The sequence below is a fragment of the Rattus rattus genome, chromosome 18 (assembly GCF_011064425.1).
Source record: "Rattus rattus isolate New Zealand chromosome 18, Rrattus_CSIRO_v1, whole genome shotgun sequence".
NCBI lineage: Eukaryota > Metazoa > Chordata > Mammalia > Rodentia > Muridae > Rattus > Rattus rattus.
The window spans coordinates 33088076-33232254 of NC_046171.1; the positions used below are offsets into that span (position 1 = coordinate 33088076).

General features: G+C 41.9%; 2 protein-coding genes, 1 non-coding gene and 2 pseudogenes across 3 annotated transcripts; all 5 read left to right on the top strand.

Annotated features, from left to right (window-relative positions):
• The first annotated feature begins 10369 nt into the window (after window positions 1-10369).
• LOC116887757 lies at window positions 10370-10474 on the top strand. The gene has a single exon (XR_004386257.1). It is a non-coding gene; the product is annotated as a U6 spliceosomal RNA (small nuclear RNA).
• Window positions 10475-52461: 41987 nt separating this feature from the next.
• LOC116886957 lies at window positions 52462-52934 on the top strand (annotated as a pseudogene).
• A 23395-nt stretch (window positions 52935-76329) lies between these two features.
• On the top strand, window positions 76330-87989 carry Gja1 (gap junction protein alpha 1). The gene is made up of 2 exons (XM_032888757.1): window positions 76330-76552; window positions 86003-87989. The coding sequence occupies exon 2, from the start codon at window positions 86016-86018 to the stop codon at window positions 87162-87164; it is 1149 nt and encodes a 382-aa protein (XP_032744648.1). The 5' UTR covers window positions 76330-76552; window positions 86003-86015; the 3' UTR covers window positions 87165-87989.
• Window positions 87990-101829: 13840 nt separating this feature from the next.
• LOC116886959 (L-lactate dehydrogenase A chain-like) lies at window positions 101830-106284 on the top strand. Its single transcript, XM_032888455.1, is given in 3 exon segments — window positions 101830-101972; window positions 105133-105234; window positions 105349-106284. Coding segments are annotated over 3 exon segments (1152 nt in total). The 3' UTR covers window positions 106256-106284.
• Window positions 106285-111038: 4754 nt separating this feature from the next.
• LOC116886960 lies at window positions 111039-118489 on the top strand (annotated as a pseudogene).
• The last annotated feature ends 25690 nt before the right edge of the window (window positions 118490-144179 follow it).

Here is a 144179-nt window from a genome sequence, read left to right on the forward strand (position 1 = left end):
CTCTTTTCTCTTGAAGTTAAAATATTTGATGCCTTGTTTCAGGTGGGCCCTTTCCAGAGAGAAAGGGGTGGCTTCTGTATCTGAGGGAGGCATGGTTCATTTATGCCTTTTGAGGATCGAGGCAGACAAGAGCAACATCCTCATCCTGCATAGACACTTCTCTCCCATCTTTTGTGTCTCTCCATTAGAACTCCTCTACTTTCTTCAAAAGGAACTCATGGCTACTTTTACTAGGCCCTGCTTTGGCTACAAAGGACTCACCTCTTTTCTGTGTTTGAGGGGACACAAAAACATTTTATTATTTTAATAAAAGCTAACAAACAAAAAAAAGCAAAAAAAATAGTTTATATCTTTAAGTTGCCCCATAGAAGCAAGTCTAACTGCTATGAATGTACTGCCTTTCAGTAATTTCTACAAAGCTGGCCATAGAGAATTCTGGGCATTTTATTTCTATCCTTGGGAAAGCAGATACAGGAAGCCCTTAGGCCAACTAATCTAGCAGATTCAATGACTAAACTTTTGATCATTGTAATTAAGAGAGGTGGATGGGGAGAACTGACTCCACAAAGTTCTCCTATGTGATCTCCACACATGTATGCACACACACACACACACACACACACACACACACACACACACAGAATAATAATGTATTAAATAACATGTGAAAGCCAAAGAGATAGTTCAGTCAATCAAGTGCTTGCCTGGCCAGCATAAGGACCTGAGTTTGGATCTTCAGTACCCACATTTAAAAAAACTATCTGAGTTCAGTGTCATACATCTGTAATCCCATCACTGGGAAGACAGAGACAACAGGCTCTCCAAAGTTCTCTGGCCAGCTAGTCCTGCAGATTCAAAGAGCTCTCGGTTTCAGTGAGAGGTCCTGTCTAAAAGGATAAGGTGCAGAGTGGCTGAGGAAGATACTCAGTGTTGATTCTCACATATTTTTAACCCTTGTTGAGTAAAAGGATTTGTTTCTAAGTCTATCAAAGTAAACTCGACACTATTTAAATATTGCTTATGTCTACCTTATGGTATAAGATGTTACATTTAAAGATTATATTCTGATCATCGGCAAGCGTCTCCCTGTGTATTTCACTGAAATATCGTTTGGAATTCACGTTTTCGTGCCATCATCACACAGGTTTACACGGCCAACAGCGCATAGCCTGGAGATCCCAACTCTTCGTGTATTTGTTGCCATCTGCTGCCCTTGGATCTTCCTTTGCCTGGCCCTTCCTTGTTTCCTCATCATCTTGCCTGAAACATGCAGTGCCAGATTATACCTCTACAAAGGAAAGTCCTGTCTTCCAGAATCAGTACCTCCCACCGTTCTAAGTAATGACGCTTTACAATCCATAGCCTTCTTTGTGTAGTTTTTGAAAACATGCTACCACCTTTGTCTGGGAGCTGAGACCCTGGAGCTGCAGCCCATTCTGGTCCCTCCCAGTTCTCTTTTGTTCCTCCCGCCCTAGCTCCCCCAAGCCACCAGCACTGAACAAACTTTTCTCTCTACTTTGCTCTGCATATGAAAAAAACAGACAGCTTTATTACTTTAGAATTTGTCTGCTAGCACAATTGCTGGGCTAGAATACTTCCCACCCGGAAATATGTGCCCTTAACAATTTATTATCTCCATCTCGCTCTCTACCCTAAACTTAATGGCTTGTGTCAGCTAGCCCCCTGTTGACCTCTTTGGCTACCCGTGGGTAGCAGAGGCCGCTGGTTTTTACCTCTTTATGATCTTACATAATTATACCTCATTTCAAAGCCTGGGCGGAAAAGCCCCTCTTTCCCTCTGTCTGCCTTTTCCTCCTGGGACGCAGAAGTCGCCCCTGTACCTTCTATCCAACAATTAGCTCTAGGCCTTTTTTATTGATAAGATCAAGAACCAATTAGGAAACCAGACCTTAGTATCAGCACCTCCCCCTACATGTGTATTTACTAATTGTCTTAGTTTTGGTTTCTATCGCTATGAGAAGACGCCATGGCCATACCAACTTTTATAAAGAAAAACATTTAATTGAGACTGGCTTACAGTTGCAGAGGTTTAGTACCATGCAGAAAGCACGGTAGCACGCTAGCAGAAAAGGTGCTAGAGAAGGAGCTGAGAGTTCTATTTCCTGATGGGCAGGCAGCAGGAAGAAGTCTGAGACACACTGGCCAGACTAGAGCATGTGAAACCTCAAGGCCACCAACTAGTGACCACTGCTTCCAACAAAGCCACACCTTCTTCTGCAAGACCACGCCTCCTAACAGTGCCACTCCCTATAGGCCTCTGGGAGCCATTTTATTCAAACCAACACACTAACTTTATTTATATATTTGTTCCCAAACTCTTTTCCATTACATTGGCACAAGCAACGATCTTTTCTTTCAGCATCTCTTCTTTCCTAATTGGTAAACTCTAAGCTGTTTCACAGTGTTTTTGTTGGGGTCCAGAGACACCCCACAAACCACGCAAACACCAATTTCAGTCAGACAGGTATGGTTTATTGAATACACACCCTAAGACTGATAGATCAGGGCTGTAGTTCAGAATTCAGGGCTGGGGCCATGACCTGGAACATTTTTTCAGGGTTGGCTAATAAAACAAACAAACAAACAAACAAACAAACACACAAAACGACAAAAATCACAGTGAGCTCATATGCAGGTGCAGGAAGTGCCGCCTAGTGGTTGGCTCTGACTCAAGCCATCTTATACATAACAGTTCATATTGATCTTTAATTTGATGGGTCCCACATAAAGGTTTGTGGGATTTCTTAAGGTTAACAAACCTCCAACAAAACATAACAGAATATGTGATCAGCATGACCCTGCTTTGAGTTAATTTAGTTTTCTGTGTCACTGACGGGCGGGTGTGTTACAGCGACAACTTGATATAGCTGGCAGGCATGGAACAAAATACAGCAATGCTAGTGGACTGGGCTTCAAAGTTTTACCTTCTTGTTCCTAACAAACCTAATTAAACTATTTCCCTATCATTGCATCAGCACAAAATGACAGGTATCACTTCCGAAAAGTTTGGAATGTCATCATGACAGGATAACATTTCCAGAAGAATTTTAATGTTCACTGCTCAAGGCCCTGCTTCCTGCTTTGTCCAGGATGGTGAAAACCTTCAGTGTTTTTAACTCCTCAGTTCAGCATCTGCCCCATCTACATGTGTCCTAATTAGTCTTTATACATTGAGGTTTTAACTACTACTGAAACTCCCCTTACAACATATTTTTAATTCAAAGGTCCTTTTTAACTCTTGTGTGTGTGTGTGTGTGTGTGTGTGTGTGTGTGTGTGTGTGTGTGTTAGTGGGCTTTTTTAATTTTTTTTTCTTTATTAACTTGAGTATTTCTTATTTACATTTCAATTGTTATTTCCTTTCCCAGTTTCCAGGCCAACATCCCCCTAACCCCTGCCCCTCCCCTTCTATATGGATGTTCCCCTCTCCATCCTCCCCCCATTACCTCCTTCCCCCCAACAATCACGTTCACTGGGGGTTCAGTCTTAGCAGGACCCAGGGCTTCCCCTTCCACTGGTGCTCTTACTAGGATATTCAATGCTACCTATGAGGTCAGAGTCCAGGGTCAGTCCATGTATAGTCTTTGGGTAGTGGCTTAGTCCCTGGAAACCCTGGTTGGTTGGCATTGTTGTTCATATGGGGTCTCGAGCCCCTTCAAGCTCTTCCAGTCCTTTCTCTGATTCCTTCAATGGGGGTTCCATTCTCAGTTCAGTGGTTTGCTGCTGGCATTCGCCTATGTATTTGCTATAATCTGGCTGTGTCTCTCAGGACAGCCTTTTCAATTCTCAAAACAAACAACAACAATAATAATACTTAAAAAATAAAAATGTGTTGCTCTGTTTTTCCCTGCCTCTGTCTCTCAAACTCTCATGTGGAAGCTCCTCTTGTTTTTCAGTTTTCAGTGGCTTCCCCTTTCTTGGTACTTGGTTAGGCAGGGTATATAGCTGCCCCCTTTGCTGAATTCTTATAGATCTAACATTCTTTTCATTGTCATTAACAATGAAATGTCATTATTGTCCCCTCAAAATATCATTGGCATTATTGGCTTTGTGCTAGTTTATCATACAGGAGAGGCCTGATGCTGTTTTGATCATTTGTGTTTCTGTTTCTTTTTGGATGAAGCCTTCTTCACCTTTGCAGTGCAGAGACCCCATTATGTCACCTTCTGTCTGAGGCACTGGTCAGTCGGCCTGCTGTCTTATCAGCTAAGGAAATTGCATTTTCCACTTCATTGTTGCTTCTCTGCCCTTCCTTCCATAGTCTAGCTTTTGTTGTTTTGACTCAGAAACTACTCAACTGTCTTCCCTTTTTTCCGTGATTTCCATCCCTGTGTTCTATTGTTTTTAAAACTGAATCCCACAAACTACTGATTTGGTTCTCAGCAAGGATACATTCTGTCAATTAGTCTAATGAGATTTCCTTCTGAAAGCCATGCCTCCTGGAGCCAGGCAGGCTTTCTTGATGTGCTCCTATTGCTGTGTTGTCACGAGAGTGCCCAGAGCTCTCTTTTCAAAGGCCTACTCTGCATCTCCCACCAGTCCCTCTCTCATCACTCCTGTGAGACCAGCAGGCTCTAGCTTAGCTTTCCCTGGTCTTGTTGCCAAAGCACACACACAGTAGCCAGCTTTTCCCTTTGTGTGCTCACAGTTGCTCTCCCTGCTCTTCGGTTGATGGGTGAACCATACAAGCAAGTACAGCAGCTGAGGTGTCTGTTCTGTTGGCGTTGTTTTTATAGTATTTGCCAAACTTCTTCTTTTAGTCTTTTGTTTCTTAGTAGCATGTATACATTGTACACAATAGACTTCAGGAGTACTTTTTCGTGTATGTATGATGCAATTTAATCAAATTTTCTCCATCATCCTCTCCTGGTCCCTGCCCACCCATCCCTTCTATTTTCCCAACTCATCCCCTATATTTTATACTTAAAAAAAATAATGTCCCAAATTTACTCTGTTGTGAGAATCTTTCTGGAATAAGCATAATGAGAGTGGAAGAGAGGAGTTGTCATAGGTGGATGGAAGCCAGCATATGTCCTGAAAGCCTTTGATACTGGGTCTAGTTGGGATACATATTCTCTGTAACAAAAAGGTGGGGCAGGCATGCAAGTAAGATGTTACAGAAATAAAAGTGGCAGCCAGAAGGGTCGTTCAGGGAATCAACTATTTTTCAGCTATTTGTTTTTTTTTAAGCTACTGCTTCAGGTCATCCCATTCCAGGTAGCAAGTGAAGCCATGCTTGGCAAAGAGGATGACCAGGAGGTGCTTCAAGTTCATCACGAAGTAAATTAATAAATCAATATCTAATAACTGCTCCTACTTCAATTTCATTCTGATTTCTCGCTGGAGGATTTGTGAGAGCTTGTTAACAGAAGAACAAGCTCCTTGGCAGTAACTACACTACTGAAGAAAATATCTCTCCTGTCCTGGGGACCATGAGCTGTCTATAAATCTCAGGTAGAGGTGGGTCCTCATGAGCTCCTCCTCCTGAAGGAGACTTTTAGTATGTATCTCTTAAGGGCCAAAAGAAAAAGGTAATCTTTGTACTCTTGTCTCATCAGGTGCAAACACCAGCCCTATTCCTTGGGAATACTGAACCGGTAGCAGAGATTCCTTGCAAAAGGGCCTGGGTTTAACACACCTACTTCTAGGCTGTTCCCTTAAGACAACAGTTCTCAATCCCTTTGGGAGTTCATATATTGTTATGCTACATATCAGATATTCATATTAAAATTCACAACAGTAGCACAATTATACTTATGGCATAGCAGCAAAATAATTTTATGGGTGGAGGTCACCACAACATGAGGAACTGGATTAAAGCATTGCAGTATTAGGAAGCTTGGAGAACCAATGCCTTAAGGTAGACTTGGTTTGGCTGTCTTACAGCATGTTGGACGTCATTGAGAAGATGTGTGTGGGGCGGCAGGCAGTGAAAAGTACCCTGATTCCTGGTTGACATAGGTCAAATCCCCAGGAGACCCTAAAAGGGATGGCAGGTGCATTCCCAGTCTCCCAATATCAGGACCTCCTGTAACTCCTCCTGAAGAGGACACCCCTATAGAGAGGTTTGCGATAGACCAGTCATGTAGGGCAATGCCTCAAGTCCCTCCTCCCCAGGTGAGGACGTGACCACAGGTTACATAGGCCCAAGACAGATCAGTCACAGAGGACAACATCCCAAGACCCTCCTCCACAGGGGAGAACATGACCACAGGTCACATAGGCTCAAGACAGATAAATCATAGAAGCAGAACCTTGCCTCCAAATATGTAGATGAGGATGAAAAGATCTCCCATGCTCATGGGTTGGCAGGACTAATATTTTAAAAATGGCCCTTTTGCCAAAAGCAATCTACAGATTCAATGCAATCCCCATCAAAATTCCAACTCAATTCTTCATAGAGTTAGAAAGAGCAATCTGCAAATTCATTTGGAATAACAAAAAACCCAGTATACTGAAAACTGTACACAACAATAAAAGAACTTCTGGGGGAATCACCATCCCTGACCTCAAGCAGTATTACAGAGCAATAGTGACAAAAACTGTATGGTATTGGTACAGAAACAGGGTGGTAAACCAATGGACTAGAATTGAAGATTCAGAAATGAACCCACAAACCTATGGTCACTTGATCTTTGACAAAGGTGCTAAAATCATTCAGTGGAAAAAATAGCATTTTCAACAAATGGTGCTGGTTCAAATGGAGGTCAGCATGTAGAAGAATGCAAATCAATCAATTCTTATTGCCCTGCACAAAGCTTAAGTCCAAGTGGATCAAGGACCTCCATATCAAACCAGATACACTCAAACTAATAGAAGAAAAAGTGGGGAAGAACCTTGAACACATGGGCACTGGGGAAATTTGCCTGAACAGAACACTTATCATACTTTAGATAAAAAAACAAAAAACAAATGTAACTTCATAAAATTGCAAAGCTGGGGTTGGAAATTTAGCTAAGTGGTAGAGTACTTGCCTAGCAAGCACAAGGCCCTGGGTTCGGTCCCCAACTCCGAAAAAAAAGAAAAAAAATTGCAAAGCTTCTGTAAGGCAAAAGACACTGTCAATAGGACAAAACAGCAACCAACAGATTGGGAAAAGATCTTTACCAATCCTACATCCAATAGAGGGCTAATATCCAAAATATACAAAGAATTCAAGAAGTTGGACTCCAGAGAATCAAATAATTCTGTTAAAAATATGGGGTACAGGGCTAAACAAAACATTCTCAGCTGAGGAATATAGAATGGCCAAAAAGCACCTAAAGAAATATTCAACATCCTTAGTCATCATAACAACCCTGAGATTCCACCTCACACCAGTCAGAATGGCTAAGATCAAAACTCAGGTGACAACAGATGCTGGAAAGAATGTGAAGAAAAAGGAACACTCCTCCATTGTCGGTGGGATTGCAAGCTGGTAAAACCACTCTGGAAATCAGTTTGCAGGTTCTTCAGAAAACTGGACATAGTACTACCTGAGGACCCAGCTATACCTCTCCCGGGTATATACCCAAAAGATGCTCCAACATCTAACAAGGACACATGCTGCAGTATCTTCATAGCAGCCTTATTTATAATAGCCAGAAGTTGGAAAGAACCCAGATGCCCTTCAACAGAGGAATGGATACAGAAAATGTGGTACATCTACACAATGGAGTACTACTCAGCTATCAAAAACAATGCCTTCATGAAATTCATAGGCAAATGTATTGAACTAGAAAATATCATCCTGAGTGAGCTAACCCAATCACAAAAGTGCACACATGGTATGCACTCACTGATAAGTTAATATTAGCCTCAAAACTCGAATTATCCAAGATACAATCCACAGACCACATGAAGCTGAAGTGAAGGACAACCAAAGTGCAGATGCTTCAGTCCTTCTTAAAGGGGGGAACAAAAATATTCATAGGAGGGGATATGAAGACAAAGCTGAGCAGAGACTGAAGGAATGGCCATTACAGCCTGCCCCATCTGGAGATCCAGTCCATATATATACAGCCACCAAACCAGACAATATTGCTAATGCCAAGAAGTGCATGCTGACAGGAGCCTAATGTAGCTGTCCTTGAGAGGCTCTGCCAAAGCATAACAAATACAGAGGTGAATCCTAGCTACCAACCATTGAACTAAGAACAGGGTCCCAATTGGAGGAGTTAAAGAAATGATTGAAGGAGCTGAAGGGACTTGCAACCCCATAAAAGCAACAATACCAACCAAACAGAGCTCCCAAAGAGTACACATGGACCGACCCATTGTTCCAGCTACATATGTAGCAGAGGATGGCCTTGTTGGGCACCAATGGGAGGAACAACCCTTGGTCCTGCCAAGGCTGGACCCCCCAGTGTAGGGGGATGTCAGGACACGGAGGCGGTAAGGGGTGGGTTTTTGGGTGGGGGATCACCCTGATACAAAAAGGGGGAGGAGAGATGAGATAGGTGATTTATGGACGGGAAACTGGGAAAAGGGATAACATTTGAAATGTAAATAAAAATTAGCCAATTTAAAAGAAATATGTTCTAAGTCTAAGAAGATGTTTTTAGGATGGTATTGCAAATTAAGATAGAAATTGAATTAGATTACAGAACTTTACATAGGATAGATAATAAATATTTTTCCTTAATGGCCAAATGCTATAGACTGGACGTTATGAGTGTACATCATACATTCCAGTTTTCATAATTGTTTTAATTGTGTGTAATTTATACACTTTTTAAAAGAATCCTTTTATTTGACCAAAAAGAGAGAATGTAAAGAGAATATCTTGTGTAATATATAGATACATCACCTGTGGCTTAGGCAGGAAATAGAGAAGGTGGGACATTGGGAGAGAGAACGAATTCTGGGATAGAGTCAGGAGGGAGATTTGCCAGGAAGATATAATGAGGTGCACATTTGGTAGCCAAGCCTAGGTAGCCAGCCATGTGGTAGAACGCAGGTTAAAATAAATCAGGCATCTTATGTAATGATTGTAGTCACAGAAGAACCTAGCTGTATTGTCAAACTATTTGTAAAAATATTTTGAGTCTGGGTCTTATTTCTGAGAGCATGGGGCTGAGAGGAAGACCGGGGTGTAACTTCAACATTCTACCTGAGAAAAGAATTTTGTACCTTTTTATTTTTAATCTCTGAGGTAACTTTACCTAAATCAGTGAACAGAATGTTAAAGTTACTTGAAACATGCCTATTGAACTAAAAATTGAATGAGATTCTGGAATTACCCCTGACCTCAGCTACAGCTTCCTGATTCTACTAAATGATAAACCTGCATGTTTTAATATTCCATAGGAAGTGTAAATAGTGTTTTTTTTTAAGCCAAGATGTGTGTTCAGGCCACTTCCTTTCTTGCAAACATTTTTAATAATTCAGTCACTTTTATATCCAAAGGAATAAGCCAGAATAGTGGATAGATACACATATTTCCATTTGCTCTAAGGGTCACAAAATGACAAATAAAATTATTTTTAAAAACTAACAATAAAGAAAGAACAGTAAATGCAAAATATCTATAAAATTTTATAACTGAAAAACAGATGAACATCAAATAACTCAGAAAAAACAAAAATAAGATAACTCTAGAAGACAGTTGAGGGGAAAGCTAAGAGATACCCTGGCCGAGCATGGCATTTTATACCTGCAATTCCAGGGCTTGGGGGATTCAGTCAGGTACATGAGAGTTCAAGAGAAGACCCAGCTACATAGAGTAAGCTCAAGATAAGCCTGGGCTATACAAATCTCATTTCAAAAAACTCAAGCAGTGATGGGTGGGAATAAACCTGATTTAGGTCACATATTCCCCATATACTCAGGAACTAGATATTCTAGATACTTTAATTCATGGGTATGACTCCAGCTATAGCTTACGATGAAAAGGCAAGCCAACAACAATGTAGAATTCCCTTGAAGAAGCCTCTCTGAAATTGTATTGGCACAGCAAACTGTACTCAGAGCTCCTCTTTCTTCCCTCCTTAGAAATCACCCCAGTGGAACAGGACCTCAGCCTCTGTTCAGAGCATGAATATGCTCTGTCTTCTCTAAATGCTTGACTAGCCTCCTAACAACAAACAGACAAAAACCCATCAATGTGTTACATTTTGAACATGAGATGTGTCTCGTGTTGGAGGCTTGCTTCTCACTGCCTTTCAGGAAATGACTGCATCATACGGTCTCTGCTGGGTTCGTAATCTGATGGCTTTATTGAGAGGCAGTAATGTAAGCTAGGCAGTGCAGCCTAGAGTAAGAGTGCTGTAGTTTGTGTTTGAAATGTTCCTTATGGTCTCGTGTGTTTGAACACTCAGTCTAGGCTAGAGGCACCATTTAGGAAGTTTGTGGAATCTTAGAAGGTGGAGCGTGCTCGCTTCGGCAGCACATATACTAAAATTGGAATGATACAGAGAAGATTAGCATGGCCCCCTTAAGGGATGACACATAAATTCGTAAGCGTTCCATATTTTTCATCGTAGCCTTATTTATAATAGCCAGAAGCTGGAAAGAACCCAGATGCCCTTCAACAGAGGAATGGATACAGAAAATGTGGTACATCTACACAATGGAATATTACTCAGCTATCAAAAAACAACGACTTTATGAAGTTCGTAGGCAAATGGTTGGAACTGGAAAATATCATCCTGAGTGAGCTAACCCAATCACAGAAAGACATACATGGTATGCACTCACTGATAAGTGGCTATTAGCCCAAATGCTTGAATTACCCTAGATGCCTAGAACAAATGAAACTCAAGACGGATGATCAAAATGTGAATGCTTCACTCCTTCTTTAAAAGGGGAACAAGAACACCCTTTGCAGGGAAGAGAGAGGCAAAGATTAAAACAGAGACTGAAGGAACACCCATTCAGAGCCTGCCCCACATGTGGCCCATACATATACAGCCACCCAATTAGACAAGATGGATGAAGCAAAGAAGTGCAGACCGACAGGAGCCGGATGTAGATCGATCCTGAGAGACACAGCCAGAATACAGCAAATACAGAGGCGAATGCCAGCAGCAAACCACTGAACTGAGAACGGGACCCCCATTGAAGGAATCAGAGAAAGAACTGGAAGAGCTTGAAGGGCTTGAGACCCCATATGTACAACAATGCCAAGCAACCAGAGCTTCCAGGGACTAAGCCACTACCTAAAGACTATACATGGACTGACCCTGGACTCTGACCTCATAGGTAGCAATGAATATCCTAGTAAGAGCACCAGTGGAAGGGGAAGCCCTGGGTCCTGCTAAGACTGAACCCCAAGTGAACTAGACTGTCGGGGGGAGGGCGGCAATGGGGGAGGGTGGGGAGGGAACACCCATAAGGAAGGGGGAGGGAAGGGATGGTTGCCCGAAACCGGAAAGGAATAACACTCGAAATGTATATAAAATACTCAAGTTAATAAAAAAAAAAAAAAAAAAAAAAGAAGAAGAAGGTGGAGCGTTACTGGGAAATGTTTATGGGGACATGCCTTGAGATTTGAGATTTTTATTCCTTCTCTCCCTTCCCCTCTCCCTCCCCTCCTCTCTGTATGTCTTTCTTTCTGTCTTTGTATCTTGGTTTATCCCTCTCCAACTTTGATGTGTGTGTTTCTGTTTGTCCATCCAGCTCTCTGTCTGTCTGTCTGTCACTGTTCCTCCCACCTTTGGGGTGTGTGTGTGTGTGTGTGTGTGTGTGTGTGTGTTTTCTGTCTGTCTGTCTCTCCTCTCTCTTCTCTCTCTCTGTCCCTCCCCCATCTCTGTGTCTATCTATCTGTATCTGTCTGTCTTTCCCCATCTTCCTCACCGCCTCCCCTGCATCTGCTGATGTGAATTTTATGTTCTTCTCACCATGCCTTCTTCACATGCCTCTCCATAAGTGACGGACTACATCCTTTTTGGAATAATGAATTCAAATAAATCATTTTTCCCTGAAGTTGCTTTTGTCACAATGTGTTATCCCAGCATCAGGAAAATAACTAGAACAAAGATGGGTCACAGGGAATTCCCTGAAAAGATGCATGATGGGAAAAGCCTGAATTGATGAGCCCTTCTGCTTAGATGGTTCTGCCTTGTCAAAGACATAGGAGCAACAGAATCAACTGAACAAGGCTTAAAATCTGAAACAAACACAATTAACCTTTCCTCCTTAGAGCTATTTCTCGCAGGTATTTTGCCACAGTGCCAAGAGCAAACACACATCCTACATGGATAACCCTACAATTATTCTCATAACCCTATGCCATATTCCATTGCTAACATGTTCAGTTGGGAGCAACATATCTGATTTCCTCCATAGTTCTGACTCAATGGCCAGGAGAAAAGCTACATAAAATTTAATTGAGGATGCTAAGTAGTGAACCATGCTCTTCTAAGAAATGCATAGTTGAATGCGACATGGGGGAAGTACACAATTGCCTGGTGGCTTCCATTTGTCTCTCCTTCTCCTCAACTTTGTGTCTACCTCTTCTTTCCAGCTGAAGTTATAGTGACAAGATTTTCAAACCTGATGACAAGCCTGTAGTGACAATATATTAGTTAACAGTTTGCCACAGTTTTCTCCCTCTAGTTTAGATCTAGTCATATTCGAGTGGATGGGCACACTAAGTTTCAAGAATTTCCCTAGATCCCATTTTTTTATACACATCAGTACCTGAAAGGACTTGCTGTTATCTTTTCCTCTTTTTCCTAGTTCATCACTGACTCTGCACCTACCACTTGTTTTTGTGGTCTAAATATTGTCTAAATATTTAATAATATTTAGAGGACAAACTTCCACCTCTGTTATGGAATGCTGACATCCCACAAGCCCCTCCCATGCTTAGTGTTTTCTACCAGCTTTATGATCGTCCTATTAACCTTAATTGCTCTCGCCAGACACCTGAGAAAATACTAGGACACAGGAAACCATGAAACAAATAAACAAAAAGAATTTCAGCTGTGGTGGAGGAGAAAACTAATACTTCCCTATACTGCTGTAAGTATCCATTAGGAAAGGAGCCATCTGGGTAGCCTACAAACCATAACACTGACCAATAAGATGCCCACAATGGTGCAACAGTGGCATTTTTATCTTGGGGGAAACTAATAGCCATTGGACTTACAGCTTAATTCATACGTGGTTTTATAAACCTCATAGATCCAAGAGGAGAACCTGCTGCTGCCATTTTCTTAAACCAATATCCTTTTTCACTGTACTCTAAATCCTTATTCTTATACCCACAGATTAAGTTTGGCAGTACCTCCTATCAAAGAAACTTCTTTTTGCAGTAGACTGTGCTACTATAAAAATCAACAGCCAGTCAAAAGGCAAAGAATAAGTGACCTTGGGGTGCTTAGCCCCAATTGATGTACCAACAAGCTATCTTACTTCATGAAAGATTTAGCTAGCATTGCAAAAGGCTAGGAAGAAAGACCGTAAGAGTCAAAGAGCCGCAATATCTTTTGGTAGATGGCGTCGACTATACATGACAGGATTGCTATTGAGAGACCAGATCTTTTAGGTTCAGACTCCGTCTTAGAGAACCTGACCCAAGGTTCAACTCAAATTAATTAATAGACTGGTACCTAGCACCAGTTTCCAGGTTACCGCCCCCCAACAAGACCTGTGTCTAACACCAGTTTCTAACCAAAGCCTACATGTAACACCAGTTTCCAGGTTATTCCCCAACAAATCTACACCTAAAGGTTATAAGCCTGCCCCGACACTTCACTTCCTATCAAACACTAATCAAGAGGAAAGCAGAAGTCAAGTTTATGGTTTGGCTCCCAACACCAGCCAATTATGTTAAAGGGCATTTTACATCCCCAATCAGGTGTGTGCTAGTCTAGAAACCTCCTTCTTGTCTCTATAAATGCTTGCCTAAAACTAGGCTTCCCATCCTACTGTGTCAAGACTGGCAGGGGGCCCAACTTGAACTTACAAAGAGACCCTAATGCAATTGCATCAGAATTGGCTCCTTGGTAGTCTTTAGGGATTCATGAATGCTTCCTGGTACAATAATATACTGATAAAATCTTAACAATATGTTCGATTCCACAAGATTTGAACAATGATAAGAACAGTTAATATGTGATGGGGAAAAATTTACAAGGTCAAGAGCAACATTAAATAATCAATACATTTTCTATATGTGTTTGTGAATATACACAGAAATATATGTATATGTACACATATATGTGCTTAGCAGTAATGATTAGGTGAAAAGTTGATGAACTTGAGAGGGAATGAGGGGTTATGTAAGAAGAGTTGGAGAAGGAGGGAACTGGTAGACACTATATAAACACAGTACTCAGTAAATGAAGTTTCCAAAAAGATTTAAAGAAAAAGACAACTAGTGTTGTAAAGGCACATATATTGCAAGTGACATTAGGTAATAAAAAGGAATCTTGGATTGAGTATGGTTGAACATACCTGGAAGCTAAAGCAAGGTGATTTTCATGAGACCAGGCAGCTTGAGCCACAGTGTGATCTTGTCACACAAAAAATTACCCAATAAAAAGACATAGACTAACAGACTGGATACATAAAGAGGACCCAGCATTTTGCTGCATGTAGGAAACACAACTCAGAGACAAAGACAGACACTACCTCAGAGTAAAAGGCTGGAAAACAAATTTCCAAGCAAATGGCCCAAAGAAACAAGCCGGAGTTGCCCTTCAATATCAAATAAAATTGACTTTCAACCAAAAGTCATGAAAAAAGATAAGGAAGGACATTTCATATTCATCAAAGGAAAAATCCACCAAGATGAACTCTCAAGCCTAAATATCTATACTCCAAATACAAGGGCACCTACATACATAAAAGAAACCTTACTAAAGATCAAAGTACACATTGCACCTCACACAATAATAGTAGGAGATTTCAACACCCCACTCTCATCAATGGACAGATCATGGAAACAGAAATTAAACAGAGACACAGACAGACTAAGAGAAGTTATGAACCCAGTGGATTTAACAGATAGTTATAGAACATTCCATCCTAAAACAAAAGGATATACCTTTTTCTCAGAACCTCATGGTACCTTCACCAAAAATGACCATATAATCAGTCACAAAACAGGCCTCCACAGATACAAGAAGATAGAAATAATCCAATGCATCCTATCAGATCACCACGCACTAAGACTGGTCTTCAATAACAACAATAATGACAGAAAGCCTACATATACATGGAAGTTGAACAATGCTCTACTCAATGACGACTTGGTCAAGGAAGAAATAAAAAAAAAGAAATTAAAGACTTCTTAGAATTTAATGAAAATGAAGATACAAATTACCCAGACTTATGGGACACAATGAAAGTGGTGCTAACAGGAAAACTCATAGCTCTGAGTGCTTGCAAAACGAAATAGGAGAGAGCATATGTCAGCAGCTTGACAGCAAACCTAAAGGCTCTAGAACAAAAAGAAAGAAAGAAACCCAGGAGGATTAGACGGCAGGAAATAATCAAACTCAGGGCTGAAATCAACCAAGTAGAAACGAAAGGACTATACAAAGAATCAACAAAACCAGGAGATGGTTCTTTGAGGAAATCAATAAGATAGGTAAAACCTTAGCCAGACTAACCAGAGGACACAGAGAGTGCGTCCAAATTAACAAAATCAGAAATGAAAAGGGAGACATAACAACAGAATCAGAGGAAATTCAAAAAATCATCAGATCCTACTACAAAAGCCTATATTCAACAAAACTTGAAAAGCTGGAGGAAATGGACAATTTCCTAGACAGATACCAGGTACCGAAGTTAAATCAGGAAGAGATAAAAGATTTAAACAACTCCATAACTCCTAAAGAAATAGAAGCAGTTATTAAAAATCTCTTAAGCAAAAAGAGCCCAGGACCAGATAGGTTTAGTGCAGAACTCTATCAGACCTTCATAGAAGACCTCATACCAATACTGTCCAAACTATTCCACAAAATTGAAACAGACAGAGCACTACCGAATTCCTTCTAAGAAGCCACAATTCCTCTTATACCGAAACCACACAAAGACCCAACAAAGAGAGAGAACTTCAGATCAATTTCCCTTATGAATATTGACGCAAAAAATACTCAATAAAATTCTTGCAAACTGAATCCAAGATCACATCAAAACAATCATCCATCACGATCAAGTAGGCTTCATCCCAGGGATGCAGGGATGCTTTAATATGTAGAAATCCATCAATATAAACCACTATATAAACAAACTCAAAGAAAAAAAACACATGTTCATTTCATTAGATGCTGAGAAAGCATTTGACAAAATTCAACACCCCTTCATGATAAAAGTTCTGGAAAGATCAGGAATCAAGGCTCATATCTAAACTTGGTAAAAGCAATATACAGCGAATCAGTAGCTAACATCAAAGGAAATGGACAGAAACTTGAAGCAATCCCACTAAAATCAGGGACTAAACAAGGCTGCCTACTCTCTCACTACCTATTCAGTATAATACTCAAAGTCCAATTCAGAGCAATAACACAATGTAAGGAAGTCAAAGGTACACAAATTGGAAGGGAAGAAATCAAAATATCACTTATTTGCAGATGATATGATAGTATACTTAAGTGACCCCAAAAGTTCCACCAGAGAACTACTAAACCTGATAAACAATTTCAGCAAAGTGCTGGGGTAAAAAATTAACTCAAACAAATCAGTAGCCTTCCTCTACTCAAAGGATAAACAGGCTGAAAAAATGACACCCTTCACCACAATAGTCCCAAATAATATAAAATATCTTGGTGTCTACATATACAGCCACCCAATTAGACAAGATGGATGAAGCAAAGAAGTGCAGGCCAACAGGAACCGGATATAGATCTCTCCTGAGAGACACAGCCAGAATACAGCAAATACATAGGTGAATGCCAGCAGCAAACCACTGAACTGAGAACGGGACCCCCGTTGAAGGAATCAGAGAAAGGACTGGAAGAGCTTGAAAGTGCTCGAGACCCCATATGAACAACAATGCCAACCAACCAGAGCTTCCAGGGACTAAGCCACTACCCAAACACTATATGTGGACTGACCCTGAACTCTAATCTCATAGGTAGCAATGAATAGCCTAGTAAGAGCACCAGTGGAAGGGGAAGCCCTTGGTCCTGCCAAGACTGAACCCCAGTGAACGTGATTGTTTGGGGGAGGGCGGTAATGGGGGGGGGAGGATGGGGAGGGGAACACCCTTTAAGAAGGAGAGGGGGAGGGGTTGGGGGATGTTGGCCTGGAAACCGGGAAAGGGAATAACAATCGAAATGTAAATAAGAAATACTCAAGTTAATAAAAAAAAAAAAAGGAAAAAAAATGGGGTACAGAGCTAAACAAAACATTCTCAGCTGAGGATTATCGAATGGCCAAAAAGCACCTAAAGAAATGTTCAACAGCCTTAGTAATCAGGGAAATGCAAATCAAAACAACCCTGAGATTTCACCTCACACCAGTGAGAATGGCTAAGATCAAAAACTCAGGTGACAGCAGATGCTAGCGAGGATGTGGAGAAAGAGGAACACTTCTCCATTGTTGGTGGGATTGCAGACTGGTACAACCATTCTGGAAATCAGTCTGGAGGTTCCCCAGAAAATTGGATATTGAACTACCTGAGGACCCAGCTATACCTCTCTTGGGCATATACCCAAAGGATGCCCCGACATATAACAAAGACACGTGCTCCACTATGTTCATAGCAGCCTTATTTATAATAGCCAGAAGCTGGAAAGAACACAGATGCCCTTCAACAGAGTGAGTTCCAGGGCAGCCAGAATTGTTACACAGAGAAACCCTGTCTCAAAAAAGAGAACTAAACTAAACTAAAACAAACAAACAAAAAGCAACCACATAAAACTTGTTTATTTTGGTGATTTGAATAAAAATGACCCCTATAAGATCAAACATTTGAATGTTTGGTCCAGATTTGTTGCAATGATTTGGGAAGGATTAAGACATTTATAGAACAGTCAAGGACAGTAAGAGAACACCTCCCACAGAATCAACTAAGCAGGGCACATAGGGGCTAACAGAGACTGAAATGATAATCATGTAGCCTGTGTGGGTCTGCATTAGGTCCTCTGCATACATGCTGTGATTGTTTAACTTGAACTTCTTGTGAAATCCCTCACAGTAAGAGTTGTGTTGTCTCTGACTCTTTTGCCTGTTCGTGAGATCCTTTTTCTCCTACTGGGTTGTCTCACTTAACCTTGATATGCCTAGTCTTGTTCATGCCTAGTCTTGTTGTAACTTCTTATGCTATGATTGGTTAATGCTACCAGGAGGCCTGCTCTTTTCTGAAGAGAAACAGAGAAGCAGTGGATCTGTGGGAGAGGGCAGATGAGATAATCTAGAAGGAGAAGAAAGGGATGCTATGGCCAGGATGTATTGTGTGAATGAAGAGTAAATTTTAAAATAAGGGTTATGGTTTTGTTGCAGGAGGGGTGTCACTGGGGGACTGTGAGCTTTGAGGTTTCAAAAGCCCATGCCATTTCCAGTTAATGCTGAACCCCTGCCCACAACTTCTCTCTATGTTGTGCTTGTGGATAGAGACGTAAGCTCTCAGCTACTTTTCCAGTGACCTGTCTACCTATCTGCTGCCATGCTCCCCAACAGGATAGTCATAAATCCCTAACCTTCTGGAATCACCAGCCCTCAGATTAAATCCTTTCTTTTATAAATTGCCTTGGTCATGGTGTTTTCTCAGAGAAATAGAAGCAAGACATCCAGAAAATCAGGCATCTATAAAAACAGAAAGGAGAAAAAGAAAAGGATTGATAATGAAATTATCAAACTAGAGGTTCAGTCATAATGGCACATTTACTACCTGTGATGGTTAGCATTGACTATCCACTTGATGATACCTAGAATCACCCCAGAGAAAAGCATCCATTCCTGATGATGAGGGATTATCTAGAATAGGTTGACTGGGGAAGGAAGACTCACCTTAACTATGGGCAGCATCCCTTCATAGGCTCAGATCCTGAACCAAAAAAAATAAATAAATAAAAAGCTGACTGGGCACCAGCACCTACCTTTCTCCCTGTTTCCTGACTGGATGTAATGTGGCCAGCTGCTTCAAGCTCCTGCTTCCATGACTGATCAGCTGTAGTGGGTACCTTCAACTGAATCAAAAGAAACCTTTCCTTCCAATGTTTGGCTTATAAGTTATTTTGTCACAGCAATAAGGCAATTAATACATTGCCCAGCAATGGATGAAAATGAATCCACATCGAATGATATCACTCAAAATGCAGTAATATCAGAAAAAAGAGGATTCGTTTCAGCTTCTAGAGAGTAAAAAGTGACCATAACTTTAAAACAGATAAAGGTGAGAATGAGTGTAAACTTCCAGGTCCCTTCCTTCCCTCTGTCCCTCCCTCCCTCACTTCCTGCAACCCTCCTTTCCTTTCTTCCTTTTTTTCCTCCTGCTAGAGTTAGAATCTAGGACTATGCTAGGAAATCCCAGCACATTCCTGGAGAACACTCCACTAACAGAGAGCTATAGCCCCAGCCCTACACTTCAAATTACGTGGGTTTCAATTGAAAATAATTTTCCAACAACATATCTGATCACAGATTTCCCTCCTCCATCTTCTCCCAGATCCTCCCTATCTCCCCGCCCAATCCAATTTCATGCCTTTTTTTCTCTCTTTCTCTCTCTCTTTAGAAAAAAAATGGTCAAACAAAAAGGCAAACAAATTAGAATTTTAAAAATGACAAAACAGTAAAAGACCACAAGAAATACACACACACACACACACACACACACACACACACACACACACACAACAATAGAAAAACACAAAATTGGAAACCATAACATACATGCAAATTGTGTTTTTATATTTTTATAAAAGTAAAATTTTATAAAATGCCCAAAGAACTATAAGACAAAAATTCTACAAAAACTATTAAGTTCATTTTGTGTAGACTATCTACTAGTAAGGCTTACCCTTAAGTGTCATTTATACCCAATTAGACTCCATTGCAGAAAACTGACAGTTGTCAATTAAAGATAGCTTCTTGGTTAGGGATCAGAGATCTGTCTGCTTCCCTCAGTGTTGTGACCTTGTCTGAGTTAGAACTTGCAGGCCCTGTGCATTGCAACAGTCTCTGTGAGTTCATATTTGCATCACATGTGTTGTGTCTAGAAGACAGGACTTCCTTAGTATCACCCACTTCCTTTGGATATTACAATCTTTCTGTCTTATCTTCTGCATAGTTACCGATCCCTGAATGAAGACATCCAGGAGACATCCCATTTAAAACTTAGTGTTTCAAAGTCTGTCAGTTCTGCATGAGGAAGCTTCTCTGATGATGGCTATGCATGACAGTGTTTCATGGGTATAGGAGAATATTGATAGGAGTAAATTTAATATTGTGTTCTATAGCAATACAATTTTTTTAGTATTAGTATTTTGTTTTCTCCTAAGTTCATGAACCATCAAATCTCAGGTAGTCCTAGGTTTCATCTCATTGAGCAGACATTAAATCAAATCAGATAATGATTGGTTACTCCCACAGCTCTTGTGCCATAAGTACACCAGAGTATCAGGCAAGCAGGTCACCATTGTAGATATCGGGGTTTGTAGCTTGGTATTTACTTTTCTTCTCTGGTAGCCTTGCAGTAACAGAGTACCTTCCAGTAACATTAAGATTAGTCATTAGGGAATGAAAGCTCTAACCTTCTCTATGTTCAATGAGACATAGAAGTGTTGCCTACAGCTATAGGGCCTTGGCAATGACTCAAGATGTTTGTGGGTTTCCATGAAACCCTTTTGGCTAACACTCAATGTCATGTAACATTCCTGGCACTGGAAGGTCAAATTGGTGACAAACAATGTCTAGTTAGGGTATTACCTTGTTATTTGATCACGCCATTTACATTTTTCATACAAACACACACCCATAGAAAGATAGATGATAGATAAATAAATGAATGATAAATAGATATCTTATAATATATCCTCCATATATATGATATATCTTAGGAATATATATGTATATAATATAATATAATATATATGTATATGATATAGTATATATCATATCCCTACGATAGGTAGATAGATATACCTATCTTCTGAAGTTTCTACTGCCATAAGTTTCCATATGACTCCTCAAATGGCTCTTAATATTAGCTGGTTTTCTCTGTATTCCCTCTCTTATCCCTTTTTTTCCTCCTTATTTAATCCTCCAGTGTCAATCTCTACCCTATATCTCCATAAGTATAAATGCTATTTCTCTTCCTTCAGAGATTTTCCCCTTCCCCCTAATCCTTTAGACCTAACTACTGTATATACACAGATTGTAAGATGCCTATCAAAGGCTTGAAAGGCCTTTGTATCTGCATACAAGAGTACACATTTCATATTTGTCCTTTTGAGTGGGTCTGGATTACCTCATTCAGAATTTTTTTCCTATCTCCATACATTTCCTTGCAAATTTCATGGTTTTCTTAACAGCTGAATAATATTCTATTGTGTAAAAGTACCACGTTTTCATTATCTATTAATCCGTTGATGGACATCTATGCTGTGGCTGTTACAAATAAAGCAGGTGTGAACCTGGGTGAACAAGTGTCTCTGTTGTGGAACGTGAGGTCATTCGGCTCTATGCCCAAGAGTAGTTAAGCTGGATCTTGATTTAGATCTATTCCAAGCTTCCTGAGGAATGGCCAAACTAATTTCCATAGTGGCTATATAAGTCTGCACTTCCTCCAGGAATAGATGAGTGTTCACTTTTTCCCACATCCTCATCAACATGGGCTGTCACTTGTTTTATTGATCTTGGCCATTCTGACTGCTATAAGATGAAATCTCAAAATAGTTTTGATTTGCATTTCCGTGATGACTAAGGATACTGAATGTTTCTTTAAGTGTTTCTCAGTCAATTAAGCTTTATCTTTTGAGAACTCTCTGCTTAGTTCTGGAACTCAACTTTTAAATGGGTAATTTGTTTTCTTGATGTCCAGGGTTTTTCGTTCTCTCTGTATATTTTAGATATTAATCTTCTATCTGATGTGTAATTGTCAAAAAGCTTTTGTCAATCTGTGGCCTGCTACTCTTTCTGAATGATGGTGTCCTTTATCATAGAGAAACTTTTCAGTTTCATGAGGTACTATTTCTTTTTGTTTTGTTTTGTTTTTTATTTTCTGTTAATTTATTTTTTTTATTAACTTGAATATTTCTTATTTACATTTCGAGTGTTATTCCCTTTCCCGGCTTCCGGGCCAACATCCCCCTCCCCCCTCCCCCTCTTTATGGGTGTTCCCCTCCACACCCTCCCCCCATTACCGCCCTCCCCCAACAATCACGTTCACTGGGGGTTCAGTCTTAGGGACCAAGGGCTTCCCCTTCCACTGGTGATCTTACTAGGATATTCATTGCTACCTATGAAGTCAGAGTCTAGGGTCAGTCCATGTATAGTCTTTAGGTAGTGGCTTAGTCCCTGGAAGCTCTGGTTGCTTGGCATTGTTGTTCCTAAGGGGTCTCGAGCCCCTTCAAGCTCTTCCAGTTCTTTCTCTGATTCCTTCAACAGGGGTCCTATTCTCAGTTCAGTGGTTTGCTGCTGGCATTCGCCTCTGTATTTGCTGTATTCTGACTGTGTCTCTTAGGAGAGATCTACATCCGGCTCCTGTCTGCCTGCACTTCTTTGCCTCATCCATCTTGTCTAATTGGATGGCTGTATATGTATGGGCCACATGTGGGGCAGGCTCTGAATGGGTGTTCCTTCTGTGTCTGTTTTAATCTTTGCCTCTCTATTCCCTGCCAAGGGTATTCTTGTTCCCCCTTTTAAAGAAGGAGTGAAGCATTCACATTTTGATCATCCGTCTTGAGTTTCATTTGTTCTAGGCATCTAGGGTAATTCAAGCATTTGGGCTAATAGCCACTTATCAATGAGTGCATACCATGTGTGTTTTTCTGTGATTGGGTTACCTCACTCAGGATGATATTTTCCAGTTCAACCATTTGTCTATGAATTTCATAAAGTCGTTGTTTTTGATAGCTGAGTAATATTCCATTGTGTAGATGTACCACATTTTCTGTATCCATTCCTCTGTTGAAGGGCATCTGGGTTCTTTCCAGCTTCTGGCTATTATAAATAAGGCTGCTATGAACATAGTGGAGCATATGTCTTTTTTATATGTTGGGGCATCTTGTGGGTATATGCCCAAGAATGAGGTACTATTTATTAATCATTGGTCTTCATGCCTATACTATCCATGCTCTATACAAAAAGTCTTTTCCTGTGGGAATAAGTTCAAGACTATTCACCACTTTGTCTTCTGTCAGGTTAGTGGATCCAGTTTTGTGTTCAGAACTTTGAACAACTTGGACTTGAGTTTTCTGCAGAACGATAAGTATTTTCACTCTTCTTTCTACATGCAGACATACAGTTAGACCAGCATCATTTGTTGAAGATGCCATCTTTTTTTTCCTAGTGTATATTTTGGCTTCTTAATTAAATTCAGGCATCCATAGGAGTGCATACTTATGCCTGGGTCTTAAATTTGATTCCATGGATCAATGAGCCTGTTTTTATGCCAATAACACGCTCTTTTGGGAGGGTATTGTCTTTTGTTTTTTTAACCATAGGTCTGTCATACAATTTGAGTTTGGGAATGACGATACTTCGAGCAGTTCTTTATTATTCAAGATTATTTATTTGTTTGTTTGTTTGATTAATTAAGATCCTGATTTTTTGTTTCCCTAAAAAGCTGAAATTTGTTCTTTCATGTTCTGTAAGAATTTGTTTGAATTTTGGTGGGGACTGCATTGAATCTGTAAATTGATCTTGGTAAAATGGTCATGTTTGCTCTATCAGTCTGGCTGATCCATGAGCATGGGAGATCTTTCAATACTCTGATATCTTCTTCAGTTTCCTTCTCCAATGTTCTGAAGTTCTTAATACATGTTTCACACTTGCTTAGCCAGAGTTACCCTGAGATATTTTAATGTTGGGGGGCTATTCTATTATTTAAGATATTGCTTCCCTGATTTCTTTTTCAGTCAGATTGTCATTTGTGTGTAGAAAGGCTCCTAAGTTTTGTGTGTTAGTTTTGTACCCTATTTTGCTGAATATATTTATCACCTATAAAATTTTCCTTACGGAGGTTTAGGCCCTTTTGTGTATAAAATCATATCATCTACAAATAAAGGTATTTAGATTTCTTCCTTTCCTATTTGTATCCTTTTGATCTCTTTCAGTTATCTTATTGTGCTAGCTAAGGCTTTATGTATTATACTGAATAAGTATAAAGAGAGTGGACAACCTTTTCTCATTCCTGATTTTAGTGGAATTGCTTTGAGTTTCTCTCCATTTAGATAGATGTTAGCAGTGGGTTTGCTGTACGTTGCCTTTGCTATGTTAATGTGTTTCTATCATAAAAAGTATTGAATTTTGTCAAATAACTTTTCTGCATATAATGACTTCATCACATGGATTTTTGTCTATCAGTCTACTTATGTGATGGATTTTGTTTGTTGATTTACAACTGCTCAACCATCCCTGCACCTCTCTGATAATGTCTACTTAATTAAAGTGGATGATGCTTTTTATGTGTTCTTGTATTTGGTTTGCAAATACTTTGTTGAAAAATTATTTCATATGGGATTTTGGTCCGTAATTTTCTTTGTTGGGTTTTTTTTTTGATTTAGGTGTCAGAATAATTGTGGCTTCATAAAAATTATTAGTAAACTTTTCTTCTATTTCTAATTTTGCAGAATAATTTGAGGAGTATTGTGTGAATTCTTCTTTGAAAGTCTGATATAGCTTTTCATAGAATCCTTCTGGCCTTAGGTTTCTTTTGGATAGAAAACTTTTAATTGCTGCTTTTATTTCACTAGAGGTTAGCTTGGTGAATTAACGATATACCCTCTTTATAGATTTGTTTTTCCCTTTAAGAGTATGTGGTATCCTTCCCTAGGTCTTTTGATTAGTTTGTGTTTGGAATCTATTTTGGGAGATATTAAACTGACTATACCTGATTTTTTTTCCTTGGGACTGTTTGCTTGAAATATCTCTTCTCATCTTTTTATCCTGAAGTTATATCTACCCTTGATGTTAAGGTGTGTATCAACTCCTGTTTTCAAATCCCATCTGTTAGTCTGTGTCTTTCTTTGTTATATATCCATTTATTTATATATATCCTTATTCACTTTTACTTATTTTATGTGTATTTATTTGTACATATTTATTTTTATTGGATATTTATTTATTTACATTTCAAATATTATCCCCTTTCTTGGTCCCTCCCCCAGAAAACCCTATCCCATCCTCCCTACCCCTGCTTCTATGAAGGTGCTCCCCCACACATCCATCCACTCCTGCCTCCCCTCCCTGGCATTTCCCTACATTGGGGCCTTGAGCCTTCACAGGACCAAGGGTCTCTCCTCCCACTGATGTCCAATAAGGCCATCCTCTGCTACATATGCAGCTGAAGACATGGGTTTGAGCATCCCTTTCTGTATTTGTTAGACTCTGGCAGAGTCTCTCACAAGACAACTATATCAGCAAGCACTTCTTGGCATCTGCCATAGTGTCTAGATTTGGTGTCTGTGTATGGGATGGATCCCCAGGTGGGGCAGTTTCTGGATGGTCTTTCCTTCAGTCTATGCTCTATACTTTGTCTCCATATTTCTTCCCTTGAGTATTTTGTTCCACCTTCTAAGAAGGACTGAAGCATTCACACTTTGGTCTTCCATCTTCTTGAGCTTCCTGTGGTCTGTGAATTATATTTTGGGTATTCTGAGCTTTTTCCATCTATGTTAACTGGGAGTTTTATTAGGTATAGTACCCTGGGCTGGCATTGGTGTTCTCTTAGGGTCTGTATGACATCTTCCCAGGATCTTCTGGCTTTCATAGACTCTGGTGAAAAGTTTGGTGTAATTCTGATAGATCTGCCTTTATATGTTACTTGACCTTTTCCCCTTACTGCTTTTAATATTCTTTCTTTGTTTTGTGCATTTGGTGTTTTAACTATTTTGTGACAGAGGAATTTCTTTTCTGGTCTACTCTATTTAGAGTTCTGTAGGCTTCTTGTACATGGGCATCTCTTTCTTTAGGTTAGGGAAGTTTTCTTCTATGATTTTGTTGAAGATATTTACTGGTCCTTTAAGTTGGAACCTTCTCTCTCTTTTATACCTGTTATCCTTAGGTTTGATCTTTTGAATGTGTTTTGGATTTCCTGGATGTTTTGGGTTAGGAGATTTTTGCATTTTGCATTTTCTTTGACTGTTATATCAATGTTTTCTATGGTATCTTCTGCCCCTGAGATTCTCTCTTCTATCTCTTGTATTTTGTTGATAATGCTTGTATCTATGACTCCTGATATCTTTCCTAGGTTTTCTTTCTCCGGGGTTGTCTCCCATTGTGATTTCTTTATTGTTTCTGTTTCCATTTTTAGATCCTGGATGGTTTTGTTCAATTCCTTCACCTGTCTGGTTGTGCTTAGGTTCTCGTACTTGCCTCACCATCTGGTTATCTCTGGTGTTAGTTGGTCTTGCTGATTCTGACTGGAGCCTGTCCCTTCTGTAAGTCTGTGAGCCTGTGATCTTGGGTGTGTCAGCACTCCTGGGAGACTAGTTCTCTCCAGGCAGGATTTGGGTCCCAAGAGCTATGCCACCGGGTTAACTCTGGAGCACAGATGGGGACTGGAAGAATCCTGTCTCCAGTTGCTCCATGGTTCCTGAGTCCTGTGGTCTCTTTGAAGGTCCCTCTTTAGCTGGTTATTGGAGTAAAAATGTTCATCTCACATGTCTCTTTATTAAGGAATTGAGACCATTTATATTGGTGTTTATCAATCAGAAGTGTTTATTGGTTCCAGTTATGTTACGGTGGTATGGGCTTCATCTCATCTTTATTTTCTGGTCTTGGATTATTTATTCCTTGCATTTTCTTTGGTATGGTAACCAATTCAGGCTGAAGTTTTTTAATGCCTCCTGCAGAGCTCCAATGGTAGATAGTGCATGAATCTGGATTAATCATGAAATGAACCCATCCACCCAACTATTGTTATTGATAATCTTGCTGGGTATAGTAGTTTAATCTGGCTCTCTGTCATCTCTTAGAATTTGCATAACATCTGTCCAGATACTTCTGGCTTTAGAGCCTCCATTTAAAAGTAGATATTATTGTAATTGGCTATGCCTTTGTATGCTTTTTTCCTTTTGTAGCTGTTCATATTCTTTCCTTATTATGTATTTTCCATAGTTTGATTATTATGTGTTCTGAGGAATTTCTTTCCTGGTCCTGTCTACTCTCTGTTCTGTATACTTCTACCTTGATAGGCACCTCCATTTTTAGATTAGAGTAATTTTCTTCTATAATTTTGTTGAAAATATTTTCTTGATTTTGAGGTGGGCTCCTCCTCCTCCTTCTCATCTTCATCCTCCTATTATTCATTTATTTGATCTTTTAATTCTTGGAAAATTTTTTGCCTATATTTCTTTTTAGATTTCATATTTTATTTGACTGAGGTATCTATTCTTTCTACCTTGTCATTAATCCCTAAAGTTCTTTCTTCTATGTCTTATACTCTGTTGGTGAGGCTTGTCTTTGATATTTTTGTTTGACTTCCTAAATTTTTAATTTCTAGTTTTTTCTCAGTTTGGCTTTTCTTTAGTTATTTTATTTCTACTTCAATGTTTTGAATTAGTTCTGTTATTTCATTCCACCTATTTGTGTTTTCACAGACTTCATTAAGGGATTTACTTATACTCTTTTTAAAGTCACTGAACATATTCATATTTTAATTACATAAAATAATAGCTATATTGAAGTTCTTCCTTCAGATGTATTGCATTTCTTGAGGTCTACTGTAGTAGGTGTAGTGGGTTCTGGTGGAAGCATATTGTCTTAGATGTTAATGCTAATTTTTGTGGTTTTGCTCTGGCATGTGGGTATCTGAGGTTGGTATGATTGAGGTGATTCTAGGTATTAATATCTGGTCTTGTCTTTACTAAATGGGTATTTCACTCCTTGATTTCTGTTGCCCTCTCTGGATCTTAAAAATGTTTGTTGGCTGTGGGTTGCCTGATAGAGAACACTTCTGCAGGTGGGTAGCAGAGGGGAAATAGAGGTGGGTTAAGAGAGAAGGCAGAGAGGGACTTCAGGAAAGAACTATGAAGTTTCTGTCACCACACCAGCAAGTGCTGTCCCCAGGGAGTTAGAAGTGTGGTTGGAAGAGGAGATTCTTTGAGTAGGTTGCAGTGAGGTAAAGAATAATCTAGAAAGATGGGGATAAAAGGGCTGAGGGAACTCTGGATCTGAACCAGGCGTTGGAGTCTCCAGTGTATGAAGTTGAAGTGGGAAGAAGAACACTTAGACGCAGGTGTTCCTGGGCTGAGGATGAGAATAGAGAGATGGTAATCAAGGACCTGAAGGATGGTGAGAATCAACTACGCAAGTCCCAGTTGGTGTGGTCACTGGCTTTTTCAGAAAGAGAGTGTTGCTAGCTATTGATGGCTGTCGCAAAGGGCCATTTTCAAACTTTAATTCTATTTTAACAGTACTTTGGTTTCTGTAAAATAGAATACATGAACACACACACACACACACACACACACAGGAGCGTTTAAGATACATTCATAAAACTACATAGAGCATATCTTGGCAGTTCGATGCTACAAGAAGTTGCTAATAGTATTTGATGGCCTGAAGATGAGAAACTAGTTGGTTCTTGGGAAAGAAATATAAGAAAAGAAACTTACATCCCTGTTTGATTGCTTTTGGATTTTGTATAGTACGTATATTAGCTCCTAAAATCTAGTAAAAAATCAAACCAACATTCCCCAAACCAAAGAGACTATTATTAGACTTTTAATAACCAGTGAAAAAAGATTTTATATTTATAAAATGTGCGTTCTATAAATTTTTATCACGTGGAATTCTACACATAGTCAAACTGTTGGGCATTGGGCAGAATAAGGTCATTTAGATATTTATGACATAAAGTTTGGAATATACCTTCTGCTATATTTCTCACAAAGTTACTAGAAAAATGCTTCAAATATGGACCAAATGAGCCTAAAAACCCAGAGATGAAGGTGTAGAACATAGAAAACCCAGTCTAGGAGAGGGAAAGGAATCTGTAGGTGAAGGGATGACCCAACCTAACAGATGTCCAGTCCATTGTGAGCTGGCCAGAAGTCTTGCATGAAACTTCTTCCAAAATATGAAGTGGGTAGAGCCCCTACAGGAATGCCAGAAAGCTGGCTGGAACCATTCCTGGCCCTACTTGCTCCCAGATACATTCCCCACTGGTCTCCATCTCTACATTGTCAGTAGAGATGACCCAAAGGGTGGACATTAGCATCCCATGTAAGTACACTGTGCCTGAAGGCTAAAGTGTAGTAAAAGCTATGGTAAGCAAAATCGGTGATTTCTTTATTCCTCCACGTAGGGCAGCTTCTTCAGTATTTTCTTCACTCTCTTTTCTACCTTCAGCCATTCTTAGACACTGAGGCCGCAGCTTCAAACCCTGGGGTACAGTGACACCACCTTTCTGCCTTTGCTCTCTGTGCTTGAGAGAAAAGCTAATTCTCATGGTGCTATTCCTCCCGCATTAATTACCTCATTGCTTCATTTTAGATCCGCAGCTGCTCATTGAGTTCTAAATCTTTGCATTAAATTTCCATTCCTGTTAATTCTTGAAGTGGTTTCTGCTTCTCCCGATGAGAACTGGTATATGTTTAAATTGGAGACTAGGAAGCCAAGAAGAATCGCAAACCCAAATAATTAAAGCAGAGGCCGAAATTTGGGCAAGAAACAGTAGTTGCTACATTTTACTATGTATTTCATATCTTATTTCTATTTAGTAAATCAAATAATATAGATTATTCATGCTGTTATAATAAATAATGTAACTCATCTAGTAGTCTCGATCTGATATTTGCCCATCTGTTTGCCCAAACATGATAGACTAGGCCATAGGATTTCTCCGATAAAGAAGAAAAGAGACTCTTTTCCCTTGAAGTGCCAAGGATGAGTTCCCAATCTAGTAACAAAGGTGAAAGGAAGAACGCCAAGGAAGCACAAGACTGTGTGTCCTGCTGTGTTTTTGAAGCCTCCTTTCCCAGGTCATTGGGAAGGCTGGGGGGAAATCAAGTTCAGGAGACCTGCCTTTGCTCTGGCTTTGGAACTCTAAAAGAAGAACAGCTCTCCAAATGGGCATCAGAAGCGACCTAGATCAATCTGGCTGTAACTATGGATTTTAAGTGGGAATTTGTCAGGGATGGAGAAAACTATAGCTTTTGATAGCTGTGATTTGATGGACAGAACACTCTGAATAAGCTGGGGGTTGTTCAGAAAGCTGTAAGGAGAGCCAAGGTGGGGCCAACTGTGTCCAAAATCAGAAGAACAAGCTCATTGCCACAAAGAGCCCAGGTCCAGCAGTGAGATCGGACAAGCAGGACAGTGCTTAACCCTAGACTGGGACCAAGAAAATTCTGCTTTCCTCAAATCTCTCAACAACCCCCTTCAAAAGAAACTCCAGATCCCTCCCAACTCCCACCCCCAAAAAATGCAGATAGAGGTGGAATAATCGAATCTCCTTGCAAAAGTTGTTTCATTTACATAAACCCAGTTGGAAAGCAGAATGCCCAAACATCTTATGTAAAACAAGATAAATTGTGTTACCCCCCCAACCCCAAAAGATTTTTTTTCTTGCTAATCCTATTTAAACTGAATTCTATTAATACTGGTTCCTAAGTTTCTTGACTTTCCAGGAGGCATAATAGAGTATGGTTTCCTTGATCACTGGAGTAACATTGGAGTCCATTTGCTACCTCACAACAACAAGTTTTATTATAGAAGCCAAGAACTTAACTGCAAGAAAGCTGGAGCCCAGGGAGCTTTAACATCAGAGCGGAGGTTAAAGCTGAAGACAGAAGGACAGCTTTTACTCCACTTGACCTTTGCAGAAATCTTAATGTCTTGACAAGGACTCATCTCCCTGAGTCCGGACTTTAGCTGCTACTCCCCCTTCCAAACTTCAATGGTGCAGCACTACCCTTTGCCTACAGAACTCTGTTGGATGCATATTACAGACAGATATGGTTACTTCAGATCATGCTCACAATCACAGATGGCTAGAAAAAGGAGTCACTTTCTATCAGATCATCTGTAAAAATAAACCAAGGAGGAACCCCAAGTCCCCTGTGGCAACTATAGAATAGCCTCAGTTGCAAATTTATAATGAATTGGCTTGCAGCTTACTTTGTTGAAGGATCAGAATGGTAAAACTCTGATTAAAATACAATATGTCAGCAGGCAAAAGAATGCTTTTGCTGGGTTTAATGATGCCTATAATCCCAGCGCTTAGGAGGTGTGGGTAACATAAGTGCCAAGCATTTGAGACCAGACTGAGCTACCCAGTAAGAACCAGGCCAGCCAGGATACATAGCCAAGTGTGTGTAGGTAAGGTGGTTATTTTCAATAGGAATGACTCTGAATTCAGCACTTGCTTGTAACTGTGGTCAAAACAGATACATGAGGAAGATGGATACAGGGAAATGTATCCCTGTCATGGGGCGACTTCCTTTTATAATTCACGGTGTCCCTGCCTATTTAAGACCTTATTTTTTTGTATGGTTTGGATTCCTATCCCTGTAGGGCCTCAACCAGACTGTGGAGTTGTGTAATGGTGCTTTGCCATTTGTAACTTTCCTTTGGATAGATTTCTCCCTGTCATTTTCACAATGTGTGATAGATGACACAGATGAGAAGCTGTGAATCTAAGAATTAGAGTGAATCTGCAAGGTCACATCCCTGGAACACGAGGAGCTAGAATTCAAAGCCAAGACTCCAGTCTGCAAATCCCTTTCCACTCCAATTCCTCCCTGGATTGATCTGATTTGCAACAGGGCAATAGTTCTCCAACCTTTACTGTGCCCCAGCAAATTACTCATGCTTTTTCTTTATCATCGAAAAGTAGTTTGTCAAGAATCACTGTCAGAAACCCTTAATCTGGTAGACTCACTGCCCTTCTAAATTTAACTCTCTACCAAATTATGCACAGGCAAAATTTCCTTGGCCTGCAAGCTTGAGAGTCAGAAATTTTCTGCAGTGCTCGACAGACCTTTTTGTTCCCGTATCAATGATGTCGCCTCAAAAAATGCTTTATGAATAAATAATGTCACCTGATTGATGGGATCAGATGTGACATGAGACAATCAACCAGTTAAAAGACCAAAGCAGAGACACGCCTGGTGCTCTCTGAGGTTCAACAAAACAAAGTCTCCATTGCTAATAATATAAATGCAATTTAAGGTATGATGTGTGCTTATCCACCACACATGTAGGAAACTTCTCTGAGGATTTAAAATCTAATATTTCCATTGTATTTTAAAGTCTGCTCCAACCCAGCAATGCCAACCCACTGGGGTAAGCAATGTGTTTTAGAAAATAAAATATTTATCCTTATTATGCACAAGGATGAGGACATTTCAAAACATTAAATATGTTGCATTAAGGAAAGAATAAGGATTTTAATAGATGTGAGATATAAATTATATTCCCTTTAGTGTACGAGACGTTTTAATATGACAGCGATGGTTTATTGAGTGTACATTTAAAGAAGTTTAGATGGTGAATTTTTCAGAGTAGTTCCATATGAGAGTTCCTACAAATATTGTGACTACTTCTTTAACAGGTATTTTTACTGAGATTTTATCTTACAATGAAAGCCCATATTTCAAAAGATAGTCAAAATATATTGAATGTGGAATCCATCCTCTCTCCCCTAGACCTCATTGCAGTGGTCCATGTGTCCATAATATCCTTGGAGTGTCTGCCTACTAGTTTTAGTTCAAAGATAAAATAAAATAAAATAAAATAAAATAAAATGTATCACACATATTTAAAATTGACAAACACGTCTTGGTTTTTCTTAAATTATCTATCCAAACGTATAACACCTTAATATCTAAGTATTTTGATAATGAGAATAATAATTTACAGTCAACTTAATGTTTTGAAGACAGTTGTTTGGTTTGAGCGTTTTATTTGTTGTTTAGGGCTTTTAAGTTTTTATTTATTCTTAGGGAAGGAAGGAATGTATACACATGAGGATGATACAGGACACTTGTGGGAGCCCATTCTCTCTTTCTTCCTTCCTCTGGGTTCTTGTGTTGGACGTCAGATTCTTGGACTTATGTTGATAAGTGCTTTTAAGCACTGAACCATCCTATCAGCTATGTTGTTTGCTTTTGAAGACGAGGTCTCCCTACTTAGTCCAGTCTTCCAATTTTTAATCTTCCTGCCTCTCCAACTGCTAGGCTGGGATTGTAAATAGGTGCCTCCATGAATAATTCAACCCAATGTTTGAAGTGTGTGTGTGTGTGTGTGTGTGTGTGTGTAACACACACACACACACACACACACACACACACGCACGTTCAAGAGCATCATGCACGTACACACCATGGGTGCACATGGACCCAGGAGAGGGTGTCAGGTGTCTTCACCACTGTCCACCTGTTTCTTTGAGGCAGGGTCTCTCCCTGAACCTTGAGTTCGTTTCTTCTTGCCTAGGCTCTAAGCCAGCAATCCCTAGCAAGACTCTCGTCTCTGTCCGCCTCAGAACTAGGCTTACGGACATGCATAGAACCTTGTTATCTGATGTTAGAACTCAGGCTCTAGGCCTTATCATTGCACAGCCGGCTCTTAACTGCTGAGCCATCCCTCCAGGCCTCCAGGCCCCTCTGCTTTTTATTTCTAATACCCTTCTCACTTTACTTTCCTCTCTACTTCTTCCCTCCACCAAGGTTATATTTTTTTAACCAAAGTAACCCTCGGAATGTCAGTACCTAGCTCTTAGACATTGTTCCTTTCGCCTCTGATCTGCGCTGGCAGTGTTTGGGAATGCTTTCTCAAAAGCCGCTGGGCTGAGTCCCCACTTTGTGTAACTGTATGACCTTGGTCCTGTGACCGAATGCTTGCATCCCTGGTTTCTCACCTTTCTACTTGATAAGTGTTCAGTACACCTCACAGAGTAATTCGTGAGAATAAGACGGAGCGCCGGCTGTACCAGAGGGTGGAGCTGCACATTAACCAGAGAGCAGCTGATGTTAATTCTCCGGATCTAGACGTACTCTCCAAAAAACAGTTCCAGGGGATCCAAGAGCCTCTAAATGCTGTTAAAGAACATGGGGTTTGAATTCATGTCTGTAAGTGGTATGCTTTATTGGGGGGAGGGGGTTATGTTTTATTTGCATTTGTTTGTACCCTTTTATGTCATTCTAATATTTTCCTTGTGTTTATTTCTGTGGCCATTCTGCTTGCAAGACAGAAGCTGTTTCCAGCCTTCTACAATGTTCAACAAAGAGTGCTTCCTACCATCACCGACGTAACCTAAGCTCTTTCTGCAGATCTTTGTGCAATGGATATTTCTATTTGATAGGGAAACTCACATTTCAATCACTTTGCTCCTAAAAGGAATCACTACAAAAAATGACCGTAAGGCTTCTAGAGCACAGAACAGACCAAGGGATGATGGTAATAACAAGACAGTATTGGCAGAGGACATTGGGAATGGAAGGCATTTGAAGTGTCTTTATTAAATTTAACAACTCTTTCCTATCTGGGCAGATACATCCCAAGTGATCTCTACTTGGGAGATTGTGCATGTGTGTGTGTGTGTGTGTCTGTGTGTGTGTGTGTGTGTGTGCATGTATTAATCATTAAGAATGGGCTCATTCATCATATCTTCATACATGTATGTAGTATGTTTGTCCCCTTTACCTATCTTGTCCCCCTCCCACGCCCCAGCATTCTCTTCTTCCCCACCACCCTGCCATCTGCTTTAATATCTTAACGACTCAGTGAGTTTTCCTTAGGTTTCTCACAGAAGCACGAGTCAGGGGTTATTACAGGACACGGGCACCTTACCAGTGCCCGCACCACTGAAGAACATCTCTCTCCTTCCTTAACAACCATTAAGTACCTATTAATTTGCAAGGACCCATGGAAACCCCGTGAGCCCCTCCCTCTCCGAGACCCAGTGATGACTGGCCAGCTCTTTTATGGATCTTTATAGACCCTCCCTGTTGTGAGTTTATGCCTGCTGTCTTACGTTATGCCTGGAGCTCACACTCCATGCCACTTCAGCCCTTCCTCCCGATCTTCCTTTCAGTCCCCTTTTCCCCTTCCCTGCCTGTGTCAGGAATTGTTGACACAGTTCTTAGCTCCTCAGGCCTCATCTACAGGCCCATCCTTTTGATCTAGTGCTGACACTATTCTCCCCTGTTGTAAACATTCCATCTGCTTCTTACTCCCTTAGCCTCTCTGCCTAATGCTGTGGTGTTGGCTGTCCTTCAGCAACACTTTATGGCCTGAATTGTTGATCCCGAGTCAAGAAGAGCCTTGGGTCTTCTAGGCACTAGAAAGAGAATAGATGTCATCTCCTGGTTTTAGACAATTTTGGCTCCCACCGTGACAAGGTTTCTTGACCAGGGAGGGGACATGTGGCAATGTGAGGGAATAGTCTTGATTTCCAGATGGGATAGAGTAGGAAACCTGCCTGACATCTTTAATCATAGCACTCCAGCAGGAGGCAGAGGCAGGTGGATCTCTGTGAGTTTGAGGCTAGCCTGGTCTGCATAGCAAGTTGTCTATGTAATTACATAGAAAGATCCTGTCTCAAAATAAACCAACCAATCCAACGAAGATAATTAAGGAGTTAAAATGACAGCAGGGACCTGAGCTACATAATGAATTCCAGCCCAGAGGGGGCTATAAAGACTCCACTTTTAATGCATACTCCCCAATAATGATAACAGTTAAATGTCGGTATTACTTCTCTCTGCTACCATATCTGTAATTGCTTTTTTTTTAACTTTGCCACCATGGCGTGTGCACTTGACTATGTTTTTTATTTCCTACTCTTCCTCCTCCTCCTCCTCCTCCTCCTCCCTCCTCTTCCTCCTCCTCCTCCTCTTCCTCCTCCTCCTCCTCCTTCTTCTTCTCCTTCTCCTTTTCTCCTTCTCCTTCTTGTTCTTCTTCTTATTGTTGTTCTCTTTTCTTTTTCTTTTTCTTTTTCTTTTTCTTTTTCTTTTTCTCCTTCTCCTTCTCCTTCTTCTTCTTCTCTTCTCTTCTTCTTCTTCTTCTTCTTCTTCTTCTTCTTCTTCTTCTTCTTCTTCTTCTTCTTCTCTCTCTCTCTCTCTCTCTCTCTCTCTCTCTCTCTCTCTCTCTCTCTGACACAGAGCCTCACTGTGTAGCTGCATCTGGCCTGGAACTTGCTATGTCGACCGGTCTGGGCTTTAACTCACAGAGATCCGCCTACCTCTGATTCTAGAATACTGGGTTTAAAGGCAAGCACCACCATACCCTACCATTTTAAGGCCAAAATCTTACTTTGCAGTTCTGGTTACACAGACCTTCACCCCCAAAGCCCAGGTTGACCTTCAACTTCCAATCTTCCTGCCTCAACCAACCCCGACCCCTGAGTTACAGATTTGGGCCATCTCACACCAATCACATCATCTCTCAAGATCTTTTGGATCAAGCAGATCTTTGCCAAGAAACAAAAGCAAAATGGTCCTGTTCCTTCAGCTATTGGAAGAAAACTAGGATAACACCAGGTATAACAGAATAGAGGGCACTAGAGAGAACCAGGCTCGGATGCAAGGACCGGCAATCAAGATGGCAGGCGTATTTGTCTCTCTATCCAAGTCTCTCTATCTTCTTGTCACAGTAAGTTGCAAGTGTCACCATCTCTCCACAGCTGAGCATGTTTTAATGGAAGCCTGGTTGTTAGTTTACTTTATTATCATTATTTTTTGTCGAGGCAGGGTTTCTTTTTCTTTTTTCTTTCTTTTTTTTTTTATTAACTTGAGTATTTCTTATTTACATTTCGAGTGTTATTCCCTTTCCCGGTTTACGGGCCAACATCCCCCTAATCCCTCCCCCTCCCCTTCTTTATGGGTGTTCCCCTCCCCATCCTCCCCCCATTGCCGCCCTCCCCCCAACAATCACGTTCACTGGGGGTTCAGTCTTAGCAGGACCCAGGGCTTCGAGGCAGGGTTTCTTATTTGTCATCTTGGCTATCCTGTAACTCTTGTAAACCAGGCTGGCCTCAAACTCACAGCTCCATTTACCTCTGACCCCCAAGTGCCAGGATTAAAGGTATGTTCCACCACTGCCCGGCTTGATTTTTTTTATTTACCTATTTTCTCTGAATTGGCTAGGAGGTTGTTTCAAAAATAAATACTTGGCTGGGCATGGTGCCCCACACCTGTAATCCCGGCATTTAGGGGATATAGTCGGTGTGTTTAGTTCAAGGTCATCATCTACTACATAATAAATAGACTGAGCTATGAGACCTTGTCTAAAACAAATAACAACAAAAACAGAAAAAGAATGATGGATGGATGGATGGATGGTGAATAGATAGATAATAATTAATGAAATGTACAAAATTTAGCAAAAATTTTAAAAGCCGCTAGTGATGAGGAAAAACTGCTGTAGGAGGCTAAGCACACCAACATTTCTCCCTTCACAGGCACTTCCTGGCAAAGCTCTCCCAAGCAAGAAGACCCCTAGTCTCTGTTACCAGGGGGAGGATGGAGTAGCTGGAATAACGGAAGTAACTCAGCAGCAGCTGACAGCTCGCTCTGTGGTATGCTCCCTCCCTCTAGTGGTAAATTCTGGAACTGCATCTGGCAGACAGCCCTACTACCCTCAGGTAGAGGAAAGCAGTCAGGTACTCAACAACCCTTCCTTGTCGCTTCTGTTTCCAAGAGCAAAATTTTGCTAGAAATGTAATAGAACTTCGAAAATAGAACGTGGTCATCTTGAGAGAAAGCTTACAATTATACAGTAGCAGCACACAGACAGTCTTCAAGAAGATAGAAACAAAAATTTACAAATATTGAGTGTAACCCATCCGTGTCCTTTCAGAATGGTATTTTATTTTTGAATTCTTTTTTAGTTAAGTTCATTCAAAATAATACGTAAAAGCTTAAGCATATTAACGGGATAACATGTGACATTCTCATGTATGCTTACGTTTTAAACTGTTTAGGTCACTGTAAAATTTAAGCCTCAGTTAAATCGTAATCATCTCATCCAACAAGTGGGTCATCATTTCCTTATTGTGAAAACTTCCAAAATGCTTTGCTCTACTCCTCTGAAAGCTCTGCTCCACTGTCTCTTTTTTTTTTTTTTTTTTTTTTTTTTTTTTTTTTTTTTTTTCCGGAGCTGGGGACCGAACCCAGGGCCTTGCGCTTCCTAGGTAAGCGCTCTACCACTGAGCTAAATCCCCAGCCCTCCACTGTCTCTTGTCACGTTACTCTGCCCTGTACCAGAATGGCCCATACTAGGTTAAGTTCCCATACTTGGGGTTCTCCTCACGGTGACTTCAGAGTCTTAGAAACTGCTCGTGGAGTTGATGGCAATCGGATTGACCCCCATGGCCTCACGGAGAGTATTACGGGGTGCAACATTGTTAGAATGGGCGTGGCCTCGTTGGAGGAAGTGCGTCACTGGAGGTTGAGGTTTCAAGTGCTTAACCCAGGCTCAGTGTCACTTTCTCTTCCCGCTGCCTGCTGATCCGGATGTAGAATTCTCAGCTACTCTCCAGCACCATGTCTGTCTGTGAGCTGTCATGCTTCCCAACATGGTGACAATGGACTAAATCTCTGAACTGTAAGCCCGCCCCAAGTTAATCCTTCCCTTTACAAGAATTGCTGTTGTCATGGTGTCTTTTCACCGCAATAGAAACATTAACTAAGACAGAGTCCAAAACAATTTTAAGCACGATAATCTCCCAATGGTTGAGATCAATAAGCAATCATTTCTAGAAGCATCGGACTCATATTTTTTTAAAAGGTCTCTCATCTGTGCAACAGTACCTCTCTACCTTCCTTGCAGGTGTGGGAGAGGAGCTATGTGGAGTTTCCGAAGGACTGCAGTACAAGTCTAGAGCTTGGATAAATGATGTCCTTTCGTCAAGCTGAAGTTTCAGAGGGTGGCAGCCACAAAATCAGTTTGTCCAATGAACTTTATAACATTTTCTCTACCACCTCTACCTAAGCCAAAAGATGAGTTGAAAATTATCTTTAAGTGAGTATTAATTCACCATTGATAACATATGCAAACATTAGTAAGATGTAGCATTCTTAAAATTTTACAAGAAGATTGCTATTGTAACTTAATTAATTAATTTATTAATTTTTTTAAAGATTTATTCATCTATTATATATAAGCACACTGTAGCTGTCTTCAGGAACACCAGAAGAGGACATCGGATCTCATTACAGATGGTTGTGAGCCACCATGTGGTTGCTGGGAATTGAACTCAGGACCTCTGGAAGAGCAGTCGGTGCTCTTAACCGCTGAGCCATCTCTCCAGCCCATTAATTTTTTTTTTTTTACAGAAACTTATTACCATGGACATCAAGCTCCAGGGCACCAACAACTGCTTCATTTTGGCTATTCACGGATAAAGATGCTTTAAGAAGAAATAAAGATATTTAAATGGGAATGGACATAGTCATCGTTATACCAGGTATAACAGCTTGCTTTTCTGCCGGTTTAATTCCATCTGTAGTCACAAGTCCCTTGTCTGTGCGTCCTCTTTATTTTTCTCACCCGCTCCTTGTCCTGTGTGGTGGTTTGAAAATGCTTAGCCCAAGGACTGGCACTATTAGGAGGTGTGGCCTTGTTGGTGGAAGTGTGTCACTGTGGGCATGGGCTTTGAGACCCTCCTCATAGCTACCTGAGGAGCCAGTCTACTCCTAGCCACCTTCAGATGAAGATGTAGAACTCTCAGCTCCTCCTGCACCGTGCCTGCCTGGACTCTGCCATGCTCCTGCCTTGATCATAAGGTACTAAACCCCTGAACCTGAAAACCAGCCCCAATTAAATGTCCTTAAAAGACTTGCCATGGGGCTGGAGAGATAGTTCAGCGGTTAAGAGCACTGACTGCTCCTCCAGAGGTCCTGAGTTCAATTCCCAGCAACATCGTGGCTCATAACCACCTGTAATAGGATCCGATGCCCTCTTCGGGTGTGTCTGAAGACAGCTACGGTGGGCTCATGTAAATACAATAAATAAACCTTAAAAAAAAAAAAAAAAAAGAGTTGCCGTGGTCATGATGTCTGTTGACAGCAGTAAATCCCTAAATAAGACAGTCTGCTTCCTGGTCTAGTTCAGGGATTTCTTACCATCTTTGTCATTCAACCTAGCACCTGCAACCCTTTCCCTAGACCTAGACACTGAGCCCTAAATTACTTTTGTGGTTGCAACTAAATGCTACTTTACATGAGTGTAATTTGTTCACTCACAATGCTTCGCCACCATCGGTATTGTTCCTCACCTACTTAAAACAAAGAATGACTGACCTATCTCAATCACTAAAAAAAAAAAAGCCTTTCCAATGGCCTCTGGTAATTCCAAAGCTTTCTTACTTTCCTAAATTTCAGAAATTCCTTTGGGAGTTATTTTTTAATCCCTGTAACAAATCGTAGGTGGTTGGATGAATGAATGAATGAATGAATGAATGAATCTTTCTGTCAATCACAGGTATTATTTATGGCTCCTGTAGAAGAAAAATATCCTTTAGGACAAATACAATTAACAACGAATTTTATGAGATACATATTGAAAGAATATTTCTTCAGCCACTGTAAAAATGCTGCTTGGATAATGGTCAGGATTTAAGAGTTACTAGAATTCTAATATGAATGTAGAGATTCAGCTATCTATGATAAACATATGTAAAAATATGGAAATTATGAGGAAAATAATAGGATAAAACTCCGAAAATATTCACTTTATGAATAATGGAATTCCAATAGTTTTGAGCTAATTATTATTTTAATAGCTTTTCCTAGATTTGTTTCCTTTTCCTTTTAAATACACACACACATGCGCACACACTGTTTCTATTATTATTCTATTTTTTTTCTCTCATGGCTTTTCATTATAAAATAGCCTTTCCTCATAAACATGAAAGCTATTTTAAAACATTCATTTAATAATTATGTAATACGTTTTATATTCTTTAAATTATAGTTCTTGTATTGTTGGACAAAAGGATTACTCAAGTTGGTTTTCCTTGGTTTGGGCCTTTGAGCAAAGCATTATAACTAAAGGAATAATTAGCATTTGCATGTAAATCTTTGCACTTTCTATTTCTTAGTATTGGCTTATGGGTAATATCAATGGATGAAACTGTACAGTGTTCATGTGTTTATTTTCTGGCAAGCCTTCGCTTCCCTTTCTTGGAGTGATACCACCTCACCCCATAACTCAAGTGGGTTTGAGAAAGGTCAATTCCATCTTGAGCTCGAGAGCGTAAAACAGGGCATGAGCACAGACATGGTTAGTGCTGTGAGCCCCTTGTAGTGGGTCGTGTCAGAATGAGGCAGTAAGCCGCACTCCTGGTCTTTTCCATGAACTCTTGGAAGGTAGTACCTGTACATTAAGAACGGCCTATTTGTAGTGCCATATTGGATTTGGGCCTGGCTGCTTTGTAACTGCATGGCCACAGTTAAAAAGTCATGGGATTGTTGGACAGAGGCCTCTCCCATGTATTTACGGCACAGGAAGAAAAGACCAAGTAGTAAACACCCGGTGTCTCCACTGCATGACCTCTGCTGAGCCCGGCTGATGCATGTGGAACTGACACACCTGGACCACACCTGGGTGGTGGTCAATTTACTTCTGCCTTTTACTTCCTCAGCCTTTATCCTTGAGATTTAGGCTGGTCTTCTGGGATTTCTCCCTAATTAATTCAGGTCTCGTAGTTGGTCTTTTGTTACCGAAGTCACGAGCCAGGTAGTCATGAGCCAGGGTTTCCCACTGTGCTTCCCAGTTATTTTCTACCTGGAGACTTGGGTATATAAGTGGTGAATAAAGCTACAGGAGACTCTCACTCTCTCCTTCCGCTCTTCCTCTTCCTTCCGCTCTTCCACTCTTCCTCTCTCTCTCTCTCTCTCTCTCTCTCTCTCTCCCTCCCTCCCTCTCTTCCTCTCCTGGCTTGACACGATAACCTGTGTGTGTGTGCGTGTTTCTTTCATCCCGTAGGCTTTCGCCCGATTCTCGGTACTGTGTCGGTGCTGGCGCCGACACCTATGGCTGTGAATTCTGAAGCAGTCACAGAAGAAAGGCAGGCTTCTCCCGAAGCCAACACAGAGCAAAGACCGAAGCAGCTGGTGATGGAAGGAGCGGGATTCCTAGTAACATTATTGAACAAACACTCCTTAAAACATTAAGGGGATAAGGATTGGTGCGATGATTCACACCTTTAATGTCAGCGCTCAGGATGCAGAGACAGGAAGATCTCAGTGAGCCTGAGGCCAGCATCAGCTACACAGAACTCCAAGGCAGTCAGAGCTACAAAGTCTCAAAAGTAATATAATTAGTATAGTAGAGTACAGTATAGTGTAGTATAGAGGAACTAGTATAGTACTGTATAGTACATTAAGTAGTACAGTATAGTATAATTAGTAAAAGTACAACACAGTATAATTAGTATAGCATAGTATAATTCATATAGATAGTATAAGTAAGGTACAGTACAGTTTAGTATAATATAGAACTTATTATATAATTAGTATAGTATACTACAGTATGGTATAGTATAGTGTAGTATAATTTATAGTATAGTATAATTAGTATTATATAGTATAATTAATAGAATACAGTATAATATAATTTATAGTATAGTGTAACTTGCTACAGTTTAACATTAGTATAGTATAAATACTATAGAATAGTTCTTAGTATAGTATAATAAATATAATATAAATGACTGGTAGGATGACTCAATGACTAAATATGCTTGCTGCCAAGCCTCATGACCTGAGAACCAACATTATGAAAAAAGGGAAATGAGGAATAACAGAAAACCCAGGATAGTGAAAAACTAACCTCAACAATAAAAGAACCTCTAGGGGAATAACCATCCCTGACCTCAAGTTGTATTACAGAGCAATAGTGATTAAAAACTGTGTGGTATTGGTACAGAGACAGGCAGGTAGATCAATGGAAGAGAACTGAAGATCCAGGAATGAACCCAAACCTATGGTCACTTGATCTTTGACAAAGGAGCTAAAACCATTCAGTGGAAAAAAGATAGCATTTTCAATAAATGGTGCTGGTTCAAATGGAGGTCAGCATGTAGAAGAATGCAAATCGACCCATTCTTGTTGCCCTGTACGAAGCTCAAGTCCAAGTGGATCAAGGACCTCCACATAAAACCAGATACACTCAAACTAATAGAAGAAAAAGTGGGGAAGAACCTCGAACACATGGTCACTGGGGAAATTTCCTGAACAGAACACTTATACTCTAAGAATCAACATGGGACTTCATAAAATTGCAAAGCTTCTATACAGCAAAGGACACTGTCATTAGGACAAAACGGCAACCAACAGATTGAGAAAAGATCTTTACCAATCCTACATTTGATAGAGAGCTAACATCCAATATACACAAAGAATTGAAGAAGTTAGACTCCAGAGAGCCAGATAACCCTATTAAAATGGGATACAGAGCTTAACAAAGAATTCACAGCTGAGGAATATCAAATGGCTGAGAAGCAACTAAAGAAATGTTCAACATCCTTAGTCATCAGGGAAATGCAAATCAAAACAACCCTGAGATTCTACCTCAGACCAGTCAGAATGGCTAAGATAAATAAAAGCTCAGGTGACAACAGATGCTGGCAAGGATGTGGAGAAAGAGAAACACTCCTCCATTGTTGGTGGGATTGCAAGCTGGTACAACCACTCTGGAAATCAGTCTGGAGGTTCCTCAGAAAATTGGACATAGTACTACCTGAGGACCCAGGTATACCACTCCTGGGCATACACCCAAAAGATGCTCCAACATACAGCAAAGACACGTGCTCCACTATGTTCATAGCAGCCTTATTTATAATAGCCAGAAACTGGAAAGAACCCAGATGTCTTTGAACAGAGGAATGGATACAGAAAACATGGTACATTTACACAATGGAGTACTACTCAGCTACCAAAAACAATGACTTCATGAAATTCATAGGCAAATGGCTGGAAATAGAAATATCATCCTAAGTGAGGTAACCCAGTCACAAAAGAATACACATGGTATGCACTCACTGATAAGTGGATATTAGTCCCAAAGCTTGGACTACCCAAGATATAATCCATAGACCACATGAAGCTCAAGAAGAACAACCAAAGTGCAGATGCTTCAGTCCTTCTTAAAAGGGGGAACAAAAATATTCACAGGAGGTAGAGGGCGAGTGGGACTTGGGGTGAAGAAAGGAGGGGTAGGAGGAAAGGGGGGTACAGGATCAGGTATGGAAAGAAACAAGGATGATATACAGAGGTTCAGGAATTCGTCTCTCTATGTGTGCAGCTCTTGCGTAGGTAGCTGTCAAAGCCGTCCATTACAGAAGCAACGCCTGTGTCATATCCAGAAGACGGCACTTGACATCACTTTTCCCCATCCTCTGGCATTTAAAGTCTTTCTCCCTCTGTCCCCACAATGTCTCCTTGATCCTGAGGGTATGTGTGTGTATTGTTGAGAGCTCAAATTCTCAACACTTCAGCCAGTTATAGATCTCTCCATTAAACCGTTGCCTTCTGCAAAATGGAGTTTCTATGTGAAAGACTGACAGCAGCACTGGTCTATAATTTCTTATTTAGACAGCAGTGGGACCATCTGCTTTTTTTTAACCTCTGTGAGTAGGGGGAAGAGGGTTCTATCATGTCCACCTTCAAATAACACACTGATGAAAGTGTGCATCTGTTTTAGACTTGTGCATTATTTTGTCCTCTTATTAAAGGATGCAAATCAAACACATATAAGATATATAATATTTAGGCACTGGAGAGATGGCTCAGTCATTAAGAACGTTAGCTACTCTTTCGAAGAAACTCACTGGGAATGCACTGCATTTCACCAGCCCCTGACTTCTGATTTTGGTTTACTGATTTCATTCTTTTTTTCTTAAAAAAAAAAAAAACTTATATAAATCACAGTTTATACATACAGGAGTTACCATCTTACTCCCATTACATGTTGTTGTCTTAAATCTTTTGTTTATCTTATTCATTTCTTTTCTGTAGTGCTAAGGACTAAACTCCAAGTCTCGCACTTGGTAGGTAAGCATTCTACCACTAAGCTACATTCTTAACAGTTAAAGTCTATTTTTAAAAATTATTAATGGAGGGGGGAGTTTGTTCAGTGGCTAGGAACACTTGTTATTTGTGCAGAGGACCAGAGTTCGATTCTCAGCACTCACATGGTGGCTCACAACCATCCATACTGACAGCTCCAGTGTCCCTCGTCTAACTTCCACAGGCATTAGGCATATACACAAAGCGAGCACGCATGTACACACACACACACATGCACACATATACACACGTATGTGTATTTATATATATACACACAAAAACAAACAACTAACTCATACACACAAAAAAGAATCTTTTTTTAAAAATTAATGTTTTTTTCAACATGTTAGTCATGGTGTTTTGTATGAATCAAATACTTTGCATATAATGTCTTATTGGTATTGATAGTGTTATAAGCAACCTGAATTGATCTTACTATATTTTCTTTTTCTTTTTTTTTTATAAAGAAAGCAAGTCTAAGTCAAAGACTCAGAATTACCTACCTTTCTTTTTTTTTAAAGATTTATTCATTTATTATATATAAGTACACTGTAGCTGTCTTCAGATACACCAGAAGAGGACATTGGATCTCTTTACAGATGGTTGTGAGCCACCATGTGGTTGCTGGGAATTGAACTCAGGACCCCTGGAAGAGCAGTTGGGTACCCTCAACCGCTGAGCCATCTCTCCAGCCCATATTTTCTTTTTCTAAAGGATATTATATTTCATGTTATATTATATTTCATATTAGTGCCTACATGCAATGTGTGCATGTGCCCCACATACATTCCTGGTGTCTCTGGGGATAAGGGATGTGGATGCCCTGGAACTGGAGTTACAAAATGTTGTGAGCTGAGTGTGGATCTGAGAAGCAAACTATGGTCTTCTGCAGGGATAGCGAGCGCTCATGACCGCCAAGCCATGTCTGTCTCTGCCCCTTTAATTTTCTATATGTATTACAAATGTGAGGCTTGTCCTTCGCAGACTTCACCCCTGGGCACAATTCTTCAACAAGGAATTGACAAAAAGCTGCGAGCACACCTTTTGACTCTTCTTCTTTAACCTACTCAGCAGAAAACACAACTTTTGGAGAACACGAAGAATGCCAAGTCCTTTTGCATAGTCTTGGTGTTGTTGCTAATAAAATTAACACTGCTGTTAAATATGAGCGTGACAATATAAATAGTCCCCATCCCTCGTATTCTTTCTAGGAGTTTATCAGAAGCAATAATAGAATTCTCCAGGGAAGACAGTTTAGATGATGAAAAGGCTATTAACACTGTTTTTATTAAGTCTCTTAAGTTATGGCAACAGGATTATACAACCTCTTATAAAAGCCAAAGACAGCAAGTGCCCTCAAACTGAGGCCAACTTAATTGAACCCTCTTAGCACATCTTATCTAAGCCACTCCCGCAGAAACACATTCTGCAGAGCCGCAGTCTTGCCTAGTCCATGCCACACTACTCCTGAAGAGAGAATCCTAGAATCATTATTTTCTCCATGGAAGTAGGCTTTTCAGCAAAACGTGTCTGGTCATCATTTTTTTTAAAAAGCACCAGCTTGAATATTTGACTAAACTCATTCCATCTTTGGCAAAGTCTATGTTTTATGATGATTCTGATATGACGTCATTAAATTTTTTGGAAGATGTATTTCCGTCACTCAGTGTGAGCAGAGTCTTGTGCTGCCCTGAGGAGGGGGGGAAAGAACAAGATATGCAATTGCCCAGAGCTCTGTCAGACTGATTTCTTGGTAGTAAGGGGATGATAGTTGGAGTTAGGGTAGTACTTGTAGTGTTTGGAAGAATAATGTATCCCTTAGACTCAAGTATTTGAACTCTGGGTCTGCAGTTTCTCCAGTGTTTGGGGTGGGCTTAAACCTAGTTAGAGGAAGTACGTCACCGCAGGCAGGCTTTGAGAGTTTATAATCTCCCGCCATTTCCAGTCGCTCTCTGCTCCATGCTTGTTATGGAGACGTGCACTCTCAACTTCTTGTTTTTTAAACACCCAGTGTTTTGCTTCTTTTCTTTTTTTAAGGTTTATTTACCTATTTAATGGATATGAGTGCTCGCTATAGATGGCTGTGAGTCACGGTGTGCGTTGCTTAATTTGAATTCAAGGCCTCTGAAATCGCTGCCGCTCATCTTAACTGCTGAGGATTTCTCCTTCCCCCACTCTGCGCTTCTCGTACCTGCTGCTGGCTTCCATGATTCCCAGCTATGATGGGTACTGCTGGGACTGTAAGCCCAGACAAACTCTTTGATCTATAACTTGCCTTGGTTGTGGTGTTTTTCACAGCAGAAGAAAGTTGACCAAGACGGTACTTCAGAGGGACGAGTAGAAGACTGAGTGAGATGTTTGCTGTTATCTTCCACTGGGATGTAAACGCCTTAAGATCAGAGAACCCACAGAATTCAGTGCTGTGCTTGGAGCACAGTGAAGGGATTGGACCCTGGCAGCCAGTGGCAATCGTCTATTTTACTACACGGGTAAGTGAATGAGCGACTGAAAGGGACCAACTTTCCCTTCGTTCCGTGCGGAGAAGTAGTTTATTACACTGGGTTACAGATGTATGTCATTTCGGCCTCCATCCTACTCTGTGATGATTATATTAATAAAATGTACTGGATTCACCTGATGGAGTTCTTATTCAACTGCATTAGACCTATTCAGGCTCTGTTAGTCCACACAGCGAACCCGAAGTGCATCTTAGTATCGCTTGCCGTTTGCGGATGAGAAAACTGAGGAACTGAGCCGCATACCCGGTGACCCACTTCCGTTACGCAGGGGCTCTGTCCTTCCCTTGTGTCAGCTCCCTGTAGTAGAACTGCCTCCGAGAACTCATCTCCTGCAGTTGGAGAACTTCATCCCTCCAATTACAGGAGCTTGGATCTACTGACCAAGATAAGGCTTCGTGTCAACAAGAGCTTCCAGTACCCTAGTGTCCAACAGAGAGGTAAAGCCTTCCTCAAACTCAAAGACCCCAGCATCCGGAATCGCGAAAGGCACTTGGCAAGCTTGATGATCACCCACAGTTCTCTCTGAAAATATGGATGCCCTCAGGCAGGCAGGGTGGCTCAACTTGTAAAGGGCACTTCCTGTGTAAGCCCAAGGACCGGAATTAAATTACTGCAACTCCTGTACGTGTAGGAGAGAACAGACTCCACTAAGTTGCCCCATAGATTCATGTTTGGCCTCCATGTACGCACTAGGACCTGAGCATATATGTATAAATTACAGATCTCTATCCCAAACCTCTGACTTACTTACTATACATATTCAATGATTCCAGTCATTTGTGTTTAAAATAAACTCGCCCACGGCAGTGGTGCAGGCCTTTAATCCCAGAACTGAGCCTGTGAAGGCAAGAGGAATAGTTCAGGCCAGCTTCACCTGTGTGGTAAGTCAGAGACCAGTGGGGAGATGAGTTCTATCTCAATAAAATGTAATGATAATAACTGAAATAAACTCACCAATTAAATAACATATTTTGCAAATTTGGCCATACTATTTGTATCAGTCAGGGTTCCCGAGAGGAATTTATAGAATATATATAAATATAAATATAGTTTAAATAGAATATATACTCTATAAATAATATATATGTAGAATATATGTGATATGTAAAACACATTTATGAAGAATATATATAATATATATGTTCTAATAAACCCTTTCTTGGAAAAACTTGCAGGCTTCAGTCTAGCTAATCTAACAGTAGCTGGCTGTGAATAGAAAGTCCCAGAATCCAGAAGTTGCTCAGTCCTTGGGGCCTTAATGCTAGTAAAGAAATAGACTTGCTAGCAGAGCGAGGGCAAGCAGGCAAAGAGCAAAAGCTTCTTTCTTCCATGTCCTTATATGGGCTACCAGCAGAAGGTGAGTCTTCCTGACTCAAAAATCCAGATTAAAAGAAGAGGAGGAGGAGGAGGAGAAGAAGGAGGAGGAGGGGGAGAAGGAAGAGGAGGAGGAGGAGGAAGAAGAGGAGGAGGAGGAGGAAGAGGAAGAAGAGGAAGAAGAAGAAGAGGAAGAGGAAGAAGAGGAAGAGGAAGAAGAAGAGGAGGAAGAGGAAGAGGAAGAGGAAGAAAGAGGAAGAAGAGGAGAGGAAGAGGAGAAGAGGAAGAGGAAGAAGAGGAAGAAGGAAGAGGAAGAGGAAGAAGAGGAAGAGGAGGAAGAGGAAGAAGAGGAGGAGGAGGAAGAGGAGGAAGAGGAAGAAGAGGAGGAGGAGGAAGAGGAAGGAAGAAGAAGAAGAAGAAGAAGAAGAAGAAGAAGAAGAAGAAGAAGAAGAAGAAGAAGAAGAAGAAGAAGAAGAAGAAGAAGAAGAAATAATACATGCAAGTGAAACCGTGGATGCTGCTGTGACAGCCTTTACTCCAGTTTGCTTTCTAAAGGAAATAAATGTTAACAGTGTTCTGAACAAGAATTCACACCCAGCAAACTTCATCCACTTACAAGAGCAAATTCCTGTAAGGCTATTTCAAGCCACATCTACTGTGGAAGATTTTTTTTTTCTTTCTAATTTTGTAACTGTTAAATTCGTGAAACTCCTTTTTTCTTGTCGAAATCAAGGCTTACAAATCAGCATGATAAACACGACCATCTGAACGCAGGTCTGAACTTTTCAGTAAATATCAAAGTTGGGTACCTAGAGAACAGCCACTATGTTAGAAAGAAAATTCTATATGACGGCATTCGTGTTCCAAATGATAGCTTACCGAATCAAGTACTATTTGAGTCAAAATGTACCCTTTGGAAATTGGTCGCATTGTGATTTGATTTTGTGTTTGTGAACTTAAAGAAAATCTTTTCCTAGCTTATGAACCTAATTTACCATGTAGGGAATGATTTAGAGTTTGAACCAAAATCCACCCAGAGGCGCAAACCTTTGATAAATGAGAGAAACAGGGGAGAGTGGAGGGTTAGGGGATGAGAGGCTACAACTGAGGGCAAGAAAGACGATTTAATGTAAAATGATAAATATGTAAAATATCTTTGTAGTTCCTAAAATTTGATGGGGAAAGAGCTGTGCCAGTTTTAAAGAGTCCTCAATGCTAAATGACTGAATATTGTAATTATGGATGAATAAAACAGCCAAATTACCTGATACTATTTTAGTCCCTTTGAAAGCTAGTCATTGTGACACCCTTTTGACTATCAAAACCTTTAAAATATAGTTATTCTAAGCAGACCACTAGCTTCTACCAATAGCAAAGTTAAGGCTATCATCAGAGAGTATACAAAAACAATTTTCACCGCCTTGCTTCATGTGCCCTCCCTGTGATTTCCACCAATATATTAAGTTAAGTACATACCCTGGTTTCTGACTTCCTTTGTTTTGCACCCAATAAATAGCATCATGTACCCTTTTCCACAGTGGAATTGCCTTTTGGGTTAACACCAAGTATGTGACCCTGGGCCATGCTCACTCAAATATGGCTTTACTCTCTTTGAAGTAAAAGATGTTTGGCATCAACAGATGTATAATTAATCTATGTCCTCCATTAAGACTCTGAGCATTCAATACTTTGTTAGTCAAATGAAAAGGCTGAAAATAGAAAAAAAGAGAGAAAATTAAGAGAACCCCAGGGACCTGTAAGGGGTAGGAATCAGCAAACTTGTTTTGCAGGGGGCCAGAGGCTGGATATTTTCAGTTTAGGGGCCATAGTATGTTGGTTGCATGTCAGTGGTCTTGATAAATGTTGGTCCCTGTGGGCTGCCTTACTGACCTTCCAGGTAAATTATACCTATTTACCAATAGGTATAATGTTGGCATGACAGTTACGGGGTAACTAGCTGACCTCTGACTTGATTGGAGACTTAATCCTCTGAAGCAATTTTCACACTGGTACTGTAATCCTGTTCAAAAGGGCCATTGGTAAGGAGATCATAGGCCCTATGGTAGAACCTGCGGGTGTCATTGTGCTAAATGACCATGTTGTTAAATTGCCTTGTGGCTTCCTACATATATGTGTTTATACCCATGGGCCTGCTCTCAGCCTCTGTCAGAGAAGATTTGCTTTGTTGCTTTTGTTTGGTTTTGCAGTGGACAGCAGTCAATGGGGACCCACACAACAGCTCAACGTGTTGAAACAAAGAGATTTAGTGACCAGTCCTAAGCAGCCCATTTATATTAACCCCCTCATCACCAGCACCAAGGCATAGGGAAATCATGGAAGAGGAAATAGTGTGAGAAAAGAAGGGAGGGGAGGGATGTTATAAAATGTTTTCTGGATATGATTTGGCTAAGTCATGACCTCACGGCAGTTGTGGCTTTCTATTCCAAGCCCACAAAAGATTGAGCCATCCTAAATTCTGCTTTAGATGGCATAGATGATCTCTAGTCCCCACTCCCTACTCCATAGCTATACCCATTGGCAGTAGATAATTGATAGAGGAGGAAGAATCATTCTTCATTGATGATCTGGGCACCAGTAGGAGTCCCAGGCTTCTGCAGATGACCCCATACCAGAGCACATGTGGGCAGAACTGACGGAACTTACTGGATTATATTTTTTTAAAGGTATGAGTGTGGAGAAGGGCATGATGTAGAGATGGGGGCATGGGAGACAAGCATAATCATATTTCACATTATATGTATATGAAATTCTCAAGAATAAATTTCAAATTTAAAGATTTTCTTAATATCTTTCTATTATAATACAAATGTATATTATAATATGCATATCATATTGTAAAATAAGTATATTTTAATATGAGACAATTAAATAACTATGGTTTAAAGCCAATTTTCTATTTCTCACTAAAAGACATTTACTTCCTGATAATTCAATACCAGTATACAGAAAAAACATTTATAGAATTGACATTTGGGTCAGGGCCGGCAGGGGATGCTCGCACAGCGCCTCCTTTGTCCTCGCTCCCCGGAAGTTTCTGCCGGGCAACTGAAAGGGCTGTTCTCAAGCTGGAGTGTCCAACCCAGTAATCCAAGGACCAGAACCTGAGTCCACAAAGCATGATCTCCTTCTGTCCAGTCTGTGGCAAAAGTGTCAAAGTATCATTCAAGCTTTGCCCTTAATGTGGCAAGACCTTGCCTGTAGAGGACAAAGGAGGCACCCTGACTGGCACTACGCTTCTTGTGTCATCCGTTCGGGGCTCCGGGAGAGACCTGAACTCCAGTTCTGAAACCTCTGTGAAGAAAGTGAAATAGTCACACACTGTCACTTCTCTTCCACTCTCCATCCACTCTGACTGTGACACTTCTGGATCTGATGACACCTTGAGTTCTCCTGACCGAACCACAGACCCCTGGAGCAGACCCCTGACCCCCAAAGGCAGCCCACTTTCCACTAGGCTGAGCCCTCAGACACTGAAGTAGAACCAGGTGACCACTCCAGGCTCTGCCCACAGGGACAGAGCTGACCGACCAGAATGGGAAGCATTGGACACTGGGGACCCTACATGGGCTTCACCTACTGATATCGCCCAGGTGGCAAACATGTGGCCTACAAAGAAGACAGCCAAACGAGGGGGACCTGGAGTTCATTAGTGTGAGTGTGCACAGCGCTTCAGGCCCTCCCTCTACAGAGATCTCCAGACCTTGCAAGGGTCACTGTATGCTCCATTGGCTTTACGGGTTCCTCTCATGGACAAACTGCCTTCCTAACACTAAAGAAATAATGAGGCAGAAGCAGAAGCAGCTGGACAGCCCCGAGCCCCTCGTGGGACTGTGTGGCCGCTGGAACAGAGCCTCAGAGACCCTGCGGGAGTATGAAGGTGGTGATGACCCTCTTATTACAAGGAGAAGCCGCCCTACGCCACACTGAGAAACAATCTAGAAGGTCTGCTGCAGGATATGCGGGTGTCACCCTATGACCCCGCTGGACCTCCAGATAGTGTCTTAGGAGGAATCCAGAGCTTCCGACTTGCAGCTTGAAATAGAACATTCTGTTTGAACTCAGAGTTCCTAAGAGAATCCCTTGAATGTGCATTCTCGCCACTCCCTTAGAACACAGGAATCAGCACTCGTGTAGGGGAACCTGAGTCAGGCCCCATAATGTGAAACTCCTCCCTATCCCTCAGCCCCTGCTGCTGCAGATGGAGAAAGTGGATGCTGGCAGTAGCAGCAGCCACTCCCTGTGACCTTCCTGCCATGGACATTCCTGTTATGCCATAATAAATTGTTTTTAATGGAAAGAACGAACGAAAGAAAGAAAGAAAGAAAGAAAGAAAGAAAGAAAGAAAGAAAGAGAGAAACAAAGAAACAAAGAAAGAAAGAAAGAAGGAAGGAAGGAGAGAGAGAGAGAGAGAGAGAGAGAGAGAGAGCGCATTTGGCAATGTAGTTTCCTTCAGCAATATTTTTCCTTCTGTGTAGTACATCATTCTTTAAAACTATGTTAAAAACAGGCACAAGCATAAAAATATATATCTTGTGGTAGGGGTATGAGTGTGTGTATAAACACATGCGTATATGTGTTAATATGATTCATTAATATGCATTCCTGCTTAGGCCAGGGGACAACTTTTAGGATCATTCTTTAGGATAACACCACTGTTTTATGAGATAGGTTTTCTCAAAGGCCTAGAGTTTGCCTGAAGAAGCAAGGCTGGGTGGCCACCAAGCCCCAGGGACCTACCTGTTCCCATATCTCTGTGCTGGGATCAAGGCACTTGCCACACTTTCTGGTTTTACACACACACACACACACACACACACACACACACACACACATTTAAAATTATAAACTATATAGCTATATTGTGTCGTATGAGCGTACATAAGAGGCCAGACTTAGAAATCAAGTGGTCCGTGTTTGGGCTTTCGGTTTTATGACTCACCTTTGCAGAGTATCTGTTGCTTTCTGTCAACTACGTCGATCAGGTGCACAGCACTTACTATTGGATTATTATCGGGATTGTATAACATATTAACAAACACGAAGATTGAAATCCCGTGCACTGTGTACAGCCTTCTCTCGGTTGGCTTTATCTAAAGTCAGAGTCAGGTACGGCAGTAGATCACTAAGCTGCAATTAATAGATAGCTGATTATTATATAGCTTAATTACTTACTATTCTTTGTAAAAAAAAAAAGTTGTTTCCGATCAGCCTTAGCAAAGTGTCCTTGCTGGAAGAGTGATGGTCTATGACATGTTACCTCTTTAGAATATTTATTGTCTTTTAAGAGTCATTTATTTTTACTTTCTGTCTATACATGGTTGCCAGCATCTATGTACAGGCAGCCAGAAGATGCAGTTGAATCCCTTGAAACTAGAGTTTCAGATGGATGTGAGCCACCCTGTGGGTGCTAAGAATCAAACCGGGGTCCTCTGCACAAGCACCCTGTGCTTTTAACTGATGTGACATCTCTCTAGGTGCCCCACCTTTAAAGTTTTTATTATTGCCATTATTCATATTTTTTGTTGGTGTGTGTTAATGTAGGTACCTGTGTGCCCGTGTACCCATTACGACCAAAAGAGGGCATAGGGTCTCTGGGCACTGGCATCTGTAAGCTTCTCTATGTGGATGCTAGGATCTAAACTCCAGTCCTTACGTTAGAGCAGCAAAGGCTCTTAGCTGCCGGGCAGTCTGGATAACTCGAGTTTTCATTGTTTGCAGCAGCCTTTATTCCAGCACTCAGGAGACAAAGGGAGGCAGGTCTCCAGCTTAGCCTGAATAATAAGGTCCACGTCAACCAAGGCTACCTACGGAGGCCCCATCTCAAAACACAAACAAAAGCAAAAACAAAGATAAACCCATTGTTTGCTACTATTAGCATAAGGTCAAATACGGGTGATACCAAAGGCTGGGGGAACCTGAAAGATAACCCAAAGGACCAGGAATGTGGAGCCATTGAAAAGAATGAGCAACTTTGAAGTTGAGAGGGATATAAGTAAGATACTAGGGCTACAGATAGAGGTCAGTGATTAATAGTGTGTGCTGCTCTTGTAATAGATACAGGTTCAGTCGCCAATGCCTACAGTAGACAGTTCACAATGTCCCTTTCTGCCCTCCACAGGCATCTATCTATAAACACACAGGCGCGCGCACACACACAAACACACACTTTAAAACAAAGTTAAAAACAAAACTTTTATTTTTAAGAGCAGGAAGGCCTTTTTATTGCAAGCAAGTAAGTCACTACAAAAGTGGGATTTTGCATGGGAAAAGAACAACTTGTGGAGTTATAATCAGATGGTTCCCCTAACATACCTTGAAACAAGGCAAACAATTTATGGCATGGGAATCCCAAGATTATAGAGAAAGAATGTCAAAAAAAAAAAAAAAAAAAAACCAAATTGACATTTAGCTGAAGATGTTTTGGGGGATTTTGAGGGTTCCACTTGGGGTATAATGGAAACTTCTGTATAGTATAAGCCTATTAGCCATCTAGGCTCAACGAAACTCCCCTACCACCTTAGCTCTACAAAGTTGGCTCTCCCAGCCCCGCCCCTCCCCCATTTCTAGCCTCCTGCTCTTTATTCACCAAAAAACACAAAAAGGTTTATTAGCATTGTGAGAGAGGTTTCACAGCTTACCCACTCTGAACCAATCAGCAGCAGGATTATCCCCACCTCCCCCACCCCCCCCCTCCTATCTCTTAGTGTTGACTTTTGGCCAGATTGAGAATTAAGTCAGTTCCTCGGGGACAGATTGCTTTTTTATTTAATTGCATTTTTTATTTACATTTTAAATGTTATCCCATTTCCTGGTTTCCCCCAAGAAACCCACTATCTCCCACCCCACCTCAACCCCATGCTTTCCCACTCCCTCCCACCTCCCCCCCTGACATTCCCCTACACTGGGACACTGAGGACTTGACAGGACTAAGGACCTCTCCTCCTATTGATTGGGGGAGGGCGTCATCCTCTGCTACACAGGCGGATGGAGCCATAGGTCCATCCCTGTGATCTCATGGGGTGGTGGTTTAGTCCGTGGGAGCTCTTGGGGGTCTGGTTGGTTGATATTGTTGTTCTTCCTATGGGGTTGCAAACCCCTTCAACTTCTTCAGTCCTTTCTCTAACTCCTCCATTGGACCCTGTTCTCAGTCCATCGGTTGACTGAGAGCATCTGCCTCTGTATTTGTGGGGCTCTGGCAGATCCTCTCAGCAGACAGCTATATCAGGCTCCTGTCAGCATGCACTTCTTGGCATCCACAATAGTGTCTGGGTTTGGTGGCTCCATATGGGATGGATCCCTAGGTGGCGCAGTCTCTGGATGGCCTTTCAGTCTCTGCTCCACACTTTAAAATGGGAATACGAAAGTTCTTTCCAGCCCTGCCCTGATTCCCTCGTGTGGAAAAGATCTACGAAATAGTGACAGACCTGAAAGAAAGCTGTGGCCATCTGAATGAAAGTGCCCCGCGTGGCTCATTTGTTTGAATACTTGGTCCCCCAATTGATGGAACTGTTTGAAGAGAACTGAGGAGTATGGCCTTGTTGGAGGAGGTGGTATGTCACTGGACACACACTTTGAAAAGACTCCCACAGTTTCCCGTGTTTCTCTGCCTGTGGTTGTGGGTCAGGGTGGGAGCTCTCAATTGCCCCTACACTATGCACTCATGAACTCTAACCCTTAGGAAACATAAGTCCAATTAAACTTTTTCTTTGATAAATTGTGATGGTTGTGGTATTTTATTACAGCAACAGAAAACCAACTAAGACAGAAACTGGCACTGCACTGTAGATCTGAGTCCACCGTTTGATTTTCTAGTGTTATGTTTGTTGAAAAGACTTATAGAGCTCATAAGGTAATTCAGGTAAAATTCATCCTAAAGACAAACAAGGTGGTATAGCAGAAAAGAAGGTAGCCAGCTAACATCTGGGGCTACAAACGTCCAGGCATAGGTCCTTGGATCTGACTTATTTACAGCCAATAGGTTTTTATCTCAGACTATATTCCCAAACCTTGTGTGATACGCCTTGGTTTCAGGAGAAGTGGGAAGAAGCTTCTAGGGAGTCTTTTGATGTCCTTCTGGGTGTAAGAGTCAAGTCAGAATGTTTAACTGGTCGTGTCAGGAGTCGTTTATCAACATATAAACCATCCTTAGTTGCCTTCAGGGCAGAATTGAACTTAGCACTACATCACAAAGGATGAGTTCACTGCCCTTATTACCAAGACACAACGCCAGACTTCTAGATATCCCCGGGGATGGACACGATTGTCTCCGTTCAACTGTAACATAATCCTATCCTATACAAATTACAGGAAGATAATAGCATGCTGAACAATGCACATTATAGAAAGAAATCGCAGAATCCACATGCTCAGAAGAGCATTTTAAGAATATGATCCAACATTGCCTTAGGCCAATGCTCATCAAGTTTCCCAGGGCTGTGACCTTCTAATACCGTTCCTCATGCTGTGGCGATCTTCAACCCTAAAGTTATTTCTTTGCTGCTTCATAACTGTCCATCTGCTACCTTAGGAATTGTAATGTAAATATTTGATATTCAACCTGATATGCAACCCCCACGTGACCCACAGGTTGAGAACTGCTGCTTTAGAAGAGGCTAAAAGAATGGAACAAAGGGCCAACAGAAAACACCAACTAACAGCATCTTGGGATGACCCAGATATTGGAACTAGAAATTATAGGTCTAAGTGGTCATTTTAACTAGTCTGGGTAAAGTAATGGGAGGAGCTGATGAGCTGAAGTTTCAGGCAATGGGGGACTGGCTGAAGCTACCCCTTTAATCCCAGCATTCAGGAGGCAAAGGCTGGTGGATCTTTTTAAGGTCATCCTGGTCTACCTAGCCAGTTCCAGACCAGCCATAACAAACAAAAACCAATTCATGTAGTCAGTACTAATGAGCTAAACAGAAAGTTCTCAAAACAAATATAACTGGGCTGGATATGATGATCTCCACCTTTAATTCTAGCACTCGAGATAGGGACGGAGGCAGACATTTCTTTGTGAGTGACAGGCCAGCCCTGTCCCAAAATAAATAAAAAGAAGAAATGCAAAGGACCAAGACTAATTGAAAAAGAATTCAACACTCTCGGTCATCAGATTAAAGCTGCTCTGAGATTCCATCTCACCCCAGTCAGAACGGTTATCTTCAAGAAAGCATACGGGTGAGGATGTGGGAGAAGGGAGGTGCTCCTTCATTTCTGCTAAGGATGTAGCTATGCTAGCAATCAGGGTAAAGCTTCCCTAAGAAACACTTAAAGGAGTGCTACCTTGGGGCCTACCTGTACCTCTTCGGTTTGTAATTAAAACACTCTAAATCAGCACACCACGGAGACACATTCATGTTGACTGCTGCCTGGTTCACAGTAACCATGGAATGGAGCCAGCCTAGATGTCCACAAGAAGATGAAGAGACAGGAAAACAAATGTCGTATGGAGATACATTGGAGTGCCGCTCCAAAGAAAAATGAAATTAGGACATTTTCAGGGAAATGAGTGCAACTGGAAGTCATTTGGTTAAATGAATAAGTCAGGCTGGATAAACAAGTTCTGCACGTTTTCTCTCAAATGTGTGACTTAGATTTAAATTTATTTGTGTGGTTTGTGTATGTGTTTGTGTGTCGTGTGTGTGCACGTGCGTATGTGTGCGCATTTTGGCTATAATAGGTCCTATCGCCAACAACATGAACCGCCAACAAAGCACTTGAAAACAACAACAACAGCAACAACAATAACAACAACTACAACAACAACAACAACAAAAAACTAACAACCTAAATATAGGCAAGAGAAATAGAAGGTTTTTTTTAATTTTTTAAAGATTATTTTGTGTGTATGATTGTTCCCCCTGCATGTATGTGTGTGTATGTACCACATGAATGCTTAGTGTCCACCTCAGCCAGAAAAGGATGATAGATCCCCTGGAACTGGAGTTACAGACAACTATGAGCCATTCCATGCAGATGCTAGGAACTTCGCTCTGCCCCACTGGAAGAACAGCCAGTGCTCTTAACTGCCGAGCATCTCTGCATCTCTGACAGTCAGAGTTTTTACCTAGATAAAAGCCCTTGCAACTAGTATTCAATTCCCTAGTTACTTATGCAAACACATATACATAAATACATGAATACATGAATGAATGAATGAATGAGTGAGTGAGTGAGTGAATATTAATTTTGCATAATGATAAACAATTAGGTTCTGTTTGTATAGTCACAAATTGTGTCGCATAAATAGGAAGATTATATAGCTTTGTATATTTATTATTTTTGAAACAGGACCTCACCATGTCGCCTTGGCGGGCCTGTTATTTCTTCCTGTGTAAAACCAGGCTGGAGCTGTGATAGATCAGCTGTGTCCACTGGTCCAACAGTTACAGGGGTAACTAACATCTTTCTCATTAGATGTGAGGCTTGTTCCACAGGAGGAAATTCACATCTCATACTGGAAACCTTGTAGAAAACACGTGACTGGAACGATCACAGCTTCCGAAGGAAAAGCTACTGCTGCTGCTGTGTTGTTAAAGGGACACGGTGTGCCTGTCAAATGGTCCACATATTTGTTCTGTGCCTACAGATTCTCTCTGCTCTCAACTTTGACATAATAATAATAATAATAATAATAATAATAATAATAATAATAATAACAACAATAACAATAATAATAATAATAATAATAATCTTTTTCCCTTTATCAGTAGGAGGCATTTGTCTAAGGAACATTTAATAGGTAAAGTGATGAGAATAAGTGATCGTTGAATGTGTCTGTGTGGCCACTTTAGGGAACATCTCCGAAGAGCAGGCAGAAAGAAGGCAAGAAGAAATGGTAGGCCTGAGGAGCTGTAGGGAGAGCTCTGTCTTCTGGGCCTGAAACAGTCATCACCCTTTTGAACTCTCACCAGCTGTGACTTCTTACAGAAAATCGGTAGGAAATAAGAGTCCATCAACATTGTGTTGTTTACAAGAGAGGGGCTCATGAGACCCCCAGCCCTTCCTGGTAATCTGTAAGCAATTCATGGTAGCTAGGTGCAGAGAGACATGTTCTTCTGTAGGGCACCTACGGCTGAGAAGCTCGTGCACCTGTAAATAGCTCCTCCCATGCTCCATGTAAGGAACTCTAAAGTCACAAGCTTACGAGCAAGGAGAGAGGAGCAAAATGAATGTGGGTCGGGGTGGAGTATCACCTCTTACTAAATGAGCATTTCTTTGGGCGTTCAAGATTTCCTGTGCTGTAATGTATTGACTGTGAACTCTAGGAGGAGAACACACAATACCATCATGTTCTTATGTCCACAAAGTCATTTTGGTCCCACAAAGTCTGACACCTAATTAAAAACGCTCAAACAGCTGGAAGAACTCAAATTACTCAGGGCTGGAGTCCTTTTCAGTGTCGCATGTATGCCTGGACTGGGATGCCTTGAAAACCGGGTGCAGCGAGGACTATCAATCAAATCCCTACTGGTCTCTTCATGGGAAGCTGTCTTCCTATATCATAGTGGCTGCTGGGAAACTTCTTACAGTTCAGCTCAGGACTCCAGTTGAGAATGTGTCAATGAAGCCATGTGTCCCTCCCTGACCTGGTCTGATGTCAGATCGTGTTGCTTCTATCATGCTGTATGAAATGATACAAGTAAAACCCCATACACTAGGAGCCAAGCCCTAAACCAAACTCATTTGTGGGAGCATAATTTAAGGATCTATGCCTTAAAACTGTTACATTCAAATGCAACCGTATAGGTAGATATAGAAAATAAAAGTGGGCTGGAGAGATGGCTCAGTGGTTAAGAGCACTGACTGTTCTTCCAAAGGTCCTGAGTTCAAATCCCAGCAACCACATGGTGGCTCACAGCCATCTATAATGGAATCTGGTGTCCTATTCCGGTGTCTCTGAAGACAGCTTCAGTGTACTATAATAAATAAATATTTTTTAAAAAAGAAAGAAAATGGGGTTGGGGATTTGGCTCAGTGGTAGAGCGCTTGCCTAGCAACCGCAAGGCCCTGGGTTCGGTCCCCAGCTCCGAAAAAAAGAAAAAAAAAGAAAAAAGAAAAGAAAGAAAGAAAATAAAAGTAACATAAATAATAAAGAAGGCTGAGTATGTTGCATCTGGCCCTAGCCTCATTTTCAGGATATTGATACCCCCACAAATTAGAAATGAATCTGATTTAATACTGAGAGGTCAAATTCATCAGGTTTGCCTGCACATAAAAACACAGAAATACTAAAATAAGTAATGGGCTTTCTGTACTGGGTAGTTTTATCTCAACTTGATACAAGCTAGAGTCATTAGAGCCGAAGGAGCCTGAGTTGAGAAAATGCGTCCTTATCACCCAACTGTAGACAAGCTGTGGGCATTTTCTTAGTGATTGATTCACGAGGACCCTACCCATTGCGGGTGGAACCATCCCTGAACTGGTGGTCCTGGGTTCTATAAGAAAGCAGGCTGAGCAAGTCAGTAAGCAGTACCCCTCCGTGACCTCCACATCAGCTCCTGCCTTCAGATTCCTGCCCTATGTGAATTCCTGCCCTGGTTTATTCCGATGATGAACGATAGTATGGAAGCACGAGTCAAGTAAACCGTTTTCTTCCCAAGTTAGTTTAGCCATGGCATTTGGTCACAGCAATCCTAGCCCTAACTAAGACACCTTCCACAACTGCTTTTCAAGTATAAATCTAAAATTGCAGTTTTCATCATCTAATTAAGGCCCAAGATGAAGATTGATTTTATGTCCTATCCAGTTTAGTGGCAAATTCATTAAAATGTCTGCATTTTAGGTTGTATACAGAGTATGCTGTCTTTTTATGGATGAGTGTAATCAAGGGGTCTGACTCATAGCCTTCAGTCTTCCCTCACTAGGTAAACTAATGAAAGACCATGCTGTTGAAAATCTTTATGTATAAATCCATCAACGAACCATGCCATGAGCTTACATTCATAAGCCTCTGTTAATTCTTTAGAAAGTTTCAAAGCACTCCCTCTGGTTAGTTATAACTTGCAGTATTGCACTTTCTGCATTTAAAATACTTGTGGTGTGAGCTTTTTAAATATAGGTCTTAGAAAGCATAGAAGGTAGCAGGTTTCTTTATGGCAGTTTTAATCTTATACATCGTTCTGGTTTGGTCTCTGGCCAAAACAATTTATGGAAGAAAAGTCTTTACTTGACTTACAGCTTATAGTCCATCACCACCAAACATGCTACATAGTGAGATACTGTGTCCAAAATATTTTTGTTGTTGTTACATGAAGAGAAACTCAAAGCAATTCCACTAAAATCAGGAACAAAAGGTTGGGCACTTGCTTGGTACCTATCCAATACCAGTACTCTTAGGTAGAGCATTAAGTCAACTGGAGGAAATCAAGGTGTACAAATTGAAAAGGAAGGAATTGAAATATCTTTATTTGTAGATGATATGATAATATATATTAGTGACCCTAAAAATTTCACTAAGAAACTCTTACAGCTGATAAATAGTTTCAGCAAAATGTCTGTAAATAAAATTAACAACAACAACAACAAAAAAAAATCAGCAGCCTTCCCATATAAAATGATGAATGGGTTGAGAAATAAATCAGAGAAACAACACCTTTCACAATAGCTTCAAACAATATAAAATGTCTTGAGGTAACTCACCAAACAAGTAAAAGACTTATATGATAAAAACTTGAAGACATTGAAGAAATTAAAGAAGATATCAGAAGATGCAAAGATCTCCCATGCTCAGGGATCAATAGGACTAATATAATAAAAATGGCCATCTTACTAAAAACAATCTACAGGTTCAATACGATTACCATCAAAACTCTAACACAATTCTCTACAGATCTTGGAAAGGATAATCTTCAGCTTCATATGGAAACACAACAACCTAGATAGCTAAAACAATCCTGAACAATAAAAGTACTTCTGGAGATGTCACCGTCTCCAACCTCAAATTGTACTACACAGCTACAGTGGTAAACACAGCATGACACTGAGACAAAACGGACCTGTTGATAAATTGAATGAAATCGAAGTACAGACATGAATCCACACACCTATCGACACCTGATTCTTGATAAAGACACCAGAAAAACACACTAGAAAAAAAGCCAGCAACAAATGATCAGCACATGGTCTGGTCAAAGGAGATGGATGCACATAGAAGAATGCAAATAGATTCATAATTATCACCCTGCATAAAACTCAACTTCAGCGGATCAAAGATCTCAAGATAAGACTGGCTACACAGTCTTTGATAGAAGAGAAATTGGGTGTTGTTTTGAACTATTTGGTCCAGGTGGTTGGGGGGGGACTCTGAACAGAAAACTCTAAGCACGGGCACTAAGACTAACAATTAATAAACGGGACGTATTGAAACTGAAAATCTTCTGCACGGCAAACGACACTGTCATTTGGACAAAGTGGCAGCCTCCAGAATGAGATAGATTTTTACCAACCACACATCTGATAGAGAGCTAATATCTAAAATACATGAATTAGTCAATAAAAACCCAATTGAAAAATGGGGCACAGATCTAAACAGAGAATTCTCGTAAGAGGAAACTCAGAGGGCTGAGGAATACTTAAGGAGTTGTTCAACATCCTGAGCCATCAGGGAAATGCAGGTTGAACCTACATTGAGATTTCTTCTTACGCTCATCAGAACGACTAAGATCAATAAAACAAGTGACACCTCCAGCTGGTGAGGGTATGGAGTGAGGGCACTACCTATCCATTGCTGGTGGCAGTACATATTTTTATAGCCACTATGAAAATTGGTGTAGCAGTTTCTCAGGAAGACGGACATTGATCTAGCTCAGGATCCAGCTGTATTACTGTATTAATGTTAAACTTTTCAGGTAAATGGATGGATCTAGAAAAGAATCATCCTGAGTCTGACCCAGAAAGACAAATAGACAAATAGAATAGTTATAGATGGACATGGGAGTGCCGGAGGGACTGGAATAGGGAGATCAAGTGACAATGGGTAGGGAAGGGGGGGTGCGAAGGAGGGAATATCTGAGTGACATCTAAAATCAAGGGCCATTTGAGGAAGTTGGGAAATCTAGTACAATAGAAGCTTCCTAATATGAAAGAAAATGTAAATGAAAATGTAAACGAAATGACCAAACAGTGGGAGCAACAGAGCCCCAGCTGAACAACTCTTGTCATCAAATGAAGCTTTCAATACCTGGAATCGGCTACATTTAATTGAGTTGCTTGCAAAACAAACAACCCAGGCTGTTGCCAAGACTATAGTTTGCTCTCCACAAACTGACCCCCATTGCTAAAGGCAATGCCTAGATAGCTCATTGAATATAGGAAAGTCGACTGGTACATATAAGTGTTCATCCCCACAGACTATTATTCATGATACTGGATGGGTACGTTGAATAACACCAGCCCAGGTACAAATGGTTTGATCTGCAATGGTCTCCTACCCGCAGGGTACGCTAGGGCAATGGTGGCACAAAGTTGTGGAAGTAACCAAACTGTGTCTGGTTTGACCTAAAGTCTATTTCAGGAGATAAAAGCCATTCCCTGTTCTTAGTGACCAAGAACCTGAGATGATAGGTCGGTGAGCCACGCCAAAACCAAATATTATTGTTCTACTAAAAGAATGTAGCAATAAGATGATTCCTAATGATATTCTGCTATTCACATAGAAGACCAGTGCTTTGCTTAGCCATCATCAGAGAAGCTTCCTCCTGTGGCAGATGGGAACAAATAGACAGACAGACAGACAGACAGACAGACAGACAGACATTACGCAGAGTGCGAGACTTGGGAACACTCGGTCCTAAATGGTGTGTCTCTATCAAGTGTCTTCCCTCAGAACTCAGGGAGCTATGTTGAAGAGGGGGCAGAAAGAAAGGATGGGAGATGTGAAGAGACGAGGACCTGTAAACAACAGAACTGAGGCTCCGAGGAACTCAGAGACTGAGGCAGCAGGCACGGGGCCCTGCGCGGGTCTACACCAGATGGCGTCCTAGAGCCGACAGAAGACGTGCTTACTTCCTAACCTGGTTTTCTTTTTTTTTTTTTTTTTTTTTCTTTTTTTTTTTTTTTTTTTTTTTTTCGGAGCTGGGGACCAACCCAGGGCCTTGCGCTCGCTAGGCAAGCGCTCTACCACTGAGCTAAATCCCCAACCCTCATTCCTAACCTGGAAGCTGTCTCCAATGATACCCACTGCAAATGAAAACTTGGGTTTTTTTTTCTAAGGAGTCTCTAGGGAAAACAAAAAAATGTTTAGGGGCAGGCTGCGTGCGCCAAGGTAGATGCCCACAGCAAGAAAAGCGAAGGTCTCTGTGAAGCTTCCTCGTCTCAAAATATCATCTCAGGACTTTTCTTCTTAATCTTTTAAAAAATTTTAATTTAATTGCTCTCTCTGGTTTCCCCCACCCCACCCCCACACACTCCACCCCCACAGGTCCTTTGTGCATTTATTACGGCTTCTGGCTTAGTGTTTTTATGGGATTCTGCGTGTACAAACGAATGGGTCTCTCGTTCTGATTCTAGTACCTTCCCTTGGGATCTTTTCCTGTTTGTTTTGTCCAATTCAATGTGGTATATATATATATATATATATATATATATATATATATATATATATATATATTGTTCTATAATGAGAGACATAGACCCAGGTTGGAGGGGAGAATTGGAGAAGTAGAGGGAGGAGAAACCACAATCAGGATATACTATGGGGGGGGGATCGATTTTCAGTAGAGGAAAAATGTTAGTGTTAATTTTTATTTATGTGTATTGTTCTATCTGTGTGTACGTGTGCTACCTGTGTGCGGGTTCCCATGAAAACTAGAAAGGGAATTGGGACCCTGGAGCTGTAATTATAGGCAGTTTTGAGCTTCCTGACACAAACCGTGGGAACTGAATTGGGGTCCACTGGAAGATCAACAAGTACCCTTAATCTCTAACCTGTCTCTCAAACCTCGATAAGAAACTGAATCTATGAAAAGAAATGTCTTTATGTAGCCGAGAATAGCCTTGTTGGGACACCAGGGGCAGGGGAAGCCCTTGATCCTGCCAAGGTTGGACCCCAGTGCAGTTGAATATGGGGAGGGCAGTAAGGGGGATGTATAAGGGGAATAGCGATAGGGGGGAGGGGAAGGGAATGGGGGCTTATGGACAGGAAACCGGGAAGGAGAATAACGTTTGAAATGTAAGTAAAGAAATATATCTAGTAAAAAAAAAAAAAAAAAAACAAAAAACCAAAAGAAAGAAATGTCTTAACCACCCACACACCAAAAAGGAGGGGAACATTTATTTTTAGGTGTATCTGATGACTCTGGTAAGTTATGCACTCAGTTTCATGATTCTGGGAACTGTAAAATTTCCTTCCTGATGCCCACTAGTCATTAAAAGTTGTCCTTCTCAGTCTACAAGTAGTTGTGTAGTTCTTCTTTTCTATTGATTTCTAGCAATATTCTACTACGACCTGATACAATATAAGACTTCGTTTTTTCAGACTTGGTGTGTTGCCTACAATGTGGTCTACTTTAGAGATGATCCCGTGGGATTCTGAGAAGGGTGTGCTTTCTATTGGATGGGTAAATATTGGTAAATATCTAATGTTGGGTAAATATTTTTGAGCCCGTTTGAGTTATGCAGTAGTATGACTCTGTAGCTCTCAGTTTACGTCATTCTCATCAGAAGATGAGGATGGTTCAGCCAGTCAATGCTCCAACATGGAAAGGAATAACTCCAAACCTCAGTGTCCGGCTTTAGGTAGTGATGGCCACTGAGGGCCAAGTTTCTGGCCCATGCTGGGTTGCACAAACTGGGGTGGAGTTGTCCTCGGTTGGTTATAAGAGATGGTTATGATAAACACGATTTGAACTCATGGAGATGCACCTGGCTCTGCCTCACCTGATCCTACAGGTGTGCTCCACCAATCCTAGCTACAGCAGTTAATGGATAAAGCTAAGCACTGGAGGCCCATAGCAGCTGACCTTTGCCCTTTCTTTTGGAGGTCAGACATGAGGTCCCTTCCAGGTCACTGGAGGTTTCTCAGCTGTTCTCAGCCAAGACAGACTCAACTCTGGGCTTGTTTTTACTCTCATTAAACTTTATCTTCTGCCTTGTTTATGTATGGCCTTGGTTCTCACTGTTAAGTGAGAATCGTGGGGGAATAGTTAATATTTCCTAAGACTGAGCTTCATCTTTAAAAATAATCAAAAGCCACTGGAAAAATCAACCAGTTAAGGACCAATCTTGTGTTCAGGAGTAGCTGACCAACACATAATGGACTCCACGGTTTTGTGTGGGCACTTTTGTTTGGTCACGGTTTGATGGAGATGGGCGTTTTGGGTTGGTTGGATTTGCTTTGCTTTTTTCCTTTTTTTTTTTCTTTTCTTTTCTTCTCTTTTATTTGATATTTTCTTTATTTACATTTCAAATGTTATCCCCTTTCCTGGCTTCCCCTCCATAAACCCCCTATACTACACCCCCTGCTTCTATGAGGGTGCTCTCCCAACAACCCACCCACTCCCTCCCACCTCCCCACCCTGGCATTCCCCTATGATGGGGCAGCTTTGCTTTTTTTCTTTTCGGGCAATGTTGTATTTTGTTTTCTAGGTTTGGATGGTTTTTTTGTTTTGTTTTTTGTTTTGTTTTGTTTTTTTGTTGTTTGTTTTTTTTTGTTTTTGGTTTTTTTTTTTTTTTTTTTTGTATTGGGTTTTTGGTTCTTCTTTGAGAAAGATCTTAAAGTTGGGCTGGTAGGGACAACCTTGAGTGAGGGGAAGTCTCTGGACAAACTTCAGTGAGGGGAAGAATAAGATCAAACTAAATTTAAATTTAAAAATTGTTTTAAATAATAAAAAAAATAAAAAAATAATCAAAAGCAATGAGATAAATTCAATGCTATTTAAATTATAGTAGAAATGAGAAAAATGGGAGAAACAGGAAACAGAGAAAGAGAGAGAGAGAGAGAGAGAGAGAGGCGAGGAAGAGGAGGAGAGGAGGGGGAGAGAGGGGAGAGAGGGAGAGGGGAGAGAGTAGGAAGGGAGGGGAGGGGAGGGGAGGAGAGAGGAAGGGAGGAAAGAGGAGAGGAGAGGAGGAATAAAGATTTCCCCATAATGAAAACAGCATATAAACAAAATTGGATGGGGGTATAAAGGTAAATATTAAAAACATAAAGATTTTTTTCTTTTTCAGCACCAGTGATCACACCAGGACTCCTACATACAAGGCAAGCAATCTATCCAATGGAGCTGTTCTCCCAGTCCAAGTGGTTTCTCTTTAGATACAATAAAGGGAAAATTTGCCCACTAAAGGATCTGGAGAAATGGCTCAGAAGTATGACTACTCACTGTTCCATCAGAGGAAAAGAGTTCAGGATCCTACCACTCACACACTTCTAACTCCAGTTCTGAGGGGCCTCACACCCCTTTCTGGCAGCCGTGTTGGAGCAGCTTCCATTCGTGACCTTGGATGCTGAGCATTAGATTGAGGGTGGAGGCTAGAAGCAGGGTTTCCAGCCGAACCTGGGGGAGTCTTGTCTTACCCATTCAGCTTGGTCACATATCTTCGCCTTAGTGGTTTCCCTTCTTCACTCACAGAGAGTCTCTGCTGGTGGCACTTGGCTATGCAATCTGTAGGTGGGACAGGTTCTCTCAATCTCCAGGGATTCCCCAGTTTTCGCCAGCTGGAATGATTTGATTCTAGCTGAGAGTGTCCCCGCAATTGCTTCCCCTCCCACAGTGTAGAAAGCAGCCGTGTTAGGCAGAGGACCCGCCTTTCTACCTTCAAGACCTCCAAAGTTCTGAGGGCACCCAACGGAGCTTTGGACTTCAAAGCCTTGGGGCTCTAGGACGATAGGTGGCGCCAGAGATCAACCCACTGACCAGGCTCCTGGCACTCGGGGTTATTCTCAGTGGAGATCTGCTCACAGCCAAGATGGATAGAAGTTTCTCTGTGCCCTTCGCTGCCTGAGCCCTGTTGCCCTCTGCCTGTTGTTTCCAGCAACCAACCCTCCATTCTGCAAAACTACCTCCCAGGGCTGTCTCTTACCCTGGAAGCAATGTTAGCTGAAATCTGGGCTCCCTGACTTAATCTGTCTCTATTCTTCGATCCCCAGAGTGGCTCCGTTTTAAGTAATAGTTTTCGTCTCGAGATGCACCTGATTATTTTTCTCTACATCATATAGTGTGACAACACGAGATTCTTCTCTACCGGTCTGCCAGACGAATTGCTGTTTTATCAAAAAACCTCCATTGGAATTTGAGTTTGTGAGGGTTATTTTGAGGATAAGACGGGTGTGTGGTGTCCTTGGTAAAAAAAAAAAAAAAAAAAAAAAAAAACTAGTTGGACACAGGTTGAAGCCACTAGGAAGTCTTTATTAGCAGGCCAGCGACCACACTGGGTGTTTGGGATCCCAGGGTAGCCCACGCCTTTCTCAGGGTGAGCTTTTAAACACCAAAAAACACGTTCTAGATTGACATACTTCATTTAGCGAGAACAGTTACCCAGAAGCAGAACTACGAAAGCCAAAAGGCAAGGTTAGTACATTTTGAGACTCCTGGAACTGTGGACTTGGATGGATTAAGTTTTTGTTTTTGTTGGGGCAGGTGGTGTTCTCTATTCACTGAGTTTTACCAACTGAATGCTACATCCATCATGGCACTGGTTGTGCTAAGGTCTGGGGGTCTGAAACCACAGTAGGTTCTGACCATCAGGCTTTCCTTCTGAAACCTCCATTTTCCCTCTATCCAGCAAGAAGCTGTGTTACGGGCCTGTGTTCAGCTGGGTTTACTTTTTTCTCAGTTCGTCTAGACTGTCCTTACCCTTGGTAAGTTCTGCTGTTTTTCCTCTTTCTTCGAAACAGTCTATTTCTTACCTGTACTCTTCTTAACCAGACAAATGGATGGCAGCTCCCTTTACAAGATCTCATCCAGAACTCTAGGATTTTAGTATCTTTATCTAACTGTGGAACCCTAAGCAGCTATGGTGTCCCAGCACTTGGGAGATTGAGACAGGATAATATTCTGATAACAGTCAAGATAATATTCTGCTTCTTGAGTTCAAGGCCAACCTGGGATCTGTGAAACTCTGTCTCGAAATAAAACAAAGACGTAGACAATAAGAAACCTGGAAGGCTAACTGTAGAAAATCTTACACCCATCAGAGAGCGTTGGGGAAGATGGGTGGGTCTGAACGTGTTTGGAAGTTGGGATAAAGCACACTTTAACATATGAGTTTATTATACCTTCAGATATTTCATAATAACGGGTGGCAGGGACCACCAAGAGATTAAAAAGTCACTATGTGGAGCTGGAGAGAGGACTCTGTAGTTACAAGCTTAGTTTTGTTCTCGGCACCCATACTGGATAGCTCAAGGTATCCTACACCCTCTTCTGATCTCCAAGACCACCTGCATACATGTGTACACACACACACACACACACACACACACACACACACACACACACACTAAATCGTAAAAAGTCACAAGGACCTTGCAGCCATATGAATCCTGCTACAGTAATTTTTCAGCCTTAGTCATCGGAACCTCTTCAGGCTGAAATATTTCTAATGCACAGAGAATTTATAGTTCTGCGACGAGAGATTTCTTGGGAATAATTGTGTCGCTTTTTGTTGGCACTAAATCAAAACTTCGTGAAGCTTGGTGCCATCATCACAGACACCCATGGGATAAAGCTGAGATAGGTCCCGCTTCCTGTGTCCCAAAGCCAGCTCAGACATACAACAGAAAGGCACTTTAACGACCTTGGCAAGTGGTAGTGTAACCAAGCGCTGTAAACATTTCATTTGGGAATTTTTATCTCAGCTGACTCTTAAAGCAATGTTAGGTCAGTCTGTCTTTCCTTCCTTCCTTTTACGTGTTATTAATTCGATTCAATACTTGTATGAATAGTTTTCCTCTTGAACGTGTTACTTCAACTATGTACTTTCATTCTTGAACACAAGGATGTTTTTCGACACACAGACTCTTCTCATGTCCCCAGCATGGGATGCAATGTTGAATATGAATGAACTTATGGAATATGAGCTGATGGCAGGTATCACACGAGAGCGCTAGCTCCCTCAGTACTTTAGTTTTTTCAGGCAGGGTTTTGCTATGTGACTCTGGCTGCCTCTTCCTTCTCAGCAGTGGAATCAAAGGTGCGTGCTCAATGACTTCCAGATAGTTGAGTAATGTTCATGCTAATCAACCTTAAAATAAGGTCTTAAAATATTTTCTCTCTTGGTAGATAATCAGCAGATGAAAATTCCAGGTATAGTCAAAATTGAGATGGTCAGTACAAATAGCCCTTGGTTCTTTTCATTTTAAGGCAGAACCAAGATAGACAGGGAAAGTAAGAAAAACTCTCAATAGTGGGAGGGGGGGTCCCTTTTTATTAAAGCTACTTTTACCTTTAGTTACGCAAATGTGTGGTGTGTTAATATATGAATACAAAGTCTGGTGGTCAGATGACCTGGGTAAGTGGATGTTGCTTCTCTTTATGGAATGAAAATCTGGTCATATGTAAAATCGCCCTTGTTTTGAGCCAGGCATGATGATACTTGCACGTAATCCCAGCACATAGAAGATCAGGAACTCAAGACTGGCCTTCCCTACATAGCTTGTCGATGGTTAGCATGGGCTACAGAAAATCTTGTCACAAAACGAAACTAGCTCTCCAGCTTTTACTCCTAAACTATTTTTTTCCCCAGGGGTTTGGAGGTAGACATATTGTTTATAAGATTTTATTCCTATTTATTTATTTAGCACATGTATATATGGGTACATTCATACCAGAGTACACATGTGGAGATCAAAGGCCAAATTACAAGAGTCAGCTTGCTCCTTCTACAATGAGGGTCCTGAGGAATCAACCTCACTTTTACCCACTGAACTATATCTCACCAACTCTCTATTCATGGGATTGTTAAAAACAGTACCTCACTGCCTAATTATAGAGGGAAAAGATCGTGGTCCCTTTTAAAACACAAAACTAGTATTCTTTTTATTCTCCTTCTTGTTATTTGCTGCCTTTTCAAAATTCTCTTCAGAGAATGAAAAGACTTAAGCTCAACAATGTTCACTGTAGCACCGTATTGATTCTGACTGAAAAGATGGCTCAACAGTTAAGAGCACTGATTGCTCTTCCAGAGGTCCTGAGTTCAAATCCCAGCAACCACATGGTGGCTCCCAACCATCTGTAAACGGGATCTGAATGTCCTCTTCTGGTGTGTCTGAAGACAGCGTCAGTGTTATTCAAGTACACTAAATAAATAAACAAACAAATAAATAAATCTTTTTAAAAATTCTGTCACTGGCATCTGGCTCAATTCTTAAGACCCGGTAAATATTTGCTGCATAATTAGATGTAAGCGTCCTAAAAGATTAACTGAGCTTCATTAAAAAAAATTATATCAAACAAAGATTAAATAGATAACAAGTAGTTTAACAGTTACAGTCTTTTAAAGCGGAGTTAGAGTTTGTTGAATGACGCCTGTATATAGATTAAGAGAAGGGCTGGGAGGAAGGGCTCCTAGGTCTACGAGGGCTGCCACGGTTGCTTCTTGGGCTGTTCATTTGCACTCTGTACAGAAGATGGAGCCAAAGACATATTTATCCACAACTTCTCTCCCATTTGCCCAAACAAAGCAAAACAAAGCAAATTCTTCCTTCCCTTTTATAAACACTTTTTTGGGTTTAGCTTCAAAGCCACCTTCACCGGGAGGTAAATGGGGGACCCATTGAAATTTTACCTAGATGGAGTCAAACTCTGACCTTTATGCTTTATGGCCGGAAGCTAAATAAATGGGGAGCGAGGTTTCGGCTACAGGAATCCTCGGGGGCTGAAAAGGAAGTGAATTGTCAGGTTTCAGAAACTTGGTTGATATGGATTCTACTCTACTGCAATTTGTTTTTGAATCTGCTTGTCTCCTCAACCTTCACAGGAAGATCCCTTCCCCGCCGGTTACCAGTTTAGGTAAATTATTCCTATATGTGCAAACCATTGAACTTCACGTTCCCGTCCACTCCTTCCTTGCGGACTAAAAAACTTAAGTTTAAATTGAATTTCGATGCATACAAAAAAATTATTGTGGTTCCGAAAGAGGAAAATATAAACCGGGACGGCTGCTCATACCAGCATCCCTAACACAGGAAGTAAGGGGGCGGGGTCATGACTTGTTTAGTGAGACTTTATCTCAAAATTTAAAACAACAACAACAAAAAAAAAACCCTCAATATCAGAAAAAGGTGTCTTTAATCAAAAACTGGCAGCAGACCAGCTGGGGATAAATATTGACTCAAAGATTGAGCTGGAGAAGGAGAGAAAGCAAGGAAAGGAAAAGATAAAATAATAAAATCTGAGCCCCACTGCAATGTTATTCTTAATCCTCCGGGTCTTCATAGGTCTGTCTTCGACAGATCCATCTCCATTCCCTAGGAGATACGTATCAGCTCTTCAGTCAGGTGAGAGATAACCTCTCTCCTTTTGGAGTGAAACCACCTTCACTCTCCCATTTCCAACCGCTCTACCCCCACACTTTATTTTCAGTAAGGTCTGCATTCGCCCTGGTTGTCAATGAATAATTGCCCTTTCGGAGTTAAAGACCTAGAAAGCCTCGGGCTACTGTTATTTTCCTTAAAACTAAACCTCCTCCCAGCCATTTTGAATGCCTTGCTCGTCCCGACCCTACTGGCTTTTGTCATTCTTTTCTTTGTGGGCATTAAAGGAAACCCTTTGGAGATGTGTGCTTTGTCCTGGAGATTCACGGCCTACATTCCTTCTTTTAGCAAACGCCTTAGAACCAGTGGCCTTGACTGCCCATTCTTTGCAGTTAAACAGAAATCTTCACACAGTTTTAACCAGAGCACCTTTACCCACAGTTGAGATGCCTCTTTGCCTAGGTATTTTTGCTCTCCATCACAGGGTACTCCCTCCTCCTGTGTCTTCGACGGCAGGTCGAGCTCCCCCCCTCGTCCCCCCCCAGCTTCCTTTTTTTTTTTTTTTTTTTTTTTTTTTTTTTTTTTTTTTTTTTTTGTGTTAGTAATATTTTCCCTATTAAATTTCCAAACTTGCTCTCCACTTTCTCCTGCCTCTAGATTTTCCGCCCTATCAGTCCATGAACAGACTCTAAGGTTTCTGCTCCCTTTTCTTCTCTAAGGTTGGTGCATTCCCAGCTCTCCATTCTAGCCCCCCACTCAATACCCTCTTTACAGCCGGTTTTTTGTTGTTGTTGTTGTTTAACCTCGACACTGGGTTTTCTAGTGTGGTTGAGGACTGCTTGAAACTCTTGTCAGTTGATTGTCCTGCCTTACCCTTTCAACTGACTGGGGCTATAGACAGAGACCACTGTGCAAATCTTTCTTTAAATGAAATAAAATTTGTTTTTGTAAAGAGGGGAAGAGGAACGGGGAGAGGTTGATTCATGGACTCTAAGTTCTACTGAGGTTCTATATGTGTGGTGTATTAAGAATGGGTAAACTAACTATGGATGGATGATGATGCAGTGTTTCTAAAAAAAAAAAACCTTTAGAAGTCTGGATATTTTCCCATAGACAAATTATATTATAGGTATTACAACAGACAAATATTCTTATACTGAGTTCAACACCACAAATTTTACACTTGTATCAAAACATCATATAACCCCAAACATTACATGCAATTCTTACATGTTTTATCAGTTAAAGATAAATTTAATAAACCAGGTATGTGGTGCTCACATTTAATCCCAGCGCTGAGGAGGCAGAGGCAGGCAGAATTCTGGTCTACATAGTGAGTTCCAGGAGAGCTATGCAACGAGACCTCATGGTTTAAAACAAAAAAGTAATTAAATAAATTTAATAAGAACCAGCAAGATGGCTGAGTAGTTAAGGTGCCTGTGGTCAGGTCTGACTATCTACGTTCACTTTCCAGATGGAAAACGGGGACCAACGTTCATAAGCTGTCTTCAAATTTCCACTTGCACACACACATATGAATACACACAGTTGATAAATACATGTTTAAAAAGTCTAATGTCACATCTCTGGACATAAAGCATTGAAAGTCAGATTATAGTTTCTGCTTCTGTCACATTGTTTCCCTTCTTTAAGTTAAAGACAAACCTCAAAAGTAAGAGAGCACTCTGGGGTCTTAAACTGTGAGATTTCAAGTGGTGCTTCCCTAGGCATTCCAGCCAGGCACGGGAAAGTGTTTCCACGAAGTCTTTGCCATCCTTTGTTCTGCTGTTTGCCTTAGAGTGAGATGCTCAGCACCGTCAGGTGATGCCTGAACAAAGGCCGAGAGATTTCCCTGCCTAACCCCGGGAACACCGCTGAAGCCTGTTTACGGCCCTGCCTTAAGCCCTCTTGGAGGACATCTGGGAGCCCTCAAAGGAGCTGCCCACCCTTAGGAATGAGGTTATATGACTCAGTCCTTCATAAACCCCATCAGGTATGATGAGAAAGTCATGAAACTGTGGGCAGGCAGTCACCAGGCAGACGTCTCTCCCCTGGATGGGCTTCCTAGGGACATGATCGAAAGAAAGGAGGAAGTTTTCAGACTGGCTTTATGCTAACACAATGTATCTGGAAACTCTAGTCTGCAGTTAGGAGAAGGAGGCGGAGGAGGAGGGGGGAGGGAAAGGAGAGGGGGAGGAGGAGGGGGAGGGGAGGAGGAGGAGAAGAATAAGAATTCTGGCATCTTCCTGCCGATTTAAATGCTAAATTGTAGTCAAGAATAGGACTGAGATAGGACATTCACTTCCTCGCAGACTGGGTAGAGGTCAGTATCAACGTTTCAGTCCAAAGTTACCTACATAATATTTTTCATAATACATAACATCTACCTTCCTGTTCTTAATCGAAGGAATACACAAAACTATCTAAAGCAGCAGAGAAACCGAGGAGTAGACATACCCCTCCACCGGGGCTGGTTGTGAAATGCCTTTCCCATGCCCACCGCCTTTTTTCCTTTGTTAATTGTCCGTGTTTAAGAGGAGGAGAATTAGGTCATAAGAAAGATCACGCACACCCACCTCAAGCTTCACACACCTTGGGCAACGCAGAACAAGTCTGCACGAGTTGACCTTGCCCCCCCCGCCCCCATTTTTATTTATTGTAATTTTTTTTTCATTTAGAAATTGTAACACGAAAGGTACGTCTTCTCCCTCCCCCTGGTCATCCCCTGAAACAAGCCCTACACCCAACAGTATTTTATCTGTGAGGAGTCACAGCCCTGCAGTGGCCGGCGGACAGCTAGAGCTGTTTTCTCATATTTTTTTCCCTTCTCGTCAGCACATTCAAACTACAACTTTATCTTGACCAGGTTGCTTCTTTTGCCTGCTCAGCCCCACGTTCGTCAGCCTCCTCCCCACCTTCTCCCCGCCTTTTCTTCCTCCCTCCCCTTTCTCCTGGCCCCTCCTTCCAGTTGAGTCAGTGGCTTGAAACTTTTAAAAGCTCTGCGCTCCAAGTTAGAAAAACGCTTTTACGAGGTATCAGCACTTTTCTTTCATTGGGGGAAAGGCGTGAGGAAAGTACCAAACAGCAGCAGACTTTTAAACTTTAAACAGACAGGTCTGAGAGCCTGAACTCTCATTTTTCCTTTGACTTCAGCCTCCAAGGAGTTCCACCAACTTTGGCGCGCCGGCTTCACTTTTCATTAAGTGAAAGAGTAAGTTTTGAAAAAAAACCCTCTTTTACCTAATAGCGTCTCTTTCTGTAAGGAAAACTCTTGCACTGTGCTTTGTAAACGCGTTGCGTCTTTGGCTTAGGATATCTTTAAGTAGAACGATGGTCTTCCAAGTGTCTTTGCCATTTCCACGTGCTGGTTTATATTTTGATTGTTTAAAAAGTTCCGCTGCTCGTGCAACAGGTAAAAGGCTCAAACTTTTTCCAGCTAGAGCGAAGGACCAACTTCCTAGACTTGGTTCTTTGTTGTGGAGCCTAATTTTCACTTTTCTGTAGTCCCCGATGGAGAAGGTGCTGCGGTGGGAGGGAAGGGGGGGGTCCCCTCCGTCCACTCTGCTTCGCCTGCTTCCTCTAGTGCAGGACACTGCAGGCTTTTTCCTTTTTCCTCACGAAAATCCCGTCCGCTGTTCTACAGCCTTGAGAAAGCTGGCTCCTTTTGTAACAGTGCTTTGTTGAGCCCCTGCCGCAGCAGTTGACTTCCACGTGGTTCTCCCTTAGCCTTTTTCTGGATTAAGCCAGAAAACACGTAGATCGGGGTGCTGCGGGTAGGGTTTTTAGACCAACAGTAGTTACTTTGTGCGAGCCAGCGCGGTGCTCCGGGACGAACCCCTCAGCCCACACAGCCAGCTTTTTTTTTTTTTTCCCCTCCACGCTGGCAACTGCGGGCGCGAGAAATCTTGAATGGGTGGTGGTGGTGACTTAGGGAGCGTTAGAGGAACGGGCGTTAGAAACAGTGTGTGGCCAGGGTGCTTTTCCAAAACCAACTGCTAAAACCCGAGCTCCTAGAAGGAATGGGGAAAAGGGAGTTTTGGAGCCGCGCTTTAGAAGGGGCTGCCCCCTCCCCACCCCCACCCCCCTTCGCCTGCCTGCCCGGACCTGTAGGGACTTCAGAGCTGTTGGGACAGTTTTGAATTAGCTTCCAGAGGGTGCAAAGCACTAAGCAAAAATGATGTTAACGTGCAGTTTAAAGGGGATCCGTCTTAAAGCTGTTCTTTTTTTTTTTTTCTTTATTTTTAAATTGGTAACACATTCTGTAAAGCACTTTGCCCAGTCTTCTTTCTGTCCGGCCTAAATCCACACCGAAACGACTCAGGGTGGGTCTGTATTTTTGTTTGGTTGGGTTTTTTTTTTTTTTTTTCCCCTGTACCAGACGGGCCGAGTCCTTTTGAAGTGAAAGCTTTAGGGCAGAGGGTGGCACGGGCCCTTCCTGCCCAATCTTAGCATCATCCCGGGCTCGGCTCCCCGCAGCCTTCCGGCTTCGCGGTCCAGACCGCTGCCTGCGACGGAGGGGGGTTGGGGGGGGAGGGGAGGCGAGCCTCGCGGCCGGACGGTCAGAGGCAGCAAGTGGTCGACTTTATTAAAGTTGTCCATCTGAAGTCTCTTCCCCTGCCCTCCGAGACGCCTTTTCGTGGTTTCTCTGCCTAAACTCGTCGGGTGGCTGAGTGGAGCCCCCGGGAAGGTCCCCTGAACACCTAGGGAGCCCGGGTGCTGGTAAATGCACTTGTAACACTCCTGGAAACTCTTGAAATTCCCCAAGAATGAGGCGGGGCGGAAGAAGGAGGGGCAAAGAAGACCCTTCGAGAAACCGTGCGACAGCTACTGACGTGTGCTGAGGCAAATCCGTTCAGGATTGGGAAATTCAAACCTTGACTTCCGAGCAGAGTTCTCCCCGTTAGTGCCCTTGGGTCCACCCAATGCTCACTGGGCATCTCTGGCAGAGCCTTGGCCGAGCACTCGGCGGCCCGCGCCCGGAGGTGAGCTTCCCTTTCCCTCCCACTACTGGGTTTTGAGGAGCCTACAGGGCAGATTTTGGAGGTGGGTTTGATTTCCTTTGTTCCCCAAGCAGAATAGTAGTGACTGGAAGGTAGTGAATCTTACCAGTCCAAAAAGACCACTGGGCAGCAACCTTGAATGGTCAGTAGTTTCCCATGAGGAAGCCTGAGTTTAATTTTTTCTTTTTTATTTTTATGAGGATTGATGAAAATAAAAGTGTGTTAAAGTAAACGAGGGCATAGACTGCGGGGGTGGGGTCGTACTAGTTATTTCTGCTGGGTAGGCCAAGTTGTGTGGAAATGAGCGCATTTACAGGCTGTACCTTCTGTCCTGGAGAGGTGTTGAACTCTGAATTACTGGAATGCACTCCCCGGTGTGTGAAAGCTTTGTGCATCCAGATTCGGGTACAGTGGGCTACCTGTCCCTTGCTGGGGTTCCAGGTGGTAGTGCTTTGATACTCCACTGTCTAAACACACACCACATAGATGTTCTTCAACGTTGTCCCATCATCCTTTGAGGTTGGGATTCTTATTATTGCTGACCTTCCACGGGGAAATGTGGTTCTAAAGCCAGCAGCAAGAGGGGAAGGCAGCGTAGGGAGCCAAGCTTGGTTGCTTAGCCGTCTCCAATTCCTGCAGAGAGAAGGGATAGCAGATACTCTGCCTTGCTTTATCACCGTATTGCAGAGGTGCAGTTCATGTGAATTGTAGAAATTTGTATGCCCCGAGGGAAGGGAACTATAGGAAAGTCACCCACTGATTAATACCTCGAACTCCACCTATCCTGATCTTCTACCTTCCCTTCATGATTCTGTTTGACTTCTGATGTGTCGAGGCTTATCCAGCTCACTAAGGAGAGAAATAATCATCTTGGGTGTGTCATCCACGTCTGCATTAAGTGTAGATGCTCCTCCCAAGCTTAAACATTCCTAGCTGCTTCTAAGTGGGAGGGTACAGATGTGTGTGTGTTGAATTCTTGGGAGAACTGGTTAAAATCTCCACTTTCCACAACCGTTAATGTACCATAAAGAGATGTGTGAGCAAAATGCCTTTTGCCAAAATCCAACCATGATTAGTTCTTGAAGTAGCTGCCTAAATTCACGTCTCAATTTTCTGGTTGTCTACATTTTTTAGAAACTCTGTTGTTCCAAACAGTTCTAGTTCTGCTTTGCTGCAGGAAAAAAAAAAGGATACCAAAACTAGAAGGCAGGATGAAATAAATTTACAGTACTTTTGAAAGAAAGAGCTAATATTTTATCATAGTCTTATAATCTCACTCTTGCTTATTGAGGCAAATAGAGTCAAGCATACTAAGCCTGTTTTACATTGACCATGGACTTGCAGGAATGTTTAGTGAGGCTATCTGTTTGGAGATGGGTAGGAGAGTAGAGGAAGATGAAATAAAAGAAAAATGTTTTTTGAAATTATTTGGGCGACAGTTAAATGTGGCTTCTGATCTGACACTAGCCCCCATCCCTAAGGTTCACCATCTTCCTTTGGGTGGGGTGCCTTAACCACAGTTTGTCCTGTGGAGTCTGGTGTGTTTTGACTGTGTACAGAGAAGGATATGTAGAGAGAATAGGACAAAGAAGCCGAGTGGTGGGGGTTGGGGATTTAGCTCAGTGGTAGAGTGCTTGCCTAGCAAGCGCAAAGCCCTGGGTTCGGTCCCCAACTCCGGAAAAAAAAAAAAAAGAAGCCGAGTGGTGTTTCATATCAAAACCTGTGAAACTAGGAATATTAAGAAATTCCTTACAAAAGCATTGGGATACTCTCGGCCCTGTGTGTCAGAATTGGTAACAGCAATGTTTAAAGAGTAGGTTTCATTGACAAAAGAGCTAAACATACTCACCTGGTGTAAGGCTACAAAGGTTGAGTTTGATCTGATCTGGAGAATTTTTCTGTGGGGCTGGATTCAACTCACCGTGTTGCTTGTGGACTCAGACTGTAAAGGTACTACATTTAAATAACTGGTTAACACCAGTAAACGCTCTCCTATTCAATACCATTTCTCACTTCATCCTTGAAGTAAACTTTTCAAGCAGATGGTTGCTGTGACTGTCCTTGTGTTAATTCATTAAAACACTCAGAACTGGGGGGGGGGAGGTTGGAGCATCTCTCGGAGGGTCTTAACCACCATCGAGGTCTCCTTGTAAATCTAAACAGCTGGAGAATGATTTGAAGCATGTCTTTTCAACCAACAGCAGTCTCTTAGCAAACTTGGAAATTTTAGATACTACTTTAAGCAGGGGAGAGAAGGCAAGCAAAGCAAATAGCCTTTGCCTTGTGTAGACAAGTGTTTTGTCTGAGTGTATGAATGTACACAGTGTGTTCCTGGTGGCTACGGGTCCAAAGACGGATTTTATCCTCTGTAACTGAAACTATGCATAGGCATGTTGGGAGCCAAACCTCTACCAGAGCAGCAAGTGCTCCTAACTAACTGCTGGGTCATTTTTCTCCAGTCAGTCTCTCTGGCTTATTAAAGGAAGTTTTTGCTCCTTTTGTTTTGTTTTGAGACAGTCTTGCTTTTATAGACCTGACCCTGACCTTAAATTTGTCAGGATCCTTCTGTTTCAGCTTCCTAAGTGCTGAGATTACAGGCGTCAACCGCCCTGCCAGATGAGAATCCTCTGAATTTCCTCACAGACATTTAAAACATTTATGTTGTGTGTCTTATTCCTGGGGACTGGGGGTGTAGTTGTGGGAGAGCAAGCTCCCTCACAGTTCTAGAGGAGGTTTCTGACAGTAAGCAAATGCATGTTATGTGGCATAGAGGAAAGCTGTTAAAAAAAAAAAAATAGGACAGGGGAAACAGGAAATTCCGGGACCTGGGGAAGGGCTATTTCATTAGTTCCTGCTCAGGAAAGTTGGCTAATGAGGGGAGAGACCTGAAAGGACAGTACAAATGCAAATATTTTGGCAAGTTGGGGAGACGGGAAAACTGAAGAGAGGTGAGTCAGGCTAAATGCTGGGGTGCTGAGCGGAAGCAGTCTCAGTCTGATTTCATCAGGAAGATAAAGCTTATTTGCACGGTACATTCAGGTATGTTAATTGTGTATGAGCTTAAAACTGACAGATCTGGCTGCGGTTGGAAGCGAGGAGGAAGGGTCACAGTGAAGCTTTTGGTATGAGGGGCAGGTTTCCTTGTAGAAGTTCAAGAAAAAAAAAAAAACGGCAGGAAGGATTTGCCCTTAAGTTTTAGAGGCATGCAATAGTTTGCACTTGGCATACAAAATACATAACAGTGGAGCTGTTATGGCACACAACTTTAGTTTCAGAACTTGGCAGGCAGAGGCGGGCAGATCTCTGAGTTCAAGACCAACCAGGGACACACAGAAACCCGGTTTACTAAACAATGATGACAGGAAAACCCACCATGGTGCTGGAATAATTAATCTCTGCATTTGGAAGGCTGAGGAGGGTAACCACCCAGACACCAGTTTGAGGCTGAGGCGAGGACACTGGGGATAATGACAGGGCAGGGTGGGAGCACGCACAAAGCAATAACCTCCTCCATTAAATTGCCCATTAAGTGGCTTTAATCAAGAACTTCTACAGGCATTTCCTTGTGCGTTTTTAGATGAAGGACCTTCATCTAAATTCACTTCACTCATCCTGAGATGATTGCAACCTAGGCATGGCGGGCAGATGGTGGTGCAAACCTTTAATTCCAGCATTCCAGAGGCAGGGCAGGCCGCCCTCTTAACTCTGAGGGCAGCCTGGTCTACATACTGTGAGACCTTGTCCAGAGAAGATTGCTACTAGCTGAGCGTGCTAGCATACACTTGCAATCTCAGCACTTGAGATAGAAGGAGAATGGGGGGGGGGTTCAAGGTCACCCTCAGATGCAAAGCCAACCCTAGGGCTAGAAGTGGGCTGCGTCAGACCCTTCTCAAAGGCTATGAAATCTCACTTTAATAACCCATAATTTTATTTCTTATCCAGCATTATGGTTGTCTGTTGGAAAGTCTGTACAATTAAAAGTCACTTGTTCTGATCGTGATGATGTTGTAGTACCAGCAGCGTGGGCTTCACCTGCAGCTTCTGTACGATGATTTGCTAAAACTCCAGGGAAAGACACAAAGTCACTAGTTTTAAACTCTCAGATGTAAACTATTTTGAAGACGACTCATTTAGGTTAAACAGTTTTCATTCCTGTGATCTCGCAGTGGGAAGGAGTAAGCGACCGACAGAACCAGCAGATCCAAGAGTGACCTCAGTTCACAGGTGCCTAAGAGCTGCTGTCCCTAGATGCTCTGTGCCTCAAACTAAATATTTAGACGCTCTGGCCCTCTCTCCTTCCCAGATGTTCCGCCACTCGGAAATATTTTGGGCAGGAAAGCACCCAGGCTTCGGAAGAGCCCCTTCACCGCCTGGGACATTTGTTTTAAATAGTAATGAAAAAGAAAATCAAAGTCTGATTTCCCAGAGCTCCCCTTGCAGAAGTTCAGATTCAATCCACTCTTGAGGGACAGGCGTGTGTGTCAGCAAATGCTGCTGTGTGACTGGTGTAGTTGGAGAGAGCTACTTGGTAAAGAGAGCAAGTGTGTCATCGGGACGGTCACACTGTGTGCCTGGGGCATCTGGACTCGGGGATTGTGGAGAACTGGCAATCAATCTAACAAAGGATGCCAAAGGTTCTAGAGTGACCAACGTGGTCACTGCCAAAGGGATAACTTCTGCTAGGGGCTGGAGATCTAGCTAATTTGAGCACTTGTTTGGGCCTGTAATCCTGGTAGAGGTTTAGGCAGGAGGACCGTGCCCATCCGTCTATGTCTAGCTATAGGTTTTGAGGATAGCCTGGGCTACATAAGGCTGACTCAAAAGAGGAAATAAAAATAAACTGTATCTGAGAATTTTGGACAAAGCGTTAACTTGGTATAATTGTAAAGGTTCAATCTGAGCATCTAGAAAGTGAGGGCACGGAGAAGCCTGTTTCCCCATGTGTCAAATAAGGCGTGTGCCCATCTTGTAAGTGTAGTTTATACCTTGAAGAAAGAAGGGAAGAGGGCAGTGCCAGGGACTCTGGGCATAACTAAGCCCTTTTTGTTATGAAAGAACATTACCGTTTCTGCTAAGAGCCAGATCTGGTTGTGAGCGTCTATATTCCAAGCATTTTGCGGGTGAGTAAGGTGGAAAGTTTGCCACATGTTTAAAGCTAGCCTGGGCTACATACCGAGATAGAATCTAGTCAGTAGTATCTAGCAAGGCCTCAAAAGGCCATTGTGCTGAAAAAACCAAATCCTCTTTTCTTTTTTTTGCTAATATGGGCTGAAGGAGAGCCACAGCTAGCGGATGGACCTGTTGATTGGTGGTAGTGAATGGCTAAAAGCCCAGATGAAACCAAGTTTGAAGTCACAGATGAGGCATTGCGTTATTTGACTACGATAGTGGGAATGACAGGTGTCTACATGTTACAGGAGCTAGGGTGCCCAAATTGGATAATTCGTATCTTATTCAGATGAAAGACTGTAACGACTGTAACTCATTAATGCAAATGACTATTGCGTGGGTGCTTAAAGAAAAGACAGCTTTGCAATTAAATCGCTGGTGCAATAAAACGAAGAAAAAATTACCCAGAGAACAGACTGGTGACCCAATTCACAGGCCCGGGCACTGGGGATATTTTAATATTTTTTGTGGAATGTCAGAATTGTACAAAGGCAGGTTTCTTACTCCAGAATATTAAAAACTTAATAATGAACTCCCACCAGCGCCCCTCAACTGTGCTTTACTTTGAAGGACAAGGAAGCACTGGGTAAATAGAGGTGCGTGTTGTGCCCACTCTGTCCTGAGCGTGCTGCTTGCTTGATCTCCTGCTGTATGACCATGATGAGATGCATGCCAACTCTGTTTTCGCCACCCAACTCCCCAACGAGTGTATATCTGAGCAAAAGCAGATGACCCTGGCAGAGTAGTGCAATCTTTACAAACAGAAGTGGGGCCAATTTACACATCATCACATAGAACTGTCTGGATATGGCTCCAAAAGTTTTTCTTGTTTGTTTGACCCTGTGGACTACCCTTCAGTCCTAGTCTAGTATTTTCTGTTAAATTAGAGGCCCTTTTTATGTTCTCGAACCATTATGCTGTCCATCAAGATTAAATTATTCCCTTCTCCTCAAGCCTTTCCCTGGCTGTTGAACTCTGGGCTGGGCCAGCCTTCGCTCCTCTCTGTTTACACGTCATATACTAATTTCACTTTCCCAATTGTCATTTCCCTGTCTGAAATACCTTCCAAAAAGTACAAGAGCCTTTTTGTCTACAACTTTTCAGTTGCTGGGATGAAAATACTACTTGCACGGGCCTGCCCACCCACATCTCACTGGTCTAGTTTTGGCACGAGTCTGGCCATCTTCAAAGGCACCCATGGAGTGGGGAGAGGTTCACAACCCTACCTCTCCCTCAGAAGCTACAGGCAGTTAATTATTAGATCTTTGACTACATCTTTCTGAAAGGCTCTGCTGAAAAGAAACCACCTCTGTGCCTAATGCTTCTTGCTTTGACCCGGGTTACAGGGCTTAACTCTGTTGCCCTTGTTGGCCTGGAACATTGTATAGACCAGGCTAGCCTCATGAGTGTAGTGATTCTCCTGTTTGTTTCTATATGCTCAGTGCATAAACTATAGGCACGAGCTTCCACCCCTGGCTAGGTCCAAGGGTTTACACTGGCTCAGGCCCAAAGCTCAGTAAAGAACTGTTAAAATGTAAAATACCAGAAGATGAAAAGCATTCTTTTTTTTTCTTCCTTTATTTTTCTCAAGATGGGTTCTTTTCTGTATCGCCTTGCCTGTCCTGGAACTCACTCTGTAGACCAGTCTGGCCTTGAACTTAGAAATCCACCTGCCTCTGCCCCTCAGTTGCTAGGGTGAAAGGTGTATGCCACGCCACCAGGCTGAGAAAATATTCCGACATGGTCCCTTTTTGTTTATCAAGCTGTTAAGTAGAACTGAGACAAATTGAACTCAGTTGAAACGTGTACATTAGTCAGGAGGTTTTTAATGGAGACCGAGTGTCAGGGTAGCCTCCTAGGAAAGAAACCGAGTATGGGAGCGCATGCCTAGCATCTTGGAAGGCAAAGATAACAGTTGGGCTAACAGAGGAGAGTCATCAAAGAAAGAAAAACATATGGACGAACTTAACTCAGAATGTGCACAAAAAAACATGTTTGATATATCGAGGAGAAACAGTTCGGAGTAAAATTGGGCGTAAACTGGTATAGCCTAGCATCTTGGGCAGCACGGTTGGTTGTTGAAGGTCCTTAGATCAATCCTTACTTAGATGCCTATACTTTCATGATAGAAGTCAACGTTTTGCTTAGGCTGGTATACAGACCCTTAGACTCTCAGGAAAGAACTGTCCCCATTTGTCAGTCAAGTAAAATGAGCGAAGGCCTGTCAGGCCACCTGAAAAGGTGGTGTCCAGAGGTTGGTAGTGCATGTTGGCCTTGCTCTTCTCCCTGTAGCTGGGCACTGTAACTTTTCTGATTCAACTTCATCTTTGGGAAATGCTGCCAGACTTGCACTGGGATCCTGTTTTGCTTTGGGTTGAATCTGCCTTATTTTGACTGACCTCCCCAAAAAAAGAAACTATATATATGAAACCATCAATTTACAGTCTATAATCAGAGTTGTTTTCTTGGTTTTGTTTTTTGTTTCTTCTTAGGAGGTGCCCAGACATGGGTGACTGGAGTGCCTTGGGGAAGCTTCTGGACAAGGTCCAAGCCTACTCCACCGCTGGAGGGAAGGTGTGGCTGTCAGTGCTCTTCATATTCAGAATCCTGCTCCTGGGGACAGCTGTTGAGTCAGCTTGGGGTGATGAACAGTCTGCCTTTCGCTGTAACACTCAACAACCTGGTTGCGAAAACGTCTGCTATGACAAGTCCTTCCCCATCTCTCACGTGCGCTTCTGGGTCCTTCAGATTATATTCGTGTCTGTGCCCACACTCCTGTACTTGGCCCATGTGTTCTATGTGATGAGGAAGGAAGAGAAGCTAAACAAGAAAGAAGAGGAGCTCAAAGTGGCCCAGACTGACGGGGTCAACGTGGAGATGCACCTGAAGCAGATTGAAATCAAGAAGTTCAAGTACGGGATTGAAGAGCACGGCAAGGTGAAAATGAGGGGCGGCTTGCTGAGAACCTACATCATCAGCATCCTCTTCAAGTCTGTCTTCGAGGTGGCCTTCCTGCTCATCCAGTGGTACATCTATGGGTTCAGCTTGAGCGCGGTCTACACCTGCAAGAGAGATCCCTGCCCCCACCAGGTAGACTGCTTCCTCTCACGTCCCACGGAGAAAACCATCTTCATCATCTTCATGCTGGTGGTGTCCTTGGTGTCTCTCGCTTTGAACATCATTGAGCTCTTCTACGTCTTCTTCAAGGGCGTTAAGGATCGCGTGAAGGGAAGAAGCGACCCTTACCACGCCACCACTGGCCCACTGAGCCCATCAAAAGACTGCGGATCTCCAAAATACGCCTACTTCAATGGCTGCTCCTCACCAACCGCTCCACTCTCGCCTATGTCTCCTCCTGGGTACAAGCTGGTTACTGGTGACAGAAACAATTCCTCGTGCCGCAATTACAACAAGCAAGCTAGCGAGCAAAACTGGGCGAACTACAGCGCAGAGCAAAACCGCATGGGGCAGGCCGGAAGCACCATCTCCAACTCGCACGCCCAGCCGTTTGATTTCCCCGACGACAACCAGAATGCCAAAAAAGTTGCTGCTGGACATGAACTCCAGCCATTAGCCATCGTGGACCAACGACCTTCCAGCAGAGCCAGCAGCCGCGCCAGCAGCAGACCTCGGCCTGATGACCTGGAGATTTAAACCGGCTTGAGCATCAAGCTGTCGATCGATTATGGAGGAGAAAAAAAGGTGCTTGCAGAACGTGCACCTAGGGTGTTCATTTTCGTTCCCGTGGAGTTGGTACTCAACAACCTCAGCAATGAGGCATAGAAAACAAAGACATTACAATACCTAGGTTCCTTGGGGGGTGCTTGGGATAGCTGGGCGGAACAGGTGGGGATAAGGGAGGTACACATTGATATTTAATGTAGAAGATTCAAAGAACTTAAATTCTAGTAAGAGTCGCATTGGGTGAACGTAGATAAGGGCTTTCTCTCTCTGCCCCCACCCCCAAGTGAACCTTAAGAATGAGTCTGTGTACATGAGTTGAGTGAGTGATAATTTTTTTTTTTTTTAAATTTTGTTTTACTGAGATTCTGCGATAGCTTTGAGCAGAAATCCAAGTCCTCCACATAGCGTTTCCTTTATGAAAAGACAGATTGTCCTACATCCTCCTCCAAAAAAACATTCCAGTGTTTAAAAACTTGCATTTTGCAGGTAAGCTTCCCTGGTCTACCCCTCCGGGTGTGAGTGGACCTTGTGTTATTTGCTAGACACGATTTTCATTCTTAGTATCAATCTGAAGTTCAGACAAGACTCAAAGAAAAACGACCGCCCATGTAGTTACATCTCAGTGGGCTCTTTGCTGAATCTGTCTCACCTTTGTGCCTTCCAAACATCATCCTCGACTGGTCCTCGCCCTCGCCAAACGGCTTCTATCAACATTTTTAAAACAGTCATAACGTCATTTTTAGTTTAGTTTTTTTTCTTTTGAGTTAGCATCAGGGAGGTGAGCCATGCTCAAGATTTAACAATCGCTTCTACGTGTGGGTGTGCGCATGTGTAAGTGTGTGTTTTGTCCTTATTGGTACAAGCAGAGGCAGTCTAGACTCACAAATACAGATTTGAATCTAATGCACACAGTGTTCAAATTTGAACCTTCCTAGTGGATTTTTGTGGTGTGGGCCAATGCGGTGTTTACATTATAGACTTCCTGCCGTGCAAGTAAAGCACAGTTTTTCCCTGAAAAATTTTTTTCCCAGGTATTCCATTATGGATACTGGTTTTGTTAATTATAATTTTTTTTCTCTCTCTCTCTCTTTTTTTTTTTTAGTGCACATGTAACTAATTTATTTGAACTGTATGCTAAAGACACCTACCAGATTCTTCAAATGACTTTTTTTTAAAAAAAAAAAGCAAAACTCATCACGGATGATTGAAATGTCGAGTTATCATGTGTTTCCCTCTTGCGCGTCAGCTACAGAAAAGAGTTTTTGTACAATGAGAAACTAATGTGTTTGACATTCCACGTTAAACTGCTGTCGTGTTCGGCTTCGTAGCATGTAATGTAGACCTAGCCCATCCAATCATGTGCTCGGGAGAGTGTTCTTTATCCAATAAAGTTTTAATTTAGTATATAATAAAGATAGCCTGCGTGTCTTGTATGACTTAAATCGAGATTGCCAAAAATAGATCCGGTGATCATAGTGCCTTGGACTAACGAAATTTACTTTTATTTTTTAATGGGTTTTGATGTTTTGCCTGCCTGTATGTCTGTGCACCATGTGTTTTGCCTGATGTTGCCTGCATGGCCCGGGGAAGTATTAAACCCCTGAGGCTACAGTTAAGGATCGTTGGGAACTGCCACGTGGGTGCTGGGAATCAAATCTGGCTCTTTGAAGAATAGCCAGTGCCTCTAACCACTGAGCCCTCTTTGCAGCCCTAAGATTCCTATTTTAAAGAGTAATTAAGAGAGGTGGCAGAGGGGTTTTTGTTTGTTTGTCCTGAGTACAATCACCATAAGCCATGCTCTGTGCCTCATCTTTGAACAGAGGAAATAAAATATCCAAATGTTTAATTTGGACTACAGTTTCACTCCACATCGGGCCCTCCCAACACATGCACAGAATCGAACCTAGGTTGTACGCAAGCCTCTGAATTTCTCTTGCCACAGCTTCCTCAATACATGGAACTGTAAGCCAGGCCTAGTGATTACAGTTTTGGGGGAGGCTAAGCCCTCACATAGCTTTAGCACTGAGGTGTGTCCCCATCTGCACACAACTTTAATGAGACTTGTTAAGTTGTCCGCAACTACTGTAACTAGATTTTGGTGATCTTATTGAAAAATCTTGTGACGGTAACTTGCTGGTTACTGTGGGTGACATCTTTAACCCTGCACTCGTGGGTAGAGAGAGATAAATGAATTTTTGGGCTTTGGAAGCAAATGTGGTCTACAGTGCTCTCCAGACCAGCCAGGGCTACATAGACCAAAAACCAAGCAGACCTGAAGGACCCACGAAAAGTCAACCCTGTAAGGGGAAAGTGACTCTGGTCAGTTGATACTTCAGCCACAAAATGCAGTATCAAGAATAAATAAAATGTAAATGCCAGTAATATCAGCATACAAAGTAGCAACCAAAATAGTTGGGGGTCACCACAACATGAACTGTATTAAAGGTTTTGCATCATGGGGAAAGTCAAGAACCGCTGTTGTGGAATGTGTGCCCAGCCTTTGATCTTCAGTATATAAACTTGGAAGGTAAGGGAGGAGGATCAGAGGTTCAAGGTTTCGGGGACTGAGGAGGAATCATAAAAAAAAAAAAAAAAAAAACCCTTCAAGGTGACATAATGGTATTCAGTTGTACTACTTTTAAAAAATAGATGTTTTTAAGAAGTTTATGGTCATTCTCAGCTACATAAGGCTGAAACCAGCTTGGGATCTATAAGTATGAGACCCTATTTTCAAAAGAACAAAACTCAAGAAGACAGAACTAGTCATGCAAAACCACTGTTAGTTAACATTTCTCTCAGCATGTTAAAAGCTGTAGCTATACAGGGAGCCCCCTCAAAACAACTCCTCTTGGTTGCATCTCAGCAGAAGAAAGCAAGAATACTTAGGTCATGGTGTGTACAAAGTTTGAACATACAGACATACATGAAACAGGGTCAGATTTAAGGATCATCATTTTTATAGTCCTCGGTGGACATCAGAGAAACCTTAATTTGTAGAAGAAACAACTTGGTATACTCACAACTACCACCTATCAAGTGTTAAGTAGGAAATGACTGAGTGGTTTAGTTCCTGTCCCCAAAGCATACAAATTGAATCTTTACAAATATTGGAACACTTATGTTTGTTTTATTTTTCAAATATACACAGAGATATGTTTTCTGGGGATTTTTGGGGGGCAGGGGGAGGCAGGAAAGCCATTAGAAGCCAACTGGGATAATTTAGTTGAGTGTAACTGAACGATAACTCCAGAGTGACGTAACACGACAGTCCTGCCCATAGTCACAAGGCCACGGGTTCAATCTGTCATTACAATTTTTATTAGTACAAATTTATTAGTGTTATTTATGTGTATGTGAGTTTATGGGTACCACATACATACAAGTACCCACAGAAGCCAGAGAGCATCGGAACATCTGTGAATCCACAGATGTGGGTGCTGGGAACAGAACACAGGTCCTCTGCTGAGAGAGCTGTTAAGAGCTGAGAAACAGCCCCATCCCCAACACACGCATGCACACAGACACACACTGCCGTTTTTAAAAGCTGACAGAATTGACTCATGTCTTTAGAAATTAGAGGCCCAGTTCAATTCCCTTATTTTATTCGGTGAATTTTCACATTAGTCTCTGGATGTTGGGGTTAAGCTTCCAGGCCAAGGGCTGTTCCTTTACCGTATTTTGTGAAAACTGCTCAGCTTCTCCACCTGCCCAGGGGGCTAGGGCCCCACCCACACGTTACCTCTTCTAAAAATTCCAGACGTCTTCAAGTTTCCAACATGCCAAAACAGCTGAGCTTTGTGTTTGGAGAAAGAAAAAATAATAATGAAGTTGGAGAGCTTATTACAATCTTAAAAGTGAATTTTCTCCATAAACGGCAGTGCACCAACAGTAGGAACATGTTTATAGTCTATTGGCTCTGTGCTTCTGTTTTTACCTTCTCTTGATGGAGGCAAATATAATTGCGCCCCTGACATGTCAGAGTTTGCAGCTGGCAACTTTCAGAACGCAAGAGGAGCCATGGAACAAACCGCACAAAACACTGCATGGAGAAGGCAAGGAAAACAGGGGAGCCCGTGGAAACGATGGTTCATTTGGAGGTGTTCAAAACGGTGATATTTTAAGTTAGTTCTTGTTTTGTTTTATTTTCTTAGTTTTTTTTTTCCCCCTCCTGATCACCAGATGTTTCTGGGAAATGACTAAATGCTTACTTGAGCTCTGATGTGTAGAGAAATTTCAGTGCCCACACACTTTCTTGCTGAATATAAACAGGCCTGGGAGGGACCCCTCGGACTCCCAACACATACCCATGGAAAGCCAAACCCTCTGCCCCAGGCATTTAATGCACTGAGACACCTGCCCCCATACAATGTGGTTCATAATGGGGCCTATCTGAGAGTTTCTGCTGCACCCTTTCCAGGTAGTTTTAACTATGCTGACCTCCAGATTTGGTAAATCCGTATCGGAGAGGTTTTCCTTGCTAAGGTAGCAGAAACTCAGTCGATTATTTTGCTTTATTAGTAAATAAAACCAGGCACGCACGTCTTTAATCTCAGCATTGAAGAGAAGCAGAAGGGTTCGAATTTTTGTGATCTTGAGGATAGACTGTTTTACGTAGGGAGTCTTGGTCGCAAAAAGAAGGAGGAGAAGGAAGAGGTAAGTAAACACTAACGCCAGGCTATCGGGACACATGCGTAACCTCAGAGGGAAAAGTTGACGATGGAGAATTCTAGATGGGTATCGTGGTGGGTGCTTTTAATTATAGCACTCAGCAGACAGGGCAGGGCATGCAGAGGCAGATTTCTGTGAGTTCCAGGTCAACGAAAGATGCAGTGAGACCTAGTCTCAAAAAAAGAAAAGCAAACAAACAAAAAACAAACAAACAAACAAACAAAAACAATGAACCACACAAACAAAATCCACATGAAACAAATCAAGACAAGACAAACACAAACCTGGAAGTGCTAGTGAAGATCACACACAAGGGGTTACGCTCACATGCCACATACCCGTGCACGGCACGTGTCTCCATGCACATTCAAACAAGCATGCATACATGCATGTTATAAACATAAAAGAAGTACATTTTATACACACACACACACACACACACACACACACTTCTACAAAAAAAAAAATCTATCCTCACCTAAGTAGATAGTTTGGCAGGTAGAGGTCGCAGCTTGCCAACCTAGCAACTTGCCAGTCAATTTCCTGGAGCCTTGCATGATAAAAGGGGAGTACTAACCCCTGCCCTGTATTATCTTCTCACCACAATAAAGTTGCAGTGGCAGGAATTCTCACACGAATAAGCAAATACATAAATATATATAAAAAATGACACCATCTTTAGTCACAAACTTAGAAAATTAATCGAGCTTAACTTGAGGCCCTTTAGAACCGGAGGGCAAACTATCAATATTTGTTAAACAGAACCCGGAGCCTCCTACGTAGCCGAAGTGGCAGAGTCTGAATCCAAAGCCTAGCAAAACTCTGCTCCTGACACGGCCGTGGCTCAAGCTCACGTTTTCCCTGCCGCCAACGAAGAGCCACTAGAATGCAATCTCATTGGAGCGGTTCTCTCGCATGCGGACCTCAGCTCACAGAGCTCCTGACTATCAAGAGGACTAGAAGGGTTTATATTCTCTGGGAAGTGACAAGACTGTGGCGGTGGGACTTGAGCAGCAGAGACAGGAGACAAAGGTAACTCCAAGGCCAGCCTGGGAGCCTAGTGAGCTCAGCCCAGCTGGGGCCGGGTAACAAGAGTCTTTCAAAACCCAGCAAAGAAAAGTAAGCATGGCGGAACATGCCTGTGCCTGTAATCTCAGGATGAGGGAGGTGCAGGCAGGACAGACAATCAGAGGTTTAAGATCATGCAGAACTGCATAGTGATGTGGAAAACAACAGATTTGTCTCACGAACAAACTAACTATCTAGCTATATAAATAGATAAGAAATATCTCGGGAGAGCCATCCTACCTTCGTGATTTTCATATTTTAGTGAGGCTGAGAATGGTGGCCTATACCTTTAATCTCAGCATTTGGGAGGCAGAGGCAGGTGGATCTCTTGGAGTTAAAGGGTAGCCTGGTCTATGTATTGAACTCCAGGACTATGTAGAGTCCATGTCTTTTAAAAAGAACCGTATTTTAATGATACTAAGATAGGTTGTAATTTAAGCCTAACTACATCTGGCATTCTGTCGTGAATAACTCAGTGTATGTCAACACTATTGCAGAAGCCAGGCATGATGCATGCATGCACACCTGTAACTTCAGGGCTCTGGAGGTAGAGGGAGGAGGACCAGGAGGTCTAAGGCAACCAAACCAAACAACAGCAACAAAAGCCAAAGCCTTTATAACTAAGATGCCCCTGGTGTATTTTGTAGAACTTACAATTTATAATGTTTACTTCATAGTTCAAAAACAAAACCAGCAGATAGGATTAAGTATAACACAGCCGAAGTTATCATCACTTCGGACGAAAAGCTTCCAATCTGTTATTTTCCTCCGCTTGTGTTTAACTGCTTGAAGCTTTGCTGGTCTCTAATGGTGTGGAGAGACATGATAATTTCACCACACACATGATTGTTGCTGACCTTTATTTTCTTTGTGTGTGTGTGTGTGTGTGTGTGTGTGTGTGTGTGTGTGTGTGTTTATGAGTATGTTTTTGTGTATATATTTGGGTATGTTTGTGTGTATATGTGTTTGTGTGTGTTTGCTCATATGTGTGTTTGTGTGTGTATGTATACATGTATTTGTGTGTGTATGTTTGTATGTTTGTGTGTGCTTATGAGTATGTTTTTGTGTATATATTTGGGTATGTTTGTGTGTATATGTGTTTGTGTGTGTGTGTTTGCTCACATGTGTGTTTGTGTGTGTACGTATACATGTATTTGTGTGTGCGTTTGTGGAGTTAGAGTTCTATAACTAGCTTCTAACCTTAAACCTACAATTGAGGTTTAAATGGATTAAACATGAAGCTTTTTTTTTTAAAAAAAAATCAAGTTCTTTCCTTTTTCTTGATCATATTTTAGAACCATCTTTGATTAGATTCCTGTGGCTCATCTGTGAACTCAAGCACCCTTCATGTAAATACCTCGACACCCCCACATCTCAGCCCCACACATAGTTCCCTTTTAAAAACAAGTGCCAAGTGAAATAGCTCAAAAGTAACTCTGGGTAATCCAGCAGATGTTTCACCTTTGTAATTAAAGCATGCCACTGGGAACCATCAGAAACGTGTTGAATTTTTATCTTCCCTCGGGTTCTCACTTGTCTGGGGGACTTGAAGTATTTCCTAATTAAAGAGAACGAGAGAAGCAGGTGATCATTATCTAAAACTCCAAACGCAGCAAATGTGGGAACGAGGGTACTGCTTGGCGTGTGACCAGTGATTTCAGTCAGCGTTAGAGCAAGCTCAAACTCTAAACTGATGATTCTCCCTGATAATAAGCTCTTATGAGTGGGAAGAGCTAAAGAGGCTGTAATATAAACTGGGCGAGTGGCACACACCCCGAGTCCCAGTTTGGGAGCTTGTAGGCAAGAGGATCAGGAGTTCAAGGCTAGCCGAGGTTATATGCTAGGCTATCTTAAAGTGTAAGTATTTGACTTATATGATACAAGTAAGTGAATTAGAGGAGTTTTCAGAGTAGGAATCTGTTCACATGAAAATACACTGAAGTCGAAAGAACTAGTTGCCATGTGTACTGAAAATCCCAGTACTCGGGAGGTAGAGGAAGATGGAGGATCTCTGTGAGTTCAAGGCCAGCCTGGTCTATATAGAGAGCTCCAGGACAGCTTGGACTACAGAGACCCTATCTCAAAAAACAAAGCAAAATAAAAAACTGTTTTAAAAAAGGAAGGAAGGAAGGAAGGAAGGAAGGAAGGAAGGAAGGAAGGAAAGAAGGAAAGCAAATTGGCTAATATAGACATTCTGATAGAGAGAAGGGGAGAAAAGGTCATTGCACAGCTGTTGTGTCAGAGACATCTTTAGACTTGCTGTTTGTGCCAGCAGCGCGCCTGTTTGAGAAGTAAAGCCTTAAAGGGAAATGTTCAAGGCCAGGTTGGCTCAGTGGCAGAGTTCCTGCCTTATAGGATGCCCCAGTTCTGACTACATCACAGGAGAAAGAAAATTAACATTCCGTCATTTTTCAATCCAGTCTAAGACCTTTACTAAACTTACAGTTAGTGGTGGCAAAGGTGACCTTACGATTCATCCCAGAATGCAATGGGTGTCTCAGTTTTCATTAAAATATTCGTGAATGACTATGTGACTCCGCCCCCACGACCTTTTCGAGGTGGCTACGTTAAAGGCTGGGTGTGTTGGCAAGAGTTAGAAGCATGCAGATCTTCAGGGGTTCCAAGAATCCCAGGGCTTCTGGGGGATTTCCAAAACGCGCATGACATAAATTAGCCCCGTTTTGAGAAGTGTTTGTAAGAGTCAGACACTCAATGTGGTGAAGTAGTGTTCCAAGCAAGGATGGGGTGACTGAAGGAAGATTTAATCATGTGTTCATCTGCTCATGATACTAAAAGGGAGACTTAAACAAAACTTGTCCTTTCTTGTTATTTTTAGTATCTTCTTCCCAAACCCAAAGACACTGTAAGGATCAGCGGATGTCCGTGCGAAGCTGTCCGGAAGGTTTGGACCTGTTATTTTTAACCATTGACTGCTACGGAGAGCACAGAACATGGATATTTTTCATCACTGATCTGGGTTTTACTCTATTTGGTTAGAAGTGGACCAGAACCTTTTTCTTCTCACCATTTTCCATGTCCGTAATGTCAAACACAAATTTATTTAGTCTCTCTGGAAACTTTTCTTTTTAATATATGGACCTAGGAATTTTCAAAGCTGGTCATTGTGGGCGCCACCCACATCCCCAGATATTTTGCATTCTTTTGGGGACAGGGTCTCATTACATAGCCCAGGCTGTACCAAAACTCACAGTCCTGACTCTGCTTCCCGAGCACTGCAGTTATAGAAGTAAGTCATCACACCCAGCAAATTTACCTCAGGTGAAATAACTGTATAGCTTTCTACACAGTGACAATTTCATACTGCAAAGAATTATTCTTTCATCGTGTGATATTTTATTTTCCTCACTTGCCCTAATTGTAAATAATAGTGCGGTGTTTGTGCATTACTTTGACAATGTGTGTAAAGTTACGGGAATACTCTTTAGCTGGTTGAATGCCCCGGGATCTACATCGAGTGCTTGCCTTATGGCTTTGCAATCATTGTGAGGATTCTTTATGTACCTGGCCTTCTCTAGCTCAAGACAGGAGGAAGCCTCCAGGCTTGCGGCAGTTAGTTACCAGTTCAGAAGGATATGAAGTCGTATCTGTCAAATTTTTCTGTGGGAAGACCGAGAACATTTCAGAGCTCTCTAGTCCATCGTCACTCAGCAATTCTTTTTTTGTTTTCTGCCTGCCTAGCTCCTTCACACAGAGAGCTATAATTAAAGGACAAGATAGATTTCAACACAGCAAACTATCAATGTGAAGATCAAGTAGGTGAGTTTCCGTACTCCTGGGTTACTCCTCCTAATAAGCACAAGAAGTCTTCATCATGGATCCTATGCCCTTGCTTAAAGTCTGTCTGTTTGTTTATTTATGGTTTTGCCTTTCTGGGGACAGGATCTGCACATGCCAGGCAAAGGGCTTTATAGCTAAGCTGTACCTCTTGGTCTAAACAATAGCTTGCAAAAATATAAGAAAAATGAAAATTTATTACAGAATTTTTAAAAGAGTCTTTAAATTTGAACAGGAAGGAAAACTCTTTAATCCAGCATCAAGACCCAAAACGAAACCAAATAAACAAAGAAAATTACAGGGGAAGCTGGTCATAGTGGCCAATGCCTGAAAACCCATCAGTCCTAAAGTAAGGCAGCTGCGTGGCCGAGAACACAAGGAAAGCTTGGGTTGTGTAACAAGACTCCATCTCGCAACAAGAAGGGTGGGTGAGAGTGGAGAAAGATAGTGGCTAAATATAGAATTTTCTTCTCCGTGTGTCCTGAAGTTTTGTTGTAGTTGTTGTTGTGGTTGTGGTTGCTTTGTTTTGAGACAGGATTACACCTGTAGTCTTGATTGACCCAGAACTAGCTATGTTGATCAAAGTGGCCTCAAATTTGTAACCAAGTGCTTCTACTTGTGCAGTGCAGAGATTACAAACTCGAACAGTGCTAAGTAAGAATCAAACTCAGGACTTCCCTAACGCTAAGCGAGCACACGACCAACTGAGCTTTTGGCCATAATTTATGTGAGGGACCGTCCATGGTGAAAATATTTAATTTACTCCATAAATTGCTATTGTGTGTAGCATATACTAAACAACGTTGTTCCCTCTTTGAAATTTTAAGAAATATTAATTATAATTTTAAGAATTAGTGTGAGATTTTTGAACGCTGATCTCACACTAAAGTTCAGACTAGCCTGAAATTTATCACTGAGCCCAGACTGGCCTCAAGCTTGTGGCAATCATCCTGCCTCAGCCTCTTGAGTGCTAGAACTCACAGGAAGGAGCCACTACATCCAGCTGTAAACCCCCCCAACCCCCCTCGGAGCTGGGGACCGAACCAAGGGCCTTGTGCTTGCTAGACAAGCGCTCTACCACTGAGCTAAATCCCTGACTTTAAACCTTTTTAAAACTGAGTTTAGCAATAATATTTTGTATATGAGTACCGTGTAGCTGTCTTCAGACACACCAGAAGAGAGCATCGGATCCCATTACAGATGGTTGTGAGCTACCATAGGTGGCTGGGAATTGAACTCAGGACCTCTGGGGTGAGCAGTCAGTGCTCCTTAACCACTGAGCCATCTCTCCAGCCTCCTGTATTATTTTCAACAATAGTTTTTACTTTGAGCAGAGCTACCCTCATTAACCGTTTGGCGAAACATTGTTCCCATGGCACCAGTGAAGATACCCAGAGCAAGAAGGTGGGATGTCAGAGGGATACAGAAGAGCCCTACCATGGGAGTAGAAAGAGTCACACAGATAATTATAGCGGCAACTGTGTAACAAAGTCTAGGCGGACAGGAGCAGCCTGCGCGAAGCCCACGCAATTACAGGGAGAGCATGAGCCATCAGGTGATGGCCTTGAAACCGACCCAATGGTCTTCAATCCACATTCAGCAGCTTTCCCAGGAAAGGAGAAGAATTAGGCCTTTCTAACTCTCTCCTCCTTTCTCTTCCACCTGAGGAAAACTACCTTTGGTTTCCCCACTCTGTTCTGATGTGAGAATGAAAAAAAAAAAAAAAAAAAAAAGCTAGCATTTTTTACATAACTTTGTTTTTGTAGAAATTTCCCAAACTATAAGAAATTTACAAAATAATTCTTCAGAACAATCATTGGCTCTTTCTTAATTTACCTTAGTCTTCCTTTGTTTCATTGATTCTCTCTCTCTCTCTCTCTCTCTCTCTCTCTTTCACACACACACACACACACACACACACACACACACACACAATTTGTTTTGTTTTGAGACAGGATTATTATGTAGTCCGGACTCTCTGGGTTGACCATACTGAAAACTAACTCACTCAGATCCACTTAACGCCACTTTTTTTTTTATTTGTTTGCTTTTAAAGATTTATTTATTTATTCTATATAAGTACACTGTAGCTGTCTTCAGACACAGCAGAAGAGGTCATCAGATCTTATTTCAGATGGTTGTGAGCCACCATGTGGTTGCTGGGATTTGAACTCAGGACCTCTGGAAGATCAGTCAGTGCTCTTAACCACTGAACCATCTCTCCCGTCCTGTTTGTTTTGAGTTGGGTTCTCTCGAACTAATTTTGAAGTCATGATGTATCCAAGATGACCTTGAAATTCTTGTTGGTAATTTTGCGGTAGAACTTCTATCCTTCCTGTCTCCATCTCTGATCAGCTGAGGTAACATATCCAAGTCACTTTGCCTCATTTTATGTGGGGCTAGGGATGGACCCCAAGGCTGCATACAGGCTATGCAAGCATTCTACGAATATAGTTACTCTTAAGCCCTCTTATGTTTCTCTGAGAAAGATAACTTTTCAAAGTGTAATTTTATGCCATTATTCCACCTAAGAAATTTAACTATAATTTGCTAAAATCAGCTAACCTGATTATTTAGACTCTTCTGATACTTCAGAGTCTTTTTAAAAGGTTCATTTTAATTTTATTTGTGTACTTGTAAGTGCATCTGTACAGGTGAGCACAGATATCCTATGTCCTGGGAGGATAGAGGAGTTGGAACTGGAATTCCAGGTGGTTATAAACCACATGTTGTAGCCGCTGGGAACTGAATCCAGGTCCTCTGGAAGAATAGCATGTGTTATTAAACACTGGAGTACTTCTCTCTTCCCCAGAGAGTCTGCAGGTGATTTCTCTAGACCAGCATGGTGGCACAGTCCTTTAATCTCACTACTAAAAAGCAGAGGCAAATAGATTTTTGTAAGTAAATCCAGCCTGGTCTACATAATGAGTTTCAGGACTGCCAGGGCTGAAAGATCCTGTCTCATAAAAAATAAAAAGAGATAAAAAATCAAAATAAAAATAAAAGAAAAGAAGAAGAAAAGAGGGATTTGGAAGTCATATGCTATATCCTTTTCTTAACAATCTTTTTTTGTAATGCTGATTTTTTTCCTTGGGTTTGTTATTTTTGTTGTCATTGTTGTTGGTATTGTTTTTTTCTCACCAACTTTTAAAAAATATATTATTGTACTGACTAGTTGTATGTCAGCCTGACATAAACTAGGTTCATCTGTGAAGATGTGCTCTCAATAGAGCAAATTCCCCTACCAGAGTTGGCCTATGGGCAACCAACCCTATGAGGCATTTTCTTTTTTCTTTTTTTTTTTTTTTTTCCCGGAGCTGGGGACTAAACCCAGGGCCTTGCGCTTGCTAGGCAAGCGCTCTACCACTGAGCTAAATCCCCAACCCCATGAGGCATTTTCTTGACTGATGATGGACGTGCAAGGGCCCAGCTCAGTTTGTGTGGTATGTCAAGGCCAAGTGGCCCTGAATTATGTAAGAAGCAGGTTGAAGAATAAGGGCAGAGAGCAGTGCTCCTCCATGGCCTCTGCATCAGTTCCTGCCTTGAGTTTCTGCTCTGATGTCCCTAGAAGATGGACTATAAGTGTAAATGAAACACGTAAACTCCATTCATCCTCACCTTACTTTTAGTCATGGGGTTTTGTGTCAGGGAAAAACAAAACAAAACAAAGACAATTATTATTATAACAAGTTTCCATACATAAGATAGGTTAGCACTATTAAATTAGATACTTTCCCAGGTTTGCCTTAAACATTCCTCCTGCCTCAGATTACTGGTGTGCACCACCAAACCCCACATCTCAAAGACTGAGGCAGGAAGATTACAAGGTCGAAGGCAGCCTAGATGACTTAGTGAATCCCTTTTTCAAAATTAAAAAAAAAAAAAAGCCAATATAAAAAGGGCCCGGGGGAGGGGGGTGGCTGGAAAGATGGCTCAGTGGTTAAGAACACTGAGTGCTCTCCCAGATGTCCTGAGTTCAAACCCCAGCTACTACATGGTGGCTCACAACCATCTGTAATGAGATATGATGCCCTCTTCTGGTGTGTCTGAAGACAGCTACAGTATACTCATATATAATAAATAAAGAAATCTTTAAAAAAAAAAAAAAAAAGGCTGGGGATATGGCTTAGTACCTGCCTGGCATGAGCTTCAATCTTTATCAATAACATAACCTCGTGAGGGTTACTTTATGCTCAGGATAGATTTTATTACCTAGAGGAAGATTTATAATTCAGTCAACCACTTTTGTATGTATTTATAATAAAGATCCCTATTCATGCAGGTACAATTTCAGTTCCCTTCAACTTTCTAAGAACATTGCTTCTAATTCCAAAGTTTTGAATCACACCAGTTTCCATGGGACAAAAGCTGAGCTAAATCAATAGTTCCTATAGTAAAGAAACTGAGCTAACGACTTCTGAAAATAGCAGTGCTTTGCTTCTGTGACCACTCATATCTGTGTGGGAGGCTGAGACTGATATTCCTGAGTTTAAGACCAGCCTTGGCTACATGGTGAGTACCAGTTCAACCCAGGCTACAGAATGTTAAAAAATCAAAAAGCAGGGGGCTGAGGAGGGGATGCTGGAGAGATGGCTCAACAGTTAAGGCACTTTCTGCCCTTCCAGAGTTCTCTGGTTCAAATCTCAGGTTCAAATCCCAGAACCCACATGGCAGATCACAGTTATCTGTAACTCCAAGGTCTGACATTCATAGGCATACATGCAGACAAAAAACCACCAAGACACATAAAATAAAGAAATACAATTTAAAAAAAAAAAAATCTCTCAACGTTCCTGAAAGCAATCCTAGAAACAAAGTGTACTTAGTATCTTCATTGTTTCCAAAGTTAATTCAAAGAAGAAAGGACTTCATAAGAACCCACCTGGCCCGTACTCAATGAAAAGGGAAGCCTTGGGTGGTTGGACTTCGGAGCTACTACTTCTGAGCTGAGTCTAGGGCAAAAGTAAGAAGATGGGAAACCGGAGATAAAATTGCTGATGAAACGGGGGAGACGGTGCCAAAGCATTTTGCTGATATAAATCTCATCAAGAAGGGCAGAAGAAGAGAAAAAAAAAGCAAGCTTATAGAGTTCCCTTCTTGAAAGATGGCATCCTTGGAGACCCAGCAGACTGGCTTGGCTTCAGATGAGCGATTATTTTCACTCTCGCTCTTCATTGCACACCGGGTCCACAGAGGACAGAAGTTTCTAGGTTTTGTAACTTGCTTAACTTGTTTAAAAAATGAGGCGTGAGAGATTTTGACATCTGAGGCTGCTTAGGGGTAACTGGCTGATTTCTCAACACAGGGCAGGTCACTGTGTATTGAGGTGAAAAGAAAATTAAGATAAATTGACTAGATTCCCTGCAAGATCTGAGTTGCCAGCTTCAAAAGCACAGAAATCCTTTTCACCACATCTTCAATTTCGTTGGTTCAACTGCGTCGCCTACGCAATAGATCATCTTATTCTCGCTCTCCCGCCTTTCTTTCTGTCTCTCTCCCCCTCTCTCTGTCTCTCTGCCACTCTCTCTCTCCCTCTCTTATTGCTCCCATCTCTATTTGTCTGTCTGTCTCTGTCTGTCTGTCGGCTTCTGTTTCTCTGTGTGTCTCTCTGTCTCTGTCTCTCTCTGTGTGCTTGAGTGTGTGCACACGCGCACGCATGTGGTGTTCCCATCTCACCCTGCTGATGAGTGCTGGGATTCCAGTCCTGTGTCACCACACCCAGCATTTCCCGTGTGGCTTTTACAGGCAAAAAGAAGAACTCACTGAGAAGTGCAATACCTGTGATTTCAAACCCAGAGAGGCTGGGGCAGGAGAATTATGAGTTCAAAGCTAGCCTGGGAATACATAGCAAGGTCACAGCATACTCCAGGCCATCCTGGGCTGCATTGTCTCTTTAAAAAGGAGGAAGAAATAGAGAACAAGGAGAGGAAGAAGTTGCTACTGATAAACAAGGTGTGCTGGTACCCACCCTAGAAATCCTGGCCTGGCCAGAGGAGCTGAGGGGAGTTCAAGGTAATCAACTTCAAGTAAATTCAAGTTCAAGGCCAGCCTGAGATATAGGTGGCTTAGTATCAGGAAAAACCTCACTGGCTTGAGTTGTATCACTAAAGCTTTGCATAGCATTGCTGACCTCGCTTGTGTTTTCCAGTACCTCACTAAGCATTAGCACCACCCAGGGCACTGGTATTCTAATGCAAACATCTTGCTGCAGACCTAGCTCAGTAGTTAAGAGTGCTTGCTGTTCTGCCTGAGGACTCCGTTCTGTTCCAGGACCTGCGTTTAACTGATCACAACTATCTATAATCCCAGCTCCATGCATCAGATTTCCTCTTCTGACCTCCAAGAGAATCATGCCACCAACACATAGTTAATTAAAAATAAATTAACTTTAATTCTGAACTTGGAAGGCAGGTCTTTGCCAGTTTGAGGCCAGCATGGTCTACATAGAGAGCTCCAGATCATCCAGGCTGACACAATGGAATCTTTTTTTTTGGGGGGGGGGAGCTGGGGAATCGAACCCAGGACCTTGCGCTTCCTAGGCAAGCACTCTACCACTGAGCCAAATCCCCAACCCCGACACAATGGAATCTTGACTCAAAGAAAGAAAGAAAGAAAAAAAAAAAACAAAAACAAAAACCTAAAATCTCTTGTTTTCATTGTACATCATTTCCTCCGTCCACATGCTGGCCTGCTGGTCCAAAGTAAATACCCAGAGAGTGGTACCTCTTTATATCTCAGTGGTCGCATTGGGCATGCCTCCTTTCTATCACTTAATTTCTTGCTTATCATTTTCCCTTTTAAACAGTGGCATTGGTTTCCCGGTCCATCAGTCTGCCTGCCTGCCTGCCTGTCTGCCTGTCTGTCTGTCTGTCTGTCTGTCTGTCTGTCTGTCCCTTCAGGCAGTATCTCATGCAGCCCACGTTGGCCTTAGACTTGCTCTACAGTCAGGAGTGATGTGAATTCTTGTATTTCCTGCCCCCACTCCCTGGGTCATGAGGTCATAGGTATGAGACTCCATGCGCAATTTGCCATTGGTTTTTAAGCACAGTTCAACTTGGCATCATAACTACTAAACCTTTATTTATCTTTTGAGATTTTACTTATTTTTATTTTATGTGTATGGTGTCTTGTCTCCAGCTATGTCTGTGTCCTATCTGCACGGAGGCTAGAAGAGGGTGTTGGATACCTGGAATTATAATTGTTGGCCACCACATAAGTGCTGGGAACCAAACTTAGGTCCTCTGAGAGAGTAAGCAATGTTCCTACTCACTAAGCCATCTCTCCATCCTCAAATAGTTTCTGAATTGTTAGGCTGTACCTGTAATTCCAACACTGAGGAGGCTTCAGAAGATCCTCAGTTTCAGATACGTCTGGGCTACACAAGGACACACTTTTTGAAAAAGCAGAACAAAATAAAAATAGGATATGAGGTTTTTGGGTTTCTTTTTTCTCTCTATTCCTTTTTCCCTTCCTGTGGTGGTTTAAATGAGAATGATCCCCAGGAGTATATGTTTGTATACTGGGTCTGCAGTTGGTGGGGACTGTTTGGAAAGGGTTAGGAAGTGTGTTCTAGTTGGAATGGGTGTGTCACTAGGGTGGACTTTGAGGCTTCAAAGTATTCCTGCCATTCCAACATTCCCATTCCTATTCCTATTCTCTCTCTCTCTCTCTCTCTCTCCTTTGTTGTCTCTCCTCCATCTTTTCTCCTCTCTCCTCTCTCTCTCTTTCTCTCTCTGTCTCTCTCTGTCTTGCTCTCTTTCTGTCTGTCTGTCTGTCTGTCTGTCTGTCTCTCTCTCTCTCTCGGTCTCTCTCTCCTTCTTGCTGTCTCTCTCATTCTCTCTCTTCCTCTCTTTTTCTCTTGTTCTCTTTCTCTCTCCCCTCTCTTTTTGTCTTTCTCCCCTCCCCCTTCTCTACTTCCAACTTATGGATCAACATGTGAGCTCTCAGCTGTTCCTGATACCTAGCACTAACACCCTGGAACCACAAACCTCAAATTAAATGCTTTCTTTTATAAGTTGTCTTGGTCAAGTTGTTTTGTCACAGTGATAGGAAAAGTAATGAAGACACCCTCCCCCATATTGTTCTGTTCACCAGGTTAATATATACCATCTTATCTACTTGTTATTTTAGGGGGGTGATTGTTTTACTTTTATGCATATTTGCAAACCATGTGTGTGCTTGCTACCCAAGGATGCCAGAAGAGGGTTTCAGATTCCCTGGGAGAAATTATCCTCAACTTACAGAAAGAGGGACCTATCAAGATACAGAAAGGATAGAGAACACCAAACAGACTGTATAAGAAAAGAAATTACCTGGTGCTGGAGCCACTGTTGCTGAGCCCAGGACACACTGCTGATGCTCACCCATCATCTCCCAGCATGCACTATCGGTCTCAAAAGATATGAAGTCCAACCCTCAAGGAGCAGCTGATTGTTAATCTTCTTAAGGAAGAATGGGTCCCCCAGAACAAGATTACAGTTGTTGGGGTTGGTGCTGTTGGCATGGCTTGTGCCATCAGTATCTTTTTTTTTTTTTCTTTTCCTTTTTTTCGGAGCTGGGGACCGAACTCAGGGTCTTGCGTTTGCTAGGCAAGCGCTCTACCACTGAGCTTAATCCCCAACTCCGCCATCAGTATCTTAATGAAGGACTTGGCCGATTAGCTTGCCCTTATTGATGTCATGGAAGACAAGCTAAAGGGAGAGATGATAGATCTCCAGCATGGCAGCCTTTTCCTTAAGACACCAAAAATGGTCTCCAGCAATGACTATAGTGTGACTGCAAACTCCAAGCTGGTCATTATCACAACGGGGGCCTGTCAGCGGGACGGAGAGAGCCGGCTCAGTTTCGTCCAGCGAAACGTGAACATCTTCAAGTTCATCATTCCGAACATTGTAAAGTACAGTGCACAATGCGAGGTGCTCATCGTCTCAAATCCAGTGGATATCTTGACCTACGTGGCTTGGAAAATCAGCGGCTTCCCCAAAAGCAGAGTTATTGGAAGTGGTTGCAATCTGGATTCAGCTCGGTTTCGGTTTCGTTTTCGTTACCTGGTGGCTGAAAGGCTGGGAGTTCACCCGCTGAGCTGTCACGGGTGGGTCCTAGGAGAGCATGGTGACTCCAGTGTGCCTGTGTGGAGTGGTGCGAACGTTGCCGGCGTCTCCCCGAAGTCTCTGAACCCAAAACTTGGTGCGGATGCAGACAAGGAGCGGTGGAAGGATATTCACAAGCAGTTGGTTGTCAGTGTATATGAGGTGATCGAGCTGAAAGGTTATGCATCCTGGGCCATTGGCCTCTCTGCGGCAGACTTGGCCCAGAGCACAATGAAGAACCTTAGGCGGGTGCATCCCATTTCCACCATGATGAAGGGTCTCTGTGGAACCAGTGATGACGTCTTCCTCAGCGTCCCGTGTATCCTGGGACAAAATGGAATCTCAGATGTTGTGAAGGTGACACTGACTCCTGAGGAGGAGGCCCACCTGAAGAAGAGTGCAGATACCCTCTGGGCAATCCAGAAGGAGCTGCAGTTCTAAAGTCTTCCCAGTGTCCTGGCACTTCACTGTCCAGGCTGTGGCAAGGTTTCTATGGAGACCACACACTTCTCATCTGAGCTGTGGTTAGTCCAGTTGTGTTGACGTGGTCTGGGGGAAAATCTCAGTTCCCACAGCTCTACCCTGCTGGTAAGTGGTGTAGTGGTAACCTGGTTAGTGTGACAGTCCCACTGTCTCCAAGACACCGCCAACTGTTAGCAGGCTTTGATTACCCTGTGAGCCTACTGCATTGCTGCTCGGCTCACCCTCACCAAACATGCCTATGCCAATGAGTTCCCAGTCAGTCTTAACCTGGCTCCAGTGTTAAGTCCATCATGCATATCTTGTGCATAAATAAATGTTCTACAGGATATTTTCTGTATTATATGTGTCTGTAGTGTACATTGCAATATTATGTGAAATATAAGAGCTGGATATGGATGATGGAACCAACCACTCAAGTGTCATGCCAAGGAAAACACCAATAAACCTTGAACACATAATAATCAAAATCACAGAGCAAAATAAATATTAAAAGGTGAAAAAAAACCTATTAAAATAATACCTGACTTCTTTATGGAAACGCAAAAAGCCAGAAGGGCCTGAACAGATGTTCCATAGGTTCTAAGAGATCACATATGGCGCTCCAGACTACTATACCCAGCAATACTTTCAATGACAACAGATGGGAAAGGAACAGGCCATGATAAAAACCAAATTTAACTATACCTATCTACATATCCAACCATACAGAAGGTGCTAGAAGGAAAACTTCAACCTGAGGAGGATAACCACCCCCAAGGAAACACAAAGAATAAATATCCTCAGACCAGCAAATCAAAAGTGGGGAAAAATTCACACAACAAAATAGTGGGGATCAACAAACACTGCTCGTTTATAACTGTCAACATCAATGGTCTCAATTCATCAATGAAAAGACACGGACTAACAGAATGTATGCAAACACAGGAACTGCTCTCCTTCAGCATCCAAGAAAAAAATCTTCATCAAAGACGCACGCCATCTCCGGATAAAAGGCTGCAAAAAGATATTCCAAGCAAACAGACATAAGATGCAAGCCAGGGAAGCCATTTTTAATATCTGACAAAATAGACTTTGAAAACCAGTCAGAAGACATAGGGAAGGTCACAAAATACTCACCAAAGGAAAAATCCACCAAGAGGACATTGCAATTCATAACATCTGTGCACCAAATGTACATTTATAAAAAAAGAAAGAAAGAAAAAGAAAAAAAACCACCACCACAGCTTAAATTGAATATCGACACTCACACATTAATAATAGGTGACTTTAATTCCCAAATCTTGCCAATAGACAGGTCATGTAGACGAAAACCCAGAAGTAACACCGAAATGGTAGAGCTTACTGACTGGTATTATAAGTCAAATGGAACTAACAGATATTTGTAGAACATTTCACTAAAACACAGATTATACATTCTTCTCATCAGCTCATGAAATTTTCTCCATAATTGACCACATACTTGGCACAAAGGAAATCTCAACAGATAAAAGACAGTAGAAATAGCACCCCGCGTCCTATTTAACCACCATAGATTAAAGCAGGGTATCAGCAATAACAAAAACAACTGAAGCTTACAAACTCATGGAAACTTACTAACTGTTTACTGGACGAAAAAATGGCTCAAGACAAAAACTAAGACCAAATTTAAAAACTTCATAGAGTGAATAAAAATAGAAATATAACATATCCAAGATTACGGGGCATAATGAAGGTTCTAAAAGGCAAGTTCACAGCCCTGAGTGCCTACAGTTAAACCCTGGAGAAATCTATTACCATCATGGTGGGGAGCACGGCAGCATGCAGACAGACTTGGTGCTGGAGAAGAAGCTGAGGGTTCTACATCTATGATCCGAAGGCAGCAGAAGAAGACCGTGTGCCACACTGGGTGTAGCTTGAGCATAGGAGACCTCAAGGCCCACCCCCACAGTGACGCATTTTCTCCAGCATGGCCACACCTACTCCAACAAGGCCATACCTCCTAGTAGTGCTCCCATGGGTCTAAAGGGGCCAATTACATCCAAATTACCACACTTGTACTCTATCAAATTGGAAAAGCTAAGAAAATAGATAAATACAATCTATCCAAGTTGAATCAAGATCAGATAGACAATTTAAACAGACCTATAACCCCTAGTAAAGTAGAAGCAATCACTAATATGATAATCCTAGAACCAGATGATTTTAGCACATAATTCTACCAGACTTTCAAAGAGTTAATACCAACACTTCTCAAATTATTTGAAAAAATAGAAATAGTAGAAACATTGTCCAATTCCTTTTGTGAGGCCACAGTTGCCCTGACATCTTAACCACATAAATAACTAACAAAGAAAGACAATTAATGACTAATTCCTTTATAAATATATTTAAATTTTTCAATAAAATAATTACAGATTGTTTTTGTGAATTAAATATTTTAAATCAAAGAACACATCAAAGCTATTATCCACCATGATCAAGTATGCTTCATGTCAGAGATTCAGAAATAAGTGAATATATGTAAATCAATAAATGTAATCTACTATATAAACAGACTGAAAAACGAAAGTCACATGATCATATTATTAGATGCAGAAAGGCTTTTGACAAAATTCAACACCCCTTCATGATAAAACTCCAGGAGAGCTAAGAAGTGCAAGTGGCATAACTCAACATGATAAAGATAATTTATAGCAAGCCCATAGCCAACATCAATTTAAATGAAAAGAAATTAAAATCATTTCCACTAAAATCAGAAACAAGACAACTTTGCTCACTCCTGCCCTACCTAGTCAATATAGTACTTGAAGTCTAAACTGGAAGAATAAATCAACTGAAGGAGATCAAGGGATTAAAAAGAAAGTTACAAGGGATTGGAAAGGAAGACGTCAAATACCTTTATTTGAAGATGATATAATGGTATATATAACTGACCTTAAAAATTCCACCAGAAAGTTCCTACAGGTAATGAAAAATTTCAGTAAAGTAGCTGGATATAGATTAACACAGTAAAATTAGTAGCCCTCCTATTTACAAATGGAATATGGACTGAGAGAGAAATCAGGGAAACAATACCTTTCACTATAGCCTCAAATAATATCAAATATCTCGAGGTATTGCTAACCAAGCAAATGAAAGACTTGTATAATAAATACTTCAGGACATTGAAGAAAATGAAGATATCAGAAGATGGAAAAATCTCCACTGATCATGGATCACTAGGATTAATACAGCAAAAATGCCCATATTACCAAAAGCAATTTACAGATTCAATGTAATCCCCGTCCAAATTCCAACACAGTTCTTCATAGAAGTTGAAAAAATGATTTCAGTTTCATATGGGAATACAAAACCCCCAGGCAGGATCATCCTATAGTACAAGAGCTGCTAAGTATCACTCTTCCTAACCCCAAATTGTACCACAGAGCTGCGGTTATAAAAACGGCACAACTTTAGCACAAAAACAGACATGTTGATCAATGGAATCAAATTGAAGACTCAGATAGAAGTCCATACACCTACAGAAACATGATTGCTGGTAAAGAAGCCAGAAATATACAGTAGCAAAAAGATACCATCTTCAACAAACAGTGCTTGTCAAATTGAATGGCTGCTGGGAGAAGAATGCAAATAAATCCATGCTTATCACCTTGTGGTGAAACTCAACTTCAAATGGATCAAGGACCTTCACATAAAACCACATATGCTGAACCAATAGCATAGTAACTGGGTAATAGTCGTGAATTCACTGGCACAGGTAAAGACTTTCTGGACTGGACATTGATAGCAGAGGCGCTAAGATATATAATTAGTAAGTGATCCTTCATGAAACTCAAAAGCTTCTGTACAGCGGAGAAAACTATCATTCAGATAAAGCAGCAAACTATAGAAAGGGAAAAGTTTTTTTTTCTTCTTCCTGTTTTGTTTTCTTTTTCTTTCCAGCTACCCATCCATTAGAGGGCTAATATTCAAAATTTATAAAGAACCCTCAAATCTGTACATCAAGAAAATAAATAAACAAATCTAAAAATGGGGTACAAAATCTAAACATAAAATTCTCACTAGGGAAAACTCAAATGGCTGAGAAGTAAAGAAATATTCAACATCTTGAGACATTGAGACAATCAAAATTACTTTGAGATGTTATCTTATGCTAGTAAGAACGGCCAAGATAAAATGAACGGTAGTTCATGCCGGTGAGGATGTGGAGTAAAGGGGACACTCATTCGCTGCTGGTGGGAGTGCAAACTCGAACATCCAGTATAGAAACCAGTGTGGCTATGCCTTGGAAGATGGCGACAGACCTATCTGGAGATTTAGCTATTCCACTCTTGGGCATTCACCCAAAGGACTCTGCTCCGATTACAAGACTCTTACTCAACCATGTTCATTGCTGCTCTATTACTATTTCTACCCAGAAACCCTAAACAACTTAGAGGTCTCCGAGCAGATTAATAGATAAAGAAAATGGAATACACTTACACACTGGAATATTACTCAGCCACTAAAATAATAAAATCCTGAAATTTTCAAGTGAACGGATGGAGATAGAAAAAAAAAATCATCCCAAGTAAGACAACTCAGGCCCAGAAGTACAGATATGACATGTATTCTCACATGTCTGGATGTTAGTCGCTAAGTCAGGTATAAGTAGTTAGAATTTTCAGAACAACAGAGTTTAGGTATAGAGGAAAGGACTGGGGAAAACTAATAGATCTCCCTAGGAAAGAGAAATAGAATGGATAGTTATGGATGGATAAGAATGGGGACTGGAATAAGTGGCTCAAATAAGGAAGGTGAGGGAGGAAATAGAGGGATAGATAAAACTAAAGGCCATTTGAGGGTCCATATGGAGACCTAAAGCAGGAGACACTTCCTGTGATACCTACAAATATGAAGGTGACCCACGTAAAATTGTCAAATAACAAGGGAAGACACAGACCTCACTGGACATTTGTCATCACCAAAAGAAACCTCTTGAGTACCAGGGATGGGTTATATGTCTAACCAGGTTCCTGGCCAAAGGGGTCTCATGGGAACCCCCAAACAACCAAGGCTGTTCCCAAGACTATATAGGTTGTACTCCGCAAACTTTAAGCAAGACCCTATTATTGACGACAGCACCTAAACAACACATCAGCCACAAAGATGTTGAGCGGATGCCTACCCAGAGCCTTCATTCCTATGGTGTTGGAAGGTATTCTTCCTACTACCAAAGAGAAAGGGAAACACCAACTCAGGTATGAACCCTTCAGCTCTACAAGAGCGACCTGCCTGCAACGCATCGGGGTGCAATACAGGCACAAAGCTTGTGGGAATAACCAACCAACATTTGACTGACTTCAAGCCTACTCCATGAGATGGAATCCTACTCCATGAGATGGGAACCTATACTTTTTGGGTGACCAAGAACCTGACACTGTATAGGCCAGTGACCTAGAGTAAAACCAAATACTACTGTTCTGCTAAAGGAATGTAGCAATCAATCAACTCCTAAAGACATTTTGTTATACTCCTAGACCAGTGTCTTACTCAGCCATCATCATTTCCTTCTTCAGCAGATGAGAACAAATACAGAGACTCACAGCCAGACACATATGGAGAGAGTGAGAGACCTCGGAACACTCAGTCTTAAATGGGAGGTCTCCATTAAATCTCTCCTATCAAGTTTTAGGGAACCCTCTGGAAGAGGAGGCAGGAAGAATAGTGAGAGTCAGTGGGGATGGAGAACACCAAGGTAATCAGGCCTTCTAAATCCATTAGGACCAGCGTACATCCATACTCACAGACTTTGGCACATGCACAAGCCTTCTCGGGATCCTAGGAGGAAAGGGAGAGGTGGACACAGGCCCCCATCCCTAACCCAGGAGCTGTGTCCAATTGATAACCACTTGCAAATACAAAATTAATTTTCTCCAAGGCAGTCTCAGGTCATTCTTAAGGGGAAACTAACCATCCTTAAAGCAGGCCCCAGGTCCTGCAGTTACCAGGCAACATGAAACAAACTCCAAATACAGGTTTGGAGGTTCTTTGTCTCATAATTAAGCCAGGGCAGTTTTTTAAACCTTACAATACTTATGGTGTCTATTTTGTGTTCTTTTTTGTTTGTTTATTTGGTTGGTTTTTTTGTGGAATTCCTGTGTGTGTGTGTGTATGTGAACACGTATGTCTCTGTGTCTATATGTATTTCTTAGGCATTTTCTTTGGCTCTTTTGCTTGTTTGGTTGTTTTGTCATATTTTTTTGTTTATGATTTACCTTCTTTTATTGCATTACTAGGTTCTGCATGTTAGTTTGTCTTCTAATAAGAAACAGAAAGCAAGTAGACCCAGATGGGAGGGGAGGTGGCCAGGAGTGGGAAGGAATTGGGGTGTGTGCACACAGAATCAGAAAACATTTTATAAAATGTCTCAGGTTTTGGTTAACTTTATTCTATTTGAGACAAGTTTACTTTATGTAGCTCTACCTGACCTGGGATTCACTATGTAAGTCTGTCTGGCCTTGAAGGTGTGGCAACTCTCCAGCCCCTCCCTGCATTCTGAGTATTGGAATTATAAGAATGTTCTAACCATGCTCGGATGCTTGTGGATACTTGTTGTTTTAAATACTATTATGAGTTTTATTCTGCGTAGCATAAAATAGTAGACACAGGATATATACATATATATATATATATATATATATATATATATATATATATATATTTAAATTTTTACTGTAGGAAAGTGAAAGGACAGAATTCACTTTTCTATTATAAAAAAGACAAACAGAAACAAACCCCCTTCTAAAACTAAAAGTCTTTTTTTTTTTTTTTTTTTTTTTTTTTTTTTTTTCGGAGCTGGGGACCTAACCCAGGGCCTTGTGCTTCCTAGGCAAGCGCTCTGCCACTGAGCTAAATCCCCAACCCCAAAACTAAAAGTCTTATCGACTGTATTTTAGACTTTACAACCCCTTTGGCCCAGAGGCCAAATGGACCTGCATCTGGGTATTTTAGCCACTGTAGTGACATCATTCTCTTTTAGTGTTTTATTTTTCCATGGGTGTGTATGTCATTTTGTCCATCCTCAACTGCTCTTCCCAAGAGCTTATTATTATAGTGAATTTTAATATATTTAGCAAGTTAAAGAAACACTTGCTTTTGAGACCAGACAGCCCCCACACCCCTGTTTTTCCTTGTGGTACCCAGGACATGCTGCTGGTTTGGCGAGCCATCGTTCACAAAGCTGTGACTTTAGCCTCTGTTTCCATCAACCGTTGCTAGCCTTGTTCATGGAATTCTTTCCCCGGGGTCTTGGTGATGTTCAGATGGGACGTAACTTTGGGTAAGGAGGACTTTGGATGAGATCCGTGCACACTGTATGTATTTATGAAAATGTCAAATGAATTAATGAATCCCATTAATATGAAAACATGGCATGAAGAAGTTATAAGGCCCAGTTTGTTTTTAGTTCTCAAGCATGGTGCATTCTTTCTCTCATTTCTGTTTCATTGCAGGGCGTCTGCCACGTCCCAGGCTAGCCTTGAAATAGGTAATATATAACAGAGATTGATCATGAGTTCCTGGTCCTCTAGTTTCCACCTCCAGAACGCTAGGATCCTAGACACACACCACACTGCGTGTTTCTGTGACCCTAGTTTATGTGGTGGTGGGAACTGAGTCCAGGACTTTGGAACATGGTAGGCAAGCACGTTACTAACTGAGCTGCATTCCTAGCTCCTCCATTGTCTATTTTAGATAATCACTGATTGTTGTTTTTGTGTAACAAAGTCTTTCTCTGTAGCTTTAGCTGATGTGAAACTCACCGTGTGGATAGACCAAACTGACCCCAAAGTCACAAGAATCTGTGGTCCCTGCCTCCCGAGTGCTGGAGAAATTCAATATGAAAACACCCCAAACATTTTAATGTGATTTTTTTTTTTGAAGTTATAATCTAACTCGGAGTTAGCTCTTTTCAAGTCCTGTTCTCTGTAAGGTAACGTCAGATATATGGATTGGTTTGAGCTTTAATGTGCTAATATGGTAGGTGGATTTTTCTTTGTTTTCCTTTTTCCTTTTTTTCTCTCTTATAGAAATCAATGGTACAAAGGCCCAGCTTCCTTGGTATAGCTACCCCAGGTGGCTAAGAAGCCAGGCACAGATACTATCCTGACAGCAACGGGACAGCTCTCACGGCTGGGCCCCGGACTGTCAGGCATTGGCATTTCCTCAGGTCAGCTGCAGACCAACCAGCACACCTGCTGAAATATTGGTTATCTCAACTGCACGGATCCAGCCCGACTTGATACTGCCAGTCTGTGACCTTGCCGAGCTTCCGGACTTCTCTTGTCTGATTCCGGACTTCCAGCTCCTCTTGTCTGATTTTGAGATCCTTTCCAGTTCTTCTTTCTGAGCTCTCTGCAGTTAGCATTTAACCGTGCTCAACTCCGACCAGTTGGAACACAAAGGAAAATAATAAGTAACCTCTTTCACCTCTGCCTCCACCGAGCACCAGCGTGGTTATCTCTTTTCTGGTGTTCACAGCCAAATTTGTAGAAGGAATCTCATGCATGTTCTGTTTAAACATGCCCAACTCACCCTGCCACCCACTGAAGTCTCACCCATCAGCTCTGGGCAGTCTCACCTTGGTCACCAACAACACACAAATTGTTAGACCCGAAAGACCTTTTTTTGTTTCCTTGTTTGAACCTTGAGAAACATTTGTCACTGTAAACAACGGCCTCAATTTAGTCAGTGCTATCTCCTGGAAAAATACTTTGGTATCTCACAGGAATGCAGAACATATCAGGTTCCAGATAAAATTAATCCCATGCCCACCGAATTTGTTTCTCCTTGGAATTTTGCCGCTCAGTAACGCTAGTACACTCTGTAGGTGGACACGTTTTGGTCTCCAGTGTTCACTCTGTCTTTATTTCACAAATGTACAAGTATCTGTATGGCCTGAGGGATATGGCTGTTTTGTGGGACAGATTTTTTTAAAGTCTGAACATTCTTATTAGCTGATTGAAAAACACATTGTGTCCACCGATTATCCTTGTGAGGTGGTTGTATGGCCAAACAGCTAAGCGGTATTTGAAGAGAATAGTGCTACTCCGAACACCAGACAATAGGGAATTGAAGTCACTTAATCCACCGCGTGGAACAATAGTTGCTATCAGTGGGAGCAGCTAAGAGAGGGTTAAATTTTTAACCAAGAGCTTGGAAACACCCAGCAGTCGAACAAAGCATTCTTGGTACCTTACTGAAGTGTTTACTAAGCTAAAATCCGATCAATTGTAACACGAAGGAGAAGAAATAGTGAAAGACTATGATAAGGTAGAAAAATAGAAAACAAAGCCTCAGTGGATCAGACACTCACACGTGCATCTTTAAAGGTCGAAAACCGTCTCATTCTTGTGGTGAAAGGCAGGCCCCAGAATGAGATAAAATATTTCAATAAGAGGACTGGAGAGTTGGCTCCGCGGTCACAAGCACTTCCTGCTCTGGGTTCCCAGCACCCACATGGAGGCTTACAACCATCTATAACTCCAGTTCAAGGGATGTGATGCCCTCTTCTGACCTCCACAAACACTAGGCACTCATTTGTGAACAGACGTACATTCAGGCAAAATACCTATGCACATTAAATAATAAAATAACTCTAAAACTAAGCTAAAACTGACTCTGAATATTTTGTTTTGTTTTTGGGTCCGTACGCCCTCCTCGTCCTTTTGACAAGATCTCACTGCATAAATTGGAAGGGCTCCAAACTCTGTATGCTTCTGTTTCTGTCTCTGAGGGCTGGAAATCAACATTGTATCACCATGCCTGTCTTCTGACTCTCCTCTGATACTTAAGTCTAACCATAAGTTCACTTTCCAGAAACTGAGGGTGTGGCTTGGGTTGGATAGAATGCTCAGCTGGTGTGTACAAAGCCCTGGGTTCCACCTCAGGATGAATAAAGCCAAGTAGGCTGCCACAGGCCTATAATCCCAGCTCCACGGAGACCGAGGCAAGAAGATCAGGAGCTCAAGGTCATCTTGGGCTCTCGAAGACCTTATCTCACAAAAAAAGAGAAGGAATGAAAGAAAGAAAAAGAAAAAAGTAAGTTAACGTTCCATGGAGACCAGACTACCCAAAATAAATGTCATGATGTCACATTACCTTATGGGCTACAAAATATGAACAGACACACAGATACACCCCATAGCTGCATGTCTTATTCTCTTAAGCGTTAGCTGAATCAAATCACCAACTGTATCTGAATTTCAAACTCATCTGCAATTTCTAGAGGGCAGGATCTCGAACAGAAAGGTCTAATTAGGGTAATGCCAGTCCTTGGCAGAGAGATCCTTTTCACCTGAGATCCTCTCACTGAGATAGTCTTCCTGATCGGTCTTCACCTGGTATTTAGCGAGAAAGGAGGACTCGCAATTAAACTTTGCCTTTGCAAAACTGCAGCACCTTTCCTGTGCGGGCTTGTATTAATTCTCTTAGTAATTATACATCGTAAATGATTTTATTCACTGCATTACAAGCCAGCACTGAACTGACGCACTTGACCGCTCTCACACAGGTGGGAGTTATGTTCTTGCCTCTCACCCACCATGAGAATTTTCAGGATGAGCTCACCTGTCCTTCACTCAACACAAGCTGTAGGCTGGGAGTGAGCCCAGCATCTCCAGAGCGGGTTCTTTGTTTCCCTTCTGTCTTATGGGTCTCTTGACCTTTTTTTTTTTTTTTTTTTTAAATTTTTCTTTTAAATTTTATTTTATGTGCATTGGTGTTTTGTCTGTATGTCTGTCGGTGCATAAATGTGGGATCCATTGGATCTGGAGTTACCGACAGTTGTGAGCCACCATGTGGGTGCTGGGAATGGAACCTAGCTCGTCTGGAAGGACAGCCAGTGCTCCTAACCACTGAGCCCTCTCTCCAGCCCTTCAACCTTTACTTTTCAAACTTAGAAGATGGAATGTTTTAATGTGCTTCTTAAATATCTTAACCTTTAGTAACTTTTAGTAACCATTGCTATTAGAACTATGGCCATAGCTATTCTTCCCTTTGATATTCTCGACCCCCAGCCTTTTTCACACAAGTCATCTCCAGCAACCAGAATGAAGGACATCATCCTGTTGAGAAAAAAGAGCTGCCCCCAGCACATGTAGTCTATGCTCTAGTGGACTGTACAGGAAACAGTCTGCTTTGAATGCCCGATGTTCAACACAGAACAAAAGCACAAATAACAATCTTATATATGAGATTTATCATTTTGACTTAATATTTTGTCTATGCTCATATGTAATAATTATAAAATCACGAGGACATGTACATGTTTCCCAAGAAGACGAAGGCTATAAGAAGCCTGGAAAGAGAGACACTTTAGTCACTCTCAGATGTCCCTGTATGTGCTAGGCCACCTAGCTGTCTCCTATTTCTTCTATCAGGGTTTCAAAGTCCAGGATATGGCTCTCTAGTTAGTTAAGTAATTCAAAAGATAACATTATTTCCATCATATACAGAAAACTATTTTGTGATTTTTTAAGGGAGAAATCGGGGGAAATTGCTTCATATGCCCTTTTCTTTCTGCTATATTTTTACCCCATCCTATGACTTTGTCTGTGTAAGTGTGCTATAATTATTTTTATTTAATCCCCCAATAACCACAATTCTTATGCACTGTCCCTTGGGAATAAGATTAAATAAAATTAAAATTTCGGGGGGGGGTGTCCTTTGCTGTACTGCCTCCGCTCTCTAACGCCAGCGCCACCTCTCGCTTGCTGTGCTCCAGCCGAAGGAGAAGGGGGATAAGTAAGGAGGTGCCTATACCACACCTCATACAAAACAGACTGCCTGCAAATCCACGGGTGGTAAAACACCCAGGAAACAACCGGCTACAAAGGCTGCTCGCAAGAATGCGCCCCCTACTGGAGGGGTGAAGAAACCTCATCGTTACAGGGCTGGTACTGTAGCACTCCATGAAATCAGACGCTATCAGAAGTCCACTGAAGTCCTGATTCGCAAGCTCCCCTTTCAGCGTCTGGTGCGAGAAATTGCTCAGGACTTCAAAATAGACCTGCGCTTCCAGAGCTCAGCTATTGGCGCTTCGCAGGAGGCGAGTGAGGCCTGTCTGGTTGGCCTTTTGAAGATGCTAACCTGTGTGCTAGCTATGCCCAATGAGTAACAATTATGTCAAGAGATATCCAGCTAGCACGCCGCATACGCGGAGAACGTGCTTAAGAGTCCACTGTGAGGGTCCACACTTCATTCTCAAAAAAATTTTTTTCCTCTTCTTTCTGTTATCAGTAATTCTGAACATTAGATATTTTTTCCATGGGATCAAAGGTACCTAAGTATATGATTGCGAGTGGAAACACAGGGGACAGAATCAGGGATTGTCAGTTTCTCCACGTTCATTTATGTGTGGATTTTTAATATAAATGTAAGATGTGAGCCATTAATGCAAGCAAAATATAACAATTATAAATAGACCTGTTAAATTTTTCTGGACAAAAACAAATTTTTTTTTCTGCTCATCATCATACAAAGCCATTTTAAAAAAAGATTTATTTATTACTTATTATATATGAGTACAATGTCTTCAGACACACCAGAAGAGGGCATCAGATCCCATTCCGGATGGTTGTGAGCCACCATGTGATTGCTGGGAATTGGACCTCTGGAAGAGCAGTCAGTGCTCTTAACCACTGAGCCATCTCTCCAGCCCGCCATTTTTTTTTTTTTTTTTTAAATTAAGCACCGTCCTAAATTCACTAAGATCTCAACATTGCAGAAAACAGGAAGTTGAGAATCCTCCCTTCCTTCGCTCCCTTAGCTCCCTTCTCTGTCTCCCTATCTCCGTCTCTTCCCTCCCTCTCTTTCCTTCTTCCTCCCACATTTCCCAGAAAAGCCTGGAACTCCTGGGATTAACTGCTCATTCCTCCTCCTGAGTAACTGAGCATACATGTGTGTCCTTGCTGGTATTAAGTGATCTTATAGAATCGGGTTACTTAACTCTGATCTAACACGGTTTTCTTTCTCGTTACATTACTTACCAGGCATATATGCACATGTATGGAGTATAAAATATTGTTAGCCTTTTGCTGGTTTTTTTGTACACGTCACGGGCAGGTGCTACTGACGCGGAACCTTTATTTGCTGGTAAGGAATACTGATATGATAAATGACTTTTTGCTTACTGTAATGAGTTCTTTTCCCTTTTAGTTCTGACAGTTGAAGCCAGGGCCTTATGTTAGTCACGCTCTCTCATTGAGCTACCTTCCCAACCCTTTCTTATTATTTTGGTGCATAAAACACAAAAAACCAACATTAAAAAAAAATGACGTGACCCCCACCCATTACCAAACAACTATTACCATTACCTGTCATGTGTGGAAGTCCAAATTAGAGGTAACTGGAGAAGAATTAATGACCATTTATAGAGGAAAGTCAAGCAGATGGGTGAGCTAAGGAAATCTGGCCTTTCCCACATAGTTTCCAAAGTAAATGTAACAGTAACATAGAGGCGAAAGTTGGAGGGAAAATGTAATAAGGAGATCGAAACTTTGAAAAAAAATTAAATGGAAACACTCAAAATAAAGGAGATTAAAAACCTAAACAGACACCATCGTTAATGGATAAGACCACTCAGAAGAATGAAATTCAGGGACAGATCAGAACTGAAACAGTAGTTTTCTATCTATCTATCTATCTATCTATCTATCTATCTATCTATCTATCTATCTCTCTATCTATCTATCTATCTATCTATCTATCTATCTATCTATCTCTATCATCTATCCATCCATCCATCTATCCATCTACCTATCTATCTATCATCCATTTATTGTTTTTTGTTTGTTTGTTTGTTTGTTTCTTGAGATGGAGACTTGCTATGTAGCCCTGGCTGTTCTGAAACTAGGTAGACAAGGCTTCTGCCTCTCTAATATTGGGATTAAATGTGTGCACAATTGCACCAGGCTTAATATTTTAAATCTGAAATAAGTTGGCTTTTTTTTTTCTGGGATTCAAACCCAGAGTCTAATGCATGCTATGCGAAACCCCTGCCATTGAGTTATATATAACCTCAGCTTCTAGTTTTCTTTTTGTTCCAGAATAGAAACAAAATTTTCTCTTATCTAGTCAACTTCCTAGTGGCACAGACAATATATAATGACACAGAGAGGATCAATTTTAGTGTACATTTTCTGCTCCTTTGGTGAGCCTGACACACTCCCCGCTCTGAGACACCTCATTTGCTGATATATTTCTTTTAAATACATAAAGTAAATGTTACACAGCTCAAAGAGAGTGATTGCAATGTTTTGAATTTTTGGTAGTTTTTAGTCTTCATTTCTGCACTTCTACTTTATTTTGTTTTCTTAGTTCCATGTACTCCCACATGATTACTAAGCACAATAATGGAGTATTGTATTTTTTTAAGCAGCGATGTAATAAACTTGTGAAGCGTGTTCCTGGTCGTTCTCATGGCTAACCAGTTCTCTGTCCAGTGTATAATTTTGTCTGGCTCAGTGTTCAGTTTTTATGGTGTGATGGTTTTCAGTTCGGAAGGTAATTGTGGGAAAGAGGGTAGGGTTAATGCTGGCTGTTTAGAAGGGCTGTGATCTGTGCTGACAGGAAGCTGGGAATACATAGTGGGGTGATAAGGGCATCTATTGATAATGTGTTTATTATATTAATTAATGTTGAGGCAGTCTGGTGGGTTTGCATAAGAAGAGAATTTTATGAGGTAGGTGCTTACTCCTGAGAGAGTGGGAGTATTCAGGTGTGGTCTTGTCTCCATGATCTGAAGAGTTTTATCTCTCTGCTTTTCAAACTACACAATGTTTGCTGGATTTGAGTTAGCCAGAGGACTACTTTCAAGAGTTCTTCAGTGACATTCTGGCTTTGTTTTGTTTTGTTTGATTATAAACCTATCCTGTAATGTAGCCCAGGTTGACCTGCTAGATAGCCCATGGTAGCCTGAACCTTCCTCTCTTCTCTACCTTTTGAGTCCTGCGATCAGATCGTGTGCCACCATGCGCAGCCTCAGCGGTGTACAGTCAATTTGAGACTTGCCAACCCAGCCATGCTCCCCCACTCCTTAGGGATGCTGAAGGCTAGGTGAAAAGAACCAGACACCGCTCTTCCTCAGGCAGGTCTGAAAGCGTTTATCCTTTGCTTCGAAACACAAGGCTTGTGTTGTAGACCAGTAGCCGGGCAAACTTTTCTTTCTTTCTTTTGTTTCCTTCCGTAGATAGCAGTAGGAAAAAGTGAAGGCTTTTTGCTTGTAAAAACATTTACTGTCTCCTAGCAATCCGCAGTGATGTTATGCAAGTTTGACAATAGATAAATGCTTTCCAATGTCATAAAACATTACAGTAATATGGGTAAGTTATCTAACTGCTGCTGGAGCTCATATTCTGATTTGTCAGGTCCAGAAAGTCTTAACTAGGGGTTAACGTCCCTTTTCTAAAAGACTTTATTTTTAATTTTTTTATGCGGATGAGTGTTTTGCCTGCATGTATGTTTGTGCATGTACATGCCTAATTCCTCCTGGTCCCCTGGAGCTAGAGGTACAAGTGGTTGTGAGCTACCGTGTGCTGGGTCCTCTGCAAGGGTATCGAGTAACCACTGAGCCATCTCGCCATCCCCAGAATCATTCGTTATTGATGACAGCATACACTCAAGCATATAGTCATTATGTTCATAGCTCAGGGATGGCGTCACCCACAATAGGCTGGCCCCTCCCTCACTGATCACTGATTGAAAAAAAATGCCTTACAGCTGGCTCTCACGGAGGCATTGTTTCAACGCAGGCTCCGTCCTCTCTGAGGACTCCAGCTTGCGGCAGGTATGGACAACTAGCCAGGACAGAAATCATTCGTACGTTTTACGTGTCGATAATAAGTTACGACAATGTATATTGTAAAGGTATGCCATTCCGACACGATTACCTGCTTCTCAACTGGATCTGAGAATGGTGAAGATAAGAAAATCACAGCTACTGCATGTATGCCGTCATGAAGTTCATGAATATGTATGCAGTCACGAAGTCTATAAACAAGCAAAGGAGAGGCCAGAAAGGAAAATGTAGGCATTGATTGGGTAGGCAGTAGGCAAAATATCAACTGAAGAATTCACTTATAACTCGAGATTATTTATAGATGGGTCAGTGCACAGTGAGCTCAAGGGGCTGTACTTTAAAAATAAGAGCCCAATTTGACAAGTATTTCTATTTAAAAAATGACAATATTCGTGCTAAATAGAATCATATTGCAAACAGGATGGCCTAACAAACAGAAATATGAGCATTTCAGCTAACTTTGAGTTATTCGCCTGCGTTTTATCTGGTGAGGGTCATTTTAAACCACACACCTCTCACTTACAGAAACAATAAGTATGTTAACTATTTTGGACGTTTATCCCCCGAGCCCCTCCAAAAAGACTTGCCGACGACCTTCACCTAGGACACCAGAGATTACCAAGAGTTCAGAGATGGTTGCCCGTACTTTTCAACAGTAGTAAATTCTCTGAACGTAATATCTTTAAGGCAGCAAGCTCCACGCTGATACATAAGAATAAAACATTTTATTGCCCAAAGTACATAACCGAAACTGAGTAGACACAGACCGGAGTGTTAGCTTCTAATAGAGGCTCATATTTTTCATATAATAAATACGTCTATAAAGGTTTTCTGGGAAGAAATAGCCATGGATTACTGCAGGCAAGACCCATAATAACAGAGGCAAAACGCTGTCTCCTAGAAGCTTTGCCCCTGACTGTCACATCAGATAGGTTGAGAGCGAGCTGCAACATATCCACCCAAGTTATAATTAACGTTAACTTGAGAGAGAGTCGTGGCTCCGCTTAATGCTGGATTCCGTTTGATCTTAATTGAAAGGAGGCACCAGTTACAGGAAACAGACCCTTCATTGAAAAGGCCTTGTAATATGTTTAGAATTTCCCAAGAAACAAAAGAGATCTTGAGAGAGAGCACGGAGACAGTTGGAAGGGAAGTTAAGTCCTTAACACTTCCCAGCAGTGAAGCTCTCTCTCTTGCTTTGGATGCCTTTGCTCTGGGCTTTATCTTTTCAACCCGGAGAGAGTTTAACTCTCTGTTTCCTTGCCTTTCTTCTTTTTGTTAGCTGGGTTACTTCTGTCACAGCCCGTCCAGTTGTGAGGGTTTCCCCCTCCTCCCAACTCTTTCCCTTTTCTCCCTTCGTCCCGTTTCTTGAGGCAGAATGTCGTATTTGTTAGAATTCAGCTTTTTCAAAGAAAGTAGTGAAAAAAGAAGCAGTGACTTTAGAGCAGTGAGAAATAAAAATAAAAACACGAATAAAAGAAGCTCATCAAATGTTTGCTTCCCCACCATTTAGCGCAGTGGTGGACATGAGTTCTGGGTCTTGCAGCTCAACGGTTTGACAGGAGTGGCAGAGGCAGGGCCGAAGCCACATACGCTTCTGGAGGAGAGAGGACTTCATATGCTTTCCACGTTTGACTGTGGTTTTAAATGCTGAATAGGGTTTTGCCAGATTGAGAGAAAGCGAGTCATTGGTAGCAAAAGGAACCATTTACCTCCACTCTATAACAGTTTTTATGCACAGCTCTTAAAATGCTCTCTCGTCCCCACACGCTTTTTCTTGTTCAGACCGGTGAATGGCACTTGATTTGCATGCTAATCAACTCGGACTTTCTTCTGAGGCCGGGAGAGCAAAGGGTTGCTTGGTAAAAAAGACACAGCTCCATCCGAAACAGGAGTTGGCAAAGAGAGGGAAGGTGTTCGATGATAGGACTCCCAACCAGTTCTGTCCGGGCTGGCTGTCCGGGCTGGCGACTGGTGTTGAAGTTGTACGCAGAGTAGGAAACAAAGAGACACGCATGTGGCCATGCCTGCAGAGAGATGGAATGGGCCTGGGCCACATGCTCACAGGCTTGTCAGCTCTCCTGTCAGCCTCCTTCTCGTCCTCCGTGTTTTCTGTTTAGACAGAAATTTTTGAACAGGGGCATAATTGTTGCTGAGCTTGACGGTGCACTGCCACCTAGCACTTGGGAGGTGGAGGTGGGAGAGTCAAGAGTTCAAGGTCATCTTCAGCTACAGGAGGCCTTGCGATACATGAGACACTACGGTGAAAACAAGTAAACAACGAAATAAACCAAATGACACAATTGCGGTTCCAATATATTCCATCAATATTATTTATTTTGCTATATCTATTTTTATTTTTTATTTTATTTTATTTTTCTTAAAAAAGAATTGTGTGTGTACGTTTGGGTGATTGTATATTATGTGGTATGCATGTGGAGATCAAAAGGTAACTTACTTTCTCTTCCTCTCCCTCTCCTTCCCAGCCCCTCCTGGATATCCTGGAATGTCCGTCTCTCTGTAGACCATGCTGGCCTCCAACTCACAGAGATCTACCTGCCCCTTCCTCCTGAGTGCCCAGACTAAGGTGTGCTTCTACCCGGCTAGATGATAATTTTCAAGAGTTTTCACCTTTCACCTTGGTGAGGTATGCTCTTCTGTGTTTCTGTGGGGTTGAATACTCCAGGCTAGATGTCCTCACTTTCTATTTCTCTCCAACCATCTCTCCTTAGGAGTGCTGGGAGTACAGACACACGGACATCACTGTGTCCAGCTCTCTATGTGGATTCTGGAGGCTGAACTCTCAGGTCTTCAAGGCTTAGGTGGACGCACAAGCATTTTCAGCATTCCCTAGCCGCCAACCGCCCCCCACCCCCCCTGCCACTATCTCTCCGCCACCCCCCCACAACTCCCCTCGCCCCCACCAGACACACATTTGAAAGCAAGTTTCAAACATCAGGTTTCCTTGTTTCTGTATTCCTGCCAGTGCGGAGGGGGTGGTAGCACGTTCCTATAATCGTAGCTCTGGAAAGGTGTAGGCAGGAGAATTAGAAATGTACGGCCACTCTAAGCTCGATATTGAGTTTGAGTGCAGCCTGGTTTACGTGAGATTTGTCTTAAAGCAACAAGGCCAAACCAAAAGATTTCTGTGTAAGTCCCAAGATAAAGGAAATTTTTATCTCCAATTTCCATACATTTACCAAGCACATTAGATTTAATAATGCACACATTCCTTTGTTCACATTCAGATTTCTCAATAGCTCCAGTGATTTGTGTGTGAGGACGCGTATCAAATTTATTTATTTGTCTGTCTGTCTGTCTATCTATCTATCTATCTATCTATCTATTGTTTATTGAGACAAGGTCTCTTTTTTTTTCTTTTCAATTTTTTATTGGATATCTTTTTATTTACATTTTAAATGTTATTCTCTTTCCCAGTTTCCCCTCCAGAAACCACTATCCCATCCCCTATTCCCTGCTTCTATGAGGGTGCTTCCTCACCCACCCACCCACTCCCTCCCACCCACTCCCTCCCACCTCCCTGCCCTGGCATTCCCCTACACTGGTGCATGGATCCTTCACGAGACCAAGGGCCTCTCCTCCCACTGATGACCAACAAGGCCATCCTGGGCTATATATGCAGATGAAGCCATAGGTCCATCCCTGTGTACTCTTGGGATGGTGGCTTAGTCCCTGGGAGCTCTGGGGGTTCTGGTTGGTTGATATTGTGAGAAAAGGTCTCTCTATTTAGTACTGGCTTTCCTAGAACTTGCTATGTAGACCAGGCTGGCCATGAATTCATAGAGATCCTCCTGCTTCTGTCTTCCTAGTGCTGGGAGCAAAGGAGTATACATGATTCAAGCCTACTGAAGGCTCAGTCATTTGCTTGTCGTTAGTATCTTTACATATGAAGTAGTGTCCTATCTTGTTAGATAGTTCTGTCATTTTATAGCACTTATAATCCTCAGTTTGGTTGTTTGGTAGAAGATCCTGTTTTGCTTTTTCCTATTGTTTATGTCATGGTGAGTTTTTTTTTTTTTTTTTTTTTTTTTTTTTTTTTTGGAAAGTCTTCCTGAGGCTGCAGTGTACTCCCCATTGAATCTTTCTAAGGACCTAGAATGTGAGCTTCTCCCATTATTGGTATGGGTGAAAGGAAGTCTGATCACATGTTTAAAGTAGTATATTCCAGATTACCCCATTGTCAAGCTGCCCCTTCCTTTTGCAATCTGTGGGACAACAGTACTTTAGACACATCTATAGAGCTTCCTAAGAACCTTCCACCCATTTAGCCCTTCTTGAGTGACCACGACATGACTGATTGATTGGTTCATTGGCTTATTTATTTTGTTAGTCGAGACAGGGTCTCACATAATTAAGACTGACCTCAAACTGACTAGATGCGGGCAAAGATGATTTTGAACTTTTGATCCTTCTCTGTCTCCCCCTAAATGATGCCTGGTTCCCCAGCTTTTAAAAGTTAAAAAATTGCTCACGAGTGTCTGGATTTCAAAATTCCTATTAAGAATTGGATAATTTAATATTGCTAGAGCCATATTCCTAAACCGAATAACTGCTAGTACTGAAGCAACGATCACTCCCTAAAAAGAAGCCTGTGATTTCCTTTTGGTTTTTTTCCTTTCTTTCATTGAAAATAGTTTGGTTTTTTTTTCATACAATATATTCTGATTCTGGTTTCCCGTCACTCGGTTCCTCCCAGGACCTCCCCGTCTCCCCACCTTTTCTGTTTGTTAGAACACAGACAGGCATCTAAAATAAAATACGATAAAACAGACACAGGCAAGTCAGAATAGGACCAAAGAAGCAGATAAGAAAAAGAGGGAAAAAAGTACATAAGAAAAAGAAAAAAACACAAGAAACACACACAAATACAGAGACACACATGTTTATACACTCAAGAATCTCACAAAAGTAAAACCAGAAGCCATTGTGTACGTGTGCGTTTGTGTGTGTGTATGTGTGTGTGTGTGTGTGTGTGTGTGTGTGCACGCGAAGGACCTATAAAGGGGATAAAAAATTCCCCAAACCAAAAACCAACCAACCAACCAACCAACCAACCAACAACAACAACAACAACAAAAACAACAACAAAAACCATCCCTGAGACAAAGAATCTATAAAGATGTCCCTGGGTTTGTTTCCTATTGGCCATCTACTGCTAGGAACGGGGCCTCTCCTTAAGAGTGGTTTCTAAGAGAAAAACCACTTTTTTTTACTTGCAAGTGGCTGTCAATTGGGGATAGCTTCTGGGTTAGGGATGCATCCACTGCTCCAGCTCTGGGACCCTGTCCGATGCAGACCGGTACAGGCTCTGTACTTGCTGCTCCAGTCTCTGTGAGTCCGTATGTGTTGGTCCGGTTGTGTCTAGAATGCCTTGAGTCTTGATTCCTTGGTGACCTCCATCCCCACTGGTCCTTTCACACTTTCTGCCTCTTCTTCCATGGAGTTTTTTGAGCCCTGAGAAGGAGTTGATGGAGACAGCCTCATTCAGGTCTGAGTGTTCCAAGGTCTCTCACTCTCTGTTTAATGTCCGGCTGGTCTCTGTGTTTGTTCCCAACTGCTGCAGGAGGAAACTCCTCTAATGATGGCTAAGCAAGGCACAGATCTGCTTCCTTGGCCCATGTCTGGGCCTATGATTTCGGTTTCCCTGTTTCTTCAAGTCCCGGTATATGGCTGTGCAGAATCTTGTACGGACGGCTTCACCCACTTCTGAAAATAAAAGTTACAGGAGGCTAGTGTTTTGCTTTCACATTTTAAAAATGTATTTGTTTTTGATGGCAGGTCTCAAAGGGAGGCTTTGTGTCTGCCAGGCAATGTCTCCACCACTGGGCACACCAGAAATCATTAATTTGGACTTAATTAATTCCTTTACTAGGATCTAATAGGTTGGGATGGGTACCCAATGGACTGGGATACTCGTTCTAAGTTTGCTGAGTAATGGCGAGGTCACTGTTGAAAGGATGAGAAGTAACAGAAGTGTAGCCCTCCACACTTTGATTGCTTGTTCTCCTGGGTCAGTCCTGAGTAGAGAGAGGTCTTGCTGGTGAAGTTGTCATCCCTACTGACAAAAGAACCAGGGGACTTCCCTCTTTGCTAGGACCCTTTCCTCCTCAGTGCTAGGCATCCTGGACTGTTAACTTGCACGACTTTCCCTCTGTTCATTCTCTAAAAGGAAAACGGGAGTTGAGGGGTAGGACTGAGGAGAAGGAACCTTTTGTGCCAGAATTTGTCATCAGAATTAAACTAATCTGAACTTCCGAGAAACCAGGATTAAAAAGGAACAGTCAAATTTCTTAAGCAGGCGTGTTTAAGCTATTCAATGATGTTCCCTTTGCTGAAACCTTGCAAAGACAACGCAACCAACACATGCTCGTACAGCGGATGTTTGTTCTACTGCTCTGTCTCCTTGTCCCTCACCTTGCAAAGCCAATGACTTTCACATGACTAACTCGACTTTCTGTTTTGCTCTAGAGACAAAGACTCTTGAGGCCCTGGTTGGTCTTTAACTTGTCTTGTGAAGAGGCTGGTCTTGAGCTCCTGGGCTGTTAATGCTGGGATTGGTCTTTTATCACTATACCTCAATTTGCTTTTCCCTCCCTCCCTCCCTCCCTCCCTCCTTCCCTTCTTCCTTCCTTCCTTCCTTCCTTCCTTCCTTCCTTCCTTCCTTCCTTTCATCAGCAGACTGGCACCATAAAATATCAGAGGGCACTAAGACCATTCCACTGGCTGGCATGATGAGCTGATTGTGCCATCTCCAACTGCTGGGGCTGTGTGGTTTGAGACCAGCCTGGGCTTTATAGAAGGATCTTATTTCAAAAAGAGGTTGGAGACACAGCTTAGCACTGCTCTGGCAGAGGACTGAGTTCAAATCCCAGCACCCTCTGGAGGGTCACAACCACCTGAAACTAGAGGTCCAGAGGGACCTAATGCCACACACATCAATACATATCAATAACATTTATGAGTTACTGATACACCAATAGCATATTATAATAACATTTGATAATACCTAATTAAACTGTTGAATAAATACATCTTAGTTAGTACATGATTTTAATCTCAACTCTGTGTGGAAGCAGAGGCAGGGGAATCTTTGTGAGATTCAGTTCAGCTGGAGGTCAGCCTGTCCTACAGAGTGAGTTTAAGGACAGCCAGAATTACCAATCAAGACCTGGAGACACAAAACCCCAAACAAACAGATAAATGAAGATAAAAGTCAGGTGTGATGTCACATGCCTGAACTCCATTTGGGAGGTAGAGGCTGGACCATCAGAAAGCTCAAGGACAGCTTGTGGTCCTTGATCCTTATCTCCATAAAATAAAACAAGGGGTGGGGACTGTAGATCCCTGGGACCCACAGAGTAGGAGGGGGAGAACTGACTGCTGTGTGCACACTCTAAAAAAGTAGATAAAAATCTAATTAAAGGCTGGGTGTGCCAGCCCACGCCTTTCATCCCAGCAGAGGCAGGCAGATCTCAATGTGGAAGGTCAGCCTGGTCTACAGAGTGAATTCCAAGAAATCCAGGCTATACAGAAAAACTTTTTCAAAGATGAAAAGAAAAAAAAACCTAATTAAAAAACAAAACAGGGGTTGGGGATTTAGCTCAGTGGTAGAGCGCTTGCCTAGCAAGTGCAAGGCCCTGGGTTCGGTCCCCAGCTCCGAAAAAAAAAAAAAAAGAACAATACAAAAACAAAACAACACTCCAAGGTTCTAACAATATATTATACGTGTGGTTGTAATAGTTGCAACACTGTCTGCATTTATTTAGAATAAAAATGACTAGCTTATCATTCATCTATTGTTCCGTGCATGTAGTACCCATTAAATACTCAATAAGTTTATTGGATGAATTAATGAGAGAGTGATTCATGTGGATGAGAACAGTCACTTGTTAAGAGGTAACTGAAGAGGAAAATGCTCACCGGTCAAATAATGAGAACCTCTATGGACGAGGAAAAGGAGGAGGAGGAGGAGGGGAGGGGGAGGGAGAAGGAGGAGGAGGAGGAGGGGGGAGGAGGGGGAGGAGGGGGGGGGAAGGAAGGTTGTTGAGTTCTGTTGAGTGGGTGGTAATTGAGCTGTGGAGAAACCTGCAAATGAAGGTAGGGAGGTGGCCAAGAAGGAAAGATTGATGCAGCATCAAAGGGCCAGGAGTGGTCAACTCAAGGTAACAGACAGAGGAGGAGAGGAGCAGCGGCTTCTCTGTCTGGGCCTACAGCGCAGGAGAAGTGGACTTGGGAGGGTCCGTTCCCAGCTCAGACAGAGCAAGGGCTGGTAGAAGGTTGTTCTGCAGGCGTCTCACTTGGTTGTCTGGGGTTGCGATTAACAAGCTCGGTGGATCCAAACATTCCTGGGGAAATAGCGGCAGCCTACAGTAATTTGAAAGCCTGCCTTTAGGCTGTAATTTGAAACTGCGTTTCGGTGGTTTGAGACAGTCTGCAGCTGGCTGGGAAGGCAGACCCCAGAGAAAAACAGGAGCTGGTAGTAGGCGCGGACTCTGGCTGGTCTGGGTTAGCCTTCAGAGATGCTCAATGATCTGACCCACCGTAATCACGAAGGGATCGCATCAGACGTTTGGAGCATTTCTGAATCATCAGGATCCCGAAGGAGTCCCAGGAACAGCCCATCTAACAAGCAAATCAGTGACCACACTTAGAACACGTTGGTTTACATTTAGAGGATGCCCTTCTCAGGACTGAGAAGCCCTGCTTCAGTAGCTACTTCTGGATAAGGCAAGCTACAGTGGCTAAGCTCAGCTCTGATTGATAGCAATATTCCTTCCAAGTGTTTGCACTTGAAAGCTGTAGTGTTCTGAGGTGAAGGATAACTTTAATCCTCGGCTGTATTTTCATATACCTATCAAGGTATTATATTATTCCCCGACTAGCATTAAATTGTACCGGTTCGAGGAAATCGTGCAGGGAAGCTAATCACCAACAAAGAACATTCCCCTGTTATCAACAGGAGATTCCTTCCAGGGCGTGTGAGGGTGTGTGTGTGTGTATACATTCTTCATTTCGACTTCCTTCAGGATTTTGCTGTTCTTGAAGCGCAAATGGTTTTACTTTAAAGTCAGCAATGTGGGAATCACACAAAATTATTTAGTGAGGCATCCGGGCTCATTTTAAGATTTTCACACCCTCTTTCCAGACTTCCGGTCAGTTTGCTCAGCTGTCACTCACTACCTGCTTTTTAGAGATCAAGTGTGCAAGTTGTACTGGGGCTGAGGTGATACTCAGATCCTAGAATAGGAAACCAAGAGGTTACAAAAGTAACTGGGCCTTAGGGGTCGTGTCTATTACCCTAGTCGCTCTCTGTGGCTGGTCTCAGCTTAGTTTCTGGCCTATAGTGTGAGAACCATTCCTGTGCAGATCCTTTAGTGTTTGATGAAACGACATTCATACAGTTCATAGCATGTTGCCATTTAGTATTCAGTGAGAGCAGGACACCCTTATTAAATATTGTTTATTAAAGAGAGGCCTTTCCGAGAAGCCCTCAATTTTAATTTTATCTGTCTGTCTATTATCTATCTATCTATCTATCTATCTATCTATCTATCTATCTATCATCTCTCTATTTATTGTATGTTTGGGGAGGAGGGGATGCCATGGGTGTTGAGGTCAGAGAACAACCTTCAGGAATCAATTCTCCCCCACCAATGGAGTCTTGGGGATCGAACTCAGGTCCTTGGCTAATACACGTAAGAGAAGCAAATGCTCTTAACCACTGAACCACCTCACTGTCCCCAAGATATCCTTATCGAAGGTATTCTCCTATTCATATTCTGTGGCAAAACCACAGAAGCAAAGTGCTCTATTCACTGGTAGTTTTAATGTCTGCTTTTTCTTTTAAAGCATTATATAGCTATACTAATTACTCTTTGTGTTGTGACAAATACTGGATAGAAGCATTTTAAGCAAGGAGAGGCTTAATTTGCCTCAGTGTCCATTGGGCACAGTGGGGAGGGCACGCTAAAGTTTGTGGCAGCAGGAGCATGTGGTACAGGCCCATCGCTTCTGGATGTGTTGGGACACAGGGCTGGGCTAGAGCCTACCTTTAATAATCTACATCCATTTGCTGGGCTCTGTGTCTCAAAGGTTTTCGAACTTCCAAAAACACCGATCAACTGGGGACCAGTGTTCCAACCCAAGAGGGCAAAGAGCACATTTCTGCTTCCTCCCAGAACAGTAGCCAAGGGTGGTCTAGCCCACATACAGAATACATTCCTTAGTCTACTATGTGGATATTAAAATCATACATTTTGAGTGTTCTTTTTTCTTTTAGTAACTCAGCTATTTTAATGAGGAGAATTTATAATTTATGTAAGGGAGTTCACCTTTTGGATATAAAAGGCATTTATTTTTCTCTACCAGGAATAGAGTCTCTTGAGAGCTTGCTTGTTCTGGTATAGGGACATTGACCAGCCGTGTTTATTTAAAATACCTGGCAGACTCCCTTGAACTTCTCATCTTGAATAGACACAGGAGACATAACATACAAATGATTTGTTTTGAAACTCCGGCTCTCCACATCCATAAAACAAAGGTTCTGGATGAGAAAGCTCCCTGGTTCTTTTATTTATTTATTTTTTATGAGACAGGTCCTTAATGGGCAGTCCGGGGTGGTGAGGAATCCACAGAGATCTTCCTGCCACTGTCTGCTTGCATGCTGAGGCTGAAGTTGTGCTGGGATTGATTTGTGGGCCACCGTGGCCCTTTGTTTCTTTTTGAGTCAGGGTCTCAGTTAGCCCACCCAGGCTGGCCAGGAACTGGCTGAGGCTGACCTTGGATTCTTGGTCCCTTTCCAGCTTTGGAGTGATAGGATTGTAGGCAGGCCTTACATGCTACCACTCTGGTTTTGATTTTTGCTTGTTGGTCCAGGGTCTCCTGCATGCTAGCCTAGAATTTGACCAACATCCAAAGAGTGCTATGTGTAAAAGTCGTGCTGATTTCCACGTGGCATCATTATGAATACGATGCATATTTAGATATTTCTGAGCCCAACAGAAGCTGGAAAACACTAGAGAATAGGCAGTTCATTAAGGATCCCCAAGGCTCTGTTTCTTAAAACAATACAACCCCGAATCATAGGTATGAGGTGCTTGGTGAGCTCCAAATGACCAAGTCACTCCCTTGTAGGACATTCCGTGCTTCACAAAATGTGTCTCTGCAGAGCTTCAGAAACAATGGAACATCTCAACCACAGCCTCTTCCATTGCCTGGAGGCAAGACTAGGCCATGGATGGAACAGGGCCTCATTAAAAACTGATGCTGAGAGATGAACGAGTGACTTAAGCACGGGAGAGCTTGGAAAATGTAAAGCCAACAGGCACTGGAGGAGAAGAGCTAGCACCTACGAACCTGATTTCATCATTCCCTGAAAGTCTTGTTAATTGGGTTGAGACCATTTTTTAAATAAACAGCTTAATCTCACCCATGTATCAAGGATTTCCTCAGTGTTTAGGAAAGGTTAGGTAATTTGAGAATTTAACCAAAATAATTAGAACGAATATTTCAGTAGGTCAACAGGGCTGTTTTAAATCCTTCTTAAACATACACATTCCCCCACATACGGTGATGGAAATAAATAAAATATAGGGGGCTGGGAATATGGCTCAGTGGCTGAGAGTATTTTCTCTGAAAGTAAGAGGTCCTGAGTTTGAATCCCCATGCCCCCATTCCAGAAAAACTGGGCATGGCTGCCCATGACTGCTAAAGGAGGGGTTCAGATCCTAAGAGCTAGTTATCCAGCCAGCCTACCCAAAAAGGCACATTTCTTATTTGGTAGGAGACCTTGTCTCAAACATTACGCAGCAGGGCAGCACGCACGCACGCACCCATGCACGCACGCACGCACGCACACGCACCTGATTGCTACCGCATGAGTATAAAAATCATAGGACAAGCAGAAGGAGTCGGTTTTCTCCTTTCTCTGTGTGTGTCCCAGGGATCAAACCCATGCCATCAGCCTTGGCCGCAAGAGCCTTTACCCACTAAGCCATCTCGCAGGCCTGCAATAGGCGTATCAGTGAGACAAATAGTTTGGATCCCTAAGACACCACGTGTGACTGAGGCAACGCCTAGAATCTCTTCTTTTGGTTTATGTTCCTTTTTTTCCTGGACCCCATTCAATGGAAATTTATTGACTAGATAAATCTGCTTCTAAAACTGTAGGTAAGAGGAAAAAAAAAGAGAGAGAGAGATAATGTAAAAATTAAAACGTCATTAATCTGGTTTTAAGAGCAAAAGGAAACGGATACTTGGCTGAAGATTAAGAAGAAGTCAGTGGAGAAATTTTCAACAGTTACAGATTTAGCCAGAAGTCCTGGCTGGATGAGGGCTGTAAACAAGTTGTACTTTTAAGTTCTCCAAATTCTGTCACATTCATTAATCATATTTTACAATTAAGTCGGTGCCAAAGCCACGCCCTAGAAAGGGTTTTCTAGGCCTTTGCCCCCTTTTCTCTTCTTCTTTCTCATGATTTACGTTTTTGTACCTTTTGAGGTTCTGTCTTCTGTCTCCTTTCCCTATCTCTCCTGTTCGGCTCACAGCTCAAACGAATGGAAGCACGTTACTCCACCACATTTAACTTATTGCATCACGAAAAAACATCTAATCAAACATTTTTGGGCTGAGTTGGGAGGACTGCCAGAAGTTTCATTTCTGTAGCAATTTCCAGGCCAGCCAGAGATACACAGCGCAAGACCTTGTCCCTAAAATCAATTATAAACACCTCGAATAAACAAAAAGGACCACTTTCAGCACAATAAGCACAGACTCAATGATGGAAGGAAACCGTGGTCGTTATTTCCCATCCTCCTCCTCTTCTTTTTCCTACCTCTTCTCGCTGCCACCTTTAGTCATCTGAGCTCTAGTCCTTGCCCCACCTCCCCGCACCCCCACACCCCAGTTTGGTGCACCTCTTTAAATAGCTTTCAACTTCCCTGCAAGTCAGAAAAGTTGAAAATGTTTTTAGCTCCTCCTAAGTGGCAGAACACTTTGTTAAGGATCCTTTTTATGTGTCTCTGGGCACGTTCCAGGTCCAAGGTTCATCATATACATTCTGTCGATGGGCTTTAGATTGGGATTAAAACATTAATCCCAATTTAAAAAAAAAAAACTGTAGAAAAAAATATGGTTCCTGATGATTTGACTGAAGAAGTCTGAGATAAGGAACATTCACTCCAGCAATAGAACTGTGCATTGTTATTTAATAGAAGGTGAAAGATCAGGACCATAGCATGTAAGATTTGGTTCTACTTGAATGTGGTTGTGTGTGTGTATGCACGTGTGAGAGCTGGTCACTGAATCCTCTACAGAGATGGTGTTACAGGCATGTGAAGGGGAGGTTTCTTCCTTTCCTCCCTTCCTCCCTCTTACCCTTCCCCTCCCTCCTTCTCTCCTTCCTTCCCTCTCCTTTCTCCTCCTTTTGGTTGAGACAAGGCCTCACTGTGTAGCTTGGAACTCACTGTGTAGACCAGGTTGACTTCAAACTTGAAGAGCTCTATCTGTCCTTCTTGGCCTCCTGAGTGCTGAGAGTAGAGACATGGACCACCACACATGATAAGATAAACCTTTTCTTTTTAACACAGACTCCTATAGTCCAGGTAAGTGAGCCTCGATTTTGCTAGGTAGCCAAAGGATACACTTGAAATCTGGATCCTCAAACCACTATGTTCCAAGTGCTGCCATTCCGGGCACGTGACATCTTGCTGAGCTCAAAACCTTGAAGGTAAGTTTTCCTTAGGTAGTTGAATGCTGAGTACATAAATAATCTATATAGGTTGATGATATGCTTTGTTGGGAAATTTCATATCTCTGAAGACCTGAAGCTAATTTAAAATTTAGATGCTCAGACACCAAGAAGTAAGAAAGAAAACATTGCCTTATTCACAGAGCAGGGTAGTTCACCTCATATGGATACATATGGATACAATTATGTCAGGAGACACTGACATTTTTTTTCCTATTGTGACAGAGTCTAGATATATTGCCTAAGTGGGCCTCAGACCTTGGCTCTCTCATTTCAGCTTCTGGAGCAGCTCGGAGTACAGAGAGCACAGCCAAGCTTGGCTGTGACATAATAGCTTTTCATGAGGACCCATCCTCCTCCTCTTCTTTTTCCTACCTCTTCTGGTAAATGGCCATTTTGAGGACGTACTTGCCTAGGGATAATTAATGTGTAAATTATTAATAGCTGCACATACTGTAAAAATGAAAATGTCCCACGCATGCTAGAATATGCCTTTAATCCCAGCACCTGGAAAAGCAGAGGCAGGTGGATCCCTGAGAATGTGAGACCAGCCTGACCTATGCAGTGAATTTTAGGCTAGCGAATGCTATATAGTGAGACTCCGTCTCAAAAAGTCAAAATAAACCAGGTCGTAGTGACACACACCTTTAATCTCAGCATTTAAGAGGCAGAGGCAGGCTGATTTCTAAGTCGGAGACCAGCCTGATAGACAGGATGAGTCCTGGCAGAGATAGGGTTTCCCAGAGAAGGCCTGTTTTGAAAAACCAACTAACCAACCAACCAACCAACCAACCAACCAACCAATAATTCAAAATAAAATAAAAAAATAAAGGGTTGGTATAGAACGTTAATAATAAAATGATTGTTATTAACCATTAACCAAATCCTTGATACTTAAGATTGCTTACAATTTAACAAAGACTTTAAGACATACTTTAACAATAGGTGGAAACATTAATGTTAATACGTTCACTTTGACTTTGATATTTCATGAAGCTTCTGAAAAGCGTTCCTCACCCTTTTGTATTTGACTTCACAGTGTTTCACCTGATTCTCCTTTAGGAGCTGACAATCCAGAATGATGGAACGGACTCTGTGACCTGAAAGGTCCTGCCCTGGAGACCATTCCTCAAACTATAGCTGAATGTTGACCTGTGCAGCAAACTCACAGGTTTGCTTTCTCCGTCCCAGAGAGCTGCACTACCAACTTGGGCCCGAGGACAACAGAGTCTGGTGGATTTTAGGGCAGAGGAGAAGGTGAGGGAGGCACTTGGTTTTCTTCAAAGCTTAAAAAGATGTAACAGAGTGCAAAGACGTGTTCTAAGTTCGATGTGTTTCCTCTATGAACTCTATTTAAATCCCCTGGTTTGAACAAGCTGAAGAGTCAGTTTATCTAACGGATGAAGTCTCAGGACAGGATGTCATTCTAACTGATGCTCCTTTTGTTGACATTTCAGACAAACTCTGGACTTTTTTACGTAAATACAATCGTCACCATATTTTTAACTTAGCTGATAAAGTTATGGCTAGGGACGGAAGTGCTTGCTGGCCATGTGGTTCCAAGCTGAGGCTGTGTGCCCAGACGTTTGTCTTTTTAAACTTTCGTGATGATCTTGTTTTGGAGAAATAAGACAGACTTTTCGAGAACTGAGAATGAAGGATACACAAAGCACAGGAGGTGGTGACAGAGCCGGGACCCGGAACAGTTTAAAAACAACCATATCTTAAAAAAGAAAAGTGCGGAAGGGCCTAGCATGCTTACCAGAAAAGCTGTCTCACCGGCCTTGTTCGCTGGGCTAATTTTTAGATATTTGTTACACAAATATTCTACCAATGGAGATATACCTCAGTCCTGTTTTTTTTTTGGGTTGTTTTGTTTGAGACCAGTACTGTGTAGCTCGGGCTACAATCTTACCTCCTGATTTAGCTTTCTAACAGCTAGGATTTCATGTCCTATAATACTCATCTTGAGGGGAGAGAGAAGGAAGGAGAGGGACAGGGAGAGAGAGGGAGGAGGGAGGGAAGGAAAGAGAGAGGGGGAGGAAGAAAAGAGGGGTGAGGAGATTTGGGAACAGAGAGAAATTGCAGTGTACAGCCCCTTTTCGCCCAGCAGTCAGTCAGATTCCTGTCACTTACCTTGAATCTGTGTATTTACTGTTTTTGCACACTTCAGATGTTACGAAGGCCATCGGACAAATCAACTCTCTTTTATTTTTTCTCTTAAGATTTCTGCTTTAGAAATAATTAAGAGCTTTTGATATACCAAATGGAGATATTCTCAGTGTTGGCCAGCACACACCCTGATTCAGAATGTGTGGTGGCCGAGCACGTCAGTGAGGTCACTGTGGAGTAGGGAGACAAGAGCCGTGGGTCCGTAGTCCTGTGCAGTCAGGTGCGAGGTCTCCAGTGTCTGCTTTCCTTACCCACCCTACTTCTTCCTGCTTAAAGAAAATGAGTCATTTACTAGGCCTGGGGATGGAGTTTTGTGGTAGAGTTCTGCCTAATGTATGAAGCCATTGGTTTGGTTCAAGACCAGCTTTACCACTTCTACTCCCACTCTACCCCCATACAAAGGTCTCTGCATCTACTTCTGGGAAGACATCTGGAGTTCCCAACAGGAAGCTACAAAAGTTCACCAAGATAATTCAGTAACTACAGTTACTTATACACCAGAAACTTTGTCAGTGACTCCTGTTTCGAAGCAAAGCCCTAGACTAGAATTAAGATAGGCTCTGCACATAGAGAGATGTAGAATCACTGACCCGAAATTTAAAAGAAATAAAATAAAGGAAAGGAAAACAAACCTTTGTTTGCTTGCTTTTTAAATTTTTCTTTAAATATACTGTATCACATAAAAAACCTTGTAAATTATGCTATACACCAAAAGACTGTACAACTCAGTAAATTTCCTTCTCTCCTTTCTCTCCCTTGTCCCTCTCTCTCTCCTTAATATCTATCTATCTCTCTTTCTTTCTTTCTTTCTTTCTTTCTTTCTTTCTTTCTTTCTTTCTTTCTTTCTTTCTTTCTTTCTTCCTTTCTTGGTTTTTCTAGACAGGATTTTCCTGTGTAGCCCTGGCTATCCTAGAACTGGCTCTGTAGACCCAGGCAGGCTTTGAACTCAGAGATCTGCCTGCTTCAGTCTGATTAGTGCTTGGATTAAAGGTGTGCATCACCACTGCCTTGCTCTCTGAACTTCTACACTGCTAGAATAGTCTCTTGGAATGGAAACTTTGGAGCCTGATCTCATGCAGCCCAGGTTGGCTTCTTTGAGCTTTTGCTCCTCCTCCTGCTAGCTCTCACATGCCGGGGTTTCAGGTCTATCACCCTACCCAGTCTTATATGTTACTGGGACTGAATCCAGAGTGTTGAATACCCTATCAACTGCGCGGTAACTCTAACCTCCTTTGTGCTTCTGTCTCTCTGTCTCTGACCCTCTCTCTCTTTTTGCTGTGGACTAAATATAGGACCCTGTATTTGCTAGAGACATAGGTCCTTTACCATAGAGTTAAATAAATCCTCACCATCTTTAAAATTTTTAAAGATTTATTGTTGTTGTTAGATAGGGTCTCTGATTTGGTCAGTGTTCTGTTGCTGGGAAGAGACACCATGACTTCAGCAAATCTTATAAACAAAAACATTTAATTGGGCTGACTTAAAGTTTCAGAGGTTTCGTCCATTGTCATCATGGTGGGGAGTGTCACGGTGGCATTCAGCAGATATGGTGCTGGAGAAGAAGCTCAAAGTTCTATATATGGACCATCAGGCAGCAAGAAGAAGGAGCCACTGGACCTCGAAGCCCACATTTAGTGACATCCTTTTTCCTATAAGATCACACTTCTAATCCTTTCAAATAGTGCTGTAGCCTGCTAACCAAGCATTCAAATCTATGAGCCTATAGGGACCATTCTTATTCAAATCAGTGAAAAAGCTCATGAGTGTGCATGTGTGTATGCATATTTGCACGTGTGTCAGCACACGTGTTTGCTGGCGTGTTTATATGTATGTATGCTCATGTGTATGTGTTTGTGTATGCCTGAAACTGATTTTGGCAGTCTTCCTTGATCATTACCATTCCTGAGGCAGTCTGTCACTTAAACCCAGAGATCACTATTCGGACTGGCATCCTTAGCTTGCTTGCTCTGGGGATCTCCTGTGTCTACCTTTAGAATACTGGATTTATCAGTGGACTGCCATTCCCACCTGCCATTGCATGTGTGCTAGAGATCCAGGCTCCCATCCTCATGTGGTGTGCATTTTACTTGGTGCATACCTAGCCCGTACTATTATTGTTTTCAGACAGGGTCTCATGTAGTTGAAGAGTGGTTTTATTAAGGTTTCTCCTCACACCACCCCGTCACTTGATTTAATTCTGCTTTTGAGAAGTTGTCCCAGGCTGGTCTTGACCTCACAGACCATCTTTGTACCTCTACCTCTGGAATGCTGGGATTGCAGCTGTGTACCACCATGTTGACTTTCCTATACCATTTTCATTTGATCTTATCAATCCCCCTCCTTTAGTGCCCCGACTCCAAGTCCCCCTTTTACTAGCTTTAAAATATACTTTAGAGCATTTTATAGATCAAGAAAACAAAGTTTAGTCTGAATGAGGTCATTTTAGAGATTCAGTTTTATTTTAAATCCTGTTGTATGCCTAGGAATGCACCGCTTTGTATTCTTGAAAATAGGGTCTTACAACATCCCTCCGGTACTGGTTCCTGCAAGCTTGACTAGGGGTTTCAAGGAAAGGAAGAAAGGACAGACGCATGTACAAGAAGGTACTTACATCATTTACCTGAAGTCTCATGGCGTTTATTAGGCATAGCACGGGGCAGGGGCTAGCTAGTCTCAGTAAGATGAGAAGTTTCTATAGATGAGCAGCCTCAGGCTGTAAACATCCAAGAGGAGGAGGAAGCTGAAGCTGCTAGCATTTACACTCCGTCAATCATCTATTGGCCTGCACACTTGGAGCCCCAAGGGAAAGTCCGCTACCTTTTTGAGCCTGATTCACATGGAGAAATAGTTTAGCCATGAGTCTAAAGCCTTGGAGTCCTTGGCATGGCTCTGCCCATGTCAGCAATACGTATTCACTTCCTCAAGACTTTCTTCATTCTCTACAGCAGTAGTGTTCAGCCTTCCTAATGCTGTGACCTTTTAATGCTGTTCTTCATATTATGGTGACCCCCCAACAGTCAAGTTATTTTCATTGCTACTTCATAACGGTAATTTTGCTACTGTTGTGGATCATAAATGTAAATCTCTGTGTTTTCTAATGTTCTTATATTTTTGGTTGTGAGCCTAACTTTAATGACTAAGCCATCTCTCCAGCCCCAAAACACTGAAGCCTGAACAGGGACTTGAACCCTGGAACCCTCAGATTAAAAGTCTGATGCTCTATTGACTAAACTATCCCGTTCTTTCTAATATTCTTTTTTTTTCTATTAGATATATTTCTTTACTTACATTTCAAATGTTATTCCCCTTCCTGGTTTCCTGTCCATACACCCCATTCCCTCCTCCCCCTCCCCTCCCCCATACGGGTATTCCCCTATATATCCCCTTTATTGCCCCCCCATATTCCCCTCTAATATTCTTAAGCAACCCCCTGTGAAAGGGTTGCTTGACCCCACCAAAGGGGTTGAGACCCATAGGTTGAGGAAACATTGCCCTGCAGGGACTCACAGTCTAGTCTGACTTCAAATTCCTTCTGCGGCTGACGATAACCCAGAGCTCCTGCTTGTCCTGCCTCAATCTCTCTCAAATACTAGGATTAGGACTTTACACAAACACATCACTAGTCCTGTTTTCATCTTTAAAGTGCTATGTATTTATAGCTGTGCTGTAAACATAGTAAATGTATGATGACTCCCAGGGGTTAAGCCTGAGTTCTCTTCCTTTTAAGATACCTCGTTCTCAATGCATTTGCTGTTTTGCAGGGCAGGCTTAGCACCTATCTCTGTTTTGTAGATTTGTTGACTCCCATCCTTCCCGTCACATGGTCTAAGTTGACGTAGGCTGGGGATAAATGTTACAAAGCTGGTTTGGAAAGGGAGGGAGGCAGTCAAGTGAATCCATGACAGATAGACATTTATTCTTCTTATATCTGTAGTCAGGTATATCTGGTACTAAAGTGACAGAAGTATACAACTATGTATCAAAGACTATATAGGTTCAATAGAGCATATTAAAAAGTATCTGGGGTTGAGGGGAGAACAGAAGTCAGAGGCTAAGGGGCATCTCAGAGTGTATTGAAAGTCTTGGTTTGTCCACTTGAAATGTTATCCTGAAACTATCAGATTCAGTATTAACATTTGAAGAAAAGTCAGCGATCTTATACTATCCTGGAAAACATGTTCTGAGCAGGAAATAGTGTTTCTTTTAAAAGTTGTGCTTAGTCCACACCAAAGCATGAAGAAGTGATAAAAGGAGATTGAAGTCCCTTGGTAAATCTTTATTATTTATTTTTGGAGTCAAATTCTGACCACCTAGGCCATGCTGGCCTTGAATTTATAGTCTGTGTAAATCTTTTGAAATAGTGTTCATCCTGTCTGTGAATTTGAACATAATGTTCACATACATCCTTACAGAGAATTAGGCACACTGAAGCTGGCAATGTGTCAGAACCTTAAATGTGGTTCAGTTGCTTTGGGAAGAGATACAGGAAGGCATTGACTCACAGGGCTCTGCCTGGAGCGTTGTGCCCCCAGATTACAGAGGGTCAAGACTTTGAGGTGTCTTCTGCTTCTTTTCTGTTACTTCTACGGCAAACACCCATGGGCTATGTCAGCACAGTTGTCTCCCTGACACCTTGGAGAGGCAGCGCCTACTGCAGAAGTCCCAAGTGCTCAAAGTGCTGAGTGCAGATGTTTTCAGACTTTCCCCTGAGCCATGGCAGACTGAGTTATTTTTTTTAAACTTCACATCACAAGGGATAGGGATGGTACTCTTTCTTGACTCATCGTTTGAACATTACCAAAGCCGAAACCCCAGATTACAACCTTATTTACCACAAGTTCAAGCATGGTAAATAAAATGTGCGGAGGCAAGGACAGAGAGAAACCACAGACACAGCTCTGGCTTATGATGGCCTAGATTTCCCTTAAGTATATTAACCATTGCCTGGTGAAAGTCAGCAGAATTGAAGGGATGAGCCACAAAATTGCTGTTTGAGCTCTTGTCATGGCAAGACGAGGGCAATGGGGGAATGGAAATATATGTTAATCATTAATTTGGCTGTAGATTTTGTTTCATCCACTCTTCAGCAAGTTGAGATTCTCCAAGTACAAGCTCACTTCGTTTCTTCATCATATGACTAATTCATTGCTTTGATTCATTTTTATGGGTTTAAAAATTACATTTCTACATTCTCTCTAGACGTTACTTGGGAAGGGAATCATGCCTTTATGTTGTTATTACATTTCCAATATCTGGTCTTTAATTTGGGAAGCTCAATACAAGATTAAAATGTGAGGACTGGATTGATTAGTTTTCTCACTTTTGTGACAAAAGTCTTGACCAAGGTGACTTAAAGGAGGAGGGGCAAATTTGGCTCACAGATCAAGGAGAAACAATCAATGATGGTAGAGAAGTGGTAGCCGTAGGAGTCTGAGGTAGCAGGTTATATAACAGACAGAGACCAGTGATATTTCTTTCTCTTATTCAGTTTGGAACTTCAGCTGCAGGGATCGTGCCTCTTCCATTTAGGGTAAATTTTCTCACCTCAGTCTACGTAGTCTAGAAACTCTACACTAGATATACCTTGCAGGTTTGCCTATGTGGTGATTTGAATATGTTTGGCCCAGCATGTGGCCCTATTAGAAGGTGTGGTCATGTTGGAGGAAGTGTGTGGGGGCGGACTTTGAGACCCGCCTCTTAGATGCCTAGAAGGCAGTCGTCTCCTGTCTGCCTTCAGATCAATATATAGAACTCAGCTCCTTCTCCAGTACCAAGTCTGTCTGGATGATGCTATGCTTCCTACCATGAGGATAATGAACTCCACCTCTCAACCTGCAGGCCAGCCCCAGTTAAATGTTGTCCCTAATAAGAGTTACCTTGGTCATGAACTCTCTTCCCGGCAATGGAAACCCTAAGGCAGTCTCCTAGTTGATTCTAGATCCTTTTGAATTGACAATCAATAGGACTCATCACAGACCCGCTTGCCCCAAGATGATTAGGTAATTAAAAAAAAAAAAAAAGGATACACATTAAAGCAGTTTCAGGGTCTCTTTGAAACAAGGCTCTATATACTACTCTAACAGATTGCAAGCTCATAAATCAGATAGTGTTGGCATATAATAATC

Coding starts and splice junctions, on each gene's coding strand:
- Gja1 (XM_032888757.1), top strand. CDS start 86,016: ATGGGTGACTGGAGTGCCTTGGGGAAGCTTCTGGACAAGGTCCAAGCC.